This window comes from Lycium barbarum, chromosome 6 (genome assembly GCF_019175385.1).
Source record: "Lycium barbarum isolate Lr01 chromosome 6, ASM1917538v2, whole genome shotgun sequence".
NCBI classification, from domain to species: domain Eukaryota; kingdom Viridiplantae; phylum Streptophyta; class Magnoliopsida; order Solanales; family Solanaceae; genus Lycium; species Lycium barbarum.
The window spans coordinates 93,922,608-94,066,786 of record NC_083342.1 but is presented as its reverse complement, the minus strand read 5'-3'; the positions used below and the strand labels follow the sequence as shown (position 1 = coordinate 94,066,786).

At 38.2% G+C, this 144,179-nt stretch overlaps 6 protein-coding genes and 2 pseudogenes across 9 annotated transcripts; 4 read left to right on the top strand and 4 right to left on the bottom strand.

The window, feature by feature from the left end:
• The first annotated feature begins 9,508 nt into the window (after positions 1 to 9,508).
• Positions 9,509 to 11,343, top strand: LOC132599817 (myricetin 7/4'-O-methyltransferase 2-like; annotated as a pseudogene).
• A 2,268-nt stretch (positions 11,344 to 13,611) lies between these two features.
• LOC132644871 (glycolipid transfer protein 1-like) lies at positions 13,612 to 14,761 on the bottom strand (annotated as a pseudogene).
• A 17,306-nt stretch (positions 14,762 to 32,067) lies between these two features.
• LOC132644870 (small ribosomal subunit protein uS9-like) lies at positions 32,068 to 32,726 on the top strand. Its single transcript, XM_060361518.1, has one exon. It carries the CDS (start codon positions 32,124 to 32,126, stop codon positions 32,571 to 32,573), a length of 450 nt encoding a protein of 149 aa, XP_060217501.1. The 5' UTR covers positions 32,068 to 32,123; the 3' UTR covers positions 32,574 to 32,726.
• A 5,048-nt stretch (positions 32,727 to 37,774) lies between these two features.
• LOC132644869 (CSC1-like protein At3g54510) lies at positions 37,775 to 64,008 on the bottom strand. 2 transcript variants are annotated; one of them, XM_060361515.1, is made up of 10 exons: positions 63,655 to 64,008; positions 62,119 to 62,259; positions 59,714 to 59,777; positions 58,991 to 59,203; positions 46,896 to 47,087; positions 43,293 to 43,591; positions 42,140 to 42,419; positions 41,652 to 41,930; positions 39,639 to 39,872; positions 37,775 to 38,409 (listed from the first exon to the last, which is right to left on the bottom strand). In XM_060361515.1, exons 1-10 carry the CDS (start codon positions 63,945 to 63,947, stop codon positions 38,254 to 38,256), a joined length of 2,151 nt encoding a protein of 716 aa, XP_060217498.1. In that variant the 5' UTR covers positions 63,948 to 64,008; the 3' UTR covers positions 37,775 to 38,253. The 2 variants fall into 2 exon arrangements, with proteins under 2 accessions (XP_060217498.1, XP_060217500.1); XM_060361517.1 differs by lacking the exons at positions 62,119 to 62,259; positions 63,655 to 64,008 and adding an exon at positions 61,198 to 61,596.
• A 19,157-nt stretch (positions 64,009 to 83,165) lies between these two features.
• LOC132644867 (U-box domain-containing protein 44-like) lies at positions 83,166 to 86,715 on the bottom strand. The gene is made up of 3 exons (XM_060361513.1): positions 85,776 to 86,715; positions 85,390 to 85,690; positions 83,166 to 84,906 (listed from the first exon to the last, which is right to left on the bottom strand). Exons 1-3 carry the CDS (start codon positions 86,562 to 86,564, stop codon positions 83,435 to 83,437), a joined length of 2,562 nt encoding a protein of 853 aa, XP_060217496.1. The 5' UTR covers positions 86,565 to 86,715; the 3' UTR covers positions 83,166 to 83,434.
• Positions 86,716 to 87,984: 1,269 nt separating this feature from the next.
• LOC132644865 (uncharacterized) lies at positions 87,985 to 109,245 on the bottom strand. The gene is made up of 15 exons (XM_060361512.1): positions 108,797 to 109,245; positions 107,914 to 108,056; positions 105,173 to 105,262; positions 102,132 to 102,194; positions 101,423 to 101,509; positions 101,187 to 101,336; positions 100,950 to 101,101; positions 99,520 to 99,754; positions 99,227 to 99,337; positions 96,787 to 97,845; positions 96,427 to 96,690; positions 91,848 to 92,033; positions 90,573 to 91,727; positions 89,604 to 89,954; positions 87,985 to 88,949 (listed from the first exon to the last, which is right to left on the bottom strand). The coding sequence occupies exons 1-15, from the start codon at positions 109,053 to 109,055 to the stop codon at positions 88,533 to 88,535; spliced, it is 4,722 nt and encodes a 1,573-aa protein (XP_060217495.1). The 5' UTR covers positions 109,056 to 109,245; the 3' UTR covers positions 87,985 to 88,532.
• A 5,120-nt stretch (positions 109,246 to 114,365) lies between these two features.
• Positions 114,366 to 131,235, top strand: LOC132644864 (uncharacterized). Of its 3 annotated transcripts, none has more exons than XR_009583937.1 (7): positions 114,366 to 114,845; positions 116,025 to 116,392; positions 117,316 to 117,468; positions 124,067 to 124,159; positions 124,703 to 124,761; positions 130,201 to 130,408; positions 130,848 to 130,984. XR_009583937.1 is itself a non-coding variant. In XM_060361510.1 (7 exons), the coding sequence occupies exons 1-7, from the start codon at positions 114,545 to 114,547 to the stop codon at positions 131,058 to 131,060; spliced, it is 1,281 nt and encodes a 426-aa protein (XP_060217493.1). In that variant the 5' UTR covers positions 114,367 to 114,544; the 3' UTR covers positions 131,061 to 131,235. The 3 variants fall into 3 exon arrangements, 2 of the variants coding, with proteins under 2 accessions (XP_060217493.1, XP_060217494.1); XM_060361510.1 differs by having other exon boundaries at positions 114,367 to 114,845; positions 130,201 to 130,294; positions 130,848 to 131,235; XM_060361511.1 differs by lacking the exon at positions 130,201 to 130,408 and having other exon boundaries at positions 114,367 to 114,845; positions 130,848 to 131,102.
• A 6,451-nt stretch (positions 131,236 to 137,686) lies between these two features.
• On the top strand, positions 137,687 to 140,850 carry LOC132644863 (uncharacterized). The gene is made up of 2 exons (XM_060361509.1): positions 137,687 to 140,200; positions 140,543 to 140,850. The coding sequence occupies exon 1, from the start codon at positions 137,933 to 137,935 to the stop codon at positions 140,186 to 140,188; it is 2,256 nt and encodes a 751-aa protein (XP_060217492.1). The 5' UTR covers positions 137,687 to 137,932; the 3' UTR covers positions 140,189 to 140,200; positions 140,543 to 140,850.
• Positions 140,851 to 144,179: the final 3,329 nt, after the last annotated feature.

The following is a 144,179-nucleotide window of genomic DNA, read 5'->3' as shown; positions in this document are numbered from 1 at the left end:
ATATAAGTGTATGTTTCTTTCCCTTTTTAGTTTATTATTGCTTTGCACTAACACACTTTGCGAGATAAAGGAGGACTTGTTTTGGCGAGGAAAAGAAGAAGAGCATTTGAAGTTCGTTCATAATATACTGACAGCATGTGTTGTACTCTTTTCCCCTTTCACCGGTTTTTATCTCACAAAGATGTTTTCCGGTGAGGTTTTTAATGAGATAGCAACGAAAATTGTGTTACCTTAAGTATATAGAAGAAGATCTTGGTCGATCGAAAATCGAAAACTCCAAAATGATAAATGGAAGGAACAATGGAAAAAAGATAATGGTTGTTTGCATCATTAAACATGCAATGGATATCATTCATCTATTGACAGACCAAAATCCAATTTATTTCATTATTGATGTTATTTTATTGACAAAGTACACAAATGCTGGGGATTGTCAAAGGAAGGATTGGACAAGTGTTTGAGTCCTCACTTTTTTATACTCAAAACACGGTAGGGGGTTGCGAATACCCTCCGTTGGTAAAAGTTTTGATTTTTCAAAGTTATAGCATTACTGCAACTATCGCCAAGAACCGAACCGGATGAAAAATAAATCCGGGGAAGTCGGGGCAAAATGTAATTCCTTGTTTTGGTTCGTTTATAATTGAAAAGTTGCAAAGTGAAATTCACGAGTCAATGAAAATAGATCTTCTCCGCTCATATTTCATCCCATTATAATATATACTTGGCTGTTTGTCTTAAAACATAACCAAAGTTAATTGTTGAGAATAAGCATAGATTCCGATGAACATGCCCAAAAGTGAATCAGAGACGTCCTATTCATAAGCATAAATACAAGGTCCTTATTAATAACTTTGTATTGGATGAATTTTTCCTGATCAAAGTAAAAACCGACTTCGGTAATACTTGTGTTCGAAAGAACTTTACCGAAATAAAATTAAAAGTCGGATGGGAAATCCCCAACTTTTATACAAAAAAGTTAGTCTTCATTAATAAATATGATAAGACTTGTTATCAATAAATTAAGGTCGAATATTGAACTTTTGATGTTAAGGTAGAAATAAAAAAATCTTCATATCCTAAAAATCAAAGTGAGTAAACTTGTTCTTCAGTTAAGAAACTTATATTGAAGTTATTTGCCATAATAAAAAAATTCCTTATAAATTTAAGGAAGTCATCTATGAGCAAGGAGTCATCAAAGTTAAAATATTCTTTGGCAAGTTTATCCGAAAGACAAATGCGTATAATTGCTTGAAAAAAGTAAAAGACAACAATGTGACACGAAAGTTCCATTTATTAAGGAGTACAGAGGACCAACACAAAAGTACAAACAAAACAAAAGAAAGATAAAATTATTCTTTCGGGGACAAGTTCCCCTCAGCAAATTCGGCAGGATCGGGATTGACTATGTTGGTTGGAGCAGGATAAAGATCCGGGCTCAAAGGTTCATCCTCAGCTTCGGCCTCATCCTCTTCTTCGCCTTCATCTTCTTCGGCCTCGTGACCGAAATTGTCAGTATAACGTTGGGGAGATGGAGGCAACACTTCATAAGCTTTGAGCTCAAGCCTTTGGGGCTTCTTCGATTTTTCCTTTCGAGATCATCGATGCCGTCTCGAGCTTCTTCGAGGGTGAAACTTTGAATTTTCCTGGTGATATATTCGGCATGAAGTACCTCCTGAGATTCTTGAGCGTCGAGACTTGCAAGAGCCTCATCTCTTTGAGTATAGACCTCGTCCTGCCGAGCTTTAAAATCGCCATTCTTTTGGTCAGGTCTGCCAAATCAGCTTCTAACTTCTTCACGGCCAAAGACTGCAAATAGCTTTGTTCTTTCCAAATTGCAAGATGATGATTATAATCTCTCTCTAATGACTCATGTTCGCTATCAACAACGGAGAGTTCAGCGCTAAGTCTTTGGACCTTGGAGTCAAGCGCAGATTCCTTTTGGACGCGGAAGTGCAGGGCTTTCACTTGAGCTTCAAACTCAAATTGGAGGTTGTTGAAGTTGGTTTGAAGCTGATGGGCTTGCTGGCTAAAAGCTTCTTTTTCCTCATTAGTGTTGGGATAAAACAGCCCAAAGATATTCTCAACATAATGTGATATTGTCCGCTTTGGGCCAAGCCTGCACGGTTTTCCCCAAAAGGCCTCACATCGTTAAGAATATCCAACTCCTTATAAGTAGCTTCTTTTTCTTTTCAGCTATTAATGTGGTACTTTGTTCGCACACCCAACAATCCCCCTCGAACTAAGTTCCACGTGGCTCATTATCATACCACGGGTCAGAGATTCAACATCTCTGTGTGTCATCCATATTGTCAGAGTATTTACGGTCACCGAAGCCCGAAGGCTGTGAATGCGTCTTCAAAGCTACGGGTAAAGGTCGTAAACCGGCCCATAGACGGGCAAAGACACTAAGCCGGGCCCCACGCTGCACTCCGCCATCTTCATACTCGTCTCGCCAAACCATTGGCTCTTATACCAATTGTTGGGATAAAACGGCCCAAAGATACTCTCAACATGATGTGATATTGTCCGCTTTGGACCAAGCCCGCATGGTCAAATTGGAGGTTGTTGAAGTTGGTTTGAAGCTGATCGGCTTGCTGGCTAAAAGCTTCTTTTTCCTCATTAGTGTTGGATAAAACAGCCCAAAGATACTCTCAACATAATGTGATATTGTCCGCTTTGGGCCAAGCCTGCACGGTTTTCCCCAAAAGGCCTCACATCATTAAGAGTATCCAACTCCTTATAAGTAGCTCTTTTTTCTTTTCAGCTATCAATGTGGTACTTTGTTCGCATACCCAAAACTTAGCCTATTCGAGGTCAAGTTTGGCCTTTTGAAGGTCTTTCTTAACCTCTTTGAGCTAAGCTTTTATAGCCGGAAGATTTCCTGTCAGCTGGGATTCTCTTCTGCTTAACTCGAATCTCAAAAATTCAAGCTCCCGGTCTTTATCACCAAGCTGAGAATTTAGCTTATCATTTTCCTCGAGGAAAAGTCGTAGACCTTCACCTATGAGAACTCCGGCCTGAGCATGTAACAAATATTTAAAAGATTTAAAGAAGTAAGCAAAATAATCATTGTAAAACACAAGAGAGAAGGAAATCTTACCCGACCAGTACCATGTATGCCTTCACTAAAAAGGCACTTCCAAGAGACTCTGCTCATTTTCTCCTTATCTGACTCTGAGATAAGCAGTTTCAGATACTTTGCAACACTAACGGGCCTCAAGAGAAAGTTTGTATCCTCTGGGACTGTTCTGGTAACAGTCCTTACCTAATTTGGATATACACTTATAGCTGGATAAATGTTGACTAATATGGCCCGGGAAGAAGCATGCACTACAAGAAAACTGTGAATTACATGGGGATATACCTGGGGAATTTTTTTTGCAGACATTACATGGGGATTTTCCTGCGAAAATCTTAAATTCCTAAATTTTAGAATATATATTCGCAGAAATTTCAGCAGGTAAAGATGGTGCCATTTTGCGCAAAATTAAGACTTGCAAAATAACCTGGGGAAATATATCGGCAGGTACACTATCCCCAGGTAAATTCGCAGGTAAATAGATAAAAAAAAAAGATGATTTTTTTCATTTCTTAATCCATGGGAAAATCCCCATGAAATTCACCCTACGAATTTACCTAGGGATATTTTGGTGGGGATTTTGCGGGGATTTTATTACCTGGGAAATTAGTTGCAGATTGTGTTGCTGCGGTTTTTGCTGGGGATTTATTCTTGGGGGTTTTTCTGAGAATTGTATTACCTGGGAAATTTGTTGCGGATTGTTTTGCTGCGGTTTTTGCTGGGGATCTGTTTCTTGGGGATTTACCTTGGAATTGTAGTATCTGGGGAAATATTTGCGGATTTTCTTGCTGCGATATTAGTTGGGAATTTTTCTTGGGGATTTACCTGGGAATTTTATTACCTCGGGAAATATTTGCGGATTTTGTTGCTGCGATATTAGCTGGGAATTATTCTTGGGGATTTACCTAGGATTATGTGACATGGGGAATGATCTGGGGATGCTGTTGCTACGAATTTAGCTGCTCATTATTTCTTGGGGATTTATCTAGAGATTTTCTGACTTGAGAAATTGTCTGGGAATTTCGTTAGCTGCAAATGTTTTCTTGGGGATTTGCCTATGACTTTTGTGACTGAGTGTATCATTCCTTGGAGAATTACCTGCAAATTTTACTTGCAAATTTTTTCTTTCAAACTCACCTTTAAATTTATATATGTATAATTGAAATATTTTTCCTTAAATTAAATATGTTTGTGAGATAATTAATAATTCCATATCCAAAATTGAACAATTGCATAAAAGGATGTCAATAACATAAGTGAAATTAAATGAATATGAAAATGGTAGAATCGAAGAACAAAAAACAAGAAATTAAATGAAATTAGATTAAGCATTAAAATTTATAATATCGATCATCTGTGATAAAGAGAAAATGAAGATTTCTATTTATACTACAAGAAAAGTGCTGATTACATGGGGATTTGCCTACGGAAAACACAGTAAAATCCCCATGTAATTTGGTTACCTCGGATTTTTCTGCGAAATGAAATCCGATGGAAAAACCTTCGTGGGTAATTATTACCTGCGAATTTATAAAATCCCCAGGTAAATTACCTGGATATTATAATCTGCAGGTACGTTATTTGTGGATTTATCTGCGATAAATACAAAAGAATTCGTAAGATTTTCCGAGCAAAAATTCGTCTAAAAAGGAACTTTCCTGCGGATTTCTATAGGAAATATTCGCGACTAATTCCCCGTGAAGATTCCTAAGTAAATCCGTAGGAAGTTTGGAGTATAAAATTTGTGAGTAAAATTTATGGAAATATTCCGCAAGAAGATTCCTAGGAGAAACCCCAAGTAAATCCAAAAGAAGACATTTTCGCAAGAAAAATCCCATGAAACCTTCACACGTACATCCCCATGGAAATCCCCAAGTAATAATCCGCATGTACATTGGTAGGTAAATATCATAGTTAGACAAAAATTTAGTCAAAAACCCTAAGAAAATCCCTAAGTAATATTATTTTCACAAAAAAATCCCAAAGTAATATCCGCATGAAATTCTCATGTAATATTTGTTTTTGCAGGTAAATCCCTACATAAAATTTATGAGGTTCAAAATATTTTCTACAAAATCCCCAGGTAGTTTCTACATTTTTAAAATGCCCTTTTTTTAAAATTCTAGATTATATTCTACTATACAATTCAATAGTATCTATCATATTCGCCATTCTGCATAAGTCTAATATAAGTCATTATAACAAAAATAACATAATTCATAACATCCATATTAATAATGTAATTCTAAAATGAAAAAGAAAAAACTCAAATTTGAATCCTAAGTAGTACTATCAACTACCTGAATCTTGATTATCATCCCTTTCATTCACGTTATCAGAGTCAAAATCACTTGCATCCACATTATCAGAGTCATCGCCACTTTCATCCACATTATCAAAGTCATCATCACTTTCATTCTCATAGCCTTGATTGTCTTCTTGAGATGATCGCTCATTAGATGATGCGTTGTATACATGCTTCTTCAATAAGTCTAATTCTTTCCTCAACCTCTTATTTTTGCGTCGCTCTTCCCGTAATTTAGCGTACAAGTCAGCATTGGATTCTGTTATAGAGAGGCCTGACTGTATCTACAAGAGGGGAAAAAAAGAAAATCACAAGATAAGAAGTTCAATTTTAATTAACTTAAATTTGACGTTGACTGACTTCCACACAACTTGATGTAATTGTCTGCAAATTAACCTTATTTGTTCTTCAAAATAGCTAATATTGATTAACGATTATACAAAGGTGTACATTGTAACCTTGTTTTATATTTGAAATGATATACGGTAAAAACCGGGCTCGGTTAAACCGAACAGAAGCACTTGGACCTAACAATTCTCGAAGAGTGCACCCACAGTTGGCGATAGTGTGAGAAATCCGGCCCGTTGCAGATTTCACTCCACACGGCGCAGTTAATAGTTGTCCAACCCGAGAATTCGGGGATCCGTATCTCTAATTGATTTAGTTACCTTGTTGAATGTAAATTCTTGTACTATAAATAAGGGGGAGTAAATCTTCACACCCTCATCTGATTTTTACAATCTTCTACACGATTGTACCACTAACCTGTTCTCAAAGCTCTGTCAAGCATTAAAGTAATAAGAATTGCCACAGTTTGGTTCGAGTAACTCAGGCCTCAGACCGAGCTGTTCATTGCATCCAATTCCAAGGCTATTTCTTACTCTTTTATTCGCAATCTATATTTCATTTTTGTTATTTTTCGTTCTATAGCAAATCAAATCGCATATCCTTTAAACCACTTATAAATTCAATTGTCACCTTTTCAAAGGGTAATTCACTACTAGAAAAGTGCGAATTACATGGGGATTTTTATTGGGATTATAGATGAAAATTCGCAGGTAACTTAGTTTCCTGCGGAATTCCTACCAAAAAAATCGGAAGGAAAACCTTCGTGGGTAATTATTACCTGCGAATTTTAAATTCCCCAGGTAAATTACCTGGGATTTTGATTCTGCAGGGAAGTTGCTTGCGGATTTTTCCGCAAGTAAGTCCACATGAAAAAAATCCAGAGATATTTTGGCAAAAGAAATTTGTGGAAATAAAATTTAATCATTAATTCTTTTTGTTATTTTTAATTTCTCCATAAGTATTTTTTTAATTGAATTATACACTGTTTATTTAATCTTTTATTTAATCACTTCTTACTAATAATTGTTGTTTTTGTTGACAACACCCCCAATATTGAAACACTTACACCCGCAGTTTTTGTTGACAACACCACAACCCCTCAATATTGAAACACCACAACCCCTCAATATTGAAACTTACACCCACAGTTTGAACGCTACAAACCCCCAATATTGAAACTTACACCCACACACAAAATTGTAAAGATATTTATTTTCTCTATTTTCTGTTGGGAATTCAAACTAAACATTCTTGTAATATGATTCAACTCTAAATATATTTTGTGTTTCAAAATAAAAAATATATATCCCATATACTATGAAAATTCTGTGCTTACACCTCCTATGAGATATACTATGAAAATTCTATGCTTACACCTCCTATGAGATATATCTGTCACTAAGTATATTAAAATAGGCAAATTAAAATTATAAATAAAAAGCTTTTATTTATTTTTATGAATTTCAGAAAAGATGATAAATATTTTAGTTGAAAAATCTTTATTCACGTCTTTGATAAAGAAAGATAACCTTTTTTTTAGAATATGTATCTTTTAAAACTCTTAAATAAGAAAGAATTAAGAATTAAATAACTTAATAAGATGATAAGAATTTTTACGTATTTGAAAAAATATTTTTATTTTTTAAAATCTCTTAAATATAATGGTGTTATTGTGATTTTTCTAAAACTATTTAAAACTGTAATACAATATAAATCCTATACAAGTGAAACTTCGTCTACAATCGGATGTTTCTTCAATTTTCAAGAAAAAGAACAAGAAAACGATTTTGGGAATTAAATATCTTAAATGAGAAAAAAAATTGATAAAGAGATATTTATAAAAACTCAATAACACATTAAATTTTGTTAATAAAAAATTCTCTAAGCAAGAATTAGCAATACACGGTTAAGCAACTAGTAAAATTGTTTTCACCAATTTTAACCACAAAAATAAGATTCAACTACTTCAATAGTATTAGAAGTTAATCAAGAAGATGTTCCCAAAATAATTAGAAAATCACTCAATACTTAAGTAAATCACTCAATACTTAAGTATTACTTATAATATTTACAAAGAAATATATTTGTATAACATACTAAAATTAAATTTAGTAATTTACGAAAATTATTTGTTATTGGATTAGTAATATAAGAAGTTTTTATGTATTTATTTTTTATGAAATTCAGAAAATAGGATAAATATTTTAGTGAGAATCTTTATTTACGTCTTTGATAAAAGAAGAGGATCTTTTTGTTTAGAATATGTATTTTTTAAAACTCTTAAATAAGAAATAATTACAAATTGAATTACCTAATTAGATGATAAGCATTTTTACTTATTTGACAAAAACTAAAAATGCACGGTTAAGCAACTAGTAATTTCATTTCACCAATGTTTTAACCACAAACACAAGATTCAACTACTTCAATAATATTAGAAGATAATCAAGAAGATGTTCCCAAATAACTAGAAAATCACATAATACTAGAGTCTTACTTATAATATTTACAAAGAAATATAATTGTCTAACATACTAAAATTAAATTACATTATTTTTAATAAATTTAAAAATAAAATACTATATAATCAGGATATACAATTAAAAAAAAAAAACTTTTGCTTGACACAAATTTATCTATTGAAGGAGATAAATAAGATTCACGCTAATGACAAATGTAACTAATATTTTCTTACTACTTAATTATTCAATAATACACCATTTTGTACATTTTCTAATGATACTAGCTCAAGATTAATTAAATTTACGATTTTTTTTATTGGATTAGTAATGGCGACATCGTTCTAATGACTTGTAATATTCATACCCAAAACAAATCCTTAACTTTTGCCCAAGATTAATTAAATTTATGAAAATTTTGTTATTGGATTAGTCAATGCAACACTATTCTTAATAGCATGCTACCTTTTTTTTAAAAAAGAAAAGAAAAAGAACTCTCGGTTATTTTCCAATTTACATTGGCACAATAAATTCTTTCCCTAGGTAATAAAATTTCCAGATAAATACCCAAGAAATAATTCTCAACTAAATTCACAACAACCAAATCCCCAAGTAACTCCCCAGATAATAAAATCCTCAAGTAAATCCGCAAGAAATAATTCATAGGTAAATTTGTAGCAACAAAATCCCCAAGTAATTCCCTAGGTAACAAAGCCCCAGGTAAAATCGTTGCAACAAAACTTTCAAGTATTTCTCTAGATAATAAAATCCTCAGGTAAATTTCCAAGAAATAATCCTCAGGTAAATCTGCAGCAATAAAATTCCCAAGTAAATGCCATGGTAACAAAATCCCCAGATAAATCCCCCAAAACAATTCCCAACTAAAATCGCAACAACAAAATCTCCAAGTAATTCCCTGGCTAATAAAATTCCTAGGTAAATCCCCAAGAAATGATTCCCAGGTAAATGCGCAAGTATAACTACATGGGGAATTTCTTGCCAATTCACAAAGGAAATAAAATTTTCATATTTTTGATCTTTTACCTGCGGAATGATACTTGAGGATTATTTCCCTCAAATAAATCCCCATGTAAAATTTTGGCGCTAAATGATGCTAAATATACCTGCGGATTTACCTGGGCTAATCATAAATCCACAAGAATTATCTGCGAAAAAAAAACCCAGATAAAATCCTCATGTAATTCAAGCTTTTCTAGTAGTAAGCTTTTGTCAATTACTATAACGTTTCCGCTGTAACCTTTTTGAAGGTCAACTATTAAATTCATAAAAAAGAAGAAAGAAAAAGACAGAAGAAGCATGGATTACAGTCTTTCCACGACCTCATTAGTTCTATAAATATACATGTCACTTTTTGTTTTAGATGACAACTCTAAGCAAAACAAGTTCATTAGAAATGTCAGCAAGTGAAAGTACTTCCACTGAGCTTCTCCAGGCTCAAGCTCAAATCTGGAACTATATTTTAAACTTCATAAGTTCTTCAGCAGTAAGATGTGCACTTCAACTAGGCATCCTTGATGTCCTCTACAAACATGGTAAGCCCATGAGTCTTTCGGATCTCTCTGCTGAAGTTTCTATCGTCAATTCTTCAAAGGTTTCCCTCTTACCAAATTTATTGCGATTCTTAGTGCATTTTGGTTTCCTAAATCAACATGAAGATCACTATTTTCTTACCCCGGCTAGTCGCCTTCTTGTGAAAAGTGAGCCCTTCAATGTTAGGTCATTCTTGCTTATCACCCATGATCCAGTCTTTTCAAATGTCTGGTCCGAGTTAAGCGCTTGGTTCCAAAATGATTCTCCTACTGCTTTTCACACAGCTCATGGAAAATCTTTCTGGGATTACATTGTGCAAGAAGAAGCCAAAGTACTAGGTGATATTTTCAACGATACATTGGCTAGTGACTCGAGGTTCAATACCAATGTGCTTATTACAGAGTGTAAACATGTGTTTGAGGGGGTAACATCGTTGGTGGCACTGGTACTGTGTCAATTGCAATAGCCAAAGCTTTTCCTAACATAAAGTGCACTGTACTTGATCTCCCTCATGTTATAGGCGACTGCAAGGGAAGTGAGAATTTGGACTTTGTGGGAGGAGATATGTTCGATCAAATTCCCGATGCTAATGCCATCTTACTCAAGGTACAATATTTAGCTACAAAAACCATTTGCGTGTCCCTGTAATTTAAACTGTCCTTACTTGAAATTGCCCTCCACAAAGTACAAATCCTTCACCCCATGGTGATTGTCTAGATTAAAATGCTTTTGAGATAATGTTTTCAGCGTACTTACCAAATGCTAGAAAATAAGTAAGAAAACCTCTTGTATTCTAGGAAAACAATTTTCGTGTTTTTGTGGAAAACATTTTCCTTCATACCAAACACACCCTAAATCTAATTCCAACATTTTGCCTCTCTTTCTTCTTGATCTGTCGTGATTATTTTCGGTCCGACAACTTGAAAAAAATTTACCTCTTGACTTTTAAATTGTTAATTTCCCCTCCACCTCTCCCTTTCAGTCCTTAATTTTGCACTCAACTTAATTCTTCATTGTTTAACAGAATGTTTTGCACAACTGGAGGGATGAAGATTGTGTGAAGATATTGAAGAAATGCAAAGAATCAATTCCAAGTAGGGAAAAAGGAGGGAAAGTGATAATTATAGACACGGTGATGGAGGAGGATCCAAAGCAAAGTAACGATCAGTTTATTCGGGCACAACATAATATGAATATGCTGATGATGGTTCTTTATGCTGCCAAAGAGAGAACTAAAAAGGAGTGGGAGAAGCTCTTCACGGAAGCTAATTTCACTGAATACAAAATAATTCCAGCTCTTGGTTTAAGGTCTCTCATTGAAATTTACCCTTAGCTTGAAGAGGTAGTTTTATTAGCTAATTGCACCATCGTTTCCTTAAATTGGATGTATATGTTTTAGAGTGATTAAAAGGAAAGGAAGTCTTATATATATGTCTGAGAGTGCTCGCATGTTTCTTTAATTTGTAATGGTCTTGGGTTCACCATCGCTCCGTTTAAAGTGTCTGTGTTCTGTTGTATTATATTGGATTAAAAGGGCAGCCCGGTGCACTAAGCTCCCGCTATGCGCGGGGTCTGGGGAAGGGTCGGACCACAAGGGTTTATTGTACGCAGTCTTACCTTGAATTATTACTTTTAAAAATACATTATTTGTCTTGATGACAACTTTAAATTTATTAATCAACAACAACAACAACTTTAAATTTATTAATACTGTATTAATATTTTTTATTTTTGGTTTAATCGTTTGATATTCAAATTTCACTAGTTCGATTAATTTAAATTCGCATCATATAGCATCCCCACTAAAGGAAAAAAAACATTTTCGATTATGAATGTTTCATTTATGAGACTCAAACTCGAAATCTTTGAGCGGTGAAATAACTACATTATCATCAATCTGAGATGATGTTTGATAACCTCAATCCGCTTGCCAGCTCGCTTCCTTTCCTGTTCTCTCTCCTTTTTCTTATATTCTTTTTCCTTTTGTTTGTTTTTTCTCTTAATTGTGTTTTTTCTTGCTTACATGCAGAGGCCAATGGCCTCACATTATCAAAACTTTTAATGTGCAACATAAATTTATGTGTTAAAGAACTTAATTGACCAAAATTGTTCCGGGCAAACTTTAGGGACTACTTTAACCTATTCTCAAACATGAGGGGACCATTTTTGTCACTTTCTGTGAGTAACCATCTAGTTCACCTACCAAATCTTAGCTGTCTTTCGACACAATGCATGCCTTCAAATGTATATGTCTATTGGTTGTTTTGCTTTTCTCAATTGACGTTTAAAGGAAAAAGATAATCAATACTTGAATTGTACGTTCTCATACAATTAATGTTGACGGTGAATTAATTGTTGTTGATGAGCCTTGTATCATATGGGTACATAAATTATTTTTCCGTGTGGGTCTATAAGATTTGCTCGGCGGTGCCTTTGTCAAATTACTAGATATACACATATGAGTCAGACTTCAGAGATGATTGTTTGAATCTAAAGGAGGTTTAGTGGATGTGTCTCTACCCCCACAAGAATTACGGTGAGATGGACAATATTTCTTCATTCATAATTATAAGTATCAAATTCAAACCTTAAGAATGAATGAATAAATGCTAATAGGGATCGCTTTCTCTTTGAAGAGTAATAGGTCTTGCGTAATGCGAATTCGAATTAATCGGCGATAATTCTTCCGAGTGTGTCTTCACTTTCTCTTGTTATTAATTCATTATATGTGTTTAAATTTCAAACCAATTATTACCGATAGAACCTAAGTGGCTTTCAAAAATAAATGTCGATCGGCAATTCTAATCGTCGATCTCAAGCAAGATGTGAGACTTTGAATTAATGCTAATCTCTAATTTTTATGAATGCATGGTGGCATAAGAGAGCTTGTTTTATTCACTTTTAATTTCTAACTAATCTCAATAGAATTAAAGAGCAATTTGTTAAGCAGTTTACTCTCATGTATGTCTGCAGCCTTGTGGTTTGAAAGACAGAAATATGGCTACAATTAATTTCTTCGAATTAATAGGAAAATTCAAATTTTAATTTTTCGTCTGACCTTTTAGTACTAAATAAAGTGTTGTTTGAAAGGGAACCAAAGAGATGTTCAAAATTCTCCCAATTCAACAAATCCTCCGCTAATTAATTAGGTACTTACCTGTAAGCTACAATTTTTTATTTTTTTTTATATACATACATAGTATAATTTCTTATAAAGAGTATTCAATTGACCACCCATCCACCGATGCTCACCCTAATGCCAACAATAATGTCATATTATCAATCTACTTGCTTTTCCTTTTTCCTGGTGATATTCAACTAGAAACGTAGGTTTTTAGTTACACTTCATCTTATATTTTGAATGATTTAAATCTTGTTTGAGTTAGAATTCAAGATTATATACTTAATACGTATTGTATGGCTTCGAGGAAAAGAAATAATTTGAAGCTAAAACAGATGAAATGGAACTTTGAAGTCTGAGTAGTAAGTGTGCACAAGAAAAATGAGAAAATTACATGCATGTCACGGTATTAGATTTAGGCACATAAATAGCCCACCATCTAAAGTTCATCAAAAATAGCAGTTGTTATCACTTTTTAGACATATTTAAATTTGGTCAATTAGCCCACTAAACGAGGGAATCACTTTTTAAATTTTATCCCAGGAATCAGGGTTTCACATTTCTCGTATACTTTATCTCACCATTTATTTTCTTATAATTGTTTTGAACATTTGGATTTGTAAGCATTATATGCATTTTAACTTAAAGGTTCAATTCAGTGAATATTTGCTAAACTTGCACGGTATAACCAGATGCTTTTTATATGACAGTTTTATATTTTATTACAATTGAACATATCACTTTTTTTTTTTTTTGATCTAGAAAATGAAATTAAATATTTAGAGTCAAACATTAATTCTCCAGGATTACTTATTGTCCTGAATCCAGTTCTTTTCATTATAAGTTACAAACCAACGGACAAGAAAGCTCATTGTCTGCTGCTACAGTTACTCATGGTACAACAGGATAAATCAGGAAGTATGGTTGTTTCAGAAGTTCCTCACAGTGTCGTTGAATCTGAAAAGAGTTGCAAAACTTCCTTTCGATTTAAGATACTTTCAGTTCATCCATTCCCACGCTGGCCAAGAACTTGTGGTTCTCCTCGAGAAGCGGTGAGATTAGAAAGAAGTACAAAATTGTTCAATGTCACTGTTAATACCACCAGTACCACATATAACATCCATAAATTTCTTCCTATCTGGAGCGAGCTTCATTGCCACCGTAAAACTTGAACTCGCAAATCATCCATGATACTCCCTCTGTTTCAATTTGTTTGAACCTATTTACTTTTTAGTTCGTGCCAAAATGAATGACCTCTCTCCTAATTCGGAAACAAATTCACTTTATGAATAATTTACGGCCACATAAATTTTCAAGACTTATTTTGAACTATAAGTTTCAAAAGTCTTTCCTCTTTCTTAAATGTCGTGCCCAGTCAAATGGGTTCATATAAATTAAAACGGAGGGAGTACTTTTTAACGTCTTACTGTAGGAATCGGAGCAAGCTTGTGACATTGCCCAGTCCCCATGCTCCAGTAAATTTTTAAACAGCGCCACCAAGAAATCCATGGCCCTCGTCAACCAAAGAAGACCATTTGTGCAACTGGAAGAGCCTTTTGCCGTCTTCGCTTCAACCTCTTCTTGCACCATGCTGTACAAGTTTGTGTATTTTGTTGGGTTTGACAAGTACTTGTTTTCTAACCTCGTAATATTTCCACCAATATCAGACTAGACCGATGCCATGGCAGCTCCAAACTTTTCTATAATGGGTAAGATATGTTTGCAGGCATCTAAGAAAGGTTTGGTAAGCATTACTCCTTCCTCAGACTTGACATGTTTGATTCCTTCTAGAGCAGGGGCGAAGACTGTGCCTTCCATTCTTCTGCTTTACTTGTGAATATGCTTTCTCTCTAGATATTTGAGCTTCCGAAAAACGCTATTGAACATATCACTTGCATATTCATGGTATATTTCTAGAATAAATAAAGATTATGTTATATTTTTAGTATAAATTTATTATAAATCTGGTATATATGTTATATAAATTTATTATATATAATTAGCATATTTTTGTACAAAATTTATATTTATTGAATATAAATTTATACATACATATTCGTGGTATATTTCTGTAATAAATTTATTATAATTGGTATTAATTTTATCTATATTTAATATAAATTTTACCTTGTTTTGTTTCCAGTTTGTTGAATTTTTTCAGATGACCAGCCTACATGCCTCTATAAAATTATACATCAACTTTTATAAAATACAGTTATCCTTTTTTTTTTTTTTGGTTGTATTTTTATGTTTGAGAAATCAATTCGGAAGATAAAATATTTTAGCCAATAAATAGGGAAGGAAAGGTTGGGGTTGGTATACATGATTCTCTCACACTGGATTCCTTTTATTTAGGAATTAGTTACGGTGTTGTTAATATTAGTTGCCATAGAATGATAATCAATTAATGATGCTAGTAAATATATCTTAAATATTGCAAAGTTGTGTTTTTTGCCCGATTAATTGACAAAATAATAAAAAGCCCAAAATATGCCTAGCACATAGTGACCCAGATATGGAACGGGGTGCCAGGATATTTTTGAAACTTTTACTAAAAACAGGTAAATTGACCCACAGAAAAAGTTCTCGGCGGATGGCATGCCCTACGCGGTGTAGCACATCGTGGCAGGCATATTGTTGGCATGTGTAGAGCACTTTTGTTAATTAAGGTTATTTAGTCACGTGAGTGTTTCTACATAGTATAAATACATGTAAAATACGTTTTAAAAGAACTTTTTATCCACGGAAGAGTGAGAGGACAGCTAGAGCTTGGAGACACGAGAATTCTAAGGATTCCATTAATGATCAATTGAGTACGACAGTTTGGATTGAGAGGTTGGTTGTACTATTTTCTAGCTTTTTATTCTTATTTTCAATGTGCTTCTCCTTATCTATGGAGTAGTTTTCTCATACGGCGTAAACATATGTAAAGGTTATCACTTAGTGGTCGTTTGGTTTGAGGTCAAAATAGTCCCGGGATTACAATCCCGGGACTAATTTATATCATCTGTTGGTATTATTTTATACCATCTTAAAGATGGTATAAAATAATACCAGTATAAGTGGATTAAGAAGGTATAAGTTGAGTTATTCCAGCACTAATTTTTATACCACGTTTGGTACAAGGTATAAAATAATCCCGGGATAAATCTATACCTTATACCAAACGTGGTATAAAAATTAATACCGGCATAACCCATGTTATACCTTAAACCAAACGACCACTTACGGTTTTAACTATTGTTTAATGCTTAGAACTTGTCGATGGATTTTTAATTGAAATTGTGAAGTAATCGTTATTTCATTTTTATAGTAAGAGAACTGTTTTGGTGAATATCTTCACATGCATCGTATGGTTTGATTTTTATTTAATATATAATTCTTCTAAGTAATCGAAAAAACTTATAAATCATTAATCTGAACTTAAGTTAGAAAATATTAGCAAGAAGTTTTTCTTCAACAGATCTTATCACAATTTCTGGCACACGTTTGATACATTATTCACTAATTTATCTAATGAAAATTGAGTGCATTCGAAAGAAGAGAAACTCCGTTGTCACGGATAATCTAAATAATTATTGAATTCGCAAAATTCGATAATACCTAAAAGTGAATCTTGAATACGAGTAAAACCTTAAGAAATAGTTTTGGTTGCAACTCTATGGCCCGTTGATTGTCCTGGTTTGTCTCATTGCTAATTATCATTCCTTACTCACTTTTCCGATATTCTGTGATCCTCTTTACTTGTTCAATTTCCATTGCAGTCATCGTGGTTTATAACCACGTCCTTAACTACAAGAATACTCATCCCAGAATCTTCTACCTTGCATTCGTGCCATATCCACATATTTAAATTATTACTTCAATTTTGCAGTAAGTTTTACTGCAGAAAACCAGCTGAATTCTCTGAATTTCAAACCATTGCTGATTGCACCAATAGAGCAATCCGTGAAGGAAAATATTTTGTTGATAAACTCTATGAATCACTGAATGCTTTCTACAATCACCATAATATAAAATAAATAGCAGCAGCCCTATTTATAATAGTGTAAAACCTACTTTAACTCAAAATAGGAAAACCTATTCCTATACTAATTTGACTATAAATCCTAACTGGACATGGATTAAAATACCAAATCCTAACCAATTTTGGCTTCCTACAATTTTAAATTATTATTTCCAACTATCCGTAACTTTGAATGAATCACGCATATGCAGAGTATACGAATCGCTACTTGTTTTTTTTCTCTTGCTCTGTAAATAAGTAAAATCAATGCAAAGCTAAGAGAAAACCTCATATTTTTGCATAAATAATAAAATATACTCACTGTAATGTAAATATGAGAACATTACAACAACGGAAATGGAGATTGAAGAGGTATAATTGGAGGGATTAGAATTGTGGCAGCGCAAACATTAAAAGGATAAAAAGAACACTCCAAGGTGCAAAGAGAAGAAGATAGTATGGCTGATTTTTCAAATTACTAGGTTTGCATAACAATGCTTCTTGCCTTCTTGGTTAATATTTTCAAAAATGGCCCAAGTAGGGAGGATATTCCGTCAAATTAAATTAGATTGAGAAAAGAATAAAAAATGCTTCTAACGTATTGGATTCGGCAATTCGCAGTAATGTCCTTATTTTGAGATGGTCTTTAATTTTTGTCCATTAAAATAAAAGTATTTAACTTTTGTCCTTTTCCTAAAACCTCAGGGTTCCAAGTTCGAACCCTGCTTAGGCGAAAATTTTAAAAAAAATTGCAGGACAGAGGTTGCCTAAAAATTCTATCCCATCGGGTATAGTTTGCAGGCAAATTATGCCTGATGGGGCAGAGTTTGCCTGCAAACTATGCCTTAGGTAGAGTTTTGCAGGCAAACTATGCCTTAGCAAACTCTACCTTAAGGCAAAATTCTACCTTGCGAATTCAATCCTCTGCCTTGCGAAATTTCTTCTTTTTGTTACTGAGCTGGGATCCGAAAGCAGAACCTCGGGGTATTAGGCGAAGGGTAAAAATTAAAGACCACCAATTTGAGGGACAAAAATTAAAGACCACCCCAAAGAAGGACAATCCGCGCAAAAAAAATGTATTGGATTTGTTTTATGGTTGTCCTTTGTTAATCTATTGACTCCCTAAAACTTTCACCGTTTTCTTTTGGCTTAAAATTGCCCCTAAAACTAAAGATGCGGATTTTTGAAAGCCAACAGGTTAACTGAGAGCAATCATAAGTCAAATATGATAGTTTTGGGACATTTTTTGCCCTTTTCAATTTTGTTTACTTTATTTATTTATTTATTTATTTATTTATCTATGCTAGTAATTTTCTTGGCATCGATGCAATTCATATGGGCCCTATAAGACAATGTGAGACGCAAATTCGGGATTTTAGCTTGATGGAATCAATATTTAAGATTCTTAACATTGCAGTCATTATATTTTTTAATTTATGGACTCATATATATATATATATATATATATGAGTGTGTGTGTTGTGTTGTGTTGTGTTTCGCATCGAAATGTTGGGTTCAAGGTCTGCTTCGCGAACAATATGTTACGGATTCAAAAAAAAAAAAAAGGGGGGGGGGGGGGGGGGGGGCATTGGCACTGATGCCCTTATTTTGTGCTCATCTTTAATTTTTTTCCCCTCATAATAAACAACTTTTTTCGTGAGGCATAAGTTTACATTTTTGTGTCATAATATCCCACAAGTTATGCCCCACATGACTTTTGCCCTTAATGAACTTATGTCCCGATAGGCATAATTCACATTGCTAAAGGGCAAAAATAAAAGACCAGCCTATCTGAAAGGCAAAAATTACAGACCAGCCCGTTTGAAGTGCAAATCGAGCAATTTCTTCAAAAGAAAACAAATGCATTCTATATTGGACCTTGAAGTAATTTTTTTAAGAAAATCCCAGGCTCTAAGTAGGAATAGCGACAGATTTTGTTGTTTAGTTTAGAAATTTTTTTGTTGTTAATTCCTATTTTCTTAGTAGTAGATTTTTCCCCGTTATGTTTGAACAATGCATTCTGCACAGCTGAAGGACGAAGATTGTGTGGAGATAATGAAGAAATGTAAAGAGTCAATTCCAAGTAGGGGGGAAGGAGGGAAAAGGATAACTATAGCCTCGGTGATGGAGGATTAGAAGGAGTCTGACGCCGAAATGGCACAAAAATGGACCAAAATTTTCAAAAGGGATTGTGGAATTTGTGATAGATCAAAAGGGCTAATCGTGCACTGTTGCACGATTTACTCCACTTCATTAACGCCCTTCTTTTCCGTCTGTTTACTTAAAAAAAAAGTGAAAAGGCTAATTCTATCACACCCCTACGAGGAGTATGACGGGCTCTGACCCATAGGCCGGGAACCAACTGATTTATCTGTTACTTTGAACATTATAAACCATAACTCAAAGAACACCTGCACACAGAAAAGGCCCAACGTAGGAATATCCATACATCCAGCACATATGTACATATGCGGACCGACAAGGTCGCCACAACATAATGTATATCACAAAGCCGACAAGGCTAACAGTAAAGTGTCAAGAGCTCAAAATAAGGCCGACAAGGCCACCAATATATTATACAACAATATGAATCGGTGGAGTTATAAAACATCTAACTGTACACACACGTCTACGAGCCTCTACATAGAACACAAATGATCGTAAGAACAATACCAAATAGACTGCAACCCCGAAGTAGGTGGAGTGCTCTTGAGAATTCGTTGATAGAACACCTACGGGTCCGATCCGTCTCCCGGCCTACCTGCAGGCATGAGCGCAGCATCCACAAGAAGGAACGTCACTACGAATAATGTACTGAGTATGTAAGGTATGAATAACAACATAATATAGATATGAAAGATAACATGGAATATGAGTGATCACCTGTACATCTGGATGCCTCATAAGGCGGTGTCATGCATGCTTAGCCTTTTAAAAAAATATTCTTATACATATATATAGTACCATGCCCGGCTATTAAGGCTCGGTGTCATATATATAGTATCATGCACGGCCATTAAGGCTCGGTGTCATATATATAGTATCATGCCCGGCCATTAAGGCTCGGTGTTATCATCGTTAGCCCGCGTCCGGGGCAATATCATAACATGCCCACTGCAGTGGTGTGCACATCTACGGACCATGCCCGACCGACTATAGCGCGGCGTGGTGTGAGAAAATACATACATACATACATACACATATATATATATACATACATACATACATATATATATATATACATACATACATACATATATATATATATATATATATATATAAAGCATGCATGAGAGCCCAATCAAAAGCCACAACTATATCAGAGTGACGTAAGGTCGGTAGCCTCCGATTATATTATGGATCAATCATCATTGTTTATCCCACCTTGAAGGAACAATTATTATAAGGTGAGATCAACAACAATGAATAAAATCGAGAAAATCATGAAATAAGCTCAATAATCTCATAATAGCATTAAAATCATAAGCTTTGGAATTTCTAGAATTAAGATCATCATCATCGTGTTCATCATAAAAAACTTCTCATCTTAAGTATCATAAGAATTTTTTTAAGAATCATGAACTTCTAACTTTTGGAAGTAAGAGAATTATGGAAACATATATGGAATCATAAAATAGGAATCATGCCTTTTGAGCAAAATTATAGGATGAGATCAACATCAACAAACATAATCAAAATCTTGAAACCAGCTCAGTAATCTCATAATGACATTAAAACCATAACTTTGGAATCTCCAGAAATGGGATCATCATAATCCTCATCATGGCCCTTATAGAAAACATTCGTCTTTAGCATCATAAGGATTTTGAGAATCATGAACTGCTAGTATTTTCGCAAATAAGGTATTATGGAAGGCGTGTATGAGTTCATAGGAAAATAATCATGCCTTTAAAAGAAAGAGGAATAGCCTTAATATTACCTTTTTGGTCGCCTTAACTTTAACTACTCAACGTTTGTCCTCCCAGGCTCGTAAATCTATATTCAAGAAAATTTATACTATTGTTAGACTCACCTTTATACGCTTGTCTTAATCCTTCAAATGAATCTTTCTAGAGTTGCCGAAATTCGGGCAACATCTCCCCTGTTTATATGCCTAGCCCGAAATCATAATATCAACAACCAATAAACAACAACAATACCAACATCATCAAGACCATTATCCATACCAATATATTTCCTAAAACATCCCACACGATGTTTTCCAAATTTCTCAACTAACCAACTTGTGATACTACTATTTAATAACTTTATTTCCGTAAAGAAGCCGAAATTAATACCAATAAGGAGAGATTCATACCTTGTCCTTGTTAGAACAATAATATCTCCAATATCCACCTTGAATCCAATCCGAAATCCACCGCAAAACGATACTATAACTGTAACTATGCGTTACCCGAGCCTTGATTAGCCAAAAATCACTTCAAACCCTCACTTTTTATGACATATTTGCCCCTATATGTGTGCGGGGCTTTAGGATCGGTTTTTTGGAGCTGAAAATGGGGTCTTGACCCTTTTATAGGTGGGTAAAGTCGGTGGCACTGCAGCAGTACTGTAGCAGTACTGTAGCACGCGTTTCTACTTTGTCAGCCGAACTTGTAACGTCCATAATTCTCTACTCCGATGTCCTATCGACGAGAGGTTTGTTGCGTTGGAAACTAGACTCGACGAAATTCATTTTAGGCTTTTAAAACACCTTAAAACTCCTCATATACCTGGAGATATATCCCTCCAAATTTGACCCAAAATTTTGTCCTTAATTCTGCCAACTTTTTCCAAATTTTCGACAAACTTATTTTTTTTTATTTGCTTGGTCCCGGAATCTTCCAACCCCCCCCCCCCTGCATACTATTGATCATTTATTATACTTGATAATAGGCATGTTCTCATGTTTCAAGGTTGTCCTTCCCAGTTACGACTTACAAGATCATGATTCATCCTTTACTTAAACAATATACTTAATAATGTTTCGTTCCTCACACTCCAAAGTTGTTTTACCTAGCCATAACTCGACATACTTACATTCAAATTTAACCGATGCTTCTCCGAGGTACGGGATGTAACATTGAAAGGGCGGGGTATAACAAATTCTTTTTGCAAATCGTGTACAGGCACACGATTAAATTTTAGCAAATCGTGTCCATGTACACTATTTACCTTGTATATATATATATATACATATATATTTTCATTTGTTGCCACATTTGATTCAAGAATATTTTAACTAAAACAAAGTCATACAATATTTAAAAATTTGTGAAATAATATGTGAACATACAAAAAACACAAAAATAAGTTTAATATACATCACACATTATCTGAATAAAACGTCACACAATAAAGACAACAACATATTCGTAGAAGATTACATAAGGAAATAATGACCTAGAACTTAGGAAAAAACATAATAATAAAAAGACAACAACAACTACGGATCTCGCAAGGGGCAACGATTCTTGTTATGACCCGTTTCCTTGCACCTACTACACTTCCTAACCATGCGAGCAGGTGATATATCCATTTCATTCCTCCTTCTACTTGTGATCTGTGCTCCTGAAGTTCGCTCGTATTCAGATTTTGCAATTAAATTGAACGGAGAAGGTGGCCAATATGCCTCATCACCCAAGGGTGAAAAATTTCCATTGTACGTTTGTCTGTAAAACCTGCAACTGTAGTACTTTCTAACATAGGTCTTTGGTTGAATTGCACGGATATCACAAAATTTAATGGCATGTGAACATGGCATATGGTAATTTCTCCACTTCCCACACGAACACTTTTTCCCTTTAGCAAAGACTTTATGAATATTTCTGTCCCTACCTTCGTGTGCAAATGTATGAATCTCAAAGACCCCAGTTGTAGAATTGTATTGCTGCGTGTAAGTGTGCTTTCGGGCCCTCTCCCAATATTCATCGAACTTATTTTCAACAACGGGCGGCCAAGGCTTATTATCCGCAATCAATAAAGCAGGATGGGAGCTTCTTTCAACAAACCGATCAACAAGATTTTTAAACGTCATACGGACCATGGTAGTAACAGGCAATCCACGAATTCTCTTTAATAAACCGTCCTGAGACTCGGAGACATTCGCTGTCATAGCGGACCTATGACCTTTCATCCTTAACCAATGTCCATTTCTCCTCAGGAAGATTTTTTAACCATAGATGCGTTGGAGGTGACAACCTTTTTATTTGTTCCATCCATTTTGTACCTCTTCTTCTGGTGCTCTGTAGCCGCCAACCACATCAGGTTCTCAAGGTCACTGTTGAGGAACTTTTTATTAAATTTGCTTTTCAAATGCCGAACATAAAACCTATAGTGTGTGAATGGTGGTTGTAACCATTCATGTGTTTGGACACATTGCAAGATGCCTTGATGACAGTCAGAATTAAGTCCAATTCCTTTTCTCCCTCAAACAACATGTCTTCACAACAACATAAGGAACCACGCCCAAGACTTGAAGCTCTCGCGTGCAGTAACAACATATGCAAGTGGAAAAATGTTATTGTTCGCATTAATTCCAACAAGAATTAACAGTTTCATCTCATACTTACTATAGAGATGAGTGTCATCTATTGAGATGACCAGCCTGCAATTTTTTAATCCATCGATGCTTAGTTTAAAAGCCTAGAAAAGAAACTTGAAGATGTGATCGCCTTGCATTGTAGTTGATTGGTGCTCCCACTCAACAATGGTCCCCGTATTGAAATATTGTAGGGCAGCCATGTATCGGGGCAATGACTTGAAAGAACTTTCAAAATCTCGATATACCATTTCAAAAGCTTTCTTATGTCCCTTTGTGCTTTTCTATAGCTAGGAGTAAACGTATACAACCCTTTTATTTTTTCCTGAACTGCCTTAATACTGATGTGTGGGTTGACCATAATACATGGTATCAACGTAGTATCAATCACGTGACTGTTCAAATTGGAACGATCCTCCTTGTAATCATCTATAAGACAAGTGTGTTTCTTAACCATTTTGCCTATCTTCCACATACCATTTGAAATATCTCTAAAACGGATCATCCACTCACATCCCAACATATGACGCTTGTAAATAACCTTCCAAAAGTTAGCTTTGGACTGATTAGAAATGAACTCTTTCTTTTCTTCGAGACAATATAGTCTCACTGCACCTTTCATTTGCTGTTTGTTCTGAAATAACATACCTAATTGCATAATACAAGGAAAATTATCGACCCCCTAAAAATGGCCAACAAACAAAATGATACATTTTGAAAATTCATTTCCACCATACTAACCTAAATTGATAAATTCTGGTTTTTTATGATCCCAAAGTGTAGGCCGAACTAGACTTGCATCTCTCATGAAGGCAAAATCATCCGGGCCTTCTTCTATGTTATCCAAATATGGAATCGCATTAGAAAGATAGCTAACGTTACCATCACCTCGGGCAGTATCATCATCTTCATAAGAATGGCCATCATCACTAGACGATTGATCATCGTCTGTCTCATCGTGATCTAATGGGATATCACTATCTGACTCATCTAATTGATCATTAGCTGCATCATTCTTGCTCACAATTTGTGTGAGCTGTGTCAATACAGGGTTTTCTTCAAAATCGTTACACCTACAAACATAGCAAAATTCTATGAGAGGTGAGTGAAAATCATAAATTCATAGCAAGACTTATTTTTTATCCAATAAACTCACCTTAAATTCGACCTAAAAAGATAAAGCTAAAAGCAATCTCTAGTATAGATATTTATATTGTCCCTCCATTACGAGAGGTGAGTGAAAATCATATGTGAAGAGAAGTAAGGCCGGAGATATCATCCTCTTCAGACAGCTTCAAGGAGGCTGCACTTGAAATAAAAATTTTGATGCTTCGGTGCCGTGTGTTATAAGAATAATAGTTGATTGTTAGAGCTTTAATTCTAGTCATTGGGCCAGATAGTATCTGTACTAAATGTGTATTGTTATGGTTGACTTGTGCTGCAAGAGATGGTTGATAAAATATCTTTTATTCTTAGGTATTTTGGGCTGATGTTGCTGGTAATAATAGTATTAAATGTGTCTTTGGTGAACATTTTGTATTGCTATTACTTCTTGGCTGTTATGTGTTGAAAATTAAATTCAAAGCTACTGGATTATTCATTTGTGCAGCAACTTTATGCACTTTAAATGCATTAAATTTTGCCCCGCAACTTCACATTGAATATAAGCTTAATAAAGCTATAGGCTACAACATCCAATAAACCCGCGAGTCGAGGAGAAAGAGAGTGTGGATCAAATATGGAAAAAAAAAAATTAGGTCCTGTTCTCTTAAAATATCAAAACAATTTTGAAGAATATTATACATAACCAAATACAAAAAAGGGTAAAGTAAAAAATACAAAAGCAACAATATAGTATGTAACTGCAAAAATATAGCTTAATAAGGAACAATATATTTCAAAAAGAGTGAACTGATTCAACCTACTGTAAATTAAAAGGCAGAATATATAATTTACTCCTGATCTTGATGTCAAATTTATGTGACACACTTCTGTAACATCGATAACACGTTGCACACCCAATATTCAAAGTGTGTCTTAGACACACCATTTTTATTATGTGGCACTCGTGTGCTCTACACACAAAAGGGGCGAGCGAAAACATTTTTGTCATCATCATCTTTCCTTTTTTTAAAAGTTTCACTCCCTTTCTCTCTCATCTACGAAATCATTGACCCCCGATCAGTGGCGGAACCAGGATTTTTGTCCAAGGGGTTCAAAAATTCTAAAAGGTAAATATACGAAGAATTCAGGGGGTTCAATATCTATTATATATACATAATAGAATAATTTTTACTTTGAAATACACTGTAATTTTTTGCCGAGAGGGTTCGAATGAACCCCCTAGACATATGCTGGCTCCGCCCCTGCCCCCGATAACCAAACCTTTTTCAACACAAAATCAACAAATATATATATATATATATATATATATATGCATAATTTTGCTTATGACAATGACTAACGCACTAGATAATCAATTCTATCAAAGAGGTTAGATGACAACTGGTAATCTCTAGCAAGAATTTCGATCTTCTCAATGACGCAAAATTTTTCTAGCATCAAAAAAATATTTTCATCTCTTCACAATACACACTTTGTAAAGGTTGAATGTATAAAAGGTTGTATCTTGCTGAAGACGCCTCTCACATGAATCTAGGCTCAAATTCAAGAGGTTAACTATGGATCCTGCTAATAAAGAATATAGTTTAATTAGCAACAACACATAAAATACTGTTTATTAAGCAGCAACAACATGTCACGACTCAAAATCGTGAGCCATGACTGTGCCCGAAGAACAACGATCCAGGGGTACCAAACCAATAACCAGAAAGAACTTATAAGATCAAATAAACCATAATAATATAAATAGTAAAGATCGCCATGAAGCGGAGGGACAAAGAACAATATAAGTCATAGTATGCACCCCTAGACCCTATAATACTATTAAGGAGTATCTAAGTGTTACGACCCAACCCCGTAGGCCGCGACTCGTGTCCGAGCAGGACACCTTACGTACCCAATAACCCCAAACCAACATATAAATTAGATACGCATATATAAAAGCCAAACGGAGTCGCAAGCTATCGTACATAAGCAGATGTAGCGCACGAAAGCCGATAAGGCCGTCACAAAATACATATTCTCAGAACATATATACACAACCCACGTATGTGTCTACAGACCTCTACAAACAATACTAACAGAAACATAAGACGGGACAGGGCCCCGTCATACCCCTGAATAAACATATATATATGTGATAGAAAAGTCTATACCAAAATATGGCTCCGGACAAAGGAGCACTCCAAAACAGCAGAGCAGATATCCTAAGCGGGCGGATCTCTGAAGTGGGTATCTGTACCTGCGCGGCATGAAAACGCAGCCCCCGAAGAAAGGGGGTCAGTACGGAATATGTACTGAGTATGTAAAGCATGAAGTACAGTAAACAAAATCATAACCGGAACAGAAAGTACAGAAAATGAGTGCAAAGTCCAGAATATCAAAATTCATACTTACAAAACATAAATAGTGTATGCAGAAACATATATCAAATCCGGCCCCAATACGGGACTCGGTGAACAGAACGTGGCGCCACCCCATCACTGGCGCCACAACACATCATACTTCAGAGTAGGGAATAGCTCCGTAACATATCATAACATATCAGATGGCCATATCATATCATATCATATCATATCATATCACCAACATCAGAACATAGATGTACATGGCACATCATACTCCGGACCCATGTACATGTCATACCTGCCCCCTCACATCGAGGCACGGCGAACAATGCAGTGGAATACGCTTGATAACAAATCCTGGCCCGGGCTCAGTGAAGGAAGCATTGAGGCATCCACGAGTGGAGTAGTGAGAAACTTATGCATCATAAAGTATTTACAAAGACTCGACAGAATAATCCGAATGACAGGTCATTTAAGAAAGAAATCAGACGATAGTCATAGCACGTACCTTTCAGATGTCGCGGGGGATTATATCGAATTAAAGCTTTTGGGATTGTTTGAACATATCAAAATATAACATTTACAGAATCTCGATAGCATAACTCAGATGGCAAATCATATAAAAGAGATTGAACGGTAATCATAGCGTATGCCTTTCGGATGTCACGATGGTTTATATCAAAATAAGCTTTCTGAAATCGTTTTCATGTTTCAAAATGCATTATGGAACTCAACAAAATAATTCAAACAAACGTCATATGGTAGTTAAAAGAGTAACCAAGAGTTTCCTTTGAATTCTACTTCAGAACAAGTCAAACGGAACAAATCAGAAAAATCCGGGAGTACTGGGGCCACCTCGGGTCAAACGAGGTGGCGGACACAAGGTATGTGTAATAAACTTTATGGAGTCTCTTATGAGGGTTTTAAGGTAATCGGATTTTCTTTACACAAGTTCTAGGTATTTAAACAACTTTCCTAACCATTTGCAACATAATTAGTTCAATTCCACTGAATGGAAAAGGGGCAAATTTAGACGTGGATTCCGAAGAGTAGAGTAGTCCCCGAGGTCCAACTTCAAACCTAATACATCTAGGACATGCCAAGAGAAGGAAAGAGTGAGCTTTACATACCTTATTCGCTCCTTATGCCTCTGCAAATTCAAATTCCGTTTCGTCCAAAATCTACATTTGGTCACATTTACCAAATATTAATCATAAGGTTTAAAAGTTCAATCTTAATCAATACTTGTCTACAGAAATTTGGGCAGCCTCTCCCCTATACATACAACATCCCCGAGATTCAACTCGTCTCAAATAGCAACAACCATACCAAACAACAATACCAATAGTCATCAATGATCGACTAAAACGCATTCTAACATAAATAGTCTTCTTTTCCGAATAATGCAACAACTTCCAAACCAACTTTACACTTTCAAGTCAATATCAATATTTCCATATTCATACACTAATTTAAGATCATACAAACATAGGCCAAGAATATTCCAAGCCATATATCCAATATTCAATAATTCCATCAATTCCATATTTCACCCAAAAGTCTTACATATACAACAAAACCATCAAAACACATTTTCTACTTGCAAATTCATGATCAACAACATCAATCCATACTTTCACAACTTCATTTTCCATAATATCATAAAATCACACTAAAATGACATAACCTTCTACAATCCATTTTATTGCCAACTTAAACCATTTAGCCCTCATTTACATCATAAGGATCACAACAACACAACTAACACATTAAACAAAATTAATCCATTTCCATTCCAATTCCATACATCACACGGCCAACACCTATATTTCCAACTTCAACCAAATTCATTCAACTTTCATTTCCAATATAAATTCCACCATAACCACAACTAGAATACAACACAAAAATTCAACTCATCATATCTATACATTAACACACACACACGGCCACCTTCATATAAACACACCCACTTTGCAAACTTCCATATTTTCATAAATTCTACTCATTTCTACATACTACAACACATATACATATATTCCAAAGTAAAAGGAGCAAAATCTTACCTTTTTCTTCCAAACTTCTTCACTAAACCCACTTGTTAAATGGATGAAATAAGAGCTCTACCTTCCGAAATAACTGCACCACGTTGTAGAGGGTCCTTAAATTAGTAGGATTATCACAAGACAATAATTTTTTAAGCAAGATTTTGAGGGGTGATTTTTGAGAGCTCATGGCCGAATGGCCTTCAACTATGGCTCTTGGTATTTTGTTTTTCTCCTTATTTGACTTCTTGAAGCTTCTTTGGATAAATGATGAATATATAACCCTTTTTATCTTATTTAGCACATGGGAATTTAATTAAAAACCATGGGTTGGGCCTTGGCCATGTTGTGGCCGGCCACCCCTCTCTATTGGGCTTGATTTTCTCTTCATTTTTTTTTGGGCCTAACCCGGTTGGTCCCGAGTTGGGCCTAGCCCACTGACCTTTCGACCTTAAAACGTTCATATCTCCTTGTACCGACGTCACCTGGGAACCCACGACCTATGGTTGGAAAGCTAACTCAATTTTCTACAACTTCTATTTCTTGGTATTTTTCCAAATTCCAAACTTATAATACCGTTTTTGTCCCTCGAAGTCAAGTCACCCGAAAACGTTTTCTTAAAAATATTCGTTTGGAGGGCTTCCACTTTGATTTGGCCCAAGGGCCCTTCACGAGTTGTGTTTAACTTTACATATGCGATTCATATAACTTGTCACATGTTCCAAAAAAAAATCTTGACGTGTGGGCCCCACCTCAGCTTACAAATAATCCGACGTTCGAAAATACGGGATATAACACTAAGAATATTTGAGTATAACTGTGGGGTAACTCCGAAAGATAGGTAAATCAATAGAAAAGGGAAAAACTGATGGTAGCCACCACAATCAAGAGAAAAATTGGCTCACCTCAGCTGAACTCAGCAATTGCCTCGAACCAGATCAAAAAAGACATGTACGGTAATAGAATTAGGATTTGTACAAAATCAAAACAAAAACAAGGGTGAGCATAACAAGATAACCGACCCACCCGCCGTCATACCCCATTGAGCAAGTCCTCAAGAATAATATGCATTCAATGTGTGTGTGCATATACACACACACTCTCACACACACACCCATTGAATATATACCCACTGCATCACTATTTTAATGTGTATTTCAATTTTCGAGTAACAAATTAATACATTTCATATGTAAAATTTTTACCGGGCATCCTATTTGATCGTGGCCATTTAATCTGTACCGACTTTTTTCAAAAAAATTAATTGGTCCTTCTCAAGTTTATAGCAATTGAATAAAATGCTTTGGAGAAATGGATGTTTGAAATTTTTGAATATGTAAAAGTAAGTTAAAATCAAGTGATATTGTTGGAAAATTTTGAAAACATTCACAAATCACCGCTGTTGTAAAGTGAGTTTGTCAAATTTGTTGTTTTGGCAAATTGATGATTTGAGTTTGATCTTTATGATATTTGAAACTTATGTTTTAAATTTAAGTTCGTTTAAGGTAGATTTGAGTATTGAACCGTGTATTGTAGTGTTGAAATTTGAAGAATAAGTTGTTTTTGTGGAAAAATTATTTACCTAAACTTCAAGACAAAATGTCTTTAAGTGCATCTATATATATATATGTTCTTGAAAATCATGCCAAAATGTCCAAAATGTAGCAATTGTAAAAATGTCTGAAGTTTGAGCTTGCCAAGGCTATAATTTCAGTAAATATATAAAGTTGTGTATATCTGAAGTTGGCCTTGGTAAGTTGGGTCGAACAAGGCAAAAATGTTCGAATGTTGGCCTTGACAAGGTCATGCTTCTAGGCAAAAACACCCAAAGTTTTCCAACTTTATTCATAAATATTTACAACTTCAGTCCTGTATATCTAAAGCACTCCAAAGTGGTATATTTACCCAAAAATAGAAAAAAAAAAAAGGATAATGGCCATCCGGCCAAAACTATTGACAATCGGATGGCCAAGAAGCTTAAAAGACATTTTTAGCCTTTTAAAAATAATTTCATTTCGTAGCCTTTTTTCAACTATTTCCAGCATCTGTATAGAAACTGTATCATCATTGTGTAGAAAATGTATCATACGTATAGAAACTGTATCATTATTGTATAGAATATGTATCCCTATAGTATCTGTTTGGAATATGTATCATTGTTGTATAATTCATGCTTAATAAATGTATAATCAATGTATACTTACTAATTATACACATATTATACATGTTTTCGGATATTTAGGCTCAATCAATGTCTACTTACTAATTATACACATATTATACATGTTTTGGGATATTTTTCGAAGGTCCAATATGAACTTCAGGAAAAAATGTTCGAATGTTGGCCTTGACGAGGTCATACTTCCAGGAAAAAAAACCCCAAAGTTTGCCAAGCTTCATACATAAATATTTACAACTTCAGTATCCTATATCTAAAGCGAGTTGTATATCTACCAAATAAAAAAAAGTTCAAACTTCGACTGCAGTTTAAACTTTTTTTTTTTGCGCGGATTGTCCTTTTTTTGGGTGGTCTTTAATTTTTGCCGCTCAAATTGCTGGTCTTTAATTATTGTCCTTCGCTTAAAAAGGTGGTCGAAAATATCCCGAGATTCTGGGTTCGAACCCCCGCTCAATAAAAAAAAAAAATTTTGCAAGGCAAGGCTTTGCAGAAAATTTGCATTATGCGACAAACTTTGGTTAAGGCATAACTAGACGACAGACTTTTAGTTATGCCTTAACCAAAGTCTATCGCATAAGATAGACTTTTCCTTAAGACATAACTAAAAGTTTGCCTTACAAGGCAAAGTCTGTCGTATCCGACAGACTTTTAGTTATGTCTTAAGGCAAAATCTGCCGCATAAGGCAGAATTTTTTAAAAGTCTTGCCTTGCGAATTTTTTATTTATTTTTGTGACTAAGCCGGGATTCGAACGTAGAACCTCGAGGTATTTTAAGCGAAGGACAAAAATTAAAGACCAGCAATTTGAGGGACAAAAATTAAAGACCATCCCCAACGGAGGCCAATCGTGCAAATTGTGCCTTTAAACATTAGTCCATGCATTATCATTGGGCCAGTGAAGCCCAAATTAAAAGACTCAAAAGCCCAAACTTATTCACTTCAAAAACCCTAACACCACACTCTTATCGCCACACACACACACACCCATTTCCACCTTCCCACAAACCAAAAAAAAAAAAAATGCAGAAGCAAGAAGCATCCACCGCAGTGGAATCCGTCCAATGTTTCGGTCGGAAAAAAACGGCAGTAGCAGTAACCCACTGCAAACGTGGACGAGGTTTAATCAAAATCAACGGTGTCCCAATCGAGTTAGTCCAACCAGAAATCCTTCGTTACAAAGCCTTTGAACCAATCCTTCTTGTAGGACGTCACCGTTTTGCTGGTGTTGACATGCGCATACGTGTCAAGGGTGGTGGACACACTTCTCAGATCTATGCTATTCGTCAGAGTATTGCGAAAGCACTTGTTGCGTATTATCAGAAGTTTGTTGATGAAGTGCAGAAGAAGGAGATTAAGGATGTTTTGATAAGGTATGATAGGACATTGCTTGTTGCTGATCCTAGAAGATGTGAACCCAAGAAGTTTGGTGGTCGTGGTGCCAGATCTAGGTTCCAGAAATCTTACCGTTAGATTGAAAATCTGAAATGCTTTTGGTTACGGTAATTGGATTATGTTTTTGGTTAAGTGTCGTTTCTGTTGTTTTGTTTAAAGACCAGTTTTGGTTCGGAGGATCCTAAGTAATTTTGCTGTGTTTGGATTATTCATGAAAATTTTGCAGTGCTACTTATAGTGTTGTTAGTTTCGTATACCTTTTTTTTTTCTTCCCTTTTTGGTGAATGTTTTGCTTGATATTCTGTGATATTTTATTGGAGATGGTGTTAGAAAACGACACATTTTTAGAAATATTTTTTTAATTTTTTCAAAACCTAAGGAATATTCCAGATTGAAGCTAGGCAGTTAACTTTATATCCTTTGACAGACGTACATGTTTCATTATTGAACAGTTTTCAGTATGATATTTGTGATTACTGAATGAGATTAAATGAAATTGGTGTTTTTCTATCATTTGGTTTTAAAAATATACCCAAACTACTGACGTTTTGGATGCTATCAAACTTGTGAATGCCTTTAGTGAAGTTATTAAGGGTAGTTTGGTTGCTGTTTAGACTAATGTAGGGATTAGTTAGGAAGGGTTTAGTTATTCATGTATTAGTTATCACTTATCATCTTCGACGCTGCATAAAATTATACATAAATTGGCTCATAACTTACATATGTTTTAGTTCTGTGGGATTGTAAAATAGTAACCGAACACCGTATTTGGTCCGTATTTGGTGTGCTGAATGTTATACAAAAAAAATTAAAAGCTACTCCCTCTGTTTCAATTTATGTGAACTTATTTTGTTTTTAGTCTGTGCCAAAATGAATGACCTCTTTCCTAATTTGGAAATAAATTCACTCTATGAAATGATTTACAGCCACACAAATATTCAAGACCTATTTTGAATCACAAGTTTCAAAAGTCTTCACTCTTTCTTAAATGTCGTGCCCAGTCAAATGAGTTCACATAAATTGAAACTGAGGAAGTATTAAACATGATTATAATACATTAATTCTTTTCCTAACTTGCAACCATGACTCCTTAGTGAAAGTTTCATTTAAATTGCATCTTTCATGTACAATTTTGTAACCATACATGTTAACAGTTGGGACCAACTAGATTATGATACTTTCCCCTTCTAATTACTGTAAGCGATTTCAGAGTATCTTTGGATCATTGTAGATGAAATTTTAACATAAGAGTGCTTATAATGAAAAGAAAAGCCGCACGCTCACGTTTAGCCTAGTGTTATTGGGCCCTCGCTGTAATTAAATTTTTAAGAATATCTTTAGATTATCTGTAGATGACATTGTAGGAATGGACACCAGGTAGCGGCTTATGATAGCACCATTAAGTTTTTAAAACTACTAGTTTAGCCAGTGTACTATCTAAAGATTAGCCAGCGTTGGTACACTTCACACTTGCTGCACTCTTCTTTAAGGTCTCTAATTCTAGTGTGGCTTAAACAAGGAAGTTAGCCTAGACATTTGGTTCTGAAGTATTGGCTAGTTCCCAACTTCCCACCTTTAGGCTAGGAGATTGCCAATCATAATAATATGCCAACTTTAGACATTGGGATATGAAGTCAGGCTTAGCTTGTCCAACTTCAAACCTTTGGGTTGGAAACTTTTCAAGCCTTCTGAAGTACGAATTGTAACAGCAATATGCCTGCTTCAGACATTTCGGTTTGGCTATTTCCCAATTTCAAACCCTTGGACTGGAAAATTACCAAGCTCAACTTCAGACTAAAATGTCTTTTTTAGTTAGAATGATACATGTATATGCATCTTAAGATAACTTGGATATGAAATTAGGCTTGACATTTTCCCAACTTCGAACCAGTAAGTTTGGAACTTTAGACCTACATGTTTGATATTTGGAATTTCAGACCGTGGGTTTCCACCTCAGTCCCGTGAGTAAAGTTGATTTTGAGGCGATAAAATTTTGAAAGTAAGTATAAGCTTTGGCTGTTCTTTAAATTAAATAGGGATCTTAAATATAGCCATTTGTGCATTTGTCCTGATAGATTATTTTTCCTCCCAGTATAATGTAACGTGAGCATATGATGAGGTTCCACAGTTCATGTTATTTCAAGTAACGTTAAGTTAATAGATGAATTAACCAAATACCGATACTAGCTCTCTAAAGAGTTATAATAGACAAAATGAATGTATTACAAACCTAAACCACCATGAGAAGCATGAGGAGAGAAGTGAGACTAGGCAAAATTTTGGCATGGTAGTTGCATATAACCCAGATATCTTGGGCGTTGTCTTCAAGTGATGATCGACAGAAAGATACCTAAATAGGTAAAAGATAAGTTGGCATAAGATGATCATGAGCCCAATAATGTCACCAGGGAGCATTTCTGTAATCCTAGCGCACAGTTGTACCAGATTATACATTAAAGATGACCACATTTATAAAAAAATATTTGCCTTCTGATGCATTTGTTCATTTGTATGCCATGAACAACATCACCATACCCAGTGTAGTGCCACAAAGGTGTTAAAAAAGATTGTCCGTTGATATTCATCCAGGCCAACTTCCATTGAACATTCTCAAGCGAGCGAGAAAGTATAACCCCATAGGTGCCATATGAGATGGATGAATTTTTCACCGTGAACAGCTTTGTTATAGTACCTTATAGTGTGTCATATTGTCACAAAGCTACTACTTTTACAACCCAACTTGAAAACACAAAATTTGAGAAAACCTATGTACAAAAGCGAGATAGAGAATTTAACTAGATTATGAGCTAGCACATTTTATGTTCAAAGTCCATACACAAAAGCGAGAGAGAATTTAACTAGATTATGGGTGTGTTCGGTAGGGAGGAAAATGTTTTCCTAGAAAATAGCACATTTCACTTATTTTCTCATATTCGTTTGAGTAGTGGAAAATAAGTGAATTTCTTACTTATTTTCTCATGTTCGTTTGGTTGATAGAAAACGTTTTCCGGAAAATAGTCATTCAAGCCTCACCAACTCCAACCCAACCCCATACCCCACCCTACTCCCACTCACCCACCTACGGCCCCCCCTCCCCCTCCCCCTTTTTCCAAAAAAAAATTTCTTTTGATTTTTTATTTTTATTTTTTGCACTCCCACCCCCAACCCTCACCAACTCCAACCCAACCCCATACCCCATACCCCCTACCCCCACCCACCCACCCTTATGCCCCCACCCCTTCCCCCTCCCCTACGCCCCACCCCTCTCTATTTTTTATTTTTTTTTATTTTTTGCACCCCCACCCCCAACCACTCCCGCAACCCATACACCACCCCCTCCTCCGCAGCCTACCCCCCACCCACCCTCCCCTCACAACATTTTTTTTTGAAGTTTTTAATTTTTTTTTCTAAATTTTCGACACGACCACATCCCCTATCACCCCCCTTGCGTGGAACCCACACCACACCAACACCCCCCCTAACCCCAACAATTTTTTTTGAAGTTTTTTATTGTCTTTTACGGGTTTCTACACCCCTAGACACCCCCTACCCAAAAAAAAAAATCTTTTCACCACCCACCACTAAATGTCAAAACATTTTTTTCAAAAAAAATATTTTGGGGGTACGGTGCGGGGTGGGGTGGGGCTTAGGGGGTGCAAAAAACCAAAAAAAATGTCAAAATTTTTTTTTCAAAAATATTAATTTTTTTCCCGGGGAGGGGGGGGGGGTTCATAGGGGTAGGGATGCGGGGGTGGGGTGGGGGTGTCAAAAAAAAGGTCAAAACATTTTTTTTCAAAAAAACTAATTTTTTTGTGGGGGGGGGGGGGTGCGGGGGTGGAGTAGGGTGCTGGGTGGGGGGTGCAAAAAAAAAAGTCAAACCTTTTTTTCAAAAAAAATAATTTATTTTGGGGGGGGGGGGGGTAGGGTGCTGCTTGGGGTGAGGTGCAAAAAAAAAAAAGTCAAAACCTTTTTTTTTGTTGGGGGGGGGGGGTGCGGGGGTGGGGTACGGTGCTGGTGGGGTTGGGGTGCAAAAAAAAAAGTCAAAACCTTTTTTTCAAAAAAAATATTTTTTTTGTGTGTGTGTGGGGGGGGGGGGGGGGCATAGGGTGTAGGGTTTGGGTGGGGGTGCAAAAAACCAAAAATAATGTCAAAACTTTTTTCCAAAAAAATTTATTTTTGGGCGGGCGAGGGAGGGGGGAGGGATGGGGTAGTGGGTGGGGTGGTGGGGTGGGTGGGGTTTGGTGGTTGGGTGATTGGTGGAATGAACTTGTGAACTTATTTTTCATACTTTTATTAAGGAAGTCATTTTCCCCAATTTTGAGAAAAATATTTTTCAAAATTTTTGACCAAACGAAAATGAAAAAATTGGAAAACATTTTCTGAAAAATGTTTTCCCCCATAGCGAACACACCCTGTGAGCTAGCACATTTCATGTTCAAGGTACATACACGATGTTGATACTTCAAAAGGATTAATTGAACTTCATATATCCTAGCAAGTATGTATTTTTCAGGATATTACCTACCATCTTCTTTATAACATTTGTATTACTTTTTTTCATCTAATAATATGTGAATTCTTTAACCATCTATAAATTAGGGATATTTTTTAGTGAATTATTTTTTCACATTGTAATATTTTACATCCTTGAATGGCCCCATTTGGAGAACAATTGGTTGCTCCGAAATTATCAACGCATGCATAGTTCTCAATTCTGTAATAGTGATAATAATGTGTGAAAAAAATCCTTATATATTCTGTCAATATAAATCTCTGAGGAAGGTGAAAACTTTTCATCTAGTGGTCATGGAATATAGAAATCAAGATTTGGTCGGTCGACATGTTCTTTTAATAGAACCTATGATCTTATTCTCTGAACAATCGAATATTTGTACTTGTGTCAAATCCTCCCTATCTCCTGGTTGAGCTTATATAGGGAAATATTACCGGGTAGATCGATTGTAATCTGTACATTATATGGGACGCAATAGCTTGTTCCGACGCTCCCAATTGCTAGCTTCAACAGCAAGATATGAAACAAATAACACCAGAAACCGGTATTCCAATGCTTGCCTTTTCCTTTTCTACTTCTAATTGAACAGAGGAATAGCTGATCAATTCATCGATCCAAATATTCAATCGAACTAAAGAAATGGCGAAGGCGCACCTATGATAACCAAAGGCTGAGAGCGACGTTAACGTATTGGTAAGACGACAAATAAATTGAAGAAAAAGAAAACGATAAATCAAAACTCAAATTCTAAGAGCAGCTTTGTCCATTGATATAAATGTCAAACAATTTAGGGGATTTAAACTGGATTGAGTTCCCTACTACAATAAAGAAAGAAGATAACAAAATAGGAAAAGATAATTTCATCACAGAAATATATACCTGAAAAGTGTATTACGTCGTCATACTAACTATACAGCATACATCAAACCCTAATATTCGTCATAATTAGAACACGCATACATGAATAAACGATTTTTATTGCTTGAGGCTATTTTCCAGCGTGTGGTAACTCAGTCCCCAGCAGGAAAAAAAAAAAAAAAATCTAAAATGGCCTAAACAATGATGAGCATTGTCAATAAAACTGCACTATCAAAGTTTGGTACACATGACAGTGGGCAGATCAGCTCTACTGTGTTTCGATCAACAGTAGATAATCTTCGGCTACTTTCTGGTGGTGTACTCATAATTAAAATGTCAGACATGAGTATGGGCAACCTGGGAGGAAAAGAGAGAAGAGAACATGTTCTATGCTGGAGATAGAAATGGCTTTATAGAACTCGTTCCTTCCAGCCCAAGGTCCAAGGGCCGCAAACACGGAGGAGAATAAGCATCGAGAGCCTTCCGTACATTCTCCTCCATCAGTCCATCCTTCTTGTCAAGTTCATCATTGTTTTTTGCATCCTGATGACAAGTACCATTAACATCAGCTGACGAACAAATAAACATACAAGACATGACTTTTCCATGAAACAAAACAGAGGGGAAATTATCTTAATTTCCATGCTTGAAAATTGACTGTCTAGCACCATGTTAGTCGTACTCAGGGGTGGATGTAAGGGGCCGGGAGGGTGTTCACCCGATCCCCCTCATCAAAAAATTATATTGAATATATAAGGTAATTTTTTTTTTTGTTTTTTATGTACATATATATATTTTGAATCTCCTAAACACATCACTCGAGGCTGGCCAAGTGGTTTAGGGGGTTCAAATCAAGGTTCCAAGTTCAAATTCCAGGCACTACATTTTTACTTTTTGAACCCCTTTAGTGAAAATCTTGAATTTGCTACTGGTTGTACTCGTATGCTTTGCTAAAGCAAACTAGTCCTGCCAGTTGTCAGCTTTAATCAAAATCAACAGAGACATTGTGCAGCAAGGATTTCTAGAATTAAGAGTAGATATCAATGTCTATACTAGCTTGTGTGAGAATGAATTCATCAAGCACTCTCAATGACATAACTGTACAGAGAAAATCTAAAACCTACACTTCCGGCAATACTGGACCTCTTATTTAGTGCAACCATGGATGTAAAGGGTCGAAATCTGACTTCTAAGTTAAAGGAGAAAATGAAACATGTTTTCTTCAGAAGTCCCGCAATGTATTTTTACTGTCTTTCGATGATATATAATTTATTCAAAGAACAAAGCTCGAAGCAAAATAGGTAGAAATTTTGAAAAGTAAAAATGATTCTCAATGATTTAGGCATTTGTAAAATTCTACCGCTTTCTAGAGCCCTTCTTTACTCCAAGGAAAAGATGAAGAACCTCGGCAATACGACACAACAGAACCTCGAAGTCCCTTGGGTGTGAGAGCAGTTAGAAAAATCATTTTTTCCAGTTGTGATCCATATCCTTAATGAACACAATTATTCCACAAGGTCTAAACCATCTATCGGGAGGCTCGTCGTGATCCACATCCTTAATGACCACAACTTCTCCACAAGCTCCAAGGGTGAAATAGATGGCATATGATGCTAGAATGTATCGCACAGTATAGACCCACAAATTCAAACAAAATTAGTTGTTGGTGTGTTCTTTATGTGACTTTGCACTGCTTCCCTGGAGCTCTCCTATGGGATGGGGTGGGAAGGGAAGGGGAAGTTCTGAAAGGTATCAATGGACAGAGTAGTTACCTGAACTGAGACTTGCTTGAAAGTCGGAAGAAACCGAATCTTGCAATATTCGTTAAACAGAATAGTGATGACCAGGAGAGGGATAACGGAGAAGGAAGCTGAAGGCTTGGCTTTCAGTCCAAAAAGACCGATCATTGTGACTTGCATAAGTATGATTGCAACTATAATGTAGTGATGAATGTATGGCCAATAAAGACCACATGTCTCGTATGTAGTTATATACACATCTTCAATCTGCATTGCAAATAACATCACATTATACGTTATCCTCATATTTATTCTAAAAAATTTGAACTCACCTGCAACACAGAAGCACCAAATTAAGTATAAAGACAATGTACTTTACGTCAACAGGATACTTAACCCTGGTGATAACAATGTAGTTTAAGAGGTGTAAGAAAAGATGAATGTAATAACAACTAATTTGGAAGCTAAAATTGTAGCAATCCCCTTTAAAAGAAGAAAACTAGTAACTGAGGATCAGAACTATCACCATTTCTTGAAATGAAAGAATGAATAAAACCAGACAGTGAATATCTAGGGCCTGCAATAGCCTTGATAAGAGAAGTCTAATCAAACACAAAAAGTTGAGCTGCTTCATATAAGTATCAGTGGTGCAGGTGTACAATAGCAGCTAGGGGTGTCAATGGTTTTCAAAAACTGACTTAACTGACCGAACCGTATCGTACCGAACCGATTTTTAGGTTTCGTTTAATTAAACCGACGGTTTTTATATAACTGTATAACCGTACCGAATAATTAGGTAGGTTTTCAATTTTAGAAAAATAAACCGAAAAAATACAGAATGGAACCGAACCGAATAGAATAAGTTTATATATGTAAAATATATTTTATATATTAAATTAAAATATAATAAATATATTAAAATTTTCGCCTTGGGTTTGGGATGATGAAAATTACTACAAGCCAGCAACATAATTAACACCTAAAGTTCCAACTCTGAAGCCTATTATGTTACTCCTATTGAAATTAAATTAGTTCTAGCATCTCGAGTAGTAACTAGTAAGCTACAAGGTATTCCAACGATCTTGGTTAGAAAGCTACAAAATATTAGATATCTTTCCTCTTGTATGATTTTAAATCCTCTTATTAGATACTCAATCTTAGTAATCTCAGTTCTTGAGTCTCATCTTGATTGAATTTTCCGCCTCGTGCGATCCAAAATATGTATTTTTTTTTTGTTTTTACTTAACATTATTTTACACTACCGTAAAATAGTGAATCAATTTCCATTCTTGTCGTCTTTCATGTTTTCTTGATTTATCACCTTTTAATCAGCAAAAATATCTAGAGATTTTTTGTCAAAATCCTATAGAAGTATGTATAATATTGTGTCTTAACTTTTACTAGTGACTATTAACATGATGTTCTTTTTTTAAAAAAAAAAAAAAAACAAAACAAAACTTAACCGAACCGTACCGATACCGAAAAGAAACCGACATGATGGGATGGTTTCGAAAAGTCTAATTTTGGTTCTACAAAATGAAATAACCGAAAAATTGGTACGGTATAAATTTTATAAAATAACAGCCCAAACCGTACCATTGACAGCCCTACCTAAAGCACAGAAATCTTCTAAATATCCAAAGTAGTACACATGAGCACTTAAAACTTCATAAATATAAAATGTTAGTAATTCATATGGTTCTAGGTTTGCATCTATCCGCAAATTCACCAACAGGTGTAACACGACATATTATCAAGAGGAGACGTTCGCTACAGGAAAATGTTACATAAACTGTTTATAGTTCGGTGGCTGATTTTTTTTTTATTTTTTTTATTTTTTTATTTATCTCTTTCCTGATCCATGTTGGGTTTTTTTCTTTCCTGATCCATGTTGGGTTTAACCGAAGTTTTGGACCAGTCAAGGAGATCTATCTCAAAGCAAAGACAGTACAAACTACAATTCCACATATGCACAAAGTAATGTGGGTCAGACTTATAAGCAGATTGTTCTTTAACACAAAAATATTTCAAGTAGAGAAACTTCACCTGGTTGATGAACACCGCATATCCAAGCAGGAAGTAGCCTACTATAAATGGAAGAAGCAAAGGTGAGACCACCGCGTAAACAATCCCAATCAGCATGACGAGACCAACAAAAGGGATTATTCTATAATAAGGTAATGAATAAACATAAGGAGATTTCTTCTTTCCACGGTCCCAAGTGTAAGTTTTTAGAGTATCCCATAGGAGTAATCCTGGCTGAAGCATCTCCAAAGAGAATCCTGCCAGCCCATTTGTCAAGATGTACGTAACGAAGAAATCTGCCTGAAAGAACAAAAAGGAAAAATACAAATGCAAAGATTAATAATCTACATGTCAAGTAGAATATAGTGACTATGATAGGCCCTATCAGTTCTTTATTAGGCTACAGTCAGATATTCAACATTCTGACACAGGATAAAAATAAATATTAAATGAAAAGAGAAGAGCCAACAGATATTTAAATGAAAAGAGAAGAGCCAATATGTTTTCACCTGAGCAGAGACAGCACTAGCAAGACGGTTGGGAATATCCTTGGGATGAAAGAAAGATTCACCGATTTGATCCAGTAAAGATCCTGACAACAAGCTTAAAAAGAACACATTCCCTACCAGGAAGTAGAACACCATGTTGCATGCGTTTATATCCTTCTTACTCCGCGAGATATAACCGGCTAATCTTGCTAGGCCAATCATGGCAAACGGAACAATGTATATGAAACCATTAAGAATGGCACTAGGAAGATATCCAGTGACAATGGACCTTAACCCCGGTCTGCCACAATATTTCAAGAAGATTGAAGATCAGCAACCTGCTACACAAGTTTTCAACTAAAAAAGAGCTGTACCTAGGAGGATTCAGTAATTACCCCTGCTCCACCTCAACCCCCCATCCCCACAAAGAGAGAATGAAAACCAAAAGGAGGAAAGAAAGCACAATCTATCTGACTTGAAAGAAAGAGGAGAAGATAAACAACAATGAATGAGCCACCTAAGAGCAAAGACAATTTTGTCCGGAAATCCATCTTCGCATTTTCTGATCTTCAGTCAATGCACAGAAAAACATTTTTGTGAAACGAGCTACTCCCTCCATCCCAAAACAATGGTGTTATAACATTTGCAATATTCTTAATAATAAAAGTTATCATTTATAGTACTCCCTCCGGATCAAAAAGAGTGTCCAAATCCATTTGCACACCTCTTAAGAAAGTACTAACTCCTAGACAAAAGTAGGTAATTTGACTAAATTAGCCCTAATTAAATAGCTATTGGGATTTGATCACATAGCACTTAATAGGGGCAAATCTGGAAAGATAAGGTTAATTCTTTCTTGATTTGATAAGTGGACACTCTTTTTGACCCAAGAAGAAAAGGCTAAGTGGACACTCTTTTTGATCCGGAGGAAGTACTTCTTATGTAGTTTCTAAATATGTATATTTTTTCTCAAAGTTAATAAGGAACTGATGCCAAATTTCACACTGAAAATTACAAGCCCTGACCCTTGTATTCTCATTCCCACCATTCTTTTCGCAGCAAGGGAAGTACTTCAAAATACTAACTGTGCTGGAAAGTATGAGATATTACAGCATGAAACATGTTAAAATTTGAGAATCAAAAGGCTGAAATAATGAAGAGATGAAGTCTGTACATCAAGTCCACAGCCATGGCAGGGGGAAACCATTTCTTCAGTCGATCATATTTGGCAATTCCCTGAACAGCTGTCACTGGTAACACAAAGAAGATGGTAAGAAGTGATGCTGCAACAACTATCACTATCTTGTACAGTGGCAAATGACGATATTGAATTGCCAAATTTTGCCAGATCACATCTCTCGGTTCTGGAGCCGCTTGAGTGATCCAGAGGAGTGGATTTGTGTGCTGTTGAGATTGGGCAGCTAGAACAGCGCCCCATCGTGAACTAAATGTAACAAAAGCCACAGGCAATTCCTAAGCAATGAAAATATGGCCAAATTAAACCAACTGTTTAAAACAACAATAAAATTATTCCATGACCAGTTATAAGATAACAGACAAATCCTCATTCATTTTTTTAGATCTCCATACACGATCTCAACAGCACACAAAAGGCGGACAATAGATATTATTTTCCTCACTCCTATTTAGATGGCAAATTCACCAAATGACATGGACAAATACCTCAAAACGCTGGCATATCATGATAGTGAACTCATATGAGATCATAATTGAAACGAAAAAATTGAGGCATTGTATTTACAAGTGGCAAGCAATAAGAAAAAATTTCCTGAACAAGCAAATCTTTTTTCATATCAACCAATCAATCTTACTATGCCTAAGCCTCAAACTAGTTGGATGGGACATGAGTTATCTTTATCCGTTCCGTTCTATTCAAACCCATTTCATTCCAACAAAGTAATTTGTCCTGTACAGCAATATAAGAATTCTCCAAAACCGGAAGTTCTCCAAATCTCACAGTTATGCCTACATATATACAAATCTCTAACCAGAATAACAAAGACTCCTCGGGTACATCAGACTTCAGACCTAAACGTAAACGTAATAACAACTAATTCTTAACCAAAAATTCTATAATCACTACTTAGATCCTATATTGTGGTTTGTATTACCTAAGTCCTTATTGATCCCTGAGGCATTGTAGATATTCTGAAACAAGTTTCCTTCAGTGATTTAAGGTTCACCTCATTCCCTTATATCATCTTCAATCATCATAAAGTTGCACATGCAGATGGTGCATATGGAGGTTTATATAGAATGAGAAAACCTCTCAAACAAAACATAAATCTTATTACCAGAGTCGAAGAAACCAAATAGTGGAAGTTTTTGTGGTGTACTTCAGGAGATAAAATAATTAGTCTAGAAGTTGCTTTCAAAATGTTCATATCTCTTGGAGGAGGACCCGCTCCACATTGACGCAATCAGAAGCCTATGTTGCACTAAATATCCTACTCCTAAATGAACATTCATAAGACCTCTGACCTGGGCTGGTAATTCACGACGGTTGTGGCTCGAGTTAAATGAATTATGCCACCAAATGCGAAGAGTCTACTGGAGACATGGCAACAGGAAAAAAAGGCAAAAAGTCAGAACCCAATGTGCAGAACAATTCCCCTATGTATCTTATGGACAATTCGGCAGGAGAGAATTAGGATTTGCTTTGAAGGGATAAAACAGCATGCGTCCAGGATAAAAGGTAGATGTCTTCTAAATTTGTTTTTTTGGTGTAAATGGAGTGTTATGGAAAACATGGAACAGTACTATATTTGTACCCTCTTAGTACCTCTATTGTTAAAAAAATGTATCTTGGGCCTAACTTAACCCCAAAGCTAGCTCATAGGGTGAGGATTGTCCAAGTCCGTATAAGGAGACCAATGACCCATCCCATATCCGATGTGGGACTCTTAAAACTCCCCCGCATGCCTAGACCTCATTAACTGAAGCGTGGACAATATAATATGAGGGCCCAACAACGGTGAACAAAAGAATTGGGTGGGCCTTGCTATGATACTATGTTAAAAAAGAAATGGATCTTGGGCCTAACTCAACCCTAAAAGCTAGCTCATAGGGTGACAATTGTCCAAGTTGACCATCTACCCATCTCATATCGGATGTGGGAGTCCTAACATTTATAAATAAAACCTTCACCTTATTTAAAAAAAAAAAAGAATACCCCCTCCGTCCCAAGTTATGTGCCTTGTTTGACTAGGCACAAAGTTTAACGAAGAAAGGAAGACTTTTGAAATTTGTCGTCCAAAACAAATCTTAGATATTTGTGTGACTATAAATCATCTCATTAAGGGTAAAAGATGAATTATAAAGTTAAGCCATTTCTAATTATAGAAAGGTAACATTCTTTTGGAGACGGACTAAAAAGGAAAGTGTGCCAAAAAAAATTGAGACAGAGGAAGTAATTGCGTGTGCTTCATCTTACAAGTTCCTCTTTTCACCTAAAACCTTTAAACTTGATTTGTTCAATAGAGCTTGCGTCTTCGAAAAACATTTGGAGTTCCTTCCCCTCCATACAGTCCACCAAAATGAAAGCTGGAATGGTGTTGCTCTAGTTTAAATTGTGTCTGCATTAATAACTTTTAGCACCTCTTGCTTGGCCTTGATTTCAGTGACACTTCTTCTTGCTCCCCAGGACTTCAGACTACAGAACTCAAATATGAAATTCAAGTGATGAAATGCTTGACTTAGAAATTAAAATTTAAAAGGTACGTGATGGATCATGAAGTGTTCACGGGCAGTAAGCTATTGGTATCTGTTTTTGACAAAAACTATAGTTAATAGTTTGAAGCTTCCTTTACAAAAATCTGAATCCCAGTTATTTCATAATAGAGTATGGCACACAGCAATATCAGACAAACCTGGAAACTCACACAGTTACTTCAGCTGGTCTTTAATGAAATCGAGATAGTGTTTTTAAACTGTGATCCAATCATCGACATCAACTGCTGATGAAAGCAATAGTAAGAATTACCGGCAAGTATAGCTGTGACCGGGCAGCACAAGCTCAGGAAAGAGACATACTTTATCTATTAGGATCTCGTCCCCCTCTCCGTTGTCATTATTCTGACAGATAAGGCATGCAAAGTTTACTCTAGAAGTTTCCTCATCTTCTATGGATGACATAATTTAACAGAGTTTTCTTTTTGATATATCTGACAGACTTAGACTTAACCTATTACCCCAGTTAAGAAACTGTAAAGAAATGGATCTTGAGCCTAACTCAACGAAAAGCTAGCTCATAGGATGAGGATTGCTCAAGCCATATTAAAGCGCCTAGGGCTGGACATCTGGCTCGTGGGCAATTTAATATGGGGGCCCAACATCAGAAATGAGAATTGGGATGGGTCCTGCTCTGATATCATGTTAAGAATAGATCTTGGCCTAACTCAATCCCAAAAGCTAGCTCATGAGGGGAGGATTGCCCAAGGCTATATAAGGAGACCACTTATCCCTTTTTCATCCGATGTGGGACTCTTCGACACCCACCTCACGCCCAGGGCTAAACATCTGGAGCGTGTCCATATATGGGGGCCCAACATCGGCAAACTAACAACAAGTCTAAGAGACTACTATGCTAGGCTGGATCACAGCATATTATGAGAGTAGGCAGCACATAGACTGAACAAAAAAGCTTCTGCGGACCAGAGCAAGTATATCTGGAAGGGAAAAAATAAAACATGCGAGCAAAACAATCTGAACTCCAGTAGTGTCATTACCATCACAGACTTTTGCGGTAAAAACTAACCTTCTGCTCAATCGTCATTCTGCACTGTATACGCCTTATTTCACGACCAAGGGTTTGAAGCATGTCCTCCAGCTGCTCTATTTTAGCATCATATTTCCACGCATCAGATGCAGATGATTTTCTACTATGTTTCTTAGTAGAAGAAAGATGCCTCAGGTCCTCAATCTTTTTGGTGAGAGACCTTGCCTGGCACTAGGAACAATACCATCTGTCAGTACCATGATGAGGGTAAAAAGTATAAAAATTGAACTACGGGGAAAGAAATTCTACTAGAAACACTTATGATTTTCAATCTTATCAACAACAAGGTAGAGTACCTTCTTTTATTCGCTATCCTTACCCCTTATCTTATTTATTTTTGATAATCAGTTGTCACGACCCAACCCCGTAGGCCGTGACTAGTGCCCGATCTGGGCACCCGAACCCATCTATTAAATATTATCTCAAATTCTATCAACTCATTCTAGTATATGGCGGAAGCCGACAAGGCTTTATTTCAAATTTAGGTAATTTCCAGAAAAATTTCGGCAGAGTTTCCTTTGTTTTACGGACTATCCAATATACCCTGCACGCAGAAAATACCAACGGAAGCCACACAGGGCTAACCAAGCAATATATAAACATATGCGGACCGGCCGCCTCGGCGTATAGGGTCGCCCAAACAACATATGCGGACCGGCCGCCTCGGCGTATGGGATCGCCCAAACGACATGTACATACATTCATACAGAAAGACCCTAACCCACAAACATGTCCACAGACCTCTAAACAGACCGACAGAATCATATGACGGGACAGGGCCCCGCCGTACCCATGAACGAATATATACAAATGCACTAATAAATATATATACCAAAAGTATAAGCTCCGGAAAGAGAGGAGCACTCCGAATAGCAGAAAGGGTGTCCTAAACAGGTGGATCACCAGGCTGTGCGTCTGTACCTGCGGGCATGAAACGCAGCCCCCGGAGAAGGGGGTCAGTACGAAATATGTACTGAGTATGCAAAGCAGAAGGTACAGAAATAAATCTGAATAATAATCGAATCAGATATATAGAAAATAATACATATCAAAATGTTTATTCCCAAAGTATAAATTATGCATAGGGCACTGGAAAATGTGGTCGCCCGCCTGTCGATGGCGCCACAACACAGCATAACACCAGAAAGTTTCAAATCTCCGAATCCCCGTCACACATCACAACACAGCATAACGCCAAACACAGCATAACGCCAAACATAAGTGGAACCCGGCCCTCGAGCAAGGAGCACGGTGAACCATAAACACAGCATAACACCGGAATATATCAAAAAGCGCACGACAACAGAACCGGCCCGGGAACCGGCGAACGATATCATAGTAGGCACGAGCGGAGTAGTGAGGAATCATATGCATAAAATCATTATTATAAATCCGAAGGATAAGTAAAATAGTCATATTTGAAATCGGAATAATAATTATCACTTTTTGATTCAAAGTTGTCGAATTTACATAAAGGGCGTCGCGGGACCCACGGACGAGTATAGACCCGAACTGAGTCCGCCTATGAAAAACATACCCATTATACATCAAGCAAACTCCTATAAAAATTATTGGAGCGATCCGAGCCTCTATGCGAAAAATATGGCATTCAGAGATTACAAAATTCCTTAAAGCGAACATTTTCCATGCGAATTTCGGAAAGCGATTACTTCAAATACATCATGGTTCATTTTTCATAAAAACATACATAAGAGTGCCAAAGAATATATATATATGGATCATAACATGCTCGGATCTCGAATTTGGAATTCCCTTAAAGCTCCAATCTAGCCTATGTGAAACTAAGGCATGCCAAAAGAAGGAAGGTTGCTTTACATACCTCAAACGCTCTCCAATATGATCCAACTCAAGCTAAGTCCAAACTATGATTCGGGCTGCCCAAGGTCTACAAACAAGCCATAAAATGCCAAACATTAGCTAAAGACTTTTTGGGCATTAAATTCCAAATTTGCCCTTAATTCTACAGAAATTTGGACAGCATTTCCCCTGTAAATAGGCCACCCCGAGAATTTAACTCGGCCAAAATAATCAACAACAACAACAATAACCAACCTAGCAACATCAACAATAATAGCTTTCTTTTCCATCATTCAACAACTTACATAAATTCACTTTGATGACTTGCATTCAAGCCAACGTCGACGCTTATACATTCACATACTAACCCGAACCCATACCAACAATATTTAAGGACGTTCTAAGCAATTCATACAACATTCCCAACAATCCAAATTTTTCTCCAACTTGGCCGAATTCAGCCCCTAAACCCGAGACACCCCTATAACCTTTCCTTCATTTTCGAATCATGATTTGTACCCACAATTCACATTCTAACAATGCTATTTTCATCAATATACAAAATACATTAAATGTACAATGATCTCCAAATCAGTTCACAACAACTACAACATCAATTTGAGTCATTAGACATTCATTTCCAACATAGAATTCACAATGACGATGACTAAAACATTAAGCGATATTCATTCGTTCATTGTCATATAATATGACCCATTTCGACCAACACTACACATATACATATGTTGATGATTCTTAGCCATCCTACACACTACAACAATTTAACATGCTACAAGGAATTTATTCAACAACCCAATCACAATACCCATTTACACGGCTAGCACACCCATCACACAACCCACTTCCAATCATACTATATTTCATGATTTCCAACCACTATAAGATACTACAACATGAATATAACCTTCATAACACAAAAACATAATGAATGCTTACCTTCCTTCTTCAACTTTCCAATAGCCTAGGGTTTCCAAAAGATGAAAATAATGGGTTGATCGCTCCAACGATGCTTCCACGCTACTTAGGGACCTCAATATAGTGGGTTTACATCATCAAAATAATTTTTGGAGGACAAGAAATGGAAGTTGATCTTTGTTGCTGCTGGCCGTGAGCCTCCTTGGAGGTTTTCAGCTTTGCCCCTTTTTTTTCCAAGTGTGGTGAATGAAGAATAATGACTAGAAGTCATCTTTTATATAATATAAAGAGTGTACAATATCCCTTGGCCCACATTAATGTGTTGTCCCAATTAAAAGATGACACAAAATTGTGTGGGCCAACCATGGAAGTTGTGGATGATTTTCTTCTTCCAATTTTTCACTTTTGGTCCCAAATTTTCCTAATTGTTCCATACCAATAAATTCATGCACAACTTATATCTCAAAATAAATTCGAAGGTCAAGAATCCCGACTTTGTATCCCAAAATAATTTTGTCCTTAGCTTATCATAAATAAATCCGGATTATTCCACTGTACAAAAATACGGGTTCTAACATCCTCCCCCCCTTTAGAACATTCGTCCTCGAATGTCAGATTAACCTTACCGGTCATACAACAATTTGGGGGAGTTTCCTTACTAACTATCACAACAATACAATCATTGATCAACGATTCATTTATCAAACAACATAGTCAAATAGAGAATTGGATTACCTGTAGGCTCTGAAAATAAATGAGGATACTTCTTCTTCATATGCTCCTCAGCTTCCCAGGTCATTTCCTCTCGGTTATTATTCCGCCACAGCACTTTAACATAAGCCATATCTTTGTTCCGCAACCTTTTTACCTGGCGATCCAATATGGCTATAGGCTGCTCCTCATAAGATAGCTCCTCTGTGACCTGAATGTCCTCTACAGGAAAGACTCTGGAAGGGTCACCAATACACTTACGAAGCATAGAAACATGAAATACCGGGTGTACCGCTCCCAAGTCAGCTGGCAAATCCAATTCGTAGGCCACCTTGCCTATTTTGCGAATAATCAGATAGGGCCCAATATATCTCGGACTGAGCTTTCCTTTCTTGCCAAATCGCATAACACCTTTCATCGGTGACACTTTCAGGAACACCCAATCGCCAATCTGAAACTCTAACGGTCGACGTCGCTTATCGGCATAAGATTTCTGTCGGCTCTGGGCTGCCAACAATCTTTCTCGAATAAGTTTCACCTTATCCACGGCCTGCTGGACCACATCTGGGCCAATCAACTCAGTCTCCCCAACATCAAACCAACCGATCGGTGATCTACACTTCCTGCCATACAAAGCCTCATATGGTGCCATCTGAATACTGGAGTGGTAGCTGTTATTATACGCAAACTCAACAAGCGGTAAATGATCGTCCCAGCTACCCTTGAAATCAATAGCACAGGCACGCAACATATCTTCCAATGTCTGAATAGTGCGCTCGGCCTGTCCGTCGGACTGGGGATGGAAGGCTGTACTCAGGCTCACCTGGGTCCCCAATCCCTCCTGAAACGATCTCCAGAACTTAGCTGTAAACTGGGCACCTCTATCGGAAATAACAGACACAGGAACTCCATGAAGTCGTACAATCTCCCTGACATAAAGCCTGGCATAATCCTCAGCTGAATAGGTGGTCCGAACCGGAAGAAAATGGGCTGATTTCGTCAGCCGATCAACAATAACCCAAATAGAATCATACCTCCGTGGAGTGCGAGGTAGACCTGTAATAAAGTCCATATTAATGATCTCCCACTTCCACGTCGGTATCTCTATCTCCTGTAATAGCCCACCGGGCTTCTGGTGCTCAATCTTAACCTGCTGGCAATTTGGACACTGAGCAACGAACTCTGCTATATCTCTTTTCATACCGTCCCACCAATATAGGCATCTGATATCATGGTACATCTTCGTCGACCCTGGGTGAACAGAATATCGGGCGTAATGTGCCTCGCCCATAACCTGTCGCCGCAACCCTGCAACGTCAGGTACACACAATCTGCCTCTGTGAAATAACACTCCATTAGGTGAAATCTCAAACGGAGTCTTCTCCTGTGCCAGCGCTGCGTCTCTGTACTTTGCCAGAATAGGATCCTCATACTGATGCCGCTTAATATCTTCTGTAATAGAGGACTCAGCAATACCTCGAACAGAAACCCCAACATCTCCAGAATCAGCAAAGCGAACTCCAAGACTAGCCAACTGATGAATATCGCGAACCATTTCTTTACTCTCTGATGGCACGTCTGCTAGGCTGCCCATAGACTTGCGGCTGAGTGCATCCGCCACAACATTAGCTTTCCCAGGATGGTAGAGAATGTCAACATCATAATCTTTCAGTAACTCTAACCACCTCCGCTGCCGCAAGTTCAGCTCTTTTTGCCTAAAGATGTACTGAAGGCTCTTATGATCTGTATAAATGTCAACGTGAACCCCATATAAATAATGTCTCCACATCTTCAAAGCATGAATGACCGCGGCCAGCTCCAAATCGTGAGTAGGATAATTCTTTTCATGTTTTCTGAGCTGCCGGGAAGCATAAGCTATCACCCTGCCGTGCTGCATCAACACACATCCCAAACCAATACCAGAGGCATCACAATAAATCACATACCCATCTGGACCCTCCGGAAGAGTCAGGACTGGAGCCGTAGTCAACTTCTCTTTCAGCAACTGGAAGCTACGCTCGCAAGCATCTGACCACTGAAACTTAGCTCCCTTCTGAGTCAGCCTTGTCAAAGGCGCTGAAATGGAAGCAAACTTCTCCACGAATCTCCGATAATAACCAGCCAATCCCAGAAAGCTACGCACCTCTGTCGGCGTCGTAGGTCTAGGCCAATTCTTTACGGCCTCGATCTTCTGGGTATCCACCCGGACGCCATCAGCCCCAATAATATGTCCCAGAAATGCCACTGAAGATAACCAGAATTCACACTTAGAAAATTTAGCATATAATTCCTGGTGCCGAAGTGTGCCAAGTACCGTCCTCAAATGGTCTGCATGCTCTGCTTCTGACCGAGAATAAACCAGAATATCATCGATAAATACGATCACAAACATATCCAAGAACGGTCTGAATACCCGATTCATCAGGTCCATAAATACTGCTGGGGCATTTGTCAGCCCAAAAGACATAACTCTGAACTCATAGTGCCCATATCGGGTCCTGAATGCTGTCTTGGGAATATCAGCCTCTCGTACCCGTACCTGATGGTAACCCGATCGCAGGTCTATCTTCGAGAAGTACCTGGCACCCTGCAGCTGATCAAACAAATCATCAATCCTGGGGAGGGGATATTTATTCTTGATGGTTACCTTATTCAACTGCCGATAATCAATGCACATCCGCAGCGAGCCGTCTTTCTTCCTCACAAATAATACTGGAGCTCCCCAGGGTGACGCACTAGGCCGAATGAAACCCTTCTCCAATAAATCTCTCAGCTGCTCTTTCAATTCTTTTAATTCTGCAGGTGCCATTCTGTACGGAGGAATAGAGATAGGCTGAGTGTCTGGCAACAGATCAATAGCAAACTCTATCTCCCGTTCGGGAGGTAGACCCGGAAGCTCATCTGGGAATACATCTACAAATTCATTAACCACTGGGACTGACTGAAGAGTCGGTGCCTCTGCCTCTAAATCATGAACACGGACCAGATGATAAATATACCCCTTTCTGATCATTTTCTCAGCCTTGAGGTATGAAATAAACTTACCCCTCGGCGATACTGTATTACCTGCCCACTCTATAACTGGCTCCCCTGGGAATTGGAATCGGACTATCTTCTTTTGACAATCAACATGAGCATAGCAAGAAGCTAGCCAATCCATACCCATAATCACGTCAAACTCGATCATATCTAACTCTACCAAATCCGCCTTAGTGCAGCGGCCACAGATAATCACGGAACAATCTCTATAAATCTGACTGGCTATAACAGAATCCCCTACTGGTGTAGCTACCTCAAAAGGCTCTATCGGTTCGGATTCTATCCCAATTTTATCAGCAACGAGTGGAGATATAAATGATAATGTAGAACCAGGATCAATCAATGCATACACATCACGAGAGAAAACCAGTAATATACCTGTGACGACATTAGGCGAAGCCTCCTGGTCCTGTCTGCTGGCTAAGGCATAAATGCGGTTCGAAGGACCGCTAGAACCCGAAGCTCCGCCACGACCCCTGCCGCGGCCTGCTGGTGCTGGAGTACCTCGCCCCGCAGGGCGCATCGCCACCGAGGCTGAAGATGAACCACCGGCTGACCCGGTAGACTGAGCTGAACTGCCTGTACCACCTCTAGCCGGACAGTCTCTCATCTGATGGCCCTGACGGCCGCACACAAAGCATGCACCCGTAGCTCGGAAACACTCTCCCGGGTGCTGTCTCCCACAGTAGGAACACAAAGGTCTGGGTGGCCTCATCTGACTGCTGGAACCTCTGTTCAACTGTGAACCTGAAGCCCTGGAGCTCGGGCCTGCCCCTGAATATCCGACACCCTCAGATCTCCTGCCGGTAAACTGTGGGGGTGTACCCCGGCCTGACGGAGGAGGATGTCTGCCTGACTGCTGCTGCTGAGGCTGTCCGCCTCGAGAATCTCCAGAATAACCTGCGAATCTGGCCCTCTTGGGCGGCCTCCTGTCCCGATCTCTGCTAGAATAATCAGCTCTATGTCGGTCCTCCATACCTAGGGCATAAGCCTGTAGTCGGGCAATATCCATGTCTGCCTGCAATGCCACCGCCATACAGCCATCAATCAAATAGCGGTCTAACCCCATCACGTATCTGTGCATCCGATCGGCCATATCTGCTACTATGGCAGGTGCATACCGGGCCAAAGAATCAAACTCCATATTATACTCACGGACGCTCCGACCCCTCTGCTGCAGATGCAAAAATCGGTCAACCCGCGCTCGCCGTAACTCTGGGGGCAAAAAGTGGTGAGTGAAAGCAGTCACGAACTCGTCCCAAGTAGCTGGGGTAGCACCCTCACCCCTGGATAGCTCCCAGGACTCATACCAGTGAGCAGCAACATCCCGTAGTCTATGCGAAGCCAACTCAACAGACTCAGTCTCTGAAGCCCTGACCAAATCTAGTGAGCGCCGCATCCCCCGAATAAAGTCATGGGGGTCCTCGTCGGGCTTAGACCCGTAAAACTCTGGAGGGCCACATAATAGAAACTCTCGAACCCTCAGGCTGTCACGCCTATCGTCATCATCATCATCTCTCCGCCCGCGTCTGCGAGCCTGTCCCGCTACCAGAGTGGTCAATAATTGCACAGCCTCTCTCAGTGTCCTGTCCTCCGCCCCTTGCTGAGGAGCTGGAGGCGCAGGAGCTGAAGCCCCTGGAGCTAATGGTGAAGCTGCTCCAGACTCCTCTGACGATGAAGACGTAGCAGAGTCGGCTGGCCGGGATGTAATATCACGCATCATCTGAGCAAGGGTCCGAGTACCCTTCTGAGCCCGGCTGGTCTCTCCTACTACGCCCTTTTTCTTCTGGGCGGCCGTCGCCTTTTTCGGAGGCATCACTGAAAGAAAAACAACAACAGATCAAAACAGAATCATCCTAATAGCACAGTTCTATCGCACGATCTAAGATCAGAAGAAAAGACAACATCCTAAATGTCCTGTAGCCTCCTGTTTATAGATGTGGTGCACAACACACCGATAAACAAGACTCTACTAGACACGATCTGTGGACACTCCGAGGACAAACCTCGCTCTGATACCACTTCTGTCACGACCCAACCCCGTAGGCCGTGACTAGTGCCCGATCTGGGCACCCGAACCCATCTATTAAATATTATCTCAAATTCTATCAACTCATTCTAGTATATGGCGGAAGCCGACAAGGCTTTATTTCAAATTTAGGTAATTTCCAGAAAAATTTCGGCAGAGTTTCCTTTGTTTTACGGACTATCCAATATACCCTGCACGCAGAAAATACCAACGGAAGCCACACAGGGCTAACCAAGCAATATATAAACATATGCGGACCGGCCGCCTCGGCGTATAGGGTCGCCCAAACAACATATGCGGACCGGCCGCCTCGGCGTATGGGATCGCCCAAACGACATGTACATACATTCATACAGAAAGACCCTAACCCACAAACATGTCCACAGACCTCTAAACAGACCGACAGAATCATATGACGGGACAGGGCCCCGCCGTACCCATGAACGAATATATACAAATGCACTAATAAATATATATACCAAAAGTATAAGCTCCGGAAAGAGAGGAGCACTCCGAATAGCAGAAAGGGTGTCCTAAACAGGTGGATCACCAGGCTGTGCGTCTGTACCTGCGGGCATGAAACGCAGCCCCCGGAGAAGGGGGTCAGTACGAAATATGTACTGAGTATGCAAAGCAGAAGGTACAGAAATAAATCTGAATAATAATCGAATCAGATATATAGAAAATAATACATATCAAAATGTTTATTCCCAAAGTATAAATTATGCATAGGGCACTGGAAAATGTGGTCGCCCGCCTGTCGATGGCGCCACAACACAGCATAACACCAGAAAGTTTCAAATCTCCGAATCCCCGTCACACATCACAACACAGCATAACGCCAAACACAGCATAACGCCAAACATAAGTGGAACCCGGCCCTCGAGCAAGGAGCACGGTGAACCATAAACACAGCATAACACCGGAATATATCAAAAAGCGCACGACAACAGAACCGGCCCGGGAACCGGCGAACGATATCATAGTAGGCACGAGCGGAGTAGTGAGGAATCATATGCATAAAATCATTATTATAAATCCGAAGGATAAGTAAAATAGTCATATTTGAAATCGGAATAATAATTATCACTTTTTGATTCAAAGTTGTCGAATTTACATAAAGGGCGTCGCGGGACCCACGGACGAGTATAGACCCGAACTGAGTCCGCCTATGAAAAACATACCCATTATACATCAAGCAAACTCCTATAAAAATTATTGGAGCGATCCGAGCCTCTATGCGAAAAATATGGCATTCAGAGATTACAAAATTCCTTAAAGCGAACATTTTCCATGCGAATTTCGGAAAGCGATTACTTCAAATACATCATGGTTCATTTTTCATAAAAACATACATAAGAGTGCCAAAGAATATATATATATGGATCATAACATGCTCGGATCTCGAATTTGGAATTCCCTTAAAGCTCCAATCTAGCCTATGTGAAACTAAGGCATGCCAAAAGAAGGAAGGTTGCTTTACATACCTCAAACGCTCTCCAATATGATCCAACTCAAGCTAAGTCCAAACTATGATTCGGGCTGCCCAAGGTCTACAAACAAGCCATAAAATGCCAAACATTAGCTAAAGACTTTTTGGGCATTAAATTCCAAATTTGCCCTTAATTCTACAGAAATTTGGACAGCATTTCCCCTGTAAATAGGCCACCCCGAGAATTTAACTCGGCCAAAATAATCAACAACAACAACAATAACCAACCTAGCAACATCAACAATAATAGCTTTCTTTTCCATCATTCAACAACTTACATAAATTCACTTTGATGACTTGCATTCAAGCCAACGTCGACGCTTATACATTCACATACTAACCCGAACCCATACCAATAATATTTAAGGACGTTCTAAGCAATTCATACAACATTCCCAACAATCCAAATTTTTCTCCAACTTGGCCGAATTCAGCCCCTAAACCCGAGACACCCCTATAACCTTTCCTTCATTTTCGAATCATGATTTGTACCCACAATTCACATTCTAACAATGCTATTTTCATCAATATACAAAATACATTAAATGTACAATGATCTCCAAATCAGTTCACAACAACTACAACATCAATTTGAGTCATTAGACATTCATTTCCAACATAGAATTCACAATGACGATGACTAAAACATTAAGCGATATTCATTCGTTCATTGTCATATAATATGACCCATTTCGACCAACACTACACATATACATATGTTGATGATTCTTAGCCATCCTACACACTACAACAATTTAACATGCTACAAGGAATTTATTCAACAACCCAATCACAATACCCATTTACACGGCTAGCACACCCATCACACAACCCACTTCCAATCATACTATATTTCATGATTTCCAACCACTATAAGATACTACAACATGAATATAACCTTCATAACACAAAAACATAATGAATGCTTACCTTCCTTCTTCAACTTTCCAATAGCCTAGGGTTTCCAAAAGATGAAAATAATGGGTTGATCGCTCCAACGATGCTTCCACGCTACTTAGGGACCTCAATATAGTGGGTTTACATCATCAAAATAATTTTTGGAGGACAAGAAATGGAAGTTGATCTTTGTTGCTGCTGGCCGTGAGCCTCCTTGGAGGTTTTCAGCTTTGCCCCTTTTTTTTCCAAGTGTGGTGAATGAAGAATAATGACTAGAAGTCATCTTTTATATAATATAAAGAGTGTACAATATCCCTTGGCCCACATTAATGTGTTGTCCCAATTAAAAGATGACACAAAATTGTGTGGGCCAACCATGGAAGTTGTGGATGATTTTCTTCTTCCAATTTTTCACTTTTGGTCCCAAATTTTCCTAATTGTTCCATACCAATAAATTCATGCACAACTTATATCTCAAAATAAATTCGAAGGTCAAGAATCCCGACTTTGTATCCCAAAATAATTTTGTCCTTAGCTTATCATAAATAAATCCGGATTATTCCACTGTACAAAAATACGGGTTCTAACATCAGTGAAGCAGCCTGGCTAAGGCTGGCTATATCTGGACTACGATAATACTATGAGCGGCATATTTCTTTACAAGGGTTTAACTTAAAATTCTGAGGTGAATTTTAAAATTTATCAGTCATACAGGTGTAGTAGATTAATGACCGCCTTTCAAACTTACCTGTTGTGACTTGACTTGAGAGGGTCATTATGACACAAATAACGTGGACTAATACATACGCTGGAAAGGAAAATCAAACACGGTGCCCCCAACTTAACTTTGTATTCTTTCAATACTGAGATGTGTCACTTGTTTGAAGAGTGAAAAGGGAATGACTTTTCAGTTATGTCGGACCAGTAAAGCTCCAAAGAAGCGTAGACTCTTCCACTTGCGAGTAGCGTATATTATCTAGATAAACCATAAAAAGAACTACAACTAGTTCGAGATAAAGGTAATACTTCTGTCTGAAAATTTATACAAGGAACTATTACAAACCTAGCTAATGGGATCTAAATTTAAGGCGCTTAATCTGCTTTCCTTAATAAGGTAAATAACTTGCATGCACCAAGTGTAGTTTGTCTTACTAGTAGATTATCCAGATGCTTCCCATCATATAAAATTTGAGAAGACTGATATGAGTAAGGATGATGTTTGGAAAAGAAGTGGTCTATGTTGCATCCACGAGTTTTGTGCTCATTGCAAAGTGGAATTTCTCGAACCAGAATGGTGAATTGATCAGGTTCACCCCTTCTATTGCATATCTGCTGAATCCTTTTGCAAAAGATGTTACTGTACTCCTGAAGAGGCCATGGGACAGAAATTTTCATGTCATACAACTTTATGGATTATATCCATGCAAAACCCCCCCAAGAAAAATTAGTTGAAACAGTGATATTTCCTGACCCAATAATTGTTTTTCCCCAAAACACTTTTTACCAGCTCACAGGTATAAACAATTCCAAGTTGGATAGATCGCCAACTAGAAATGTTTTATATATGATCTGAAAAAATTCTAAAAAAAAGTAAGAATTAATTAGATATTAGCATATTACTGCAAAAAAGAATTTGAATGACAAAAAGAAGTTACAAAACCAGTATATCTAGAATGTCCTTTTTACATAACACCCTCGGCCACCCAAGAGGACTGGCTATCTTTCTCTTTACGCTCAAATATCTTTGAAAGGCAAAGCAAATTCCCATTGGAGACAGCATACATTTCAAATATCACAACTTATCAACAATATTAGGAAGCAATAGCGGTCAAATTAGTCTAACACATGACTTCAAGAATACATGATAGCCATTACCTTGTAAAGTAGGTACATTCCATAACACGAGACAAAGCACAAGATAGAAAAATGCACCCAGAGCCTGTGAATAACAAAATAAATGCAAAACGAGTCTATTTCGTTAGAACTCAATGATCCAATCATATAACAGACTGCATTCAACTAAAAGACAAGAATGACGATGATTATTGGCTACAAAACTCTATGTTATCTGAATGACTAAATAACAGAAAAAGAAGATTTATAGAACTATGCTAAACCAAATGATAACAAAATTTTTTTACAGTCAACTCATGCTACAAAGGTTATTCACATGCTGGCACACAAAACAACCAGTTACCATGGATTCAAATCTGAAAAAGAAGCTCCCTTTAAAGTGGTGACTTGTTTCATGGTTGGTGATATTTTTTATCCACTGCAACATAACTGCCCAGTTATGAAAAATCTTTCTGAACATTGTGGGTCTTAGATAGGTGATGCCCAAAACCACAGCTCAATTATTACAATGCAGCAACAAAAGGATTAGAGGGAAGACAGTGGGGTGGAAACCATACCAGCATGCATTTGGTGGACTGTGTAGAAGGAAATATATACTAGATGTTTGCAAGACAAAGCTAACTCAAATCAACAGATCGGCTTGGATGTGCACTTTGTGATCTTTTTGGTGCAAAGAAGAATTTATAAACAGAAATAGAATCGATAATTGGCTTTTAGAATCCTAACAAGACTAGAAAGGGATTGTTTTTCTTTTTGGTTTTATGATTAGACTTATCTTAGCATTTTCTTAGTCCTGCAGCTTTACTATATTAACAGCTTTACAAAAATTAATTATAGTTGATGAACACCACTCTCGGAGCTCCAAATAAGAGGCAAGAATGTTCTAGTTTGTTAAGACTTATTTGAGGAGTTCTTTAACAGTGATGATGTATTATCGCATAATCCTCATATAACCATCTAACAGGCAATACACAATTTACGGTCTAAGCATTTTAACTACTATAACACACCATTTATAGCTTGGAAGCTGTGAGCAAGTTAAGAGATTAAGTTTTTAAAGACTCAAGAACCAAAGAAATTAGGGGAAAAAACATTTCCCTATTTGTTGAAACTATTGTTGTAAAAGCATTTGAGATTAGAAAAACATCAAAATGTACTAGGTAGCTGTTTCATAATTTAAGGATTGGAATCGGCATCAGCTAAAGTACAGTGATTTTGCTTTAGGCACAGGTAGAGGTTCAATTTTAGCCCATGAAAATATAATCCGTATAACCCGCCCAAATTGGCTTGGCATATATTCATTGGCTTTTCATTTTACGCATAGCCAAAGTTAGCTTTCACCCATTAAAAACAAAGTCTTTTTGTTGATATAGTCATAAGAAATCCAAGAGAAGGCTTTTATTAGTTTTATTTGGACATAAAACAAATTATAAAAGCACAAATAAACAACCGAAAAATGATTATGAGTTGCGCACGTTCAAGCTATGAGTTTAGCCCGAAATAACCTGCCCATCTTTGACCCGAGCAAAACTTTAGGCGGGTTATGACCCAATTCTTTTACTAATTCGATCCATTTTAATCCGTCCAACTTTAGTCCAAACCATCCATTTGACACCCAGTCACCCCTAGGTACAGGCTTGGATTTTGCAGCTCCTTATCAAGAAAACATGGGTTATGAGACTCAAATTTGTTTCTACCTTAAAAATAACTAGTCTCAACTCATTAGCTAGATGGTCAAATGCTTCTCCAATCTAATTAAAAACTTCAATTCCTGGTTCCTTCTTAACCATCTACACAAGTCAAGAGACTTGGTTCTTTAATAGCTCCAGTACACTTTATTCTCTTTCTCCAGGTTCTCTTTTAGTTGCTCTCCAAAACTTAAGAACTTGTTCAAATCCCAGTAGCCAAAATGAACTTGAAATATGTTCTCACATTTCTGGACATACGGACATCTTATGAGTAAGGTACCTGGTATGATGAGGAATCAAAAAAGGGTGTTCACGGCGGTACAAAACATGCCCCTTATTGTTCAAACCTGTAGCTCCTTAAGGTTCTTGTCTGAAGTCTTTGAGCCAACACAACAATACGGAACTATCTACCTCAGTCATATCAACCTTACTGCTTCCCCTTCTTGCGTTAATTCAACTTTAGAACTTATCAGAATCCAAACAGTAGTCTTCAAAAGCACATCTAAATTTTAATGATCATTTCAGAATCTAAACATTTATATGAAACAACCGGCCAGATTTCGTTGCAAGAAATGAACTCAGCAGTTGTATTAACAACTTAGCGTTCAACAACTACAAATATTGTGCGACTTATGAACAGGTCAAAGTACTGAGAACCAGTTGTAGATAACACTTAGCATACGTGAGATATGTTAGCTGCATTAATTTGTGGAAATATGCAAGGGTTGAGAACATAACCTGTCAGAGCCGCTGCTGATATTAGATATTGTGAAAGCATCCAAGGAATGAGAGCTTATATTTGGTCCAGTACTCCCAGTATAATTTAGCGGTAGAAGTACCAGAAGTCCAACAATAGAGCAAACAAGAAAGAATCTGATCCTGAGGATGGTTCCAAGTACATATGTGAGTTTAATCCTTGCATGTCACTGAAGATAATTAAACTATTCATAAGTTTGGATTGATATGAGAATGTGTGTTTAAATATAGACGTTCACATGTCATATAATTAATTATCCTCTTTCACCTTTCAAGATATGTAATCCTCTACTTTGTGTCATTCTCTAACCACAAACACCATTGAATTTAGAGGACAGCTTAACTTATGGAGATTTACTTTGTAGAACCTTGTACCTGTACTATTCTCCATGCATGATACAACATAAGATTGGTGATGGGAAATCTTTGTCTGAAGTTGTTAAAACTAAGACCGTAACCCGCCAGAGATCAAGATTATAAGTGATCAAATTCAACAGAATGTGCAGTAGCACATGGAGGATAAAATGTCCGGTAAGTTGAAATGGTTTGATCATGTCCTACTTAGACCGCTCGATGCAGTGGTCCATATGTGTGAAGCCGACCTACAATCTATTGGAGTTCATATAGACTTCACAAAAAACACACACACACACACACAATGGAAGCAGAAATCCATATTGGCTACCCCAATTAGTTGAGACTAAGGCTTATAGACTGTTTGGCCAAGTTTCTGAAATCAACTTATTTTGAGAGGTGTTTTTTCCAAAGTGCTTCTCAAAAGAGTACTTTTGGGGAAAAACTATTTTTTTAGTTTCTAAAAAACCAGCTTATGCTACTCCCTAAGTACTTATTTTCTCCCAAAAACTTGGTCAAAAACTTCACTTTTTTAAAATAAGCACATTTTAAAAGAATGAGCACTTTTGGCCTCCCAAAAACTTGGCCAAGTAGGCTATTAGTCTTGTAGGTTGCGAAATGGACCGAGGATCCATATAGTCCACGGTTTAGTTGTTGGTTGTGTTGTTATGATACTTTTATAGTCTAGCTAGACCACCGCCAAAGATGTGGTGCAGCGGATGGGGCTGCTTCTCCCTAAACCAGAGGTCTCGGGTTTCGAGTCCTGAGTATGAAAAAATCCTTGGTAGGAAGCGCTTCCCCATAAAAGGGTCCTACGCCGGCGCGAATCCGGATATAGTCGGATGCAAGGTGGTTACGGGACACCGGGTGGCAAACCAAAAGAAGTAGTCTAGCTAGCCCAATTAAACCAGGACCCATAAATTAAGTTTAAAAAGTTGCTTTATCCGCATGGTCTTGATCATTATCAATAAACCCCTAGTCACTGGTATTTCTCTAATTTTTGTCCTCTCCAAATATGTTCACTACATAAAATTTCTCTATACTACGCTCCTTTCATATGGTATCAAGGATCAATAATGAAAATCTACAACTAAAAGCAGTAAGACGTAACGAAAATCCTCAGAAGTGCATAAAACAATTCCCATATAGCTGTCTGTGACTCACCCAAATTTGAAGAGTCTAACAAAGACGAGGACATCAAGGCCACAATTCTCAAGAATCTCCTCCTCGGTAACTCGAACCGCACGACAAATCCACTCCACCTCCGGTAGCAACCGTCTCAAATTAAAAGGCTGCCTGTCCGAATTAGGCACGTTACGGTGGCCTAGCGAGAGGCGGCGAGCATAATAAATAGGAGCATAAAAAGGCTGTTTTTTCAGTAAGGCGAAAAGAGATAGAATCACCAAAGCTAAGCCAATGTTAATGGCTGCTGATACCACTAAACTCTCTAACTTCATTTTTTTTTTCTCTTACTGTTTCCTTTTCTTTTGTCTCATTTCTTCTTCTTCTTCTTCTTTGCGAGGAAGTAAGCATGTTTGTGTGATGGAGTAGCTTAAGGTTAAGGGAAAGAGAGGAAGGGAGGTGGCACATCCATGGAGACGTGGCGAAGGCTGAGAGATCGACGTAAACAACCATGCATAACTGCCTGTCATTGGAGACTATTTGGGTGAATATGAGACCTCGTAAAAACAAATGTTACACACATACCTTAAACCTCACTAGTATAAGATACTCGCTGCTCGTTTATTTTTACTTAGTCTGATATACTAAACGCAATACAATTATTTTATTATTACAAATTATAAATATTGTAGATTGTTACTCCTTTCCGTTTAAAATAATAATTTTTGGGACGTGACATACCTCTTAAGAAAATTGTTACATGCACTAATTAAAGAGTTATTCGAAAATATTACCCTTTTGTTTTTTTTTTTCAAAATTTTCTTAAAAGTATAAATAGTCAGCATTGCCCTCATCCCCTCTACCACATCTTAGTTGAGATTGCTATAAGAATTATGTAAGAAAAAACTTTTTTTGATCTGAACAATTGTATACGGGTAAAACCGAGGATACGGTACGCTCGGTTTCCCGTTGTCATGATTATGCTCGGGTACGATACGACCGGACCATCGGGAACGAGGCATCGAGCTCTATCGGGGATGAGGCGATAAAGGAATGGCCGTTAACTGCCATAAGGAGAAGACCGAAATATCCGCCCTCAGCCGGATCTTTCGGCGTCGATCTCGGTAACAGTTGTTACCAGATTTCTTTTCTTTATTTAGAATTGTACTAGGGTTGGGACTCCTCTACTATATAAAGGGGAGGTTCCCAACCATTAAGGGGGTTGGCAACAGAAAGACGGAGAGAGTTGATATCAATAATCATAAGAATCCTTTAAAACCATTCCCATCTGTTCTTAAGTTCATTTTATTCATCGTGTAAGTACTTAACAGAAGGTATCGACCTCGGTTTCTATACCCGAGGCCAGATATACTTAATTGTCGATCAGATATGCTTCTCTATTCATTTATTGACTTATCTCGCAGTTTAATCTTGAATTGAATTTAGCCACATATCTTTAGCATCACGCATAAATTTAATTGTTCTCCGTTTTAAGGTTAAACAGTTTGGCGCCCACCGTGGGGCCTTAGATAGTAGTGGTGGTTCAATACAACATTCTGGTTATGCTCGATATTTTACACTTGTTCTTTAAGGTTTGATTTCAAGTATACCGGAAATGTCGGATTCCCATTCTGTCAACTTCCAAGTGGAACCAAGCCATCACGAGCATGACGACGAGGACGTACCAAACAACAACCCGCCCCCCATTAATCCTATTTAAGTCAGATCATCGGTGGGCAACGTACCGGCCGGCGAGAACAATGGGGTCATGCTGCAACAGCTCCAATATTGGGTCAGGCACCCAATATTGCCCCATCAGAACAGACCCAGGATACGGAGGAGAGGCACGTCCCACGGGGAAACGAGAACCACCCCGGGCAAAGCAGCAAACTGATAAGGATGCTCGAAGAATTGACGAAACGAGTCGAGTTCGGCGAAAAGAAAATAAAGGAAAACGATAAAAAGGTGGAGAACTATAACTCGAGGGTCGATCAGATTCCGGGGGGCCCACCGGTGTTGAAAGGGCCAGACTCGAAAAAATTTGTTCAAATGCCATTTCCGCTGAGTGCAGCACCGATGAAAATCCCTAAGAATTCTGCATGCCCGATATCCCGAAGTATAATGGGACGACAGACCCAAATGAACATGTGACTGCATACACCTGCATTATTAAGGGCAATGATCTTGCCGATGATGAAAGGGAATCGGTGCTACTTCAGAAATTTGGGGAAACCCTGTCAAAGGGGGCGATGATTTGGTATCATAACTTGCCCGAGCATTCAATTGATTCCTTTGCCATGCTCGTCGGCGCTTTTGTCAAGACCCATGTCGGGGCCATCAAGGTCGAAACGCGAAAGTTGGACTTGTTCAACGTCAAGCAACGGGATGACGAGACCCTCCGCGAGTTTGTGGCTCGATTTCAAATAGAGCGCATGGACCTACCCCCAGTCACTGATGACTGGGCCATTCAGGCTTTCACCCAAGGGCTCAATTCAAGGAGCTTGATCACATCTATGGAGCTAAAGCAAAATCTGATAGAATACCCGGCTGATATACAAACATGCATCAGTCAAAGATTAGGGTCGAAGATGATAAGGTTCTGAGGGCTACTTCGGTATCATGGAATTCCGGTAAAGGGAGTGATCTCTTGAGGAAAGTAGTAGATTGGGAGTCTAGATCATCATATGACAGGTACCAGCTTTACCCGCTCGATCGGAGGGGAAATTGACGTAGCAACGAATCAGGCAGGAATGATAGGAGGAATGATCGAAGGAATGATCAAGGCCAAAGTAGTCGTGGATTGATAAACAGAAACGCTGTCGATAGAGCCTCGGGAAACAGAGAAACTCCAAGGTTATCCGAGTATAACTTTGGCGTCAATGTCGCAGCCATAGCGGCGGCCCTTATCCGAAACAAAGAAACAAGACATCCAAGGCCAATCCAATCCAATCCAGAGAAGCGGGATAAAAATCTTGTTTGCAAATATCATCATACTCACGGCCATCGGACCGAGGATTGTAGGCAGCTAAGAGAGAAGGTCGCTCGCCTGTTCAATTTGGGGCATCTTCGAGAATTCCTATGTGAACGAGCAAAAACCCATTTCAAAAACTTGGACTCCAACAAGCAGGATAGGCCGGAAGAGCCTCAGCAGGTGATACACATGACGTTCCCATTGGGCCGGTTGTAAAACACACAAAAATTTCCATAACGAAGGAAAAGCGTATCTGGAATGATGACCCCGATGATCCCATCACGTTCAACGATGAAGACATGGAAGGCATCGCCAAGCCGCATAACGACGCACTGGTAATATCCGTTCTCTTCAATAAATTTAGAATTAAACGTGTGCCAATTGATCCAGGTAGCTCGGCTAATATCATCTGTTGAAGAGTCATCGAACAGCTGGGACTACTTGATCAGATCGTGCCGGCGATACAGGTCCTCAATGGATTCAACATGGCATGCGAAACGACAAAGGGTGAGATCACTTTACCGATCAATATGGCAGGAACTACGCAGCAGACAAAATTTTATGTGATAGAGGGAGACATGGGATACAATGCATTACTGGGCAGACTGTGGATTCACCTCGTGAGAGCGGTTCCCTCGACCATGCATCAGGTATTGAAATTCCTAACCCCAGAAGGTATCAAGACCGTCTGTGGTGAACAGTAGGCCGCAAAAGAGATGTTCGCGGTTGAAGAATCTGTTAAGACTGTAAAGGCGCCAGATCGAAATGAAGGGGAAAATGCCAAATAGCAATCACAGATCCCGGAATCTTCGGAAGATCGGAACAGTGACACACTAGACGAAGAGTTAAAATTCAGAGTTCCGAGAACCTTTGTGGTGCCCGATGATTCTGATGCCACTAAGTCCACAGTCGAAGAACTCGAGCAAGTCATATTGTTCGTCCATCTACCAGAGAAGAAGGTATACCTGCGCACGGGGTTAACCCCCGAGCTCAGGAAAGAATTTATTGAGTTTCTTAAAAATAACTCAGATTGCTTTGCTTGGTCCCATTTAGACATGACAGGTATTCCACCGGACGTGACATCACACAAGTTGAGGCTGGATCTAAGTTTTTCCTCGGTCAAACAAAAGCGGAGGCCACAACCCGAGATAAAACATGCATTCGTCAAGGACGAGGTAACCAAGCTCCTTAATATAGGATCCATTCGAGAGGTGAAATACCCAGATTGGTTAGCTAACGTTGTAGTAGTGCCTAAAAAGGGGAATAAGTTTAGAATGTGCGTAGATTATAAAGATTTAAACAAAGCCTGCCCGAAGGATTCATTTCCTTTGCCCAACATCGATCGCATGATCGACGCCACCGCGGGTCACGACACGCTGAGTTTCCTCGATGCCTATTCCGGGTACAACCAAATACAAATGGACCTGGACGATCGAGAAAAAACCTCCTTTATAACTAGGTTTGGCACATATTGTTATAATGTAATGTCCTTCGGCTTAAAAAATGTTGGTGCCACCTATCAGCATTTAGTCAACCGCATGTTTGAACACCAAATAGGGAGATCCATGGAAGTTTATATAGATGACATGGTCGTTAAGTCCCTGCGAGCAGAGGACCACTTGAAATTTTTGCAGGAAACTTTCAGCATATTAAGAAAGTACAACATGAAGCTGAGCCCGGAAAAATGTTCCTTCGGAGTTGGATCGGGTAAGTTTCTCAGATTCATGGTATCAAATCGGGGAATCGAAATCCACCCGGATAAGATAAAGGCCATTGAAGATATCACCGTGATCAAAGATATCAAAGGGGTACAAAGATTGACGGGACGGATAGCTGCCCTAAGCCGATTCATCTCCAGATCCTCGCACAAGAGTCATCAGTTTTTCTCGTTGCTAAAGAAAAAGACTGACTTTGCATGGACCCCCGAATGCCAGATGGCCTTAGCAGAACTCAAAAGGTATTTATCAAGCCCACCTCTACTCCACACTCCGAAAGCGAACAAGCAGTTGTATCTATACTTGGCGGTGTCCGAGATAGCGGTGAGCGATGTCCTGGTTCGAGAGGAGAAAGGTACGCAATACCCGATTTACTATGTAAGTAGAACTCTCGGTGATGCCGAAACCAGGTACCCACATTTGAAAAAAACTAGCTTTGGCTTTATTGAGTGCAACTAGAAAATTAAAACCTTACTTTCAGTGTCATCCCATATGCGTCGTAACATCGTATCCCCTGAGAAATGTCATGCATAAACCCGAACTCTCAGGTCGACTGACAAAGTGGGCCGTGGAGATTAGCGGATATGATATTGAATACAAACCCAGAACTGCGATCAAATCCCAAATATTGGTGGATTTCGTGGCCGATTGTGCACCGGCCATGATTCCCGAGGTCGATAAGGAGATGCTTCTTACCTCGGGGACTAGTGCGGGAGTCCGGACTCTTTACACAGATGGAGCTTCTAATGTAAAAGGGTCCGGGTTAGGGATCGTTCTTAAACCTCTCTCGAGTGACGTAATAAGACAATCTATTAGATCGGTTGATCTAACTAACAACGAAGCCGAATATGAGGCTATGATTGCAGGTTTAGAACTAGCTAAAAGCTTGGGAGCCGAGATCATCGAGGCCAAATGCTATTCTCTCCTGGTAGTCAACCAAACGAACGGAACCTTCGAAATCAAGGATGATCGAATGCGGAGATATCAGGAAAAATTGCAGGTTATCTTCGCCTATTCAAGGAGTGGACGTTGGAATCGGATGGGTTCAATTCCGGAGCTGTGGTGCAGTTGACAAAATCCGTCATAGAGACCCGCCACACCGAGATAAACTCGACCAGCCTCACTTGGGATTGGAGGAACAAATACATAGACTATCTCCAAACAGGAAGGTTACCATCCGATGCCAAAGAATCAAGGGCCCTCCGAACCAAAGCAGCTAGATTTTGTTTAGTCGATGGCCAGTTGTACCGAAGGTCATTCCATGGCCCCTTAGCGAGATGCTTAGGACCAAGGGAAACCGACTATGTTCTGAGGAAAGTTCACGAGGGGACTTGTGGAAACCATTCGGGAGCCGATTCATTGGTCCGCGATTAGAGCAGGATACTACTGGAACGAGATGGAGGAAGGTGCCAAAACCTTCATTCGAAAATGTTACGAATGCCAAAGGCACACCCCATCAATACACTAACCCAGGGAAGAGCTCCATCCGGTCCTCTCCCCATAGCCATTCATGAAATGGGGCATGGATATAGTGGGACCTTTGTCGTGGGCCCCAGGTAAAACGCAATTTATTTTGCTTATGAATGATTATTTCTCTAAATGGGTCGAAGCACAGGCACTCGAGAAAGTCTGGGAAAAAGAGGTCATTGATTTCATTTACGACCATATAATCTGTCGATTCGGGGTACCAACGGAGATTGCGTGTGATGACGGGAAGCAGTTCATAGGTAGCAAGGTCAACAAGTTTTTTGAAGAATACAAAATCAAGAAAATCTTATCCACCCCGTATCACCCGAGCACGAACGGCCAGGCCGAGTCTACCAATAAAACTATACTGCAGAATTTAAAGAAAATAATGGCCGTCTCTAAGCACCGATGAGGTTTTATGGGCCTACCGCACAACGGTAAGATCAAGCACCGGGGAGACCCCGTTTTCCCTTGTATACGGAGTCGAGGCCCTGATACCCGTCGAAGTTGGTGAGCCAAGCTTAAGAGTCTGATATGCCACTGAGGACTCGAACCACGAAGCAATGTCTGTCAATCTGAATCTCGTGGATGAAAGGAGGGAAGCTGCTCATATCTGGATAGCTGCACAAAAACAAAGGATGCAAAGGTATTATAACCGGAGGACCAACCTCAGGCATTTTCAGATTGGGGACTTGGTACTGAGGAAGGTCACGCTTCATACCAAAAACCCTCACAAAGGGAAATTAGCCCCGAATTGGGAAAGACCGTACCGAGTCACTGGAATAATCGGGAAAGGTTCCTATCAGCTTGAGAACGAAGACGGACAATAGCTGAAACACAACTGGAATGTAGCACACCTAAAACGATATTACTGTTAAAGGTACGAATAACTTTTCTTTTGTTTTTCTTCTTTCTCGATATAACCACGCAGGGATACAGTCTGAGGGACATCGGAGCAGCACAGTGGAAAATGGAAAGTCATAGACTTAGGACTGAAAGCACGAGCTGCACTCTTTTTTCCTTCGACCGTTTTGTCCCGAAGTGGGTTTTCGGCAAGGTTTTTAATGAGGCAGCACTGAACAGCGTGCTACGCGAATAGAGCATACCGACCAATGACTGGGGACTGCATATACCGGGCTAATAGTACCCGAGCTAGCATACCTCGAACTCGAGTACTAAGGGACTATTATACCGGGAGCTAAGTGATAACTATGTAAAAGCCAAGGCTTGAACGATAGGATCAGATGTAAGGACCAAACGATCGATTGAATCGTGTCCAATTAGTTTGTTGCTGCCATGGGAGCTAAGTGATAACTATGTCAAAACCAAGGCTTTAATGATAGGATCAGATGTAAGGACCAAACGATCGATTGAATCGTGTCCAAATTAGTTTGTTCTTGCCATGGCAATAACTGCAGATACATCTCCGGTCGGTTTTTTCAATCAAAATCTTACTATCAAAATGATCTGATGTTTCCACATACAATGCTGAAAGGCTATGACCTAAACAGCAAAAGACTATGGTCTAAAAAACATACGCAAGCTTAGAAGGTTGCGACCCAAACGGTTGAAGATTAAAAATATCGTGATCCGATCTGTCCTGCAATTTATAAATAAAGCAACAACTAAAATCAACACGGAATAAAACCCGATCACGAGCCGTTACTACTTGAATTTCCATACTGAATGAAACAATAAGGCAAGCTAAAACGATGGCATAAACCGAACAAACACTGAACCGAGGAACACTTTACAAAAGGCAACAAAAGCCGATGAATAGGCCGAATGAAGATCTTCTTTTCATTTATACAAACATGTAAGTGGATTTACAAAGGCTCGAACTAACGGCCTTAAAATGAAAAAGAAACAAAAAAAAAGGGACATAAGGCCCACGAGCCTAATCATCACCCGATCCCTCAGTGTCTTCCCCAGCTGACTCAAGGTCGATATCCGAATCCTCGGGGTCGAATACGGCCTTTGCTTCTGCTTCGAGCTTTTTTGCCTCCTCGATCAGGTCTGATAGGTCCACTCCGGTGGCTTGAGTTTCTTCGAGGGTTTCTCTTCGGGATAAGCACCACACGTACTCTGGCCGTTTTGCACTGAATTCCTCGGCAGCAGTCACGTCAGCCTTATACTGCTTTAGCATATCATCATAGCCCGAGATCTGGTCAAGAGCCTTTACATGTTCAGCTTGCAGGTCGGTGATAACCCGGCTCAATCTGTCTTCTTCAGCTTCGGCCGCAGCAAACGACGAACTAAGTCCGTCTACTTGTTCCGCCATCGCCCGAAGCTACTCTGCGAGAACATCCAGCTCGGATATAGCACCGATCGTCGTATCATAGAGGGAATCAATCTCGGGCTTGATCCCATCAAGCTCTGCTCGAAGTTGATCAATCTGGCTAACATAAGCCCGGGCCTGAGAAGCAAGGGCATTAGCATCGGCTATTAAAGATTTATTGTAAACTTCGAAAGCCCTTACCTTCTCTGCCAACTGGTCACATTCTTGTTTGGCCTCGGCAGCTTCGTTTCGAACCGCTGCTAAATCCGATTTAAGGATAGAAAGGTCAGGGAGAAACGAGATATATTGAAACTTCCGCTCATATAGATTCATGAGCTCGTCCACCTCCTGACTCTTACTTTTGAGCTCCTCCGTTAGTCAGCCCACTTCGTGCTTAAGATGGTGGAAGCTTGCATGATGAAGCACGGAGGCCTATAAGGGAAAATGGAACGGTTATTAAAATGAGGCATGAAATTAAAAGCTAAGTAAAAAGAACATAAGGACGAGACTTACCCGGTTCAATGCCTACCGAGCCTCGTTGAAAAGGCACGATTCGCTGACTTCGGCCATTTTCTTACGGTCCTCTTGGGACACCAGAGGGTACAGATAGCTGGCCACCCCGACTGGCCCCGATAGCATGTTCATATCAGCTGGCACCTTGAAAGTGATTAGCCTTTTTTGATTCGGGTCGGTACTAGGGGCAGGAAACGATTTCTCCAACCTGGGACCAGAATTAACCTCGAAATGATTGGCCACGGGGATGGGCAAATGCTCAAAACCTGACATACCTTGATTGGGTATTTCATAACCTTCATGACCGGCTGCCCCTTCTTCGGTCATCTTGCCTTTTCCTTTTTCAACATCGGCGGGAATATCCACCAATGGGGGCGGAGAGTACTGGATACAAATTATTGTTTCAGACGAGGTCACAGCTTGTATCGGAAGGACAGAACCAATACCATACAAAGGCGGAATATTAGGTACCTTCAAGCCTAGTACTGAGGAAGCTGTCTTCGATCCCGCAGCTGCGACCGGTAGCCTTTCAGAACTGCGAGCAGAAGTATGCTCTGTCGAAGGATCTATAGAAACCCCGACCTTCGGCTTGGTGATCCCTACGTCTGCCGGCCTCGAGACATCCCTCGAACCCACCAATGGTGGGGTAGCCGCAGCAAAGCCGGCCAGCTCCTGCTCAAGAAGCTCGTCCACATGACGATGCCCGACCAACGCATGGTCGTCATCGTTGGAATGATCCGATAGTTGACCGACAACCTCGGCTTCCAGATTCCGGGCCGAGACATCTTCTGAAGAGGTTTCTCTGATAGTGAGCCTCAGTTTTTTCCTGACTTGGGAAGAGGCTCGAGAATATTCGAAAGATCGTCTTTTGTTCCTTTAGCTATGACTCCCTGATCAGGAGCTTCGGTATATTGCTCGTCGGCCGAGGCCTCGGCAGCCTCCTGGCCCCGAATTCTGGTGGCCTTTGACAGACCTGTAAAACGAAAAGAAGAACAGTCTTTACTTATCTAACTTGGCATAGAAGACGGAACAATGCTCTAAGGGAAAAACTTACCATGGGTTCTGGCCTCCCACCAGGACCGGGACAAGCGTCTTCAGGTACGCTCGACGTAAGTGAGTTGGGAACAGATTTTCCCGACCCACTGATCAAAGTTAGGAACCACATCGAGGGTTCGGGCAAGCGCTATATATACACAGGCAAATAAAAGATTCAGTGCAAGTACAGGCATATAGTCATATCGTACCAAAGTAAAATTACTTACGGTTCGAGTTCCATTTCTCGGGAAACGGCAACTTATTAGCGGGAATCAGATCTGCTGTCCTGATTCGGACAAACCTCCCCTGCTAGCCTCGGTCCCTATCTTCGTCCAGACCGGAGAAGGGCGCCTTTCCGGCTCTCTTTGAGAGGTTAATCATGCCCCCTTTAAAGACTCGGGGACTATATAGCCCGAGTAGATGGTGCACCGTGAATGGAGCATTCACGTTTGAAGTGAAATAACGGAGGAGCACAACGATCCTCCAAAACGACGGGTGAATTTGGCCGAGGGTAACCTCACACCGTTTGTAGAAATCCACCATCACGGGATCGAGTGTGCTAAATGTGAAAGGATAGGTATAAAAACTTAAATACCCCTCCATGTAGGTCGTTATGGCTTCATCCCGGTCGGGAATAACGACCTCCTTATCCTTTCATCCGCAATCGACCTTGACTTGCTCGAGTTTATTCTGAGGCATCGTGCACAAGTAAGCCGATATTTCGACACCTCGATCCCCTTGTTGAGAAGGTTTCTCGACCTTGAAATTCAAATATTTGAGCAATCTTGAGGAATGAAGTCGGTCAGTACTGGCTCCGGTTTTGGAGTCGAGGAGGTCTCACCGGTTTTACCCTTTGAAGATTTGCTCGCCATTTCAGAAGTATGGTGATAAGAAGGTTTGAATGAAGATTTGAAGATTGAGTAGGAACCTGATAAGGAGATATGAAGATTTGAAGGTATGAAGATATTAAGGTTTGAAGATATGAAGATCAACGTGCACGAAGGTAAAATTCTCTTTGGTAAAAATCAGAAAGTGAAAAATGAAAGGGAAAACTTGCTTTTATAGAGTGGGGCCGAGACGGTTTACCTTCCATAACTGTCCCCAGAACCAACAGAGTCTTGACACGTGCCGATGTCAGACAGATGTGATGGATGTGACCTTGATCTTATCCAACCACGGGGAGCGTACGCGATAAAGAACCGGGGGGACTGCTCGATTAACAGATCGTACTCAAGCAGGTCGACCTTCCGATGGGGCCTCGGTCGGGCTCACGCACAATTATCACTATGATCAAGTAAAGCTTCTGTATCGGTCGCAAAAGATGTGGTCTCGAACCAATTACGGTCGAATTCTGGGTAAAATGCTCGAGCATGGCCGCCGGTAGTGAAAACATTTTGAATTTTTGTGAATTATAACACAAAGGATTATTGATCGAATATTGCAAGGACATATACAAAAATTCAGGTATAAACAACGCACATGGAAGGCTCAATCAAGTCCAATAAAAACCAATTCGCAACGTCCCATTAAAAGTTATTCCATTCCACAAAATTCCGACTATGTCGGATACATCAGTACGATAGGAAAAAAAGGGGGAAACACCCTACTCTACTGTTAATAATTGGAAAGAAAAAGTAAAATAGCAACACCCCTAACCGACTAAGGAAATCGAAGGTTGAGATCTTTAGCCTATTGCACGGGATACGGCAATAACGCATGATACCGATCAGATATTCCCATGACTTGCCCCTGAGGCGCATGAACCGGGGATATTCGACCCCGGAAGATCTTCTTCATCAAGCACTATTGTTGGCGGAGCTTCACCAAAGGGCATTTCTCGACAGTTTTCCATGATATGACGAGTTCGGACCCGAGATCCGACCCCCGAATGCCTAACTGGGAAGCTTCCCGTCTCTCTGCGCCCAGGTGCCCTCGGTGGCGTAGATGCTCTTCTTCCCCGAGTAACATCCTCGGCCTCCAGCTTTCCCTTGGAAGCCTTCCTCATCTGAAATCCTAAAAATCAAATACATTGGGTCAAAACATAATATAGGGGAATAAGGTTCGAAACAATCAAATTAAGAGACTACCATGATTTTTTCCTTTCCACCCTTCGGGTGCCATGCTTCTCCAAGAACGGCCTACGCTACGAGAAGCTCGAAGAAGGGCAATCACCCATTCAAAAATAGCCATAACGAGCTCGGGTTCAACCGGATTTGGTGAAGGGTTCCACACTTCAGGAAAATCGGCAGACAATGGACGGTGAAGTTGGGTTGTCGTATCATCACAAACCGATGCAGCCACCCTCGGTCATAATCGTCTTCGGGATCGATCAGGCTTCGACTTCCCCTGGGAACCATATGAACGATTCCCCCCTCGGATCACCCGAAGTATATATATGTGAAGCAAATGGTCGAGGGTGAAGGCGACCTCAGCCACATTAGTCAACTTCTCGATACAATACACAAGTCTCCAAACCTATGGGGCGACCTGCTCGATACATATCCGATACCGGCGACAGAAGTCCTCGATCACTCGATGAACAGGGAGAGTGAACCCTATGGCAAAAGGATACGTGTATGACAATGAGTAACCGACAATGTGGTGATTAATTTTCACACCGTCCTCAACAGGGCGAACGTCAACATCTGCGCCTAAGTTGTAATCTTCTCTGACTACGGTAATGGCGTCATTATCAATACAAGATTCAAAGTTCTCCACCGAATCAAAATGGTGAAGTATTTTGCAGTCGTTCGTATAGAAAAAACCCGACGGGAGGATACTAGCAGCAAGAGATTCTAGCCCCGGGTCAGAACCATCGGCTCCCATTGATGATGTAAACGAGTGCTGATCTTCACCTTGAGTCAGTAATGGAACGTGAGCCATGTTCGTGGAAGGTTTTCTTTTAACAGTAAACAGTCACTCCTTGATGAAGGAAGATTGAAAATTCGAGGATTACCGCAAGCTCAATTCGGGAATCGCAGAGAGTTTTTAAGGAGGAACAACGTGAGATTGGAAGAAGTGCAGATGCATGGAAAAGGAAGAAGACATGGGCTTTATATAGAAAGAGAATCAAGAGGTCCTGTAGCGTTGTTGACACCCAATTTTGTCTCGCCTCTCCTCCGAAATACCTATTTACGCTTCTAATATTTTTGGAAAATAAAAAATATATATATTATATTAGCCTCTTATCAATACTGGCGCTTCATTATTCTATTACAGTTACTAGCTATCATCATCATCACTTATTATTATTATTATTATTATTATTATTATTATTATTACTATTATTATTATTATTATTATTATTATAATTCATAATTTTTATCATTTCGGCATTTTACCAGCATACGCACACGCATCGCATTTATCTTTGCATAATTAAATAATAGTTTTTATTTATTGTGGATTTTCGAAATATTATTGCACGACTATTACAACGCCATTTTTTATCTGAGCATTAATGATTGCATATTTCATATTGAGCAATATTTTAACACAAGTTATTTAAACAGGCCTTTTATTTAAATTTAGAAGCCAAACTGTTTCGCGCACTCAGTCCGTATTTTTGATTTATCGGATCCCAAATCAAAGTCCAATCAACTCACAAATATTTTGGACCAGCCTATATTTTGATCCCAATTTTTAAGACGAGTCCATGTTTTAATTCGCTAGCCCATTATTTTAATACTCGGTCCAAAAATTGACCCAGTCCACAAATGGACCGGGTCCGACCCGTGCCAGTTCAGAATTTAGGGTTTCCCTTCATCATTTTTCCTCCTTCCGCCGCTCTTCCTCCTTCACCTCCCTCTCTTCTCTTTCATCGCCGCCTCCACTCCACTACACTTCTGACATCCCACTTCCCTCTGCTCCCCCACTCGTCTTGCCCCCCCCCCCCCCCCCTCACGCTCGTCATCCCCATTTCCTCTTGCCGCCCACTCCACTACACCTTTGACACCACCCCCACTTTACCTCCACTCCTCTTCCATCCTCATCGCTCCCTCCACACCACTGTCACCCCATTCCACCCTGTCCCCCGCTTCTCTCTCTCCTTCACAAAGAAACCCTAGATTTCCCCTATAAAATTTGATGGTTATGTTCGTTGACGAGGAGGATTTTTGGATTGGAAAAACCCCCAATAACCTAGAGGATTTTTTTTGATTAGTGAAACCCCCCTAAGAACAGGGAGGATTTTTCGATTCACGAAATTCCCCAAGAACTAGGTCTTCTTTTCAGTAGCAGAAATCCCCTAAAAATTTTAAGTTCTTTTGATTGCTTCAAATTCCCGTGGAAAATTACTAAGTCTTCATCAGTTTTGATTTTGTTCCGATATTCATTCGAAAAGAGAAAAAATTATTCTGGTTCCCTTTTGGTTCCTACAATTGATTCGAATCTGAGCATCGCAAGCTCGGAGTTGGAAATGTTCGAGGTTAGATCGAAACCTTCGCCTCACTTCGCTGCACCCGAAGAAGGTGTGTTAATCCCCTTCTGTTATTTTTTATCTTTTGCACTTTTTGGCTTCTTAGTTGTTATGTCTTAGCATTAGTTTATCGGCTTCATGATTTAGCACATTATTAGGTTAATTCAGTTTGTGGTTTGCGAAGAATGTTATATGCTGGTCGGATTGGATAAAATGCCTATGTCTTAATCTTGCTTAGTAGTTAACAATGTCTGTATGCTTATGTCTTGACGTGGTTTAGTTTCATTTCAGTCTTTTTATAGTTCCCTGTGGCTGATGGTCCTGCTGTTTGATCCTCACTCGCGTTTAATTGATATATGTGATCAAATGAGCTAGCTATGGTTTCATTACGTTTTTAATGTTTGGTGCGTAGTTTCAGCTCCTGTTTCTGTTTGTTCAAAATTAGTATCAACAAATACGACAACAACCACATCAATATACCCAGTTGAATGTTTAAATTAGTATGGGATCGGTTAATTAAATTTCATAGATGTTTAAGCTTTACATTGGCTATGGTGTGGGTATGAAATATGGAAACGGTCTTTTGGTCCTCTGTTTCGTTTAGCTGTTATATGAGTTCATCAGCTGCTTACAGATGAGTTTCATCTTCTCTACTTTAATGTGTCTGAATGAGATTGTGAATATTTGAGCCTAAATAAAGGCACTGCATTTTCTTTATACCCTTAGCTTCCAACAGTTGAGTTTATGTACCAGTTTGAACTGCTAGGACCATTTTAGTTTTGTTGTTGTTGCAAAACATGACCTTAGGAATTCGACATTAGGAAGTTAACTAGTAAATGTTTTGTCAGGTTGTTTTAACATACAAAGAGGATCTTGTGTTTGCTTCTGTTTATTCCTATACCCATGTTGTTTGTTTACCAAACTACTCTTCTCCATGATCTGCTGGTCTGAGCCCAGCCATGAAAATGTTGTGTTGGGCTACTAAAGTGAAGTATGCCTAGCTAAGTTTCAGGATATCATCAGACTTGCTCGACATGCTGTTTGCTTCTGTTTTGTCGGTCTCTTTGTTTATCTTTCGCTTAAAGCCTGAACCTTTTGTCGTTAAACTTGCGAAACTGCCATGTGGTCTAGAATGAGTCTCATAGTGCATGTCCTTACTCGTCTCCTCCCCTGAAATATCATATTCCTTTTATGAAAAGTAGCTTGCATTGCTTTGAGAGATAAGTGTATAGTATGATAATTGAATTTGAGGTTTGCTTGTTTGTATTGTTCTTTTAGTGGTCTATGTCTAATTATAGAATGATATACTCAGATATACCTGAAGTATACAGTCTTGTGGTGCCCTTCGGGTATAATGGGACTTGTATATTTAAGGTATACCGAGGTATACTATTTCTAGGAATGCTGATCCAAATTCTTTGTATAACCTTACATGTTTCGATTTAGGTAAGATTTGTCATTGTACAAGATTGATGAAATTTGGGAAGTTGGTGATTGTTTAACTAAGTTTGAGTCTTGTATTTTTCTCTTGTCTGTTTGAAGTGTATATTTTTTCTCTCTCTTGTCTGTTGAAGTTTGGGGAAGTTCTTTAAGACATTAAGGCATAACCAAACGATGGACAGACCTTTATTAATTTGGAAAGAAGCAAAGATGGATAAGATATTGCCCTGGTCATTACATGTATTTGATCATGCTCAGCCTGTGCCATTGCTGTCCACCTTTCTTAAGATTATTGGTTGTTAAACATTTGAGAGTCGGGTAATGAAACGAAAATCCAGTAGAGGATCACGGACGTTTAGTGTACTCATTTAAAATACTTCAAAACGTGAGCTGAAATCTGTGCGATTATGTATACATGGTGTTTACTCAAATATACATAGTATGTACACAAGACGCTGATTCGCTTGTTTTGAATTTTACATTATATATGACCTTATGTATTGATTATACACTAATCCTTTTCTTCTGTTTTGTGCATGACTATCGCGCACGAGTCCAAAGACTCGTCTCCCTCCGCATTTGGCGTTGGGCTAAAGCTCAACGAGATAATCTTCTCGAGTCATCCCTCATTCAATCCATCCGCAGCAAATAAAAATTATGGGCCGAGGCCCATATAGCAAAACAGAACTGAAGTCCATTTGAGGCAGTGTTAAAAGTTTCTGGGCCAAAGCCCAGAGGCAGAAAAGGATTGCAGCAGTGGCCCAAATGGGCCAGATCCATTTAACAGCAGCCCTTCTTAAGAAATGGGCTGAGCCCATTTTAAATTATCTCCTCCTTTATTTATTTTGTGCATTTAATTTGTATTATGCAACTAACTCTTTGTTTGTTTTTATTTTATTAGTTTAGATAAATCCTAATTAATTAGTAGGTTTAGTTTTAGTAATGAGTAGTTAGTTTAAGGAAGACTAACAACTAATTCAATAAGCTTTATTCTCTTATTTCCATGTTTTATTTTATTTGGAATAGTTGATTTGCAATTAGCATGACTATATATTTCGAGTTAAGAGAATCATATTTTATTCTTACTATCCTAGAAATTTCAAAACGTCACTAATATGTAAATATAAATTCAATTATATTTTATAAATGGTTTCTTCAAGTTTGAGTCAATCACGCATATTTTAGCTAAACGTAGTTAATAAGAAATAATAAAAGGAAAAAGGAAAAACTCACTTCCTCTTGAATCCTATTCATAAACCTAGCAGAATTGTTAAATCTCTTCTCAAAAACTATTATTTACGGGCAAACCATTATATTTCCTACATGTCTTATCTTAAATAGCATTTACTATGTTTCATACAAAGTCTTAGCAACATTTTAAGTTTTATTTAAGTAGCATTTAAAAATCCTTTTTTATGCAAACTATCTTTTATAAGTTTTATTTTTAAACAGCATTTTATCTAAAGCCCCAGTAATATTTACAAGTTTTATTTAAAATGGCATTCAAAGTCCTCTTTTATACAAATTCTCACATTTATTAATTAACCTAAGTTTGACCGGATAACCGTAAGTTAGCGGATTCTAAAGGATGCCTAACCCCTTCCCTTTAGGATAATATAGAGCTCTTACCTAGAATCACATTGGTTAAGCAGACTATTAATTGAGGTTTAGTTTTTAAACTCTGTCTTAGTTAACCTCTAGGTGTCCTAATTCACCGTTAAATTAATTAGGTGGCGACTCCTTAAATAAAATAAATAGGAATCACCAATACGTCATACTCCTAAATCCACCCGGTTAAAATGGGGTATAACAAGCGTATCAAAGACTCTGACACAAAGGGGATTCCCAAAAAAAATTGGCGGCTGGGTAATGATGACCTAGCATCTGGCAGAGTGAGATTCTGATTGGAAGGTCTTGTCCTAGGTAATTGGAGGTGGTCGTTCGGCTTTATTTGGGTCCATTCCCCGCCGTCAGTAATTTACCTCGGGAAATGGGGGGACTATCTGTATACAGGTAAAACCGAGGATACGATACGCTCGGTTTCCCGTTGTCATGATTATGCTCGAGTACGATACGACCGGACCATCAGGAACGAGTCATCGAGCTCTATCGGGGATGAGGCGATAATGGAATGGCGGTTAACTGCCATAAGGAGAAGACCGAAATATCCGCCCTCAGCCGGATCTTTCGGCGTCGATCTCGGTAACAGTTGTCACCAGATTTCTTTTCTTTATTTAGAATTGTACTAGGGTTGGGACTCCTCTACTATATAAAGGGGAGGTTTCCAACCATTAAGGGGGTTGGCAACAGAAAGACGGAGAGAGTTGATATCAATAATCATAAGAATCCTTTAAAACCATTCCCATCTGTTCTTAAGTTCATTTTATTCATCGTGTAAGTACTTAACAGAAGGTATCGACCTCGATTTCTATACCGAGGCCAGATATACTTAATTGTCGATCAGATCTGCTTCTCTATTCATTTATTGGCTTATCTCGCAATTTAATCCTGAATTGAATTTAGCCACAATTCTTTGGCATCACGCATAAATTTAATTGTTCTCCGTTTTAAGCTTAAACAACAATGACAAAGTTTTAGATTAACACTGAGAATAAAATGGTGAAATTAAATTGTAACTTATACAGATAAGCAAGTAAAATATCCTTATAGCTAATTATTAGTAACTTTTATATCGCAATTGTTGTATCATTCTTCACTGCATAACAATATTTATGTTATAAAGTACTAGTATATATGAGTCCCCATGTTATTATTCACATAATAATTCATATATTATAGTTTTTACATAACTAATCTATGAATTAAAAAGCCCTACATGTATAATAAATACAACATCAATACCATAGTTAAAATGACCGGTCCTGATATCGGGAACAGTTTTTTTTTTTTTTTTTTTAAATGTATTGCCACATTTTATAATTTTTTAAGTCTGAATGATTTCTTTCATTAATTCATTGACAGAGTACATACAAAAAATAACGCTACCAAAAGAAGAATCATGCAAAGACGGTGAAACAAAAAGGAAAATATTCTGCTATTTTTATTCTCTTTTTTCATCTTTTCCATGTTATCATTTTATAATTTACGCGGGCTTTTACCTTTATCGTTTTATATATGTATATTTTTCTATCTTTTCCTTTGCCGCTTTTTCTTTTCCCATATAGATGATGGCAAGTTGGCGATAATAAATTGTCAATGACTTCGCAGGTTTCTTCCAAGCAGAGGAAAACCAACAAGATGGATTTCTGTTACACTCATTAAATAACTCGTGGACTTCAAGATGATGTCACAAGACGAATTTCGTTTTGCCTAGGTTGTGCAGGAATTTTCAAAAGAGTTTAAATAATCCTAACCTATTTTACCTATAGTTAAGCACCTAAGCTTTTCAATTAGATCAAATGTTCTCACATTTTATGAGCCTATTTGCTACAACCACTATATTTCCTTGTTTTCTATGTATCCCTTTTCACATTGTTATGAGGCTTTGTGTTTCTCTCTAAATTCAACTTATCGAGCCACTAACATTACTCCAGACTCACTCATTGACTTATTGAGCCTAAAATGTCTCTCTGCTCAAAGGTCACTCCTATTGAGACTCCTCTCATTTTCTACTTAAACAAAAAAGAAAATCAAATCCAAGTATAAACCCCAATACGGTTACACTTGTACCTCATCCATTGTGTAAGAATTTCAAAGGGGTTTAAACGATCTAGGCTACTTCACCCATTGTCATAAGGTTTCTAGATTAAAATGCTTAAATAATGTACTTCTGAAGACAAAAAGTTCCATTCATCTCCAATAAACCTTTTCGTTGTAATTTGTACAATGAGAGAAAATTTGCACCTCAAAAAGATTATCTGTATGAGCACGTACTATACAAAGTTCAAGATTTCAATCAATCAACAAATAATAGAACAAGTATACAAAAAGAAAAAGAAGAGCTTTTTGCTCATTAGCATGATGTCTCAAAAATAACTTGATTGAGGTTGCAAGAGCTCAAGTTGTGCTAATAATTTAGCCACTGTAGGTTTCAACAATGAGTCACCATTTTGTGCTAGATCAATTAACACCACTTGTGCATATTCACCATACTCTTCTCTATGAGCCTCCACTCTAAAAATCCTTTCCAAAATCCAAAGTGATTTTTCTTGAGCTTTTAGGCTCATCCCTTCTTCAAGAATCTTGATAATTGGTTGTACACATGACATTTTCACTAACAAATTACTCCCATTTTCCCAAATCTCGTCCTGTAATAATGTTGCAAGGCAACTTAAGGAAGCCTCGTCGGCTTCCCTTTCGTTGCCTTGGAATATTTGGACTAATGGAGGCACTGCCCCTGCTTTTACCAAGCAAAATGTGCTTCTTGGAGAGCAATGTCCATCATGTACTTGACAAAATGCATCTGTAGGATGAGGAGGGGCACATGAAAACCATCTTGATTTTCTCGATTTTCTTAGAGCGAGTGAGTTTTGAGATAGTTGAGCTAGTGATGTTGCAGCTCTACATTTGGCAACTATCGAACCACACGTGAGCAACTTTACCAGAACATTGATCACCCCATTTTCAGCAGAGAACTGTTGCAGTTTCTTATCCGAAGGAAGAGTGAAACGGATTAGTACTGCAGCGATGTTCTCAGATAATAATCGTGGTGTTGTAGGAGTACTTGTTGTCAATATGGAAACCAAAATGGGTAATAGGTTTGCCCTCATAAACGTATCCGTTACATTCTTATCACTCACTGGGAAGTTGCTTAGTATGCCAACAGCAGCAGCCTTTTCATCATCCGTCGTGGATGATGATGATACAACGTTGATCAATGTATTTAGATGCATTTCTTCTAGCTGTTCCATTAGCTCCCCACCTTGCATATCATTAGACAATACATAAATCAAATTTAAAGCTCCGTTTCTGATCTTGGTATTCTGGCTTTCTGTTAGGAATGGTAAGAGAAGGCGAACAGCGCCATTTTCCTTCATTTTTCTTCTGACCTTTGAGGCATTTGAACGTGCAGCGATGGAATTAAGTGCTTCTAACAAGTGACACTGGATTACCGGACTGGTCAGGTGAAGGAGCGAAATCATCTGCTGAGCAACATCTTGTCTCACCAGTACTATGCCAGCTTCCGATTGAGCTGCTATTTTTGCAAGAATCGCGGATGCTGGCTCTCTTAGAGTCATGAGCACCGATGTCACGGAGAAAAGAAGCTGTAGCAGAGTTGCAACGATGCCCAATTTTATCAGACATTGAACGTTTGCTTTCGAGGAAGATAAGTTGTGCAACGCGTTTAGAGACGATTGCTTAGCTTCTAGGTTTCCGGTGGTGAACATTTTGACTAGGGGTTCAATGGCTCCATCTTGTCCAAGGTTAGCCCTGTTTTGATCTGTGAGTTCCATTCTTGAAAGTGCTGTTGCCATTAGAATCTTGCTCATGTCAGAGCCTGCAATAATATACATATAGCTTATTAAACTGCATACTATAATGGGCAAAGGTCAAATTTGCCCCTAAACTATGCGAAATGGAGCAGATTTGCACTTTGTTGATAGCTGAGGTCAAATATGCCCTCACCGTTAATAAATGGGCTAAAAGAGGAAGGAGGGTGATTGGCGGTCGAGGTCGTGGCGGGGAGAGATAAAGATGGAACAAAAAATGTTTAAAAACTCAAAATTAAGGAGAAAGATCAAATTTACCGTTGAACTGTGTGAAAAGTTCAACTTAATCCTAAATTGCGAGACATGTGGCATCATCAGGTACTAAGCTTCTGGTCGCGTGGAAATAAGGGCAAATTTAGCCTATTTTACTAACGGCGAGGGCATATTTGGCTCCAATTATTAACGAAGGGCAGATCTGTTCCCTTTCAGGTAGTTCAGGGCAAAATTTGACCCTTTGCCCTGCTACAATTTATGGAAGTGTCCTAATATACCTTGGTTCAAGTAGTGTACAAGAGGCTTGAAATAGCCAGCCTCAGCCATATGAAGAGCATATTGGGTATTGCCTGATAAAGAATTTAGCAAGTTGGCAGCATCATGAGAAGCCATTTGATCATCCCCATTAAAAATTGCAACCAACATGACAATGCAGCCTTGAATTCTCCCAAGTCTTCTTCTAACTGCAACCACATCTGAGAGACTCACCAACAGCCCCACTGCTTCTTTTTGCTCTTCCAAATCACGACCCAACGACTTCACAAGTATCGATAAATTCCCCATTTCCGCCATCTTTTCCTGCACAACAAAGTGAAAAGTAACTAGTCAAAACTTTTCAGCTTCTTGATTCTCAATATTTAGATTCAATTAATACTAAATGTACCTTATGTTCATCATCTTGAGCGACCAGGGCTTGTAGTATTCGGAGTATAATCAATCTATGGTCTGTTTTACTTGAACTCAATCGATTAAACAGAGCAGGGATCACATCTTCATGATGAACCCTTTCTTTAGTAATCATATGATCCAAAACCAATGAATTTAATCCATGAAGTGCACATTTAAGAAGTTGATCATCACCATACTTGATTTGAACGACAACATCATCGACATCTAGAGTTATTCCATCGTCTTCTTCAACAATCCCATCGATATCTAGAGTTATTCTATCGTCTTCATCCACTATCCCTTGATTATCATATGATGAGAAGTCGGATTCATCTGAGCTCATGATCAAATTAGGCTTATTAACAATACTCATCTTCATCGTCATCTCTCTTCTCAGTGCCTCAATCTCTGCCTTTTTAGCAATTTCGACGACATCATGACTAGCAAAGAGCACAAGGCCTAAAGCCCTTGCAAGATTCTGAATTACTTGTTCAGTGTGCTCATCATGTGCAGGGGAGATTGAACTACTTTTCACCAAGGCCTTGGCACGTCGAAAATCGGCTTCAAGTGATTCAACTGCTTTCTGAATTTGAGGATTACTGACCATAATAACCCTTTTATCATCTTTCAATTCAGTGAGAATTGAGCTCAGTTTCTCTATAAACTCTGAGAGTTGTTCTTGAGGAGATGAATATTCTGAGTCTCCCATACTGTCATCTGTGGTTGTAATTGATTGCTGTTCAGTGGACACTTCTATGATTAATGTTTTTTCATTCACACTCATCTGGAGTTTCTTTTATTGTTTTTTTCGAAGTGTGAAAGAAGAGAACATTATGAAAATGAAGACCAAAGACTTGGTTCAACTCTTAACAGTAGTTAGTTTGTCTGTTATGTTCATCATCTTAGTTCATTTGACGTCAAATACAAGGGTTAATTTGCCTTAAATTATTGAATTTGAAAGTGGTATTCTGCTTTTGTTTTACATGTGGCCATTTTTAAAACAATTGTTTTCAATAATTTTATTGAAAATTTCTTTTAGGACGTTTTTCATGAGAGAGATTGGAAGGATGTGTTTTGTATGGATGTGAAGGCCGGCATCGAATAGTCCAAGCAAGTCACACATCGAATAATTAATAAACTTGAATGTTTGACTTAGTCCCAAAAATATTCTTGTATCACTTGTATCCTTTTTCTTTTTCTTTTCCTTTTCACTTCATTTCTTTTTTTCTTTTTCTCTTTTATTTATTGGGTGGTCCTGCTTTGAACCTCCTGTAAAATTAAATTATTCTGTCACTGAATGTAGGGGAGGACAATACTAATTACAAGTAATATATATTAGTGAACTAAGGATCTAATGTTATTTCTTGTTACTAATATGTAAGTTACATACGAGTCAAGTTACTGTATAAACATAATTATGCGAATGGAATTAAGTCACAAAATGGAACAGAGTCATGTTTGAATGGAATTTATTAAGTAGTCAAAAGAGGAATGACAAAGTAAACGCCACTTACTTTGCTCCAACTTAGAACTGATTTTCCTCCACCTTTTCCTAGTTTGTAGGAGTAACATAAGTGTTCTAGATTAGTAGGAAAAGAAAAAGTTGAGACATTTGGCGGAGGACGGGCTGGACCATTTTGACAGGGGCGGCCGTGAGAGTGTGGACGCAGAATTAGCAGCTGACTAGGATATTATTTATTATTTGGAGAAATATAATAATAATCGTCTCTCCATCTAAGATCGTTATTTGACATGACATCCGTGAACCGTTAAAAATGGTGATGTTACCTTATTCGAAAGAAAAAAAAACAGTTGAAATTGGTGGAAGACAGATAGAGAAAAAGTTGTATTTGGAAATGTAACATTGGGTATTATATCGCGGTCCCATTTTTAGATAATATGAAATGTATTTAGACGTCCTTTTCAGCGAAAAGATAGCATCTTGTAAAAAAGGTAGTAGTCTAATACCACCATTGTTGTAGTAATACTAATAATAATCTCCCTTCTATACCCTCATTAATATTTTATTAGATTTTAGCTCGATTCCATATTTCATATTGCCCAGAGAATATATCTGATTTGATAAATTGAAATATCAAACGAAGTGTGTAAGAACATTGGGATTGAAATGAAGCGTCAACAAGTTTCCAATAAAAACTTTAGAAACAAAGATTAGTTCGAAGCCAGTACAGAGGCAAGAGATGTAACAAGCGAAACAAAACTTCAATTCAAAATAGGTGACCCTTGAAATCTTAGTTTTAAACGGTTCAAACAGTTGTACATTTGAATTTACTTTACAAAAAGTTATGGTTTTACCAGAGGACGACCGAGGAACCACGAACAACCAGAAACTCACTGTTTTGGTGAGGGTCTTTGAAGTGGTGCGGCCTGTGCCCCAATCCCACACCCTTCACCTAGGTTTGTCCCGCCTCCAATCTTTACAAAATGATCTTTACCGATGATATGGGCTATTACAACCCAAGAAAGCACAATTTCACTAAACATTCTCCAACTAAGTCAGGCCTATGTATTCAAGTTACTCATGGATATTAAACCGTGCCTCTTGTGGAAGTCAATTGCAGGCAACACAGCATTGCATTTGCAGCTGTTCTACCATATCTGGTCTTTGACCTGACAACCTTCTAAAATATCAATGCATCTCAGGCCGCTAATAATCAAGGCCATAGTTACATCTCCCAGGCAATCAAGTTCCATGGTGGTCTAGAGAAGCAAACTTGGAGTGCAGCTGATATTACTCTTCCATCTTGCTTTCCACATTCGAGTTGTTCTCGAGGTCCATTTCGCAATTATCAGCTTTTTGGTCCTCTCCATCAGCCTCTCCATTTGAATGGCTTGCAACTAACATCTCTCCATCATCATGTGGAACCTTCATGGACCTGGTTGATGTGCCCAGTCCACCACTATCAACTCTTTGGTCCTCACCATCAACCCCTCCATTTGAATGGCACGCAACTGACATCTCTCCATCATCAGCTGGAACTTTCGTGGACTCCATTGACTCTGAAGGCCCAGTGTCTTGGGCACCATCTTCCACAGCGGTCTTATCAGAAGCCATTCGATGGGATAGGGGAATCACATTCTGCTCAACACTTTGCTCGGGGACGGATTCTGGATGAGCTGGATACTCAACATGGCTTGTCATCCGTGCCTGTGCAGAAGATACAGGAACAAGTCGAACACCAAATTATGAACAAAAGTAAATACCATGATAATAAATTTGTGCATACACTTGTTCAGATTTCAAAGCAGGGTACTACTTGAACCCTGTTTTGAAACACCATATGTGCAAAAATGCTGTAAATTGAGAAGTATTTAGGCAAAAATTGAGAAGTGAAAGGCCTCTCAGGTGTAGAGTTGAGCAGAAGGCAATAAAGACAGGTGAAAAATGTCTTACACTACACAAACAGGAGATAAAAGAACAGTTCCTCGACATTTACAGCATTTCTACCATTTCATGTTAACAGAGGACTACACCATCATGGACCATCTTATATCAGTGTTTGTCTCTAGGTTTCATAGAACATAGGAGACACTCGAGCATGCCACAGTAGATTACACCATCCTATAGTATATTATTGTTTCTCAGTGAATTGTGAATAAACGCATACAAAATAAACCAAAAGTGGCAACACCAGTACCATCTTTTAACCAATGTCCCCCAGATATCAACGACAAAGGAGTCAAACTACTCCCAAGGTTTTGAATCAAATCCACAAGACTAAGCTAGCAAATTGCTTAAAGCTTCCAAAATCTGTCATCCAAATAAATTACCATCCATATATTGCAGTCAGAGAAAAGATACCTGATAGACCTGATGCATCTTGAAATTCACAATAGCCTGCATTTCCTCAGGCCCACCAACAAGACTGACTGGTCCAGTTTCTCCAACAGGGCGATTTGTCAAGGATGTCGCCTCCTCAACATTGAGGGCGAGGCAATCAGGTCTCTCTAAAAGAAGTCGGAACGTTGGTTGAAGTTCATAGCATTGTTCAAAAAGAGAACGTCGACAAAAAACATAAAGACCCAGACGAGCACGGGACATTGCAACAATCAATCTTCTGACATCACGGAGGTGGCCAACAAAGCGCGTACGGACTAGAGACAATAAGATAAAATCATTCTGCTGACCTTGAAATTTATCAACGGTTGCAACCTGTTCCAAAAAATTACCAGATATTCAGAGTGAGAAACTGTTAAGCATTTATTAACAACTTCCCCATTGTTTCTTGTTGGTGGGGTTTTTTTTTTTTGTTGGGGGGGGGCACCTTTAAAGAATGATAGAGGAAAGCATTCATTCCAAAATACAGACACGTGACATTATTCATCACATTTGACGTAGCATTTGACCTTAACAGTCATGTTTCAACGCAACCTCCTCTTCTCCGAAAATCTCCCTCCTCCGCCGCCACCCCACCTCCCCCCCTTTTCCCGAAGAAAGCTTCCAAAGAGAGAACAAAGGAGAATTTTGTTTTCCATGTCTTAAGACTAAGAGCATCTAAACTTATTTTAAAAAAAAGTGTCTTAAGAGGATCTTCACTGCAAAAGTTCAGAAACTTCCAAAGTACAGACTCACATGTTATACTATTCATGACATTTAAGGTACTATCCCGCTTTTAAAAAACATATTTCAACAGAATCACCCCTCCTACCCCACCCCCCCCAAAAAAAAAAAACCCTCCTTCCCCAACAAACAGGATTTTGCTTTCCAATTCTAATAAAGATCCTAACTGGAAAACCCAGATACAGCTGAAAGAGGTAAAAGTATATTTACCTTGTGTGGTGGACCAATAAAGTCATAAGGGACACATCTTCTGTTTATAACATCGCGGATCAAAAGTTTCTGACCATTGTAAGTAGTCAAGATTGATATCTTATTCGCAGGATATCCAAGTAAACGCATATACATATAGACACTGACTATGTATTCAGCCTCTCCCTCATTTTGATAGAACCAGGGTGAAGGGGCACTTTCACCTCTGCCATTGTAATCGGGCACATCTACCAACTGATAGTCATATGAGAATCCAGCATTTGCTTTATGAAAGACCGCATTCTCCTTCACATTAGGCAGATCCCCCAGTTCTCTGTATCTCCAATTGTAAAGCCGAGCTAAACTTGGACGTGCCCTACCCTGCGCATTGAGCTCAATATATGGAATCCCTAGTCTGACAAATCTTGTGAAGAGACTCTGATCCATGTGGCTGTACTTCTGAAAAGCCATATTTTTCACGACAGGGGGCAATTGATGATGGTCGCCAATCAGTATACAGCGTTTAAGCCGAGCATAGCCATCTTCCTGCCTCTGAAGCAACATCGGGATGAAAGTTTCAATTTCCAAAATTTGGGCACTTTCTTCCATCAACAGGTTGTCATACTTAAAACCCACTTGAAGAAAATCCTTCCTTTTAAGTGCCGCATGAGTGCAGGTCATTGCCACAATTTTTGCCTGTTTGGTCATCAGGTAATTAGATCGATCAACGGTGGACTTGAGCAATTCAAATGCCCTACATTCTTCGAGCTCTTGAAACACCGTTTTCAAATGACGAAAGCAACCCTTAGCTGCACGCATGTCCTTTTCGAAGGACTGACCTGTGAAAACTGGCTGGGGAGTATCAGAAAAAAATTCCTTAAATGGAAACCGATCCTGAACAAACGTTGGTTTGTCTTGATTTGCAGCGCAAGCAGCTAAAAATTGTTCCCACCGTGAGTATACATGAAGCAGCCAGAAGTACCCCGCAGTTTCACATGTATAACCAACATCTTCAGGAAGTTGAAGGGACCTTGCAAGGCGTTCAACTTCACTAAGCAGTTCTAGCCGCCGAACAAGCATGGCATTTACTCTCCCCTGACGACTGAAGTCAAGATCAGTTGCTAATTCTTGCTCTCCTTGACCAAGCCGGAGAAGATAACGAGCTGGCACATCTCTCTATAGTAATTACAGCAGAGGAACGTCATTATTAGTTACAATAAAATTGCAAATTGCAGCAAATTCATGTCACACTTCAAATGCATAGAACTCATATCAAAGACCCAGAGAATATCTTACTTGCATTATCTTCTCAAAAAGATCATTTAAAGCTTGATTAGAATGAGTGATTATCAGTGTCCGTTGAGAAGGGCAATTGTGATAGAGAACATTCAAAACCTGCACAGCAGTATCAGTCTTTCCTGTACCAGGGGGACCCACAACCATGGATAAACCCGGCTGAACGCCTGAGATGATTGCTGCAACCTACATAGGCCAAAGAAAGCAAAGATTTCAGAGTAAACTTAAGTGGAACAATCAGATTATTAAACCTAATTAAAGCGATCAAACTTGAATCTTCATGGAGATAAGCTACAAGGAGAGTGAAAGAGAGCAATCACTTGAGATTGAAGATATTTGATTTGAATGTATGGAAGTAAGACAACAGCAGATTCTCTGGTCTTTAAAACAGAAAGAATGTCGTTAAATCAAGCAATCCACTATGCCTTAGTCCCAAATTAGTCGGAGCCGACTATGTGAATCATTCATGTTCATTACGCTCTACTCAGGATTCTCTACAACTAGAGGTTCACTAACCTCACACTTATCCCCACACCAACATACCAGTCTCTGGCAAAATCAAAAATCCCTGAGTGCAACAACAACTACTACTTAATTCCAACCACTCCCTCCATCCATAATTTGTTGGAACGTTCCATTTATTGAGCTCTAATTGGACCAACTTCCGAAGCTAAATCAGACGACAAATTTGCTTCTTTTCATATTAAAATTTAAACACTTGGAAACTACACAAAAAGTAACATACGTTGCAATTCTCCCCATATCAAAACGGTTAAAAAAACAATATCAAAGTACTGGTTAAAGTTCATGTAGTCTAAATCTTGGAAGTGGAACTTGCCAAACATTTTGGGACAATTCGGAGGGATCCTTTGCTTCCATTGTGTACTTTCATAGATAAATTCGCATGTATCTAGAACGATGATAGGTATTCGAAATAATCTCTCTCCACGTGATTCAAATGGAGAGTCTACCAATATATAATTTGTTGCTACTTAAGCTCAGTGCCCCTAACAGGTGTTGAGGTCTAAATAGGACAACAGCATAGCTCGATGAAACTTATCCTTTCAGGACCAGGTAAAAGTAAGGAGGTGCTATGGGAATTTATAGGTTATCTGAAGCCAATTCTGGATATTGAATGTGTATCCAATCATCGTTTCCGAGTTGCGTGCAAACAACGACAGTTAATAGAGATTGACGTCAGTCTGTCTTATTTTGGACATGTCATACTCATACCAACAGAGCCAAAAAGCATAGTATTTCATGGGCGACTCTACAAAATGCTCGTTCTTTTAACTCGTATTAGAAGCTCAAAAGAACCAACAAGCCTACCAAATTCTGAATCTTGAGATTTAACACAACTAAGACAGAGAAGCTTCACCCACATGAGCAGAAAGTAAAAGCAAAAGAAACAAAGTGATAAATTGAGTCAATTACAACTCCAAAAAAGGAAGATCAAAGCGAGCTTCTGTAATGCACAACTTGCTTTCTATGTAATTGTGCCCAAAGGATTTGGCAAAAGCATCATAATTCAGAACTCTAAATACATTTCCCCAATTTCCATAATAAATTGTTTTATGAAAGACATAAACACCTTATAAGTATATCTTACATCTCTGTCTGGCAAACACAAGCATCTTCACAACGCCATTGACAAAAATAGTCTTCACTTATCATCATATTCTAAATATAACAAAATAGTAGCACAATGCCGTTGACAACCATTGGGCATAAATTCAACACCATGAAAACACCGATGTATGGAACCCTTGGCATTCACATCCTCCATGAAGTAAATTACTTCTATTTTCCAAGCAATACAAACTTGACTCAGTTAGGGCAAAAAGGTATATAGTTGGATCTATTACATATCATTAACGCATATAATAGCAAGGGGTTAGATTTTCCAAAACCTGAATAAGATACATTCTGTTTCGAAATCTCAAAATGGATCTATTACATATCATTCTAGCTTTGGGGGGCACCGGTGGTGTCAGAACAACATTTTAAGTATCACTTTTCCTAATATATATAGAACTTCATGCCAAAAGGAGATTTTAGTGCAAGAGGTTTGAAGGCTACAAGGTGGTGAAGCTATTTGGGATTTGAGTATTAGGATGAACTTGCAAGATTTGGAGATAGCAAAGTTTCAAAAATTGATTAGTTTGTTGCAGACGGATTAGTTTGGGGTTTGATTAGTTTGCTGCAAAGGAATAAAAAAAAATGTATAGCCGTATAGGGGTCAAACTTTATTCCTTTCATCTCTCTTATGCAGCTATACAAAAAAAATTCTTCCTCTTTTTTCTCTGCGCCACTACCTCTACTATCAATCACCCTTTCTTCCTCCTTCACCCCTATGCGGCTATACACCTGCATTAAAATAGTATTCTATAATGCATGTTTAAGCGTATAGCGCATTCCTCCTAGTGGTACAGGTGGTGGTGGGGTGACAGGAGGGGGAGAGAGAGGAAAGGGGAAGAGAAAATGGTGGGGGAGGTGATGATGACAATGGTGGCCGGGAGAGACAAGGAGGAAGGAGGAAGAAAGGGTGATTGGTGGTAGGGGTAGTGGCGGAAAGAAAGAAAGGAGGAACAAAAAAAAAAATAAAAAAAACTCATATTAGAGGGAACGGACAAATTTGCCCTTGAACTATGCAAAAGGGTCAAATTTGCCTTTGAACTATGCGAAAGGTTCAATTTACCCTCCATTTGAAAAAATTAATCCATAATTGCATGACACGTGGCATCACCGGGTGCTAAGATTTCACCATTTAAAAAATAAGGGCAAATTTGTTCCATTTCGCATAGTTCATGGGGAAATTTAACCCCAACCAGTAACGGCAAGGGCATATTTGACCCCAATTATTAACAGAGGGCAAATCAGTTCCATTTCACATAGTTCAGGAGCAAAATTGACCCTTTACCCAATTAGTTTTAAATATAGAAAGCTGACATTCTTTTTGGAAAAGACATAATAGGAAAGTGTGCCACGTAAAATGGGCCAACGGGAGTAACAACTTTGTGTCCAATCAAATGCATTAGCATACAGAAACACACTAGCACCTCATTTCCAAGATAGCGATTCATCTGTCAGAAATACATCCCAGTGGACATCTATGAAAACAACAACCTCCGGTTGTACAAACCTAAACTCCAACTACATTTCAAAAATTACTTCCATCATTCCATCTGATTCCTCATGGAAAAAACACTTGAATACCTCATGGTAAAGAACATATGTTTTGAATTTCTTTCCTCTCACCACTTCGAATATCTTCCCAGTTGATGATCGATATGACTAATCTTCAAGTCAAAACTAGACATAACGTCAGTTTATTTTTTTTTAAATAAAACCTAGATATGCATTGTCCCCAAAAAAAAAAAAAAAAACTAGATATATAGAAACTATTATAAGTACTACTTTTTAACCCAAACTTATTACATTATTAGCACACCAAGATGGGAGGCAAATGTACTTGAAAGGTGAGTAAGTGGCTCAACCACGGTATCCATCAAGTTGTCCTAATCGCTATAAATACGTGTTTGCTCACTAAGAGAGTACACTACAGTTTGCAATTTTTCCCATCCAAAAATGACCAAAATAATCCCATCAAAACTTCAAACTAAGACCATTTCCTTTAAAATTTCCAGTAAGTGAAATGGGTCAAGGATTTCGAACAGAGGGGGAACCGTTTATCAGTTATCACCATATTCTCATTTTAAGCTTATCTTGCAAACAAGTTGTTCGACAGCTTTCTACATAAATCTATATTCTGCTGTTTATAGGACACTGAACTCTCCAACACTCAACTCTTGTACACGGAAATAATGAAAACTAAACAGAAAGTAAAAGGCAGGTGGTATAGTTTATTCAAATAGAGTATATTTTACCTAATGAAGCACCATAGAGTTGCTGAATTCCGCACTCAAATTACATGCTGAATGTAAAATTTATTGCATTAAACCAAATTCAAATTGCACATTGACATAATTTCATTAGATGTAAAGCACTTGCCCACATTTTAGGCATTTTAAAAATTATATCTACAAATATGTGAGTCCGATTGTAATCGAAAATCCGAGGGTCATAGCAACAGGTGCAATTGGATTGGCAATATTTTTTTACTAAAGCGCGATATATGGGCTCACAAGCACATATTAGATTCATCCTTCTCAAGAACCAAGTGATTTTCTCTTAGATGGAAGGAAACTGCCTTATGCCACAACCGTTTTTGTGATCCAACCAAAATTGAAGAAAAGAAGAACCAATACCACATGTTCACTTCAATGTAAAGGTAGCCTGCCGACTCAAGAAACCCATACAGCATTCAGTATTACTAATGTCATTTGAACTTATAGTTAACTACAAAGCCATTTTATATTTCATTTGGCCCCAGAATCTGCATATTTCTTGTCTGATTAAATACTGCATCCTCACATTCAACACAAAAGTATTAACTATTCAGCTAGCCCTTTCTTCAAATAATATGAGAAAACAAATGACAGCATTTTAGAAATTAGGAACCTACGATGTGATGTGATGTGATGTGATGTGGTGTGGTGTGGTGTGGTGTAGAGTGTACCTGTGTCGGGGTAAATCTAACTGAGTTCCGTTTTGGTTGATCCCGAGGATATGGACCTGGATCAGGAGGGATATATGCTTCGACAATAAGCTTGTCTCTTTCAGAATGAACTTCTGGCATGCCTACAGCATCAGCTGAAACTATAGTAGAATTCTCACTTCCGGGAAGGGCATGAGCTTTCCCTTTCAGATTCCTAGGAAGCTTAATCTTAAAGGGGGGGCTTGGTTGCAAGTTTTCTATGCCATCTTGGTTGACGAAGCAAACCTAGAACAAAGAAGATAAGGAAATTGCGAAAAAGATATAGTGAGTATAATGCACATACCAGCATAACTACAAAAGAGAAAGAAATACAATAAATACCTGATAATCATGAAAACTCTCCCTAACATGATCAGCATCTAGGAAGGTATCTTTAAAATCCACTGTTTCAAGGAGGTCAGGCATATTGGTCCACTGTGCTGCAGAAGGATTTCCATAGCCCAAAAATATGTCGTGCAGCCAGTCAGGAACTATGCATGTCTCATTCATCAGATCTCTTATAGATTCTAAGATGGCTTTGAAATTATTCTCCTTTGGTTTCCTCCTCATCAATATATTAAATGTACCATAAATATCTTCTGCACCTTTCTCTGCTATATCACCAACATCCATATGGTATTGCGCTGTGTCAAGCGCAAAAGTTACAGTTCTAAGGTCTCCTTTTGGGGGTTTCCACTCGTCCCGCTTGATTCTCCCAGTAAAATCGTTCATAAGAATTCCCTCCTCATCACGCATCTCGATTATTTCACAGCCGCGAACATACTGAAGACCAAGCCTCTGTGGTACAGTTGCATTAGCAGCCTCTTCGGCACTGAGAGGCTCAAATGAAGGACGAATAGACAGTAAAAAGAGAACATCGTGCTCTTTAAGTGCATTCCATTCTGACCTTATTTGTGATTTGTAGCTGGAGATACTGAAAGTAACGTCTGCTGTTACAGCAGATGGCTTTACTTCACCTATATTTGGTTGTTTCACTTCTGTAATCTTAAATTCTTTAATTGGCACAGCCATTCTCGACCAACCTCGAAAGGCTGGCTCTCCTTCATTATTGATATGAGCAAGGAGATGTGGCACAGCTTCTTGGATGTCCTCACGGATTTCATAAGTCGATTCAAGGCGAAAGAGGTTGAAGTTTCTAAGAAGATAATCATGAAGTGTCAAAAACTGTAAGTTGAGCTTTGGAAGAGCCAGGCATCCTTCCCCAGTGTAGTTGATGCTAGGTACAAGGCTTTCATCCCACATTATTTGCTCATTAGGGTAAAGGGGAAGAGCATTTATGGCCTCTTTCTGTGACTGTTGTCTCTCAAAGAAAGATACCATTACTTCAATTAAGAAATCAACTCTATTTGAACATGGATCATCAACTGATATTAGTTTTAGCTGCAATGCAGGAGGAAGTATTAGACATGAAGATAATTACTCATGCTCTCAAAAAAAACAAAAAATTACTCATGCTATCGTAGAGATAGGTGAGTATAGCTACCATAGAGATAATAGAGAAAATGCACTAATATTAAACATTTAGCGATAACAACCAGAAAGCAATTTCGAGGTACAAGATACATTTTCTAGGCCACCAACAACACACCACTGATTAGCAGTTTAAGATGCACTATCCGACATGATATCACTCAGAAAGTGTACAGCAATAGAAATCTGTATACTTCTTTTGTAAAGGAACAGTAATCATTCTTTGCAAATATAACAAGCCAGGTTTGCTTGAGAGGCAGCTCTCTAAATAGATAGAGGTAAGAGGGAGCGCACAGTCTGACTGCCACATCAAACAGCAATGATCAGAATTCCACTTCAATGAGAAAACATATTTTCTAACAAACATGTTTTAGCTTTTGCCTACAGCTAAATAAATTGCGCAGAAGTTCCAGTCATGTGCCTTAAATTTCTTCTTTTTCTTTTTTGGGTCCTCATAGACCTCAATGCCCCGAAACGAACAATCATTTGCTCCATCATTTCGAAGGTAAACAAGTTAAATCATTTTTTAGATACCCTCGTCGACAATCTGAAAGAAAGGTATAATTATGTTTAACAGTCTTATTTAGCAAGAACGACTTGCAAATCACACTGATATGGAAATAGGCAAGGAGGAGTTGGCATCTCTAGTAGACCCCAATATAGTCAAATCAATGAAGCAAGTCAAACAGTGTAAGCTATCCGGATTGTATTCCAATCTTTAAGGTTCATCAGAAAGGAAAACACACAAGTAAAGACAAATTAGAACAGTTGTAACCCCACTAGCCACTGGGTCAGTGGTTTACAGAAATAATTAGTCCTTCAGGGCTGACCTATCTTTGAATCTTATATCTCCATAAGAAAGTGTGGTTGTATCAACATCGTATAGTGTGCTGAGTCATTAACTGTCAGAAAAGTTGATTTAGTCATTGTCTAGGTGTCACTACTTCTGCTGAAATATACTTCGCATAGTATTTGAGGAACGAGGTACAATAATAGAAGCCATAACAACATGACCATCAACACCGTTGAAGAATATCACTTAAAGGTTTTAGTATCCTTCCAGCAACAGCTTTGGCACCCAACAACTAACTTCTACACGACAAGTAGTGCACCTGAGTCCTTAGTAGATCCCGAGTACGCAAAAGTATTTCCCCGTGGAAAATATCAAAAGGTTGAACTCTAACTTGCACTCTTCACAATTTGTATATAGAAGAACTTTACATGATAAATAATGCACAATGATCCTATTTTATGTCATATATAGGGGATAGTAAACAGCTATTTCACGAACCTTCCGGCATACTAAATCCCTCAGCTCCTCAGGAGTAAGCACAGAAAGTTTCTTAGATAGATCAGCGCGCCTGTTTATTGCACCAACATTTGCCAATGCAAGTTCCCGTAGCTACAGAAACAGAGGATAGAGCGTGAGAGATAAACAAATTGGATATGATACAGTTAGATTGTCCACAAAGAGTGAGATTATCCTTTTTTTTTTCTTTTTTTAAGGAAAGAGTCAATTATCTTAAAAGAAACAATATTCAGATCTGCTCATCATCATCAAAAGAAACAGAAATCAAAACAGACCTTGGGTATCTTCTTAAATGCAAGAAGCTGGAATGACTGGAAACGATCATAATGAGCCTGAAGCACCTCATCATCAGTCATTTGTCTCCCTAAATGGTCATCAATTTCAAAACCTTCATAGAACTGAAGTAAATCAACCAGCTGGGCAAAAAGTTTTCCTTTTTCATGCCTATAAAGAGAACTTAAATGACATTTTGCAACCACAGCAACATCAGCAACAACAGGCTTGATATATCTGCAGAATAACCAAATTAAAAAAAGTGATGACGAGAAAACAGTACCGAGTTGAAATAAGTCTAGTGTTGCTAAATACTATAGCAAATACAAATATGGTAGTGAACATCAGCCATTCTTGGAGCCTGTTTGGCCAAGCTGACAAAAGCTGCTTATTTAAGAAGCACTTTTCTCAAAACAGCTTTTCAGAAAATCACTTCGGGGGAAAAGCAGTTTGTGTTTGGCCAGTTCATTTGGGAAGTGTTTATTTCAGTAATTGATAAATAGATTGTGTTTCGCCAATCTTTTCAGAAAGTGCTTTTGAGTGTCAATTACGAAAAAGGACAAGTACCATGACACGTTGTATTAGGATTGTTTACACAGAAATCATTTCAAAAATTTATTATGGAAGCCTTTGAAATTATGTGATAAAATACTAACTCGTGCTTTTTCTAGCAATACTTTGTTATTGCAGAAAGGGAGAGCAGATATAGAGGAGAGGGCCAGTAGAAAAAAGGAGAAGTAATTTATAGTTGATGGACTATTCCAAAGAGGAAAATGAAAAGGAAGAGATAGAAAAAAGAAAATAGAAGGAAAAGACACGGTGGAAACCCAAAAAAAAAACAGTTTGTACTTAATTGAAAGATAAATGCATTAAATTGGTGAGGGTAGTTTGGTAAATATAAATTTATGGTAAGGATATTTGTCTTAAAAAATAATTTTCTGCTTCTGCTTTTGGGAAAAAAGCAAAACAATTATAGCTTCTTCCCAACAGCAGAAAAACTACTTCTGCTGCTCCTCAAAAGCACTTTTTTTAGTTGGACAAAAACCTCAAATCTAGGGACAAAGTGCTTTTGGAGAAGAAAAAATGTGCTTTTATTCCCCAAGAAGCTTGGCCAAACAAGCTATTAAACTCACCAAGCTCTGCAAAAGGAGCACAATAAAGAACAAAATGAAATAAAATAATGCTAAAGTTGTTTTTACGGGTTTTAAAAGACTTGTAACATCTCTTAACTTCAATGTCTTATCGGTATATCACTACATAACAAACTGAAAATTATACTGGAATAGTATCATGTTCCTAATTTTCAAACACTCATCACTTTGAATATGACTCCACACTATGCATGACACTCATGTTTATGTTTGCATTAAATGGCCAGCATCTTTTAACTTCCTCCATTGGAAGTTGTTCTAACTACAGAGAGCATTATTACCTTCTAGTTGGCAGTTGGCTCAATAGATCAATGAGAAACTCCATAAATCGTTCGCAATATAGGACAGAGGCATCATTAACACCTTCAAGTGTGATATCCAAGCCATCATCAACCTCACTGTTTGGCTGAGGAAAAACCTTGCAATCAAGAACCTGGTCATGGAGAACGAAGCATCAGAAAGTTTCTGCTAAAACAAGCTGAAAAAATTGGTGGACAGACAAGTCCCTTATCGGATACCTCAAGAAACTCCTCAATTAGATGTCTCAAGAAATTCACTTCTAGCATGGTTGAGGTATCAAAAGATTCCCCTCTTTTAGCTGCCTCCTTGGCTCTTTTTGCAATCTTCTTCCATTTCTTGATTAGATCAGGGTTAAGACAAAGCTCCATCTATTCTCAATAATAATAATAATAATATTAGACATAGACATGGAAAGAGGAAGATTCTACTCCATTAGCAACATAGTAAGAGTTACCTGAAATCGACCATATGACAAGCAATGCCAACACTGCAGACCAGCTAACCTCAATACCTTTTTACTTACTATCTCGTCTTCTAAACTCTGAAAAAACAAAAGTTGTAAATAATGCATCAAAACAAAAAAGAAAAAAAGAGAAACATCAATAACATTCTCAGAAAACAAAATAGGAAAATAATTGTATATCAGTTACAAACACACCAGGAAGCAATGCAGACCCTAACAGCTGCTACAGGTAAAAATAAAATAAAATATGCTGCTTTTTTTGTGATCGGTAAAGAAAGTATGTGATTTCCCAACATTCAAGATGGATTTGGCTATACCATGTTGAGAAATGAACCTCAACACCGTCAAGCCGTAAGGATTATCGAAGACCATACAAGAAGACTACAACATATACAATTAGCAGTGCAATTCTAACAATGAGAAATCGATTATATGACTCAAAGATATGTTCAACATTGACATAGGTTAAGAATAATTTCGTAAAAACTAGGGAAGAAATGTCAATGCATCTCTCTCATATGCTGGTAGAACAGGGAACATTGTCCATACTTTACAATCTAAAACTAGAGAAATAAAATCCAGATAATAGAGAAAAAACAGTGGGGCTTTGATTGGCAAAAGCGGTTTTCGCCTTCTTCAAGGAGAAGGGAACTGGATCAGAAAATTAGAGTAAGACCAAGCAATAAGGATGTAGATGTACCTGGAAAGCATTGATCATGAAAAGTAGATAATTGATTTTCTCAGGAATTGTCCAGCTTCTACCCTGCAGTGAGATCTTAAACTGTTAGCTAAAACAGTGAATAGAAGCAGCAAATTTAGCACTAATGAACTACCCATCAATTTTTTACACAATCTATCAAATCACAGGAATGTTCAACCATATGAAAAAGCCACAATGAGAAAGTTATCTTAAACAAGAAACAGTTCACCTAAAGAAAAGAAAATACAACATGAGAACCACAGACTAGCGTGATGTGTGACGCATGAAAGTGTCACACATTGATCAAATTAGGAGAAAGAAACAGTGACGTGGAGACAAAGATGATAGGAAACAATAGCTTTTTAGCATTCCACTGCATTATGAACAACCTCCACCATGAAACTTTAGAGCTCCATAAACATACCAAACAAAACCATGCCATCACTGTCACGTACATAAGGTCTTAAAATCTATCAAGATAAAAGTAATCATTGATTGCTGACCATTATAAATTCTTCTTTGTCACTCAGAAAGAGATTTCACAATTGCTCAAAGATTTTGGACAAATAATAGTTACCAGTAAAGTTACATGCAGCTGGAAAATATGTGCTTTTTACATAAAACTCTACACAGCTTTTTCCATAAAACTCTACACTGGTAGCAATTGGCATTTTCTTTTCCTATATAATTATACTTGCACAACTTAAGCGGCATCGATGTATTTCTTTAATCAAATCGCCCGACCCACATACTCACCCCATGACCCAATACCCATTAAAAAAACCACCCATCAGCACATCAACCACTTGATTTGTCTACTCCATAAATTTGCAAAAGTAAAATCATCATCAAAATGCTTTGCTTTATGCATTTTATGTACAAAGTGGAGGTGTTTCTCGTCTCCTTGCCTTTTTATAACCACCCAATTGCTATGAATGTTAAAATTTCAAAGATTCAGAGATGTTTGTTGATCTATCCTTCAACTTTCGCTCAAAGGTCATTGTAAACATTTATGCTTTGAACTCGTGGGTAAAGCCGAATACTCTTTCCTTGTGAAGAAAGAACTTATGTTCATGAATTAATTTGAGATATTAGTGGCTATCCAAGCAGTTTTGACTGTAACTGGTAATGTCACAGTAATGAAAAAAGAATTTTATTCAAAACCTTTTGACAATCAAATGAGGAAAACTAAACAGATGGTGCCTTTGAATCTCCTTCACTTTGTCATCTCCAAGGACATCAACAAAACCATTTTTGATGTGTTCATGGTTTTTTTTTTTAATGGGAATTGGGTCATGGGGCGGCTATGTGGGTCAGGGCGATTTGATTTAAGGGAAAAAATCTGGTGGGGTTGGGGTTTTAATTTAGTCCAATAAGGAGGCGCCACGTAATAAATATTAATAAAAATAAACAGAGGGTTGCTAGTTTTAAGGGCAAAAGTGAGCCAAGATAGGTGGATGAAGGGTATTTTTAAACCTTTTCGGGTAGTACAGGTGCATTTTAGCCCTTTTCCGTATTTTATATGTGAAATAACGTGAATAAGAATAAGTGTATCAGCAATACCTGTGAGCACCTAAAAGGCTAAAATAGACAATAATTCCCTTAAAGGTGGCTTAACCTAAAGTAAGCTGACATATTTTTAAATGAGATGTCTTGTCATAGCAAAAATAAAAATAAGAATATTTTAATGAAAAATTAAGAAATTATTACTCCCTCCGTCTCAAATTATATGTCGTGGTTACTAATCATTTTAAAATTCAAGGCACAATTAATTTTTTTTCCCATTTTACCCTTAGTGAAGGGGAGCCTCGGCGTAACTAGTAAAGTTGCTGCCATCTGACCAAGAGGTCACGGGTTCGAGCCGTGAAAACAGCCTCTTGCCGAAATGCAGGGTAAGGCTGCGTACAATAGACCCTTGTGATCCGGCCCTTCCTCGGACATAGCGCATAGCGGAAGTTTAGTGCACCCGGCTGCCCTACCCTCTAGCCTAAGTAGAATTTTGATATTTAATGGAGAGAGATTATAACTTAAACATAAATAAGGGTAAAGTTAGTCAAATACCTCTCCTAATTAATATTTCTTAAGGTGTGTGTAAATCAAAAACGCGACTGATAATTTGAGACGGAGGGAGTATATAGTAAGGATTCTTCATATATTGAATTTAAGAATTTTTTTTAAACTATACCATGTACACATGTATCAATTAGTAAAGCTAATTAGGTGATCCCTGCATAACAACATAACAATCCCTATATTATGATCCCTGCATAACTTTTTTTTTGATTAAGCACCGGGTGTCCGGGTCTCTTTGAGCCCCGACTAATCCCAGGGGTGCACAGGCCCTCGGCAAGGAGTTTCCCGCAAGTGCACCACGGGTAATTCAGGGTTTTACCCCAGTCCGATGGCCCTCAGAAATTGTTTGCACCCAATGGGTTTCGAGATCCCTGCATAACTAGCCCGTCACCAAATGATCCCCACATGCAAAAGTTATACTAACTCTGTAATCCCATGGTTTGCCAACACTATATAGAACCTAACAACAAAATAATTGCTTTTTCAAGGTAAGTTGCAAGCAAGATATGATCCCTAGGCTCACATAAGCTGTGTATTATTTTGATCATTCAGGAAAGTAACCTGTTCACTTAGGCATTTTTAGAGGTCTCCGCACCATAATAGATGTTCGTAGAGTGGTTATGCCCTCTTGACAAGAATCTATTGGTTTTCTCTGTTGACCTGTGTTTCTTTTCCGCACTTTCAGTTTCAAGCCCACTCTCACATCAGAGATGGAAAGAACTGTGTTGAAATAGATTCCTCACACATTGCAAATAATGTGGAGCTAATAAAATTCTACTAATCAATCATCCACCAAGGATGCGTTATTATTCACATTAGTAGCCGAAAAGGGAGTCAGTTATGCTTAAAAAGTGCGTCCCTAATGCAGATTCAGTGAGAAAAGAAAGATTTTGGATAGAACAAATCATTACCAAATTGCTTGGATAACTGAACCACTGAAATAAGCTTAGCCCAAGACAAAAACAAACCTCTTTCAGCCGAAGAACCCTGTCAAGAAATGCCTTGAACATATCCTTTCTATCATAGAAGCAGATCCATGCAGCCACATTCTCCCGAAACTACAGGTTGCAAAACAAAATTGATAACCAGTGAAAAAAGACGTGCAAAGGATAAATAGAGGAATCATAAGCATTTGCACGACCCAGAACATGCTTATTTATAGCACATGACAGAAGCTAACTTTTCTGCTAATGCAGCCAGAAGTCCAGAACCACCTGAATAACTCTACCAAAACTCAACTCGCTCCTTCTTTCATCATCTTATAAGTCAAACACAACTCTCCCTTTTTTTTTCTTTTTTTTTTTTTTGGTAACTATGGTGTCTGAGCAAGCTTGCGCGCACCTAGACTAATTCCATGGGATACCTGCCACCTCCCACCACAGGTAACTGTGTCCTCCAAGGCTAGGACAGATGGGAAGAAACCACCTAGTATTTTTGTCTCTGCTGGGATCTGAACCTGAGACCTCATAGTTCTCAATCCACTTCATTGACCACTAGGCTACACCCTTGGATGCAACTCTCCTTTTATTTAAACAAGTAGGAAAGGGCACAGAGACACCAATTTCCATTTTGAACATAATCTAACAGAGTACAAGAAGACTTAAATTATTTTATTCTCATGAATTGTTGTTTCCTTGTGTGTTGTTTTTTCTCTTCATTCCATATTGTTCTGTTTTTGGCTTCGGGGGGAAGAGAGTATCCTCACCAAGCATTTCCACTATTAAGATTCACTTGGATTTTGACAAAAGTGCATTTTTATTCAAAGCTAACAATGTCCTATAAGATTCTTTTGACAGTTTCATTGTTGGGCTTGGGAAAGGGTTACAGTTCCAGTCAGAGTGGGCATGTTGGGTATTCTTATGCTGGAAACTTGTACCTGAGCATTGATGGGAAAGTGGCTGTGCAGATTTGCATGTGAAGAAACAATTATATGGGGCTCTAATTGCTACAAGCTTAGAAACGACAAGAGCAGTTCAATCCCTAACGGGTTTGCACCTTTGCGTACTGAAATAAGATTCTCCAAATTTATCTGTCGTTACAAATTATAAGAATGCCATTGTTGTAGCTCAACTGATTAAGAAGGAGGAACAAAAGTGACCTGGATGTTTCTTTTAGGAGAACCTAATAGGACAGGGATATTGAAGAAGTGAAAGATTTCTTTCGGAGGCCATATAGCCACACAAACTTTATTAAGGATTGATTAGATTGATTGGAAAGGCCCAAACACGAGGGAAACTACAGTGAAATCATACTACAATCTCTTGTACATGGGGGTGACAATAGACCTCTATGAATCAATATGGAATTCAGAGTTCAGAGAAAGGTGGATTTCTTTGCGTGTCATGCAGCAAGGGATTCTATCAGGTAGATATTAGTATCATAAGTTGTTTATTGCAACACATCGTAAGAACATGCAACACCCTTGGATATATCATAGATTTGCTTCGGAGTTGTGAGTATGGCTATTCTCCCCGTTAAACACTCATTGGGTCTCTCCTAGAACTGTTACTGAAATGCTTACAACTTACAAGTTGGCAGACAACAGGATAGATGTTATGCTCACAGAAGAAGGAAATGGAGGGTGCAACATTTTGTGTATTTTATCTTTTCACACATGAGCAGAGCGCGCGCGCGCACACACACACACACACGTGTGTGTGTGTATATATATATATATATTAGTAGAAGCTTTATATTATTATAAGGGTTTTTTTTTTGGGGCAGAAATATGAAAGTACAACGCAGCTTTGCCTTGGAGTTGTGAGTCCCCTGTGACAAACACCCAACAGGTCTTTCCTAGACCTGTTGCTGAAATGCTGACAAATTGCCAGACAACAGGATAGATGCTATGCTCGCAGAAGAAGGAACTGGAGACGGCAGCATTTTGTGTATTTTTTCTATATATACACACAAAGTATTTAAATGTTTAAAGAGGGAGGGGGAGGACCAAAGCAGATTTTCCTGCTTCCTGGTTGCAAGAGACAACACCAACTTAGTAAGATACTAATAAGCACTTTGATGTATCCCCAAAAAAAGGAAGGAAGAAGAAATAAAGAAGGAGATTCTGAGCCCATTTGGATTGGCTTATAAGTTGTTGAAAACAGCTTATAAGCTATTTTCAGCTTTTTTGAGTGTTTGGCTGGCCAGCTTATAAGACATTTGGTGCTTAAAACAGCTTATTTTTTTTTTGGCTTATAAGCTGTTTTTTTTAAGCTAAGCCAAACGGGCTCTCTATCAGCAATTGTTGATGGGTTGAGAGCCATGATGTCTGAGGTCCAAATCCGTTCACAAAAATACTAGGTGATTTTTTTAATGTGTCCATGCGTTGGTGTACAAAGTTAAATACTAGGTGATTTTCCCCATCTGACCAAGCCTAGGTCGGTACTTGTTGGTGGGAGGTAGGCAGCATGTACCCCGTTGAACTAGTCAAGGTGCGTGCAAGCTGGCCTGGACACCACAATCATAATAAAAAGAAAATGTCGATGATTCTGCAGTAAGCAGCAGAATCTTCACTATGTAATCACTAATCAGATATACAGAACTTCATTTTATTTTATTTTTTGATCAGGTAAAGAGGAACAGATATTTTTATACAGAACTTTATTTCCGGAGTAAGGAGAAACAATCACTTCCCATCTCCGAGCACCCTAACAAGCAACCAGAAACACCAAGTAACTCAAATGAATGCAGAAGTAGTAAAACAGCATACCTTCTCATTGACCATCAGTATCATTGACATCACATGCTCGAATGAAGAAGCCTCTGGATCAAAATTGGGCCAAAGATAATTCTCCAAATACTGGCTAACCTCCAATATCATCACCCTCTGCAGCGGCACCGGCTTTCTCCCCCCTTTACACAAAACATATTGAAGATGATCAATCAAAATTTATTTCAGGACCACCTAATCAAAAGACATTATCACATGCCACCACACGCATTTGCAAATACCTATAACCAATAGAAACTCATATATATCCAATTATGTTATTTATCAATCCCAAAATTTTAGTCCTTTCTTTACCGACTTTCAGACTTCAATGGAACACATGATACTTTACTTTTTAAGAATTAAACACAAGTAGTACACATTAAAATACTCTTCGTTTTTCAATTCCAAACAGCACATAACACATTTACGGTCAAAATTCATTATGTTAAAATTCTGAGAAGCAAGAAGTCCTTAAATTATGGGAAACGCAAACAAAGTACTCCCTCCGTCCATTTTTTACTCGTCCATATTTGACTTGGCACACCCCTCAAGGAGGGGTAAATAAACCATCAATTTTACTATATCACCCCAAATTATAACAAACCATCTAAATACTTTAAAATCAATCAAAAAATACATTAAAAGTTGTGCAGCCACTAACAATTCCTTGAAGTTTTCAACCCAACAATCAATAATAAGAGTAAAATAGGTATGAACGAGGGTCTCTCTAAAACAGCCTCTCTACCTACCAAGGTAGGGGTAAGGCCTTCGTACACGCTACCCTCCCTAGACCCCACTTTGTGGGATTTAACTGGTAAAATAGGTATGAAATAGTAAATTATACATCTATTTTTAGCATACTAGACAAGTTCGTACTAACCTTTAACAGTAAGCTCTGTGTGGTAAATTTCTTTAACGAGGTCGGGACTAAAAGGCTTCTTATCTTGAGTTTTAGTCCAATTGGAATCAGCGATTTTAGTCAAGCGGTCACGTTGGATCTCAGCAAGGGTTATGGAGCTAGCTATGTTCGACTCTGGCGTCGGCGTTTTCTCCGGCGGCAGCGCTGATGCTTCCACGGGGTACTCAGCTACGCGGTGCCGCCGGAAATCGTAGGTTCCAGTTCCGTATACCTTTGTCATAACTGCTGTAATTACACTTACGAAGAGAAATAAGTAGGTGTCCTTAATTAGGTTTGAGAACCTCCTAGAGAAGGAAGAAGAGGAGGGTTTATGGTAAAGAGAGGTTTGGGGTTTTGAAGATATTGTGCAGTCACTTCACAGAAGGAAGTGAAGGTGAAGAAGAAAGTGCAAAACTTGGAATTTGTAGTTCTGACCCGAACCGGCCTAACCCAAATTTAAATGGATCTAACTCTAAACAATTCAAAAGACCCAAAAAAAAAAAACTACTCAAAAAAAAAAAAAAAAAAAAACATTGTTATTGGACATTTGTTATTTAATTTGATGATGTCGGAAACAACCTTCCCATCATTTTCGTTGGAATAAGGTTTGAGTATACTCTACTTTTTTAGATCTCATTCGTGGAATTAGGGCAAAGGTGCATATATATCTTTTAATTTTGTGATTTAGAGTAAATATATCCCGCGTTATAAAAATAATGTATATATATCCTTGCCGTTACAAAATCATGCAAATATACCCCTGCCACCACAAAATTATGTAAATATATCCTTTTTGCTGACGGAATTTTTAAAAAAAATTATTTAGGTTATTTTTAATTAAAAAATACCATGTGTCTTTAAAAAAAGTCTACCCATTTTTTTGAGTAGACATACTTTTCTAAAGCCATATCGTAATTTTTTTCTAATAGGTCGAGTCTGGTTCGTTTAAAAAAATGGGTAGACTTATTTTTTTTAAAGTCACGGAGATATTTTCTTAAACGAACTATACCGACACATTAGAAAAAATTATCATGGCTTTAGAAAAATATGTCTACTAAAAAAAATAGGTAGATTTTGTTAAAGTCATGTGGCATTTTTTAATTAAAAAAATAACGTAAATGATTTTTAGAAAAGACTCCCGTCAGCGAAAAGAGTATATTTGCACCATTATGTAACAGCAAGGGTGTATATATATCACTTTTATAACGAGAGGTATATCTGCTGTAAATCACAAAATTGAGGGGTATATTTGCACCTTTTTGCTCGTGGAATTATGCAGGGCTTGTTACTAAACCCGTCAACCGGTTCAAACCGGACCGGACCGGTAACCGGTTACGGAACCGACCACCGGTTCCGGTTTACCGGTTACAAATCTGAAACCGGAACCGATCCGGTTCAAACAGTCCAAAACCCCTTTTTTTTGTTTTTTGTATTATATATATATATATATTATAATATTTATTAGTATATTGTAGGTATATTTACATATGTTATATAAGTTTATAAATAAAGTTTAAATATTCACTGACTAACAGGCTAACACCAAGTCAGCAATACAGCATATACGTGTATATATATATATATATATATAAGTTATATGCTTAAGTTATAGTGTTATACTACATATACCTAAAATATAGTAAGAATATACTTAGGTTATATAACTTTTATATATATATATATATATATATATATATATATATATATAGATAGATAGATATATGTTTAAGTTATATATACATATATATATATTAATATATACATGTTTAAGTTATATGTATACTATATATACTTATAACTTATATATTATAACTTAAGTTATTTATAGCTTAATTTTTTTCTAAGTTTATAAATTCGTATATACGTATATATGTATATATATATATACACATATACCTAAAATATAGTAAGAATATACTTATATATATCAATATACTTAAGTTATATAACTTAACATATATATATGTATATATATATATATATATATATATATATATATATATATATATGTTTAAGTTATATGTATACTATATATTATAAGTATATTTTAGTTATTTTTCAAGTATATAACTTTCTAGTTTTTAATTTAAGTAGATGTATATCATAAGTATATTCTTAGTGTATTTTAGGTATATTCCTAACTTAATATAAGTAAAAATATGAACACAAGTAAATAGAAGAAAGCTCAATGAGTCATATATTTTATTCATTCTTGGATAACATTTATTTGCAAGTTGTAGTTTTTTTTTTAACTTGCAAATAATATATGAGTTGTAAAGAAATAGTAGAATAATAAAATCACAAATTCTCAATCATTTCGTTAATTTCCCCCATATCATATTCGGCCATGGAGATATCTTCAAAGTCTTCCATTTGGTCCGGTCCACTTGCTATCAAATCTTCAATTTCTTCCTCTTCGCCTTCCTCCGCTTCTAAGTTTTGGTTGCGTCGCTCCGATCTAATCCAATCGCGAATGGAGAACATATCATCGAAATCATCCACCCGCAGAGCCGGGTAAGATGAACTTGGAGCAGCCTCCATATTTTCGGCAAAGGTCGGGGGCTCCGCAATTTTAGCAGGCTCATGCTCGGGAGACGCGCGAGCACCTATGGGGGTCTCGCTCTCCGGTACTGGGGCGGGCCTTTTGTCGGCTTCAGCAGCAGTCGCTTCCCCGAACCTTTTCCTTTGTAGGGGAGCGTCTTCCGAAGAAGTTTCACCTGAAATGTCGACAAAGTCAATCGACCGAAGAGGAGCCGGTGAAAGTATTTCTTCCGCACCTGAATGTGGAGCAGGAACCAGCAGACCTTCGCCGATAGAAGGAAGGGGTGGAATGGAGACCGTCTCCTCCGGTATTGGAGCCACAGAGGGAACAGAGCCGACACTCCGGATAATGATGTCGGGCTCCGTCTCTTCCCTTGAGGACCGAGCGACGCTTCTTGCTTTCTTCCTTTTCGGCGTCTGCCCCTTCTTGGAGGGCCGTTTTCTTTTTGCAACATCGGCAAGAACACGGGAAGAACCCGCTGTGTCAAACTCGGATGCCGGTACTGAGGGAACGGTCCCCGACTCCGGTCTGGGGGCTACCGAGCCCTTGGGCAAACCTGAAAAAATAAGATGTTAGAGAAGGTCGAAGGACGAAACGAATAAAGGAAGATACAGCTGAATGGAGGTAGAGGGCTACCGTGGTTCTGGGCGACCCATCGGCCACGCGACAGGTGGGCCCATGTCCGGTCGTCATAAGGATGCTGGTCGAGGAGAACAGTGACCCAGTCACTTAGATTCCGAATGACCGGAGGAACGTACCCGTTGGCTGACGAAAGTAGAGAAAAAACAGTGAGAAGACGGAATAAAAATTTAACAAGGCAACGCTAAGGCAATTGTTCGAGACTTAGGACTTACGCTTGTTGTTCCATTTCTCCGGGAAGGGCATGTAATCGGCCGGGATGATGTCCTCGGTCTTTACCCGGACATATCGCTCCAACCACCCCCGGCCCCTGTCCTCGTCCATTTTCGAGAAGAAGGGATTCCGGCTGCGTTTGGCCAGTTTCATTACGCCACCCGGAACAGCCTCGGGGAGTATAGGCGTATCAGGTGGGCCAAGGTGAGCTCCTTATGAGCGTTGTTGGCCAACAACCGGAGGCACGCTACGACCCTCCAAACATTTGGGCCGATCTGGGCCAACGTGACGCCGTAGGTCCGGCACATGTCGAGGATGACCGGATCCACCGGGGGATCGAGTTTGAGAGTGAAGGGGTATGTATAAACATACAAAAACCCTTCACGATGGTCGGTAACGGATTCATCTGGCCCGGGGGCGAAAACCCGAACCGGACGGGTGTCCCACCCACAATCGGCCCGGACTATGTCGAGCCTCTCCTCGGTGATAGATGAGGGATACCGCCTCACGTCAAAACCCCTGTCTGAAACGGAGAAAGGCTTCTCGACCTCAAGGTCCTTGTTAAAGTTGAATTTGGCCGGTATGATATCCGAGGCCGTGGGCTCAAATTTAACCGGGGTCGCAGGCTCGGCCCCTGGGGACGATGCCGGTGGAGCATCATGAGAAGTGGATTCACACATCGAGATGACGAGAAAGAAGGAAGGCCCGGGAGAGGGATTTAATAAAGATGAAGAGACTAGTGATAACTAAAAGCAAGGGGAGCATAATTGGTTCTTTTTTGCACGCTGTGCGAATCGATGAAACAGCAGCAGATCAAATGGGAAGTTAATTGTGTGTGGCGAAAATGAGAAGGTGCAGAAAATGGAGTGGAGTCAAAGAAGAGCAAATGCGTGAAAATGGAAAAGTGAGGAGGTGAACGGCCTTATATAGGCAAAGAAGAGGAACGGTTACCGAGGACGGCCAATCAAGGGGCGCCACGTGTCCCGCCATTAATTCGAAGTGACTTGAAACGATGCGAAAAAGGCGGTTGGCAGAAACGAGCCATCCGGAGCGGGACACGTGGCCGATAAAAGGGGACGCATTACGCAACCGTCCCCGCCAAAATAAGAAGGCAATGACGAGCTGCCGGAACCACCGGTTTTTTGGGAATTATCCACTTCCCGTTACTCCGATAGATCGCAGATCCGGGAAGCGTGGGGCTATCTGTATACGGTAAAAACCGGGTGTGGGCCAAGCCGGTGGAACGAGAACCGGAGGAAGGGACGATAATGCGCCCGAGGCTACTCGCCCTTGACCGAAACGGTGCCAGGGCCGAAGCTGAGCAAGGGCACCGACCGATCTGCCCTCTGCATCGTTGAAACGGCCGAGCCCGAGGACTCGGGCTTTCATGGCCGTTGATCCGCAGGGCCGATAGCCCGAATGACCGTTTGTCCGTGTGGCCGTTGCAGACGGGTCACGCGCCAGTAACGTCCAGTCATGGTCAACTAACTACCATGCGTGTGTCAGACGGCGCCGGCAGTCTAATCCCACCAAACCCGTGCAGAGCAGTCCTTTTTTTTATTATTATTATTTTATTGGCTCATATTGTATGAGAACCAGGGGAGTGCCACTATAAATAGGGCGTGTCCCCTTCCTTTAGGAGGTTGACTCTTTTTACTTTCTAAGAACACTTGTAATAGAATAATTCATATATACAATCTCTCTCATTATTTGATTCGGCCAAGGCCACTCGTTATTGTTGTTATTGCATTCAATCCATCAAGTATCATACATTATACACGGACATTTGTGTTACTAGCCAACTATCATCTTTAGCCGTTTTATTAAGGTGCTCTCAAATATTTACTTTCTTTATCCAACACACATCAAGAACGAAACACATATCCTATACGCATTTACAAATTTAATTGATTATCCGAATGCGGGGTAAACAATATAAAATTCGTTCTTTTTATTTTTTCAAATTCGAAACCAAATTAAAAATCAGAAAACCAAACAAATAAGAAAAATTGAAATCTCAATAATGCACGCCCCTAGCGGTAGGCATTTCCCCATTTGATTCTAAATAACAGACAAATAAATACACTTTTCTCATTAACTCTTTAAATTTTATACCTATTCCCAAATTGCAATAAAAACGAAAAAACTAAAATAAAAATAACATGAGAAAAAGGAAAGAAAAAATGAGGTTGAAAATAGTAGGAGCCAAAAATCTCCTCTTATCTAAGCAAGCAACCTGTAAACCAGCAGGGCAGCATTCTTACATTCGCATGGCCATTTTTGTACCATCTTTATAGAGAACAATCCTTTGAAAATTCAGCACCATAAGAGAAGACATGGCCTTAATTCCCAATTCTCAAGTTTTGTCTTCTTTCCCAGCCATCAATTCTTCAACAAACCCATTTCCTAAAATCTCCAAATCCATCAGGACTCTTAAAATCTCAGTTTCACCCAATAATTCTGAAGATAAACCTCTGGAAAACCAGGAACAGATTGTTGAAACTGACCCTGTGAAGCTCGCATTTGCAAAAGCTAAGGCCTACAAGAAAGACATTAAATTACCTGATCCTGATAATGATGATCAGAATGTGCCTTCAGTTGACAAAATTTCACTGGACAGTAACACTCTACAAGAAAGTGAGACAAATATCATTCTTCTTTATTTACCTTCTCACTATGCTCTTTTCAACAGTTAAAAATAGGGATATTTACCCGCGCCTGACAAATGTATGTTTTTTGTATATTAATGTTTAGTATACATATTTTATACATAATATTGTGTATATCTTTTTTGTATATTTCACTAGCGAATGTTATTATTTTTGGCTGACCAGCCAAATGTGTAACTTCCCCTTGAAACTTTGACCATTATTTTTGAACAATTTTTTTGAATGTTTACTACTAAAAGATTCCACCCTCTAGTTATTATATTCAAATGATAAAATTATCCGATTCCATTTTACAATTACTAAGCTAGAAATAGAAACAATAGGGATGGAGGAAATATTTTTTTCTTTTGTTGAGTTTAATGCAACTTTGGATGTGCTTAGCATTTTATGTGGCAAAATTTTCTGTTAACTGTAGATGGATGGTAATGATCCCGTCATAGTTAACGCAGTGTTTGGTTGGTGTTATAATAAAGATTTACCTTTGCATAACTAATGCAACGTTTGGTTAGTGGTATTAAATAATTAGAATAAAAATATGCGTATCAGTAATATGGGATTCAAATACCTAAATACAAATATTTCCTTAAAGTATATAGGTAATCTCTATATATCGTTATTCCTTACAATATAATAATCCCTTCACTATTATTCACCGCATAAAGAACTTCTACATTATAATCTCAGCATAACCAGTATGTGAACCAAATGAGCTTAGTCTTTTAATTTTATGCAAAGTAGAAGGGTTTATTATCCTTCATTTGGTGCTGCAATGTTACCCTACAGCATTCTTGAAGATGAAACTAGACACAGTATTGAAATTTTGCTAGCTGAAATATTGAGTTGTATTCAGCTGAAGGCTATGAATTTCTGATAGAGATGGTTCTATTTGGTCATATATTTATTCTAATATTTGGAACTGATTTCTTCTGTGTAATACTAATTGATAGGACCTCGTTGGTAAGTGCTACAAGACCTCGTGCATTGGAACCCATGGTTGGTAAAATGAAATGGTTGGATAACTGAAAAATGAGATTATTTAGGAATACACATTGAATGCTGAGATTACGCAGTGAATTTCTGGTAGTAGATCCATAATCAAGTTTGAAATTTTTCGATTTGTGTAATCATCAATTACTGACTTGTGTAGGATCTAATAAAGAGAACAGGGAAAATGACTTCATCAAAAAAGAGAATGGGAAAAGTGACAGAAATGCTTTAGGCAAAGAGAATGTTAGTAAGAAGGAAAAATTGACGATCTCAAGTATGGATTTTGTGGGGCTTGGTTTTTCTGATAATAAGAAGAGCAGGGGACTGCCAGCTGGATTGGTTCCAATAGTAGACCCATTCCCTGGAGGAGACTTGCCTGATGTAGAGATACTTGTTGGGGACACAAGCAAGTTTGTAGATACCGAGTCATCAAAGTCAAACCGCATACAAGAAGATGACACAAATACCTATAAGCCAAAGGTTTCCACGTGGGGAGTTTTCCCCAGACCGAACGACATCTCTAAAGCTGTAGGTTGCCTATAATGACTTGTGTTTTAGCTTTTTTGTTATGCATTGGCTTGTTATTCAGTATGCTTAATTTTATAGTTATATACTATGATGTCATGGAAATAGAAGCTTTTACTACTTTGTAGGATATGTTTATTTGAATGTTTTCTAGTGCAATTAGAAGTTTATGCTTTCTTTAATTAATGTGTCTGAGTTCAATGTTTTATGGAGTGGCAGTAGATTAGTTTCACCGGTAACTCCCAATTCCAGAACCTCAAATTTGACCAAGATTCTTCCTAAAGCAGAAAATTATAGCAGCAAAATATGCAAGTGCAAAAGGAAAGATAAACACAGAAAGCTAAGCAAAACACGTACATGACATCATATTTCTATCCTCTGTTCAATAAATTAACAGGCTCATTGTTTGGAAGACTAAATCCCATTAGGTTCTTGCATTATGTTGTAAACAATCTCTTTGTCCGCAATATTTCAAGAATATGTGTAGCATTTAAAGTCAGGGATTTCATTGTTGCAATTATTTGGGGCTATGATATGTAGTAGAATAGATGAATATGACTGGATCCCTGTTGATAACTCAAATGCAGCAGTGGAGAAAGTAATTGCAAATCTTCCGATTTGGCATTCTACCAATTACACTTCAAATCTTTGTAAACCCTGTTTGAGTGGACTGCACTATGAGTGACACTTGTGAAACTATCTTCAAAAAACAATTGCATGCACAACTTTCAGCTCATTTGCGAACATTTGTCCATCCCTTTGATGCTATATTGGGTACAGAATGAAAGTATCTCTTGTTATTATGTTGGGCTACGTCTCTGTTTATCAAACTTTAGTTTCTTTGAATACCATGATCTCTTAAACTAATGAATGTAGTTATTTAAGCAAAACACTATGAATAAACTTATTGCTTGTTTGGAGCTTAGTTCGGTGGTGGAAGAACTATACGTCCAGGAGAGGTACTTGAATCAGCAGAAGAGAAAGCAGCCAAAGAAGCACGTACGAGAGAGCTACTTGCTGCCTACAAGAGCAGAGTAGGCCTAACTATTGATCCAAAACTGAAACTTGAATGTGAGGAGGTATGCTTTAACTGCTAATTTTTTTCTTTGTATCACGTTTCTGAATGCATTAGTTAAGGAAAATGCATTTAATTTGCTCATTAAATTGATCCTGAGAGACGATATAGAAATCTCATCATTTATTTATAACTTTTCACTTTTAAGCATATATAAAAGTGCTGTACACCATTCCCAGTTCTATGAATTGTCATGTTGTTGGCGATTTAATTGGTAACACAAGACTTGTTTCTTCATATAGTGGAATTAGATGTTTCTGCCAATCATTTCTGCTTTGAAATTTGAATACACATTAAAGCAGAGTCTCATTTTGAAATGAAGAGGAATATCTGGTCATATTTTCAGTCACTTAAATGAATGAACAAGAATTGAGTCTTCGGAGGGTTGGAACTGATGTACTAGTCACTTAAATGAATGAACAAGAATTAATAGTCTTCGGAGGTTTGGGACTGATGTGCTCTTTATACTCACACATCCATTTAGATGGACTGAAATTAAAGTTTCTATGACTTGGAAATTACATCATGGCCCTTGGTGAGTGGGATAATATTCACATTACCATTGGACATGAAGTTAGAGAGCTTCATGGATATTGTTCTTCAGAGCTCATTAAAGCATAAGCGCACCTTCCGAGCTGTGTAAATTTTTCCTCGATTGGATCATCTTGTGGATTATAGTTCATGTGTCTTTTAACCTTGTTAAATCTTGCCTGCTACACATTCTTGACTCTTGACTTTAAATTCTTGCCTTTATTCCTTTAGCTTATAGTGCTATCTTTCTTATCATAGTAACCTGACTTGCATATAGTCTCTTGATAACTGTGCTTTAGTATTGATTCTTGTTTGTTTTAGATAGATCTTTGATTTGCTTTTATTCCCCTTAGTGGCTATAGTGAGTGATGGTAGACTAGGGTCATGTTCTTGGTCGGGGGCGGAGGCTAGGGTTAGAGGGGGTAAGTGGGGTCAGGGAGCGTCTAGGTTGAGAGTAGGGTCCTGGAACATTGGGACTTTGACGGGAAGTCTATAGAGCTAGTTAAGATTCTTAAGGAGAGGAAGATTAATATAGCTTGCATCCAGGAGACCAAATGGGTAGGATCTAAAGCTAAGGATGTGGACGGGTATAAGTTATGGTTCTCGGGTAAGTCAATGTATAGGAATGGGGTAGGTATTTTAGTAGATAGTGAGCTAAGGGACCAGGCCGTAGAGGTTAGGAGGGTAAATGACCGGATGATGGCGGTTAAGTTAGTTGTGGAAGGGTTTACCTTGAACATTATTAGTGCTTACGTGCCACAAGCGGGCTTGGACAAGGAGGAGAAGAGGCGCTTCTGGGAGGATTTGGATGAAGTGGTGGGAGGTATACCGCTCACCGAGAAGTTATTCATAGGGGGAGATTTCAATGGACACATCGGCTCAACCTCCGGGGGTTATGATGATGAGCATGGAGGTTTCGGCCTCGGAGTCAGGAATGGAGGAGGAGTCTCACTTCTGGATTTCGCTAAAGCCTTTGGATTGGTAGTAGCCAACTCGCGTTTCCCGAAGAGGGAGCAGCACTTGGTAACCTTTCGTAGTTCGACGGCTGCGACGCAGATAGACTTTTTGCTCCTTAGAAAAGAGGATAAAAGTCTTTGTAAAGACTGTAAGGTCATTCCGGGTGAGAACCTTACGACCCAACATAAGCTTTTGGTGATGGATTTGGGGATTACGAGGAAGAAGAGGGTCGCGGATGACCTGCCAAGGATCAGGTGGGGGAGTCTGACTTTGTCGAGTGCCCATGAGATGGGGGAGAAGTTGATGGCTATGGGGGCTTGGGAGAGTAGGGGGGACGCGAGCAGTATGTGGGATAGGACGGCAAGCTGCATTAGGGAAACAACTAGAGATGTCCTGGGAGTCTCGAGAGGTCGCCGTGGTAGGCGACGTGGGGACTGGTGGTGGAATGGAGAAGTCCAGGGAAAGGTGGAAGCAAAGAAAGTGGCGTACGCGAGGTTGGTAGACAGCAAAGATGAGGAGGAGAAGCGGACGAATAGGGAAACGTATAAGATTGCGAGAAAGGAAGCAAAGTTGGCAGTTTCGGCGGCAAAAACGGCAGCTTTCGAACGTCTATATGCAGAACTAGAGGACAAAGGCGGGGATAAGAAGTTGTTCAGGCTAGCCAAGGTGAGGGAGAGAAAGGCACGGGACTTGGATCGAGTAAAGTGCGTCAAGGACGGGGATGGCAAAGTATTGGTAGAGGAAGCTCTCATTAGACGGAGATGGCAGTCATACTTCCATAAACTCTTGAACGAGGAAGGTGAGAGAGACATTGTGTTGGGAGATTTGGAGTGCTCTGAGAGGCGCCACGACTTTGGGTATTGTAGGAGTATAAAGGTGGAGGAGGTTAAGGGTGATGTTCGCAGGATGCGCAGGGGAAGAGCTACCGGTCCTGACGAGATCCCTGGGGAGTTTTGGAAGAGTGCGGGCAGGGCAGGTTTGGAGTGGTTGACTGGATTGTTTAATGTTATTTTTAAGACGGCGAAGATGCCTGAGGAATGGAGGTGGAGTATGATGGTCCCTTTGTATAAGAACAAAGGTAATATTCAAAGTTGCAACAACTATAGAGGGATCAAGCTGATAAGCCACACTATGAAGGTGTGGGAAAGGGTGGTGGAGATGAGGGTGAGAAGAGGCGTGCCCATTTCAGAGAACCAGTTCGGATTCATGCCGGGGCGCTCGACTACAGAAGCCATCCATCTTGTGAGGAGACTAAATGAGAACCAGTTCGGATTCATGCCGGGGCGCTCGACTACAGAAGCCATCCATCTTGTGAGGAGACTGGTGGAGCAGTATAGGGAGAGGAAGAAGGACCTGCACATGGTTTTCATCGACCTAGAAAAGGCTTACGACAAAGTGCCAAGAGAGGTTTTATGGAGATGCTTGGAGGCCAAAGGTGTACATGTAGCGTACACTAGGGCGATCAAGGACATGTATGAGGGAGCCAAGACCAGGGTAAGGACAGTGGGAGGAGACTCGGAGTACTTCCCAGTGGAGATGGGGTTGCACCAAGGATCAGCTCTTAGCCCATTTTTATTTGCTCTAGTGATGGATTGTCTGACGCGGCGAATTCAAGGTGAGGTGCCATGGTGTATGTTATTTGCGGATGGCATAGTCTTGATCGACGAGACACGCAGCGGAGTGAACGCTAAGCTGGAGGTCTGGAGACAAACTCTGGAGTCTAAAGGGTTCAAGTTGAGTAGGACCAAGACAGAGTACATGGAATGCAAGTTCAGTGACGGGACACATGAGTCTGGCGTGGAAGTGAGGCTTGGTACCCAGGTCATCCCAAAGAAAAGAAGTTTCAAATATCTCGGGTCTATTATACAAGAAAATGGGGATATTGATGATGATGTCTCACATCGTATTGGCGCAGGGTGGATGAAATGGAGGCTTGCTTCAGGAGTGCTGTGTGATAAGAAGGTGCCACTAAAACTTAAAGGCAGGTTCTACAAAGTGGTTGTGAGACCGACCTTGTTGTACGGGGCAGAGTGTTGGGTAGTCAAGAGCTCTCATGTCCAAAAGATGAAAGTTGCGGAAATGAGAATGCTGCGATGGATGTGTGGGCACACCAGGCGAGATAGGATTAGGAATGAAGATATCCGGGATAAGGTTGGAGTAGCATCAGTGGAGGACAAGATGAGGGAAGCGAGGCTGAGATGGTTTGGGCATGTGGGGAGGAGAGGCAGAGACGCTCCAGTGCGGAGGTGTGAGAGGTTAGCTATGGATGGTTTCAGAAGAGGTCGGGGTAGGCCGAAAAAGTATTGGGGAGAGGTGCTGAGACAGGACATGGCGCAGGTTCAGCTTACCGAGGACATGACCCTAGATAGGAGGTTTTGGAGGACTCAGATTAGGGTAGAAAGCTAGTAGGTAGTCGTTGTTTCGATCTATAGTCCATTCCCCTTTGTTTCTTGTTACTGTATGTGGTTTCTTGTACTTCGATTATCTTATTTATCTGTGGTAGCTACTGTTCCCTTTTTTTTTTTTTCAGACTGCTTTATTCTGACTTATTCGCTTTCTTTAATTTCAATTGCATTCTGCTTTGAACTGCTTGTGCTTATCTAACCTTTCTCGTTGTAATTTCTCTTGAGCCGAGGGTCTTTCGGAAACAGCCTCCCTGTCTTCCGAGATAGGGGTATGGTCTGCGTACACTTTACCCTCCCCAGACCTCACATTGTGGGATTTCACTGGGTATGTTGTTGTTGTTGTTGTTGTTGGATCATCTTGTGGATCTCCACTTTCCAGAGGTTAATTAGATATATTTGCACACTCAGGCCATTGTAGATTATTTAAAGTTGGAAATAAACCAGAAGTACAGAAGCTAAAGGCTAGATGTGGCTAATTGTTACGTTAATTCCTCTGAAGTATGCTTCACTTCTGAAATTTCTACAAGTGACATCTGTGTTCCCACATCGGGGGTGGTCTTGAATGAACTTTTAGCATTAAGGGTGCCAAGATGTTCATGCAGAGTGTTGCTCCCAAATGCATACACAAGCATACGTGGTCGTACAAGTAATATAGTGATTTTAGAAATCGGACGTCGAATCCATAGGGACTTGTGATTAACTGTTAACTAGATTAAACGATCCTAATCATCTAAACAAGGATTAAATTCGAAAGTCGTGTTTCTAAACTAATGAAAATAAAAAGAAAATAAATAATGAACTTCAACCAAGAAAGAACGGGTTTTTGTGTTATCGATGAATTGAATGTTCCGGGATTGCAGTTGGTTCACCAATCCTATTGAGTCATCCAAGTACTTCACCCTAGCAGTTTTATTCACGATTGCGAATTGACCAGATTGTTAACTCTCATAATATTCTTGTGAACTACTACTCGCCTATTCAAAACAGTTCGCCGCCTATATTTCTATGGAATTGACCTGTTAAGAACGCAATTCGGTTACGGTATTCAATTGAACGCGACACCTAGGTATATGTCTATCCTAGCCACAAATCCTAACCATTTTAGGGATAATCAGATCACCCTCTCTTTACTTCTTCTTTAATCTAACAACATCTTTTCCAAGCATGTATATTAAATAGTAGATAGAACTTAACTGCGGGCCAAACAATCAAGCAGTTAAGAACAGAAGTAAAGAAACAATCGCAATTGAATAAACTACTAAGATAGAAATACTAATCAAACGTCAATAATCACGGTTATACCACAACCGTAGAACGAGAAGTTTAGCTCCACATAGACATGGAGGAAATATAACAAATCATCCAAAGAAAATATAAAAACGAGTAGTACGGAGATGAAAAGGTAAAACCCAATAATCTCCGGCCTCCACGGAGGCTCCAAGGTGTCTCTAAGTCCAAAATTTTTGTAAAGATCGTGCTTAGGGTGTATTTATAGAGTATGGGGATGCTTAGAGCTTTTAAAACCTAATCCCGAGCAAATCGGGAAAAGTTGGCTGAGGTGCTTGCGTGCACCACCCGTGAAATGGCGAGCCTACAAAAACTTCCACAGGGGGCTTTCCAACATATGGTGAAACCACCCTGGAATGGTGAAACTCCTTGGCTTGCACCACCCTTGCGCCAGCCCTGAAATGGCGACTACTCTCATCTTTTTAATTTCACACTTCTTCACCAATTTCCCTCCAAATCTCGTACATGTGAAGAAAATAGAGTGATAGGTGCATATAAGATTGATTCTACAGAGGCAAATAATGGCTTAATATAGGCATTTTTGACCGAACATCACGGAGTACTATGTGTGACATGCACGATAGGTGCATATAAGATTGATTCTACAGAGGAAGCATGACATTACCGAGACTCAGAAGGTTTGGCAATGTACATGTGAAGAAAATAGAGTGATATTTGTGTGAATTAGTTATTCTCCAGAACTTCAAAGTCCAAAAAGTCCTCTATGGGTGACGAGTCTTGCATTCTCATTTGTGTTTCCAGGAATGAAAGCAAGGCCGAGAGGGGAAGAGAATGGAATAGTAGGGGAGAATCCTAGGACTTCAAGATAGTTAGGCGAATGGTGCCTATACCTGAAGGCACATAAGCTCGCATTCCAACACTTTGAATCCAAACTAAATGGAATAATCCATTTAAGAGGCTAGATGTGGGTGCTTTTCCTTAATTCACAAGTTGTAAAATAGACCAACGACTTATCAACATGGTTGAAATTGATTGAAGCACACCTTTTTTAGAATAAATTTCCTGCCAAATGTTCCATCCTTATAAGTTATAAGTAGTGGCGGAGCCAAGTATTCCAACAAGGAGATTCAAAACAAAAGATTTTTATGCCCAAGGGGATTCAACAACTTATATATATGAAAAGAAATCATTTTTGCCCTATTTACATGGTATATTTTTCCAACAAACCCCCTTGCACCCCTATGCCTCTGCCAATGCTTATAAGCAAGTGAACTGAAAATTAAACTACTTCAGATACTAAGTTTATGGTTGATATAGATAAGATAATTGACATATGTTGAAGGAGTCCGTTGAAAGGGAAGAGTGTTTCCAGTATTATGCCATTCTTGATGCGGATTTATATTCTTTATTGTTTGAGAATCATGAGGTATGACTTCTTAATTTTAGTGCTGTCATGCTTAGGCACTGAAGGATGGCGACTCTTTGATGGACCTTGGCAAGCTCAGGGAGGCACTACCATTTTATGAGAAAATTATGAATAAGTTGCCATTTCAGGTGATTTCTTGTACTAGTTGGGTATTCTTCAACATTTAAAAGCTTGCAAAATTGGTGCATGTATCATTTTCTTTCCTTTTCACATCTTAAACTAGAAAAAGGATCGTTTGGATGCATTTTATCCGAAGGTGCCACCTCCCTCAGCACTCTCTTGCAAACGACCCTCATCCATCCACCCAAAAAAAAAAAAAAAAAAAAAAGGAAAAGACCCAATTTCATGCCCAAATATCTTTTGGGATAAGGATTGCATATGTTAACATTATTACCTAAAACAATTGATGTGAACAAGGACTAAAGTTGTAACTTGTATACTTTTTTGCTTCTCTTTTGAATGATGTGAAAACTTAAGATTTGCTTTCTTACAGAATGAATGCCCTGTTTCATGAGACACTAGATTACATTGGTCTTACTTTTATACTTCTTAACTTGGTGTTATCATGTTCTTAACAGAAGTGAAAAGTAATATAACGCAAACCTGAAGGCAATTGGCACTTCTGTTCTCCAGTACATGTGATTGAAATCTATGACATAATGTTTGTGCAGACTGAACTTCATGGATTAGCTGCACTGCAGTGGTCTATTTGTCAAGACTCGCTTCGTAGGTACGTCATCTGTAATTCTCTAATGATCATAGTGTTTAAGCAAGTTCCTATGAAATGCCTGCCCTTTGCACTAATAAGAGTAGTTGAAGCATTTATGCTTAAAACTTCCAGCCCACCCAAGAGATATTAAAAAGGAAAAGAGAGAGTTTCACTGAGCATCGTGTTAAACTAATTGACAAAAAAAAAGAGGCCAGCATAAGATATTTGAAAAGTTTAATGCTTCCCCACCCCCTCCATCCCACCCAAGAGAAACTCTCTTTTCCTGCCCAAAGCCAACAATACTTGGAAAGTTTAATGCTCCCCCACCCCCCACCTCCCACCGCTCTCTCTCTCATTTCTATTATTTAGTTAATATGTTTTCAAGTAGAATATTTTTTGCTTACCGCTGTTTGGACCCCATGACACTCCCCCTCATCCCCTCCTTTTTTCTCATTTGTTCAGTGAATTTGTTTTTCGTTTTTACTTTTTATCCAATTGAAAATAATTTTGGTAGCAAATAAATATGTTTAGTTGGTTTTTGTTCTTATGTTTAACCAAACCAAAGTGTCCACAGTATTTTGGTTTTTCTTTTTGGGTGATATTTTTTCGAAAATTTTGACAGAATTATAAGTAGATTTGAGAATCAACCAAATCAAACAAACTGTTTCCTTATCTGATACCGTCAAACCAAATTCAAACACGTAAAGTTGTTCCCAAGTACCCAAACTGAAACCGTATGCAGATGCTCTCAACTGTCTTCTATGACAACTTATGCGGTGAAGCTTGTCTTAAAAGATTTAACTGTGAACTTGAAGTATTTTGTTTTTTCTTTTTGGGTTATTGTCATGAAATGAGGTGCAACATGCAAAAGAAGTAGCACAATTCTGTTGAGAAGTTAGGAATTGTTATTTTTACAGTTTAGTCCCTAATTTAGACTAGTTTTCATTTAAGTCCTCTGAAAGTTCTAGAATGTGTTAACATATTAAACCCTCTGTAAATCATAGCTATGAGATATGTTGAATGAAAAATATCTTTTTTCTCTCTCTATCTCTTCTTTCTTTCTCCCTATCTCCCTCTCTTCTTCCCTTCTTTCTCTAATTTCTCTCTTAATGAGCTCACCGGAGCTCTTCGTATCATTACAAATGGTATCAGAGCCGACGATTCTCGGCTTACATTCTGCTGCGATGACTGATTCCGCGTTTAGAAATAATGAGCCATATCCGTTTGCCTATCACTATTCGAATGCCATTCTTAGTTGTGTTGAGTTTAGTGACGGTTCTATCCGAACTCCATCTACAACAGACTTTCTCCTTGAGGCCCTCAGATTGCTGCGAGAACAACGTTGCAGACTGGACCAGATGCTAGTACCGACAGAATCCAAAGAGAAGCAGCAAACGAGCAACGACACTAATGTTGTTGAAGATCATTTTCCTAAATCTAAAGGAGTGGACAAACTAGATAAAGACGAACCATTTTCAGAGGGTCATGGTGCTGAAATTGCTGACACCATATGCTATCACTGTTAATTACACCAGCGAACACAACGTTCCCTCCTTGTTGGATTCGTTGAGACCTATTTGCCCTAATTTTGATGATGGAACACCATTAGAAAATGATGTTGTAGAAGCTAACGAGAAGTTCGCCAACGAATATGAAATGCTTGACCAAATTCTTCTAATGTATGGAATCAACGTGACTAATTTGCAATGGGATGATAGTGAAGAAGATGTTGATTCTAATGAATGCGAACTGGTTGGAATTAAAGAAAAGAATAAAGGAAACTCAGTAGAGGACCAAGTGTTTGATAAAAGTCTTCAAAGAAATGAAGAGCTCTTCTTTGAAGGAAAAGTTCTGAACGAAGGACATGCTTCAAATGACGTTGATTATGCCAACATCGACGAGTTAGAAGAACCAAGCCAGCCACTTTTAGCAACGGTCAAATCTGGAGACAGAGAGGACCAAAGAGAAATGGAGATTCAAGGTGCAAATGCTGCTCTTCATATTGTGGATCAGGTGTTCGACAAAATTTATGACAAGGACAATGCTAAAATGCCAAATGAAAAGGAATCACTGTTTGATGGAGAAGCACCAATCGAAATCGAAGTTGAAGATGCTAAAACTTCAGAGAACAGTGGAGGCCAGGTGGTCGATAAATGTCCTCGTAAGGATGAAAGTAATTTACCAGTATCCACCCTACTGCTAGGTTCTGAAATTTCGGAGTTACAAATAACATCCCTTGCATTTTCTAATTGCAACAAAGACCAGGTGTTTCATAAATGTTACGGAGCTAAAGTTGGATTTTCTGCTACTATAATGACATTGATTGATGGTGTTCTTACGGAAGCTCAAAATGATTGTGAGAGTTCTGTGTTAGTTGAACTCTGGCTATTTGAGCTAAGAAGAAGATTCTCTAGTGTTATTAGTCACACCATGCAGAAGGAGTTGAACGAAACTGAAGGACCTGATGTAATTACTCGCATGAGCTTCAAGAACAATGTGACAAGTTGGTTCATGACAAGTGTGGCTAGTCGAAAAGAAGATGTATCTAAGGGTCCAAGTCTGCGAGAAATCTTTGAAGAAATGACTGGTTTTATTCGATACATTTGGGTCTTCCAACATGACTTCGGTATGTATGAGGGTAATTTGCTAGTGGACAGGGCAATACTACCGGTGAACATGGACAGTAATTTTCTAGACACAGGGCAAGTAACTTTGTTACCGGTGAGTGATTACTGCAAGGATTGTGTGTTTAAGGACTTCATTGCTGATGTCGTAAGGTTTTGGATTCACTATCCAAATCTGAGAGGATTCTTTGAGGAACTGAAGAAGCAAAGCATAATGAATGATGTTAATAGAGTTGCGTGGGCCAAAAGTTATTTTAGTTTAAATATTTGCGATTTGTTTGCCAATGGACAGAGAATAAAGGTCAGTGGGTTATCCCGAGATGTTTAGGTCTGCAATGTTGTGATTGAAAAATGCAGTTAGTCTGGTAAAGTGGGGGATGTTCAGTTTGTTCTCAAGGAGGGGCCACAGAGGATCACAGTAAGATGGAATGTAATTGTTGGTTATGCTTTCTATGGTTGTAGTTACTCTAGTATGTTGCAGAGTATATCATTACCCGAAAATCTTAGTCTCTCACTCTATTACTCTCTATCTCTTATGTCCAGCTCATTTACTTTCATTTATGTGCGTTACTGGACCTTCCTTATCTCATTCCTTTATGGAGTCTCATTCTATTGTTATTATTTCCAGTTCTCCCTTCTACTCTGCCTATATTTCTCTATCTCTTTATTTTTCTGCCTCACCATCGTTTATCTCGGTATTTCTCCATCACTCTTTTTCAGAAGTCAGTCCTTTTGTCGAAAATTCTGGTTTGCATATAAGCTCTTATTTTAGTGCATTGAAGGTATTTTGGTTGTTGGATAATGAGGACTTGTTCTCTAAAGTTTTGAGGGTCTTCACAGGAAGTGACAATTCATTGGCTAGGGCTACCCACAATACCATACCCAAGTCTTTGGTCCGTACTGATAAGTTTAGCAAATGTGACAAGATTTTGAAAGCAGTGGAGGATGATGGTTTCACATCTTGTCATAATCAGCAAAGGACAATGGCTTTTCATGCAAGTAGTGGTAGGGAGGATAAGGAATCAAATGACTCTATGAATTATATAAAATCATTGAGCACTACCACAAAGTCGACAAGATGGACATCTTTAGTTGAAGGGTATTGTATAGTTAGTGATCTGAATAAAGCTTCAGTGGAATTTGAAATAATGACTGAAAATGAAGAGTTTCCTAGGGTATGCTTTTGAACTGTTAGATTCTGACATGCTTATGGGTTGGTATTATTTCTCTGATATGGGAGCTGAAATGTTCAGCGGGAAGCTCCTCTTACAGAAATGTGGTTTGGTTGCCCGAGAATTCTCTGCCAGTTACCAATTTAATTTTCTTGTGAGGCACTTTGAGAAATCATTGGGAAGCACCTGGATGACACTCAAGTTAATAAGTGAATCCTCTATGACAAGTGGAGTGCAACTATTTTCTCTGAACGAACATCAATATGTCAAAGTGGCAACCATTGCCTATGAATTAGAAGAGGAAATTACCGATGAATTTTATCCTGGTGGCAGCTCTTGGTTTGCTTATGGGGGCTTTACTATTGATCAAAGTCCTACAGGAAACATAGGATTACTCCCGGACACATGCTCAATTGTGCTAAAGGAAATTATTGGAGCGACACCATCTTCACTGTTAGAGGAGCTCTTGGGTATGATTGGCATCGCATACCTGCCACTTGAATGTTCAAAATCATGGAAGAATAGGGAGTCATTCAAAATGCTAGAGGCCGCTGTCAAAGCAGAAATTTCTAATGCCAATATTGTTGAAATGAGTATTACTACTGTGACCAAGAATCTCACTCCTAATTGCTTTGGTGCAGTATTGAAGCCAACAAGGGCTATCCATGTGACCAAGTTGCTAAAGTATTATCGCTTTCCTGTAGTCCGAATGATAGTGAAGTCCTTGCTCTGGTTAATTTCACTAGAAGTGCAATTCAAGCTTGCTTACTGGAGGTGAAACTGCATGTGCTAAAATTAGTTATGGAGCATTTGCACCAGTGGTAATTTGCTATAATGCAGAACATAGCTGCAAGTTAGAGCCAATTACTAAACAAAGTCCTGAAGCATTTTATAAGGAAAATGGTTCCTCCTCAAGGAAAGTTGCAGCACTCCTGCATAGACTTTTGAGGTTTCTAAGCTATGGAGCTTTCCATAATTGTCAAGAAGGATTGCTGGAACATTGCAGCAAAGTGCCATTGGCCTTATCCAGTTCGAACTTCACATTTTCAACCTTGAGGACAAGGTTGTTTTAAGGGGGATGGATTGTCATGAAATGAGGTGCAACAAGCAAAAGAAGTAGCACAATTCTGTTGAGAAGTTAGGAATTGTTATTTTTACAGTTTAGTCCCTAATTTGGACTAGTTTTCATTTAAGTCCTCTGGAAGTTCTAGAATGTGTTAACATATTAAACCCTCTGTAAATCATAGCTATGAGATAGGTTGAATGAAAAATATCTTTTTTCTCTCTCTATCTCCTCTCTTTCTCCCTATCTCCCTCTCTTCTTCCCTTCTTTCTCCAATTTCTCTCTTAATGAGCTCACCGGAGCTCTTCGTATCATTACAGTTATATTTTTTCGAAAGTTTTGACAGAATTGTAAGTAGATTTGGGAATCAACCAAATCAAACAAACTGTTTCCTAATCTGATACTGTCAAACCAAACTCAAAACACATAAAGTTGTTCCCCAGTACCCAAACTGAAACCGTATGCAGATGCTCTCAACTGTCTTCTATGACAACTTATGCGGTGAAGCTTGTCTTAAAAGATTTAACTGTGAACTTGCACCTGCATGGACCTTCTTCCTGTTTCTGAGACTGACCATGCATTTCCACACAATAATTGACAGGTCTAGTGAAGCTCGTTCAATGTACGAGAAGCTTCAGTCTCATCCTAATCCTCGAGTTAGCAAGAAAGCAAGACAATTTATGTTCAGCTTTCAGGTAATCATTAGCTATTCAGGGAGCTCAAGTTGTGCATCAAACTAGAGGGTAAAGACAGGTTGGAAGGTTGAAGTTTACAATACACTGATTTCCAACAGCCAATTAAAAGTTTAGGTATCTTTTAGGGCTTTGATTCTCTGTTGCTCTTGGATATTGCACTTGCTTTTTCTTTTGAAAATTGGCGGAGCAAAAATTTTATATGAGGGGATCCGGGAAAATGTTAGATAACAGTTTAGATTTGAACCTGTGACCTAGAGTGTGATCTAAAGTAACTTCTGATTTCTGAACCGCCTTTACCACGTTACACTAGAATCTTACCTTGTGTCTAGGGAATTCTACGGTTTATAAATAACAAAGAAAAAGTTGGTTCACAGTAAAATTTTCCGACAAAGGCGATTCAATTGGAACCCCCACCCCCGGGTTCTAGATGAAGCTCTCAGTAGCTTTTGGTTGGATCTTTTCTTAGCTGCAATTTCATAAATTTGAAGTTTATTATTTAGTTAGGAAGATGTTGCTACTGAGTACTCAAACAGTTTGTCTTGGTTGATGGCAGGCCATGGAAATGATGAAGGTTACTGGCTCAACATTCTCTTTGAATACTGACTATCAAAATTATTTCAACGCCTTTATTAGGGATAAAGTAAACTATTCCCTAAAAGAGGATGAATCTGATGAAGGTGCAATCCGACAAGCTGTCCCTTACATTATATTTCTTCTTTTCCCCATTTTTATTGTGCTATTAATTGCTGTAAGAAAGGGTGTATAAGTTTTATAGTTAGTAATATCTTGAAACTCGGACAACAAATAACTCTGGAACTGAAATGCATGTTTCTCCCTAGTATATATGGTACGTAATAAAGTGATGAGTTCCTCTGGAGATTTGAGTGTGGTAGAATCTTCTCCAAGAACAGCGTATATGCATGAATAATTATGATAATAATGTGAGGCTTTATTTTAATTACATATATGCATAAAACACAATTTATGCTAATTAACGCAGTGAAAAACAGTGTTAGCTCCTATTAAGTATGAAGTACTGTTTCATGCTTATTTTTCACCCAAGAGTGTCCTAGTGGTCAATGATGTGGGTGCAGATTTTAATGATCAATGTTCAAATTATTGCAGAAATTATAATATATATATACACACACGTGATTTTCTCTACCTGCTTAATTAAGCCTTGGTGGCGGGCTAACGTCGTAACAACTATTCAGTAAAACAGTCGTGGTGCGCACAAGTTGGTTTCGTCATCACCATTAAAAAGTCCCCCAGTATTCAAGGCAGTAATATAGTAGGTAAGTTTGACATAAGATGGAAGTACATGTTGGAATAGCTAGGTAGTGTTGGAACTCCACCACTGGTAGGGGTGTATAAAGAAAATCGATAAATCGCACCAAATCGATAAATCGAGAAAAAAATCCGATTAGTAGTTTGGTTTGGTATTGGCAAAAAAAACCGACAATAATTGGTTTGGTTTGGTTTTAGCTAAAAAAAGTCAAACCGAATCAAACCAACCCGACATTATATGTATTCAATTTTTAAAAATACTTTATACATAAAAATAATTATTTGTAATGTAATTTATAAATGTCTTAAATTTTTTCATAGTTTTCTTTGTCTTTTATCATATTATTTTAAGTTTGGACTAAAATTTTGAATGTCAATAATTTTTATATCCCATGAATGTTAGTAACATAAATAAAGTCTAAAATCAAAATCAACTCAATACTAATGCTAACAAAAGAAATTCAATTCAAACACTAGAAATGACAATAATGTTGGATATCTATTCTTTATTTTTGCATTAAGTGGTTTAGAAAGTGAAAATACATAACTTAATTTTATTTTTTCTTTGTCATGTAATTAATACTTATTAACCGTACTTATTTTAAAATGACTTAGTATTTTTAGATTACAAAAAAGGGTCAAATATACCCATGTACTATGGGAAAAGGTTCAAATATACCCCTCGTTATGCTTTCGGTCCAAATATATTCTCGCTGTTATACTATTGGTTCAAATATACCCTTGTACTATGAGAAAAGGTTCAAATATACCCCATCCCCGTTAAGATTGTCCAAGGTGGACATCTAATCCTACGTGACATTGACATTTGATGAGGTGAATGCTACATGACATGTCACCTTAACGCCCCTAACCCATTTTACCCCTCCCCTCCACCACTAAAATTTCCTTTTCCTTCGTCACCATTGCCACCAAATTCACTAACTCAAATTACTCAGTTTCAGGTGGAGGGTTTTCATTATTTCTAATGTGGATGTTGTAATACAATTCGCTTGCAGTAGTGTTAAAGGTCAAGGTAAAGTAAAGAAATTTAAGCTGCACTAGCATTTCTCCTTGATTGCTGAATCCTCACGTGTTTGTCGACCCGATTCTGTTTCATGTCTCTTCAAATTTGATCAAAAAAAAATAAGCTTAAAAGGAAAAGAAACTCCAGTAAAAGGAGAATTAATCTAATGTCCTCTTAACTGAGAAGGAAAAGTGTGTTTCATTTTCCAGAATAGTCTCGCCCATGCATTATTAGTCACTGACTAAAACATCTTGTCCAATCCTACCATTGTATTAAGGACAACAGTTCTGTTATAATGCATCGACGGTAGTAAATTTTTCTTACTCATGAATGATGAATCTGACCATCAGTAACTTAAAATAAGTAGCAGGAAGTAAATTTAGTGGTGGAGGGGTAAAATGGGTTAGGGGCATTGAGGTAGCCAACCACGTGACATCCACTTCATCAAATGGCAGTGCCACGTAAGATTAGATGTCCACCTTGGACAATCTTAACGCAGATGGGGTATATTTGAACCTTTTCTCATAGTACAAGGATATATTTGAACCAATAGTATAACGGCAGGAGTATATTTGAACCCAAAGTATAACGAGGGTATATTTGAACCTTTTCCCATAGTACAGGGGTACATTTGGCCCTTTTCCGTTTAGATTATGATCATTTTTTTTATGGCTTATTAAATAACGATATTTATTTTAACCGATTTTATTATCTTTGTTGTGAAATATTTTAATAAAATGTCATCACTCATCTCACATTTTATGTTATATTCCTAAGAAACGCCTTAATTATACAGTTGTATCTTATTAGGACTAAAAAAATACTTGAAGTAAAAGTTATATATTTTGTATGAAGACTTTTCTGGTAAAAAATCCGAAAAACCCGAGAAACCCGAAGTTGAAAAACCCAATTTTTATTGGTTTGGTTTGGTTTATAAAATTATAAACCCGACACAATTGGTTTGGTTTGATATTTAAAAAATCCGAACCAACCTGATCCATGTACACCCCTAAGCACTAATTACTGTAGTTAGATCCTAATCTTCACATCAACGGGTGAAAACCTAATTTATATGTTATTGTGAAACTTCTCCAATATTAGCAAAGAATAGTTATTTTGTGTAATAATTATATGATGAAATACATTCGAAGAAAAATCAATTACGATTATCCGCACGACATTTTACTTGAACTTTATTGTTACTTGAGTTAAATTTTATTGATGAAAAGTAATAGATACCCGACAAAATAATTGAAGTAAGCGTAAACTGACAAAATATCACCATCTTAAAAACAAGAGATAAAAGACTATCGCTACAGTGGCTTGGAACAAAGGCAAGGATAAAGAAGGGTAACTCAAAAATCCTGTCAAGGGTACATGTATACATTTGACAAGACATGATAGCACCATGCACTTCTTGTAGGAAATGACTTCGATTTATATCCACATTTCTCATGCATGGATGGTGCCAGAAAGTTAGGGACAAAAAAAAAAAAGTAATCACTTTACATTATTGAGTTAGTAACATTATCAATATAACGAAAAATGATACCATACTTAATAGCTAAAATAATGAAAGTTGATAATGTAATTCAGTAGCATCAACACTAGTTTGAACAAAGCTTGCAAGTCGTTTTTTTTTTCCAAAACTAAAAACGTTGAGATAATATGTTAATCTTTTTGTTGACTAGAATGCATTTGAAACATAAAAAGAAGTTCAACGGTAAATCTATTAGCCAATAATAGTTTTAAAAATTCCGATAGTATTAGAACGCAATGGCGTACGCAGAATTTTTTATAAGTGGTGTCGACATTTAAAAAAACAAACAAATGAATAATTGATGTAAAAATAAAGGTTGGAGAACGACTTAATTTTCGATGTTAGGGTTAGCTTTAGACTTTATTGTTATGCACAGTTCGTTCAAGTTTTTAATTTCGACAACTCTACCTATTCTGAATCTTAGTCCGGCTAGTTTATTATCTCCTAACTTGACAAGGAACTGCAAGCTCGAATCCGATTGGCAACATTTACTTTTTTTAGTACCACTAAATATATATATATATATATATATATATACACACAAAGAAGTTTCGACTAAGGGGCGTCGGATGACACCCCTGGACATAGGGTGGGTCCGCCCCTGTTAGAATGATTATTGTCTTAACTTATTTGATTCTTAGAAGCAGGTGGTTTCGCCTAACTTAAGACGGAGTAAGCCATATTAACCATCAATTTGCCTCCGCGAGAGGTGATGTACTTGCATGCAATGTTTATATCAAATCAAACAATTTAATTTTAGCGATTAAAAATTAAATGAAGAATGTTAAGTGACAATAACGTATTCATGATAGACAAATATCTAGTATTCACTGTAAACACCAAGCGCGAGTAAATTTTTTTACCTAATAATAATTGTGAAAAAGAGAACGCTCATTTCATTTTTATTTCTTTTGAAAATTGGCAATTTTGTGCGGAAGTGTACGGAATAAGATTAATTAACTAAATTATTAAAGTAATTGGGTCGTCGATCGGTGGAATCTATCTGACCCTTTAGATTTTTGTTACCGAATCCCTTTAGATTCATAAAGCCCGATTTTACTTGCAGATTAGTTCTCATAATTCTTGCATCTTCTTTTGTTTAGATAGACTAATTAAACTACATCATTACCTATAATAGTTATAGTTATAATATAATATGTAAAAGCACTTTGATTTGAGCGCAAATATATTTCAGTGAAAGTGAATAAGCCCAAAACTATTACGTATAATCACATAATTAAATATTAAAGAATAATTCCATGATCAAAATAAAATAAAATAAAAAAGAGTCCAAATTTATCCTTATACCATTCGAAATTGTCATTTGACTTTTGGTCAATTCATACCCTTGTTGTTGAATATCATTTAGTATTTGCCACTTTGCAAATTAAGAGAGCTCCATGATAAAAATGAGTGAATCTCCCATATCCAAATTCTTCAACAAAAAAAAAAAAAAAGTTCAAATTTACGTCTCGATTTTCATAGTTTAAAATTACCCTCACATTGTAGTTTCTTTAGGGGTCAAAGGACTTATTCCTAACGACAATGATACAATTAGACCAAAAATCTAACGAAAAGTAAAATTACTATGTCAAATAATACAGAAGCAAATATGATCATTTTCACAAACATAAAAAAAAACCAAACATGCTCACTGTTAAAGAAAACTATAGAGGCAGTCATTTTCTAGTTTAACACTACTTTTTTTTTTTCGTTCTTTCTTTTTCCCTTCCTTACAGAGAAAGCAAAGAGAAAAGAGGTGAGGAGCGTCTGAAAAAATCAGGTGTACAAAGACGCTCCTCCTCATGGTGGGTAGGGTCCTAGTAATATCTCAACTTTGTAGCCGACCATTTGCTCAAATTCCTTTTTGTATGTGTGGCCATCTCCACTAACTTTTTACTTTTGGAAAAAAAGTAAAATAAATTAAAGGAGTCCATGGATTTTGTATGGTCAACTAAATCACCCTAGAATACAAGATTTGTCTTCTGCGTATTCCCATTTCATTACTTTACTTTTATATAAAGCACAAAAAGAAATAAAGAAAAAAGGAACTATACTCATCCACCATCAACATAATCCCTAATATTTTAAAAAAGATCCACTACTGTTGTAGCTTTTCAATTAGAAATAGGAGTATGATTTTTTATAAGGTTTAATACTCGAAAATAAACGACTTGGGCGTATTAAAGATCTACATCATCAGCTAAACTATATATCATGCTCCCTTAATTTATGCCATTGTGGTTGTCCAACTAAGTTGATTTTAACTAAACTTGGTACTCCTAATCTCCAATCAAATTTTCATTTTTCAAAAAATAGATAATTTTTTATATAACTTATAAAAAATTTAGCTTTAATATCATCCCAAAATGCCAAGTTATTTTACTGCGAAAACTGCCATCCTTGAAATATAAAGTTGAGGATATAACTTATCAAAAATTTAGCTTTAATATCATCCCAAAATGCCAAGTTATTTTACTGCGAAAACTGCCATCCTTGAAATATAAAGTTGAGGATATAACTTATCAAAAATTTAGCTTTAATATCATTCCAAAATGCCAAGTTATTTTACTGCGAAAACTGCCATCCTTGAAATATAAAGTTGAGGATACGTCAATCATTTCATAGAATACATAACAATGGAAATCTGTAATGACTCCTCACATAATACCTTCTAGGGCCGTTTGGTTAAGGGGATTAGAGAGTTATCCTAGTATAAAATTTGAGATTAAATTTGTCCAGTACTTCATTATGAGCATTAACTAAACCAGAATAAAATATACCCAAATTTTAGGATTAACTATCCTATATAAAAACTAAACTCGGGATAACCTTATTTTGAACCAAACCACCTCTCAGTTATTAAAACAGAGACAGTGCCATATCTTTTGAGTTCCCTTTCTTTGTCACGCAGTATATCACAATAGTGCACAATAGAATGAGTATAAAAGAAGGGAAAAGGGTCAAAAATACCCTTTTACTTTGGGAAAAGGTTAAAAATTTCCTCCATTATAAATTTGGGTAAAAAATATCCTCCCGTCATTAAAATTTTCAAAGATACCCTTGTCTTGACGGAAATCCCCAAAATAACCCGATTTTATTTTTAAACCTGCTCCATTTAAACTCGACCCAACTAAATAAAATCATCATATGGGTTACTCGCTCCTGTGCCTAGTGGCTCCAAATGTAGGACTCGGGAACAAGTTGGTCGCATATGGATTTTTTATGTAGTTGGGTCGAGTTTAAATGGAGCGGGCTTAAAAATAAAATCGGATTATTTTGGGAGATTTTGAGATTTCTGTTAAAATAGGGGTATATTTAAAACTTTAATGACGGGAGGATATTTTTGACTCAAATTTGTAATGGAGGATATTTTTAGTTTTTTTTTTAAAAGTAGGGGCCATTTTTGACCCTTTTCCCTAAATATAAAATGGCCACAGGGCCCCATGACCTCCCCGTTAGTGCATATCAGCATCTAATTCTTATCTTAATCTTAATATTAAAAATAAAAAGTTTCCCACATGACAAATCATGTAACACCAAAAAGCAAGAAGACCCCAAAACACACACACAAAAAAAAAACAAGACAAAGAAATAAACATTAGGCTGCTGCAAACCACCAAAGGAAAACCTTTGGAATCTCTGGTAGTTGAGATTTCAAAAACTGCCTTTCTTCATGAACTGAAAGTCTCCCATCTCAAGAAGAAGAAACACCCCACCTGAAATCCAAAATCCTTGTGGTTTTCCTTTGAAAAGAATATATCTTTCTTTTTCCAAACCAATTAAGATGGTGCAAAGAAAGGTTCCTAACAAGCTTGGTATCAAAACTGATCATATTAAAGCCAACAAGCAAATGATGAACCACAAACCATCTTTGCCAACATCACAAAACCATGATATCAAGAAAAAGATGATGAAGAAATCAGGCAAAACCAAACTCTCAGAATATGAAATCTGTCACTCACCCAAATTCAGAAAATATGTACCTCAACCGGGAAAGCCACCACCAACTACTAATTCTTCAACACCAAAGAAGCAGCAGCAGTCAACATCCACTCCAAATTATATGAAGTCCACCAGCAGCTCTGTTGCAAGGAAAGAGCAATCTCAGGTTAGTTCAAGGAGCCCTCAAACTTATTCTCAAAGTTCTAGCAGAAAGAATTCAAATAGTAACTCAAAGTTCGGCTCAGCTAGTTCTGTTAATAAACCAACTAGAAGTTTATTAGCTAGAACTCCTAGTTTTAAACCAGTAAGAGTTTCAGCAAAGAAATCATGTTCCCCAGTTCTTCTCAACTTCCAAGTAGAGAGAGCTACATGTTCATCAACTTTGAAAGAGACCAAGTTTCCTTCATACCTTGAACTTAGTCCTGAAGGAACAGAATCAGATGGAACTTCTGTCTTCAAGGTTTGCCCATACACATATTGCTCTCTTAATGGTCATCATCCTCCTCCCTTGCCTCCATTAAAGTATTTCTTGTCAGTGAGAAGGCGTACATTAAAGACTCAGAGGAATTTCAAGTTGGGATGCCTCTCTTCCCGTCGAGCTAATCCCCATGGATTAGGCTTGAATGAGAATGTACCAAAACAAATAGAGAGTACCACAGAGAAGGTCGTTCCTCTGACAAATGAAGATGAAAGAGAGTTTTTTGTTGAAATTTATAGCAAAGAAAGGGAAGAGATGAATGATACCGTTGGCAGAAAAACCAACTCGGTAGATGATTATAACATCACTGATTCTTCTGCCACTGATCTTGATCAAAAGAGAGAAGCCATTTCAGCAGAAATCAACATTTGTCCTGCAGAGAATCCGAATGAAGGTGCTAGTGAAGAAATCTATATACCACCCATGGTTCAAGAAGAAGTGGATTTTGAATCTTTGAGTATGCATGCTGAGTTAGAGATAGAGGACACAGCAGAAGAGCTAGAATCTGAAGCTTCTGATATGGACTGGGATGTAGAGAAGTACTATGCATACAGCGAAGACGAAATAGGTTCAATCTCAAATGATATGGATCCCATCACTCTGGTTGATGATGATGAATTTTTCAACGAGGAGTTCATGGAGAAATCATCTAATCCTGAAATTCTATCTGATAACACTCTGGAAGAGTCCTTGGAGAAAGGAAGTATCATCTCTGGAACAAGTTATGGTTATGATGACTCCCAATCTTCTTGTTCACATACAGAAATTGACATTGATGAGTACGTTGAAGTGTCTCAAGACACTTCATTTAACTATCTAGATGTCGATTTCATTCTGGATGGTGAAATAACTGAGAAGCCAGATGATCAGCATGGTTCCTGCCTAGCAGACACTGAGACAGAAACAATGGATTATCAAGAGCTCAATTTTTGCTATCTTAATGAAGTGCAAGATGAAACATGCAAGGACAATGAAAAAAGTTCTGATGAAAACATTGTGGTCGAGATGGAAGACACGGAAACAAAAACAGATTGCTGTGGACAAGGAAATGAAAATGGCCATGGCAATAATGATAAACAGTTGGTAGTACAAGCAGATCTCAAGAGCAAGACTAATGAAGACTATACAAGCCATCAAGCTGAAGATGAAACTGAAAATGCCAATAATGTTAAAGAGGATCCAACAACTGACGCAAGCTTGGAAAAGGTGAACCAAATCAAAGATAAGAAGACGCAAGCAAAATATGATTTGAGTGAAGAACTGTCTGAGAGCAACAGAAACCTGAGAGGAATAGAAAGGCGCAAGGACACTAAGGAGACAAAGGAATTGAGAGAATTCAACCCGCGACCACCAAATTTCCTGCCAGTGGAGGCAGATCCAGATGCAGAGAAAGTTGATCTTAAGCATCAGATGATGGATGATAGGAAAACTGCAGAGGACTGGATGCTCGATTTTGCACTCCGACGAGCAGTGGACAAACTTGCACCAGCTCGCAAAAGAAAGGTTGCATTGCTCGTCGAAGCTTTCGAAACAGTCATTCCAACATCTAAATGGGAACCTCAACTCAGGCGCAGCACAGCAGGATTTGCACGTCCTAGACCAATTCAGGCTTGCAACTGATGCCACTTCAAGGTCAGTACAAAACTGTAGCATTTAACACTCCCTCCGTCCCGATTTATGACCTTTTTTTACTATTTAGTCTAGTAAAAATTTAACTTGACTTCCTATTTTACCCTTAATGATGATCTATAGCGACACGTTTCTCTATGGCTTGTTTTAGACAAGAAGTTTCAAAAGTATTTCTTTCTTAAATCATTCAAACAACGTCACATTAATTGGACGGAGGGAGCACAATTCTATCCTTATATGTCATAATCAAACTAGTGTAATCAGAATTCTAGATCAAATCTTGAAATAAATGAAGTTGGTTTTATAGAAGAGTCACAATGAACACATGCTTTAATTGTGGCACAGGTGGACATCAGCGCGGAGCTAGTAAGAAAGTCTTTCGTCCAGGAACAACTGGCTTGTTGCTCACAAGTTACAACCCTCCAATATATGCAAAGATTTCAGCTTAATGGCGTTAAAGGAATTGATTGGGATTAGATGATGGAAAACATCATCACGGATTCTGTTGTAACTTAATAGAACCTGATGTTGTGCTTATTTCTTAAGGATGATGCCTAGCCATACTTTAGTAGTGTTGTGAAAGGTTTTATGTACTTCCTATGGTTTTATCTGTTGGCTAATATTTCTTATATCTATCCTGACATGTTATGGTACCATGATCTTCAACTATCATCTCCGCTACTATATGAAATATGCCAATAAAATGCTTTCGACATGCCATTTACTGAGCTAATTGAATTTAACGGCTCGAATATTGGTTAGAAGAGATTGTAGTGTTCATCAAAGAGTAGGAACAATCGAAACACTAACTGCTTCATATATGTGGAGGAAACAACTGCATCTCAACCAAAGTTATTACTATCATAAACTTTTAGCCGTTTCTCCTCAAGATTACCTAATTTCAGATACTACTCTTTCGTGTTTTCAACTGATCGTTCTTTATCTATCATATCCTTTTTATTTCTCAGAAATATGGATTAAGGTATTAGTAATAAGGCTACATTGATACACTCATACAAGGACAACCAAAAAAAGGCTGGTGGCAAAGGGGAGGAGGACAGTAACGAGTGAAAGCATAAGAAGCGGTAGGACATTAATAAGGAGCCCTAATGGGACAAAAACTACAAGTGGAATAACAGCTCCATAGGTGTGCTTGCTCCCACATCCCAAAGTCCCAAGCTAGATTTGAACACATTGATCAAAGCAGTCACCAAAAACACCGACTAGTAAACCAAATTTTTAAGCTTACCATTACCACTCTTGTTGAAGGGAGTAAGAACTACTGTCCACTGTGGTATGTCAGCTAGAATCAGCAAAATATATATTCCAATTGACTCTTGGACTCTTGGTACTAAGTGTTTGGTAAAGTTTTATTGTTTTAGGCCCGTTTGGACATAATTTGAAATCATGATATGAATCAGTTACTTGAAATGAGGTTGATTTGAAGTTTGAAATTTTGTTTGGACGTGCACTTTTGGATTTTTTAAGTTGTATTTTTTCTTATAAACCTAAAAACCCCACAAGTTGTGAAAATATTAAAGCTTCCCCAAATTTTATACAATTTTATCAATGAGCAAACTGCAAACCATAGTTCGTAACAAGTTTAATATGCTACCAAAAGATCTTTCTAAAAAATACAACATTTATTAATCGACCTTGAGTTCAATAAAAAGGAAATTAAACATGAGTTGTAGTGTAACTACTCTTTAATATAATCCTCTCATATGATACGAATGATCTTTTCACATGGATCATGCATTTCCAATCAAATTGACCAAAAAGACGAACCAACGTTATTACTTTGAGTCAAGTTTTATATTTAAAAAATATATCTATCAATTTATGGATCTTTTGTTACAAAATATAAACTTATGAGTTAAGTTTTACATTTTGAAAAAATTAAAATCATGATTTGGAATCTCAAATCCTATTTTTTTGATAATTTGGGATTTGAAAGCATGATATAAAATTGAAATTGAATTTTGTGCAAATTTCATAAATAAACACTGATTTGAAATCTATATGAAATCGCATGACCAAACGCCTAGATAAATTCTAATACAGCATGCTGATGCAAATACCAAATGATCCTCAGAACACGAAACGTAAAAAAGCAAATGAATATTTTAAAAGCCTAGCTTCTATAACCAATTTTCACAGTCGAATTTCACCAAAAAATCCTAAAATTCGAATCAGTCACCTTGTAACCGTGTTTCTTCTAATTTTAACAAGCAGCAAACATTCAAATTTCAGAGGCTGCAGTACGCAAATTAATCAAAAAGTTTATTCGAGTAATTATGTAAATTCCAAATAAAATAGATTAGAACACACTTCAAAAACAACACTGCACAGTTAAATTTTCTTGGTCCAGAAACCGATTTGATTTCTGTTAATCAATGAAGCCACAGCTTATTAAGGACTTTTACCAAACACTTCATTTCCTTTTCATCAATCTTCCCCAATCCCCAACTGAAGAAATGAAACTTTTGGAGTTTACCACTCTTAGCCACATAAAAATGTAACTCCACCAAACTATCACCAGAAAAGGCAAGCAACAACTTAAAGTACTAATTTATGCCAATATTCCTACTATTAACAACCTAAAACTTAAATTAAAAGAAAGAAAAAGACGGTAGAAAGCGCAACAAGTAATTTCTCTTCAGAATACCTGTCACACCCCAACCTTGGAGGGTGTGACCGGCACCAGATGCCCGAAGGCCCGAGCGAACCAACCATGGCATCTGTGACCTGTAACATGAGCATTGGGCCTACAAGGCCGCTAAATGACCACAATAAGAATCAAATGTGATAACCTGCAAGCAAAAGAGCCCAACCCGTCATATATATATATATAACTAAGGCCGACGAGGCCACAACAACCGTAATAATAATTATCCAGAAGGCCGACAAGACCATACAAAAACATATATACAATGACCTTTAGTCTGCAAGCCTCTAAGAGTGTAACACAATATCAACAGGTCGGGATAGGGCCCCGACATACCCCAAAACTATATTTATGCATATGCAGTAGTACCTATGGACTAAAACCAGCAACTCCGAAGAAGTGGAGGGCGACACTCGACTGCTGATCACGGGTCCTACTGAGGAGGCGCGCCGGCCTGTCTATCAGCACTTGTGGGCATGAACACAGCGCACAAAAAGGCGTCAGTACGAAATATGTACTGAATATGTAGGGCGGTAAGTGTAAGCATAAGAAATATAAATAACAAGAGGAGAGATATAGAGGCAACTTGAACTCTGAAACAAGCCGCTGAGGGCAATCATAACCACAACGTGAATATAACTGTATGCTCGTAAAAATCATTCCTCACGGTGGAGGCTTATAACATATCATATCATATAATAATAGATATCCCTCTGTGGGGTGAGCTCATCATCACATCATCATCTCTGCCCAACTGATCAGTGGCAATGCATAGCTACGTGCCTACCCGGTCGTCTACGATACGACTCGGTAAAGAAAGAAACATGTCTAGGTGCACATATAAGTGCCTACCCGACCGACTATAGCGCGGCTCGGTAATGAAAATAAATACATATACATATAAGTGCAATGCAAGACTGAACTCAGAAGAGATATCATAAGAAGAGTCGGAGTGACCTATTATCGTTACCCTCCGACTATCGTTATTATCGCTACATTCTTTATCTTTCAAATTATGAAGCAACAAGTACATGGGAGATGAGAGCTACGTATTATGAGTTTCATATGAAGCAAATGTTATGTTTAGGCTAGCATGAACCATGATCGACATGATTCTAGTTCTCTTTGGCAACAAACAAGAAAAATGAGAATACGAAATTCTTCTTTGATGTAAGTTATTCACTAGGAAAGGGCAGGTCTAACCATCTGTACCAATTTGAGGTGAAACAATTCAATAAACGGTTATCCGAATTCTAGTCATGCCGAAAAGCATAGAGAAAGCCCTACATACCTCGTTGTTGGAGCTATATGCGG

Bases quoted from the DNA above. Each gene is read 5' to 3' on its own strand.
- LOC132644870 (XM_060361518.1), top strand. From the start codon at position 32,124: ATGCAGAAGCAAGAAGCATCCACCGCAGTGGAATCCGTCCAATGTTTC.
- LOC132644869 (XM_060361515.1), bottom strand. From the start codon at position 63,947: ATGAAGTTAGAGAGTTTAGTGGTATCAGCAGCCATTAACATTGGCTTA. The intron at 47,088-58,990 runs GTAAGACAAACT...TATTGTTCCTAG, and splicing joins AGCATCTGGATAATCTACTA to TGCCAGGCAAGGTCTCTCAC. The intron at 43,592-46,895 runs GTTAGTTTTTAC...TTCATTGCTTAG, and splicing joins GAATGACGATTGAGCAGAAG to GAATTGCCTGTGGCTTTTGT.
- LOC132644864 (XM_060361510.1), top strand. From the start codon at position 114,545: ATGGCCTTAATTCCCAATTCTCAAGTTTTGTCTTCTTTCCCAGCCATC. The intron at 116,393-117,315 runs GTAGGTTGCCTA...TTTGGAGCTTAG, and splicing joins CGAACGACATCTCTAAAGCT to TTCGGTGGTGGAAGAACTAT. The intron at 117,469-124,066 runs GTATGCTTTAAC...TGTCATGCTTAG, and splicing joins TGAAACTTGAATGTGAGGAG to GCACTGAAGGATGGCGACTC.
- LOC132644865 (XM_060361512.1), bottom strand. From the start codon at position 109,055: ATGACAAAGGTATACGGAACTGGAACCTACGATTTCCGGCGGCACCGC. The intron at 105,263-107,913 runs GTATGCTGTTTT...TGCAACCTGTAG, and splicing joins TACTGATGGTCAATGAGAAG to TTTCGGGAGAATGTGGCTGC. The intron at 89,955-90,572 runs GTAAATATACTT...TTTTTGGAACAG, and splicing joins TTATTGGTCCACCACACAAG to GTTGCAACCGTTGATAAATT.
- LOC132644867 (XM_060361513.1), bottom strand. From the start codon at position 86,564: ATGAGTGTGAATGAAAAAACATTAATCATAGAAGTGTCCACTGAACAG. The intron at 85,691-85,775 runs GTACATTTAGTA...TTTGTTGTGCAG, and splicing joins CTCAAGATGATGAACATAAG to GAAAAGATGGCGGAAATGGG. The intron at 84,907-85,389 runs GTATATTAGGAC...ATATTATTGCAG, and splicing joins TGTACACTACTTGAACCAAG to GCTCTGACATGAGCAAGATT.
- LOC132644863 (XM_060361509.1), top strand. From the start codon at position 137,933: ATGGTGCAAAGAAAGGTTCCTAACAAGCTTGGTATCAAAACTGATCAT.